Source organism: Melanotaenia boesemani, chromosome 1 (assembly GCF_017639745.1).
Source record: "Melanotaenia boesemani isolate fMelBoe1 chromosome 1, fMelBoe1.pri, whole genome shotgun sequence".
Classification (NCBI taxonomy): domain Eukaryota; kingdom Metazoa; phylum Chordata; class Actinopteri; order Atheriniformes; family Melanotaeniidae; genus Melanotaenia; species Melanotaenia boesemani.
Window position 1 is genome coordinate 9,096,974 of NC_055682.1, and position 113,711 is coordinate 9,210,684.

The 113,711-nt window shown below is 36.9% G+C and overlaps 4 protein-coding genes across 5 annotated transcripts; 3 read left to right on the forward strand and 1 right to left on the reverse strand.

Moving 5' to 3' along the window:
- The first annotated feature begins 7,857 nt into the window (after nucleotides 1–7,857).
- On the forward strand, nucleotides 7,858–21,785 carry pamr1a (peptidase domain containing associated with muscle regeneration 1a). Of its 2 annotated transcripts, none has more exons than XM_041980004.1 (10): nucleotides 7,858–8,178; nucleotides 8,994–9,164; nucleotides 9,417–9,542; nucleotides 10,578–10,692; nucleotides 11,162–11,379; nucleotides 14,709–14,903; nucleotides 15,064–15,130; nucleotides 15,823–16,085; nucleotides 20,218–20,546; nucleotides 21,085–21,785. In XM_041980004.1, exons 1-10 carry the CDS (start codon nucleotides 8,073–8,075, stop codon nucleotides 21,655–21,657), a joined length of 2,163 nt encoding a protein of 720 aa, XP_041835938.1. In that variant the 5' UTR covers nucleotides 7,858–8,072; the 3' UTR covers nucleotides 21,658–21,785. The 2 variants fall into 2 exon arrangements, with proteins under 2 accessions (XP_041835938.1, XP_041835945.1); XM_041980011.1 differs by having other exon boundaries at nucleotides 15,853–16,085.
- An 11,472-nt stretch (nucleotides 21,786–33,257) lies between these two features.
- Nucleotides 33,258–40,054, forward strand: slc1a2a (solute carrier family 1 member 2a). Its single transcript, XM_041980185.1, has 10 exons — nucleotides 33,258–33,393; nucleotides 34,581–34,733; nucleotides 35,821–36,071; nucleotides 36,161–36,269; nucleotides 36,660–36,786; nucleotides 36,885–37,118; nucleotides 37,512–37,706; nucleotides 37,843–37,977; nucleotides 38,763–38,973; nucleotides 39,926–40,054. Exons 1-10 carry the CDS (start codon nucleotides 33,264–33,266, stop codon nucleotides 39,995–39,997), a joined length of 1,617 nt encoding a protein of 538 aa, XP_041836119.1. The 5' UTR covers nucleotides 33,258–33,263; the 3' UTR covers nucleotides 39,998–40,054.
- Nucleotides 40,055–41,832: 1,778 nt separating this feature from the next.
- On the reverse strand, nucleotides 41,833–46,494 carry LOC121636563 (papilin-like). The gene is made up of 6 exons (XM_041980152.1): nucleotides 46,449–46,494; nucleotides 46,218–46,335; nucleotides 43,862–44,659; nucleotides 43,687–43,749; nucleotides 43,468–43,546; nucleotides 41,833–43,322 (listed from the first exon to the last, which is right to left on the reverse strand). Exons 2-6 carry the CDS (start codon nucleotides 46,288–46,290, stop codon nucleotides 43,145–43,147), a joined length of 1,191 nt encoding a protein of 396 aa, XP_041836086.1. The 5' UTR covers nucleotides 46,291–46,335; nucleotides 46,449–46,494; the 3' UTR covers nucleotides 41,833–43,144.
- Nucleotides 46,495–58,478: 11,984 nt separating this feature from the next.
- LOC121636606 (APAF1 interacting protein) lies at nucleotides 58,479–70,903 on the forward strand. Its single transcript, XM_041980253.1, has 8 exons — nucleotides 58,479–58,581; nucleotides 62,550–62,615; nucleotides 65,095–65,195; nucleotides 66,319–66,367; nucleotides 66,439–66,556; nucleotides 67,945–68,080; nucleotides 70,111–70,278; nucleotides 70,422–70,903. The coding sequence occupies exons 2-8, from the start codon at nucleotides 62,550–62,552 to the stop codon at nucleotides 70,519–70,521; spliced, it is 738 nt and encodes a 245-aa protein (XP_041836187.1). The 5' UTR covers nucleotides 58,479–58,581; the 3' UTR covers nucleotides 70,522–70,903.
- Nucleotides 70,904–113,711: the final 42,808 nt, after the last annotated feature.

Below are 113,711 nucleotides of genomic sequence, written 5' to 3' on the forward strand. Positions count from 1 at the left end.
TTTTCTTTTTCTGTGGCTGTTTTCAGTTGCTGTTTATGTGCTTTTCTGCTCTCAGTTTTGCTTTCAGCATGTGAAGCTGTTGCTGGAAGCCATGCATATCCATGCCATCACACTGTTTCCACATGTTTGACATGATGGTGAATGCTTCAGGTTATGAGCTGCTCTGAACTTTCCTGATACCTTTTTCTTCTGGTCTTTGTTTCATCTGTCCAAGGATTTCTGCTCTAGAACGAGTCTCAAGCTGGCTTTTCTAGTATAGAGACTTACTCTAGCTATGGCTGTGAGGTATTAAACCACATAAATTATGACAAAGTGGGTAGTTATAAACTTGTTTGTTTCTAAAGTAATGGGTGAGCTCTGAATCACAGAGCTGTCATAATCAGTTTTTATAAAATTGTCTTTAAAATAAATAAATAGAATTTTGACTTCGATACAGTCTCCCATTGTGAGCATGGACAGGGTGGTGGGCGGCAGTGGAAAGGGAAGGAAACTCATTTTAACAGGAAGAAAAACCTGCAACAGAACGCGGTTCAGGGACGGTGGCCATCTGCCTTTACTGGTCAGGGTGGAGAGACCAGGAAAGAGGGATTAACAGGCACCACAACTTTTACATTCAAGCTTCAGTGCTGTAAAAAACATTTTAAATCCTGGAGCATAAGTACAAAGATGCAAATAAGTGCAACAGTGTACAGAAGTGTAGGCTAGGCCTGTTGGTATTTGAGGTGTTAGGAGAAAATATTTTATAAAAGGATTATTGAAGATAGAAAGGGATGTTCCTGCTGTGATAGCATTGTGTTCTTCCAGTATCATGGAACTACAAATGAGAACAGTCTGGGCTTAGACTGCTCTGAGCATAAGGATGGTAATACCAGTCAATCTTCCTGAGAGGACCGTAGTGGTTAGCAGTAGCTTAAGCTCGTATTTTAGATACTCAGGTTTCTCGCGGCCTTTAATGGGGGGATAGCTAAAGAGGCAATTTGAATGTTGTGTTGGATTTTCTTGGGATGACCACTGGTCATTCACCAGTAGCTCTGTCAATGTCTGAATACCACATGAAATTAACTTTAAATACTTCACCTGTGCAATTTCAAGAGATAATAAAAGAATACCTCTGTCTGAATTAGGCAGATATATTAATCTTTGATTTGTATTTTTAATTTTTAATTAAAGAGATGAAAATCTTAAACACTTCTTCCAGATGTATCATTTCATATAATTATGTTGGGATGAGTGGCAAAAAAAATCAATAAAAATAGCGATAATAGTGCTATACCTCAAGATTTCCAAATGTAACTAAGCAATACTTTATGATTTTTACTTCTTCTGGTGTCCTTGTTAGGATGTTAAAGTGTGTTTCAGTGAGGTGTGTCTATAATGAACTCTTCTTAATGAGGCCAGCTTGGTTGTTGACCCTGGTTGGAGGTGAGGAAGGTCACAAATATTACAACAGGGTTGGATGAGTCAGTCTCCTGGCTCCAAATGGAATATTTCTCTGAACAACTGGAGGGCCTAAAAATAACTGGAAGAGCTCTGTGGGTAATTATATGAACAAAAACCATCGGTCTCTGCCGTCGAGAACTCATTTCAACAGTTCGTTTGACCCTGTGGCCCCAATGAAAGTTTTTCTAACTGTATCATAATGTGGAATACATAACCTCCACCCCCATCTGTCTCCCCCATCTCTGGCTGCATCAGGTTCAATATGACAGGATGAGGCAAAATCTTCAGTCATGATTGACAGTTCAAAGGGTGCTGCTATCAAAAGCAGTCACTCAAGTTTCTTTATATCTTTCAGCTTGAAGAGATGGGAAAAATATGGTTGTCACTTCATCAGTGGGAGAGTTAATTACTGCTGTGATGTTTTTAGTAAAGACTAAACTCTTTCCCTGCTGTGTGTGGAAACACACTCTCAGCATGCAATGAGAGTTTCACACTGTGTTTTTGTTAGTTGTAAAATTCCATCTAGTTTAAAGGCCCTCAGTCATTATCAGAGGTATTTTTAACCCAAATTAAATTTTTTGGGCCACTTGAGGGCAGCAAAGGAAGCCACAAACGCCATCCTGACTCACTGTATAACACCCGAAACAAGTTTAGTATTAGTCAAGTATTTGTTCACAATAATCGTCTCCATTACATGTCTGCTTCAATGTAGCTACATGTTTGTGTCATTGTCACATTAATGGAAAAAAAAAAAACAAAAAAAACAACTGATAGTAATGTATTTAGTATTTTTATTATCATTTAATTTTTTTTATTTCAAACATGTAAAGTTATATTATAGCGTCAACATATGTATAGTTAAAAAAGAAACAAAGATAAAAACAAAAATTACTTTAAGGGAACTTGATCAATATTTTTTAAGTTAAAAAAAGAATTAGGGTAAAGTATCACTTGTTAATTCCTGCCCTCCTTTTATAGTTATTACTTTCTCTTTCTTGTATAGTTGTCACACAATGGAAAACCATTCCCACTTGTAAATTATAAATATGAGCAAATTATCTCATAATTATGAGATTTAAAATAATAATTATGCAGTAGAAAATCACAGTTATAAGATAATAAGTCATTATTATGAGATAAAGTCATAATTAATTTTATCTCATACTTTAAATCTCAATGACTTTTTATCTCCTAATTATGACTTTGAGTCTCATGATCGTGACTTTAAATCTTGTAGTTATGAGATAAAAATAAAAATACTTATATACCTCTATAGACAGTTCTCGTATGCATATATGCATATATACATATATACATGCATACATTTAAAAAATCTATTTGTAGAAAGTAAGTTCTAACAATCAACATCTAAAGTGTTTATTCTTCTCAGGCAGAGGATATATAACCTGTAGTCGAGAAGAACAGATATCAAAACACAGATGTAAAGTTTTTGGTAATGGAAAACAAACCATGTACATTAGATAATCTGCAGCCTTATTACTCCAAGCATATGTGAGCAGACTGACATTAAACTTTTCAAAGTGTCATCAATGAAAACATCTGTTATTTGTCAAGCAAGCAGTAACACTGTTATGGCCTGTCTGACAGCTGGTTTATGGCGACGTATCTGGTAAACACACATGGCTTACATCACTGATCATTTAATTAAAAGTAAATCTACAAATCCAGCAGTAGAAACCTCTCCAACTATAAGTGGAAGTCTATGACTATTAGCAGCAAAAATGAGAATAGGTGCAGTGTGTAATAAAATTAAAAGTCTCATATCAATGTCTTAAAGATTGTATTGTTCTGTGTTGTTTAGATGACTGTGTGTTGTATGTTTTGCAGAGCAGGAATCTGCTGGGAAACCGTATTATACTGAGTCCAGCCCATTTGCTTTTGTCCCTGCTAAAAATGCTAAATAAATTAATAGAAATAAATAAGTCAAGAACAGGAAAAAATAATATATATAATTAAAAATGTTTCCATTGGTAACTAATCACTTTACTAAAATAAATGTTGTGTTTTTATTTTCTTAGAATGAGCCATTTAACTCTATTTGCGATGGGTTCACATGCATGGAAGCTGCTCTATTTGTGCCACTATTCTTTTCCACAGGGTCTCTGAATGAACAAACAACTCTGTGTGTTAAGTGAGACGACAAGTAACAGAGTGAGAGGATAAGTAAAATTTAGCATTAGTTACCTGTGGTGCAGTCATCTGGATCCATTTGTAGATGTCTGGAAGGATTTTGGCCACTGATGGCCACTGGCCATTCACAACTGAACTTTTCGTTTGAAGTCATTTCTATGCCAGATACACAACCATGAAGTATTTGGGGGGGTCAGAGTTCAATGTTTCTGGTGGCAGGGAGGGAAGAGAGTTCAGCTTTGAGTCGGGTGTCATAAATGTCCAGGGGAGGGGGAAGTGAGACACCAATGATTTTCCCTGCTGTGTTCACTATGTGCTGCAGTGTTTTTCTGTTCTGTGCAGCTACTGAACCACACCATGACACAGCTGGTCAGAATGCTCTCAATAGTGCCTCAGTAAGAGGTGGGCTGCCTTCACCAGTGATGTGCATTTGGTCCTCACCCCAGGTCAGGTCCTTACAGATGTGCACTACTAGAAACTTGGTGCTGCACACTCTCTCAACAGCAGCTCCACTGATAGTGGGTGGGATTGTTTAGTATGGCTATTGTATTGTCCACATTTGCAAGGAGATTGTTATTGCTGCATCACATGGACGGATGACTGACCTCCTTCCTTTGGTTTTTCTCATCATTGTTTTAAAGACTCACCACAGTCGTATCATCTGCAAACTTCACTATGTGGTTGGTGCTGAATATGGATGTGCAGTCATGGGTCAGCAGGGTGAAGAGCAGGGGACTGAGCACACAGCCCTGCTGGGATCCTGTGCTCAGTGTGATGGTGATGGATGTGTTATTGCCAACCTGTTCTGCATTTGGCCTCTCACTGAGGAAGTCCAACAAACAGTTGCACAGTGAGGTGTTGAGTCCTAGCTGGTCCAGTTTGATTAGGAGCTGTTGTGGGATGATAGTGTTGAATGCTGAATTGAAGTCTATGAACAGCATTCATACGTGAGTCCTTAACAAAGATTGCATCCTCGGTTGACCAGTTAGCTCAGTATGCAAACTGGAATGGGTCCAGGGTGGGGGGGAGAATGGATTTGATGTAAGACGCGGCTAGCCGTTCAAAACACTTCATGATGATGGGGGTAAGTGCAACAGGGCGGTAGTCACTGAAGGAGGTGGGAGTAGGCTTCTTTGGCTCGGGTATGTTGGTGGAACAACAGCATGGCTCAGAGAAGTGTGAAAGATGTCTGTAAAGACGTCTTTGAGCTCCCCTGCACAGTCCTTCAGCACATGCCCAGGAATGCTGTCTGGACCTGCAGCTTTGGAGGTGTTAATGGTGGAGGGTGTCCTCTTCACACTGGCTGCAGACAGACACAGAGCCTGTTCATGAGGTGGGGGTGGGATCCTCAGTGGACATGTGCTGTTCTGTGCTTCAAACGTTGAGGTTGTTCAGCAGAGGGATATTACTGCCACATACCTGGGGTGAGGGTTTGTAGTTCGTGATTGACTGTATACCCTGCCACAGACCCCGTGCGTCTTTGTTGTGTTTAAAGTGTCCGGTTATCCTCTATGTGTAGTCCTGTTTAGCTTTCCGGACGCCTTGGGACAGGTTGGCTCTTGTTCTCAGGCCTTCTGAAGGCAGCATTCCTGGCCTTCAGCAGCCTGCGAACCTCTCCTGTCAGCCAAGGCTTCTGGTTAGCTCTGGTGAGGATAGTCTGTGTGTGGGTTACACCATCCATGCATTTCCTGATGTAGGGAGTGTACTACTCAATGTCTGTGTGGCTACTGTCTGCCATGGCTGCTTGCTTGAACACTCACCAGTCAGTAGTGTGAAAGCAGTTTTGGAGTGCAGAAGGAGCCCCATCTGGCCACACATGTACCCCCTTCAGGAACGGTTTGTTGGTCTTCACCCTGGGCCTGTATGCTGGTCTCTATCCCTTTATGACTTTAAATATTTATTACTGAAACAGAATATTGTGGGCACAATGCCTCAGTTTTTAATTTTTCACCTTTTTTTTTTTTTGTTTTTTTCCTAAACTTTTTTCAGAGATTTTGTTTAATATATTGGATAGTTTGATATTTAAGTAGGGAGAAATAGCAGTATTGGTTAAAGTTGTTAACAACTAATAAACGTCTGAATTTGACCTCAGCCACACACAAAAGTCACTCATTTAAGCTTTACAAAGGTGTTTATTTAATCCGTTTTGTAAAATTATAAATGTAACATGTAAAGTTGTTAAATAAATGTAAAAGTAGAAAAAATATGTTTTTTTTTAACTTTAAAACTATTTTTAAGTACAATACTTTACTTACAATGTGAGGAGAGAACTGAGGCGGCTGAAGAACAGGAAAGCTGCAGGACCAGACGGCATCAGCCCCAGGCTGCTCAGGACCTGTGCAGACCAGCTCTGTGAGGTGCTCAGGTACATCTTTAACCTGAGCCTCAGCCTGGAGAAGGTCCCTGTCCTGTGGAAGACCTCCTGTGTGGTTCCGGTTCCTAAGATATCACACGCTAAGGAACCGAACCATTACAGACCCGTCGCCTTGACCTCCCACCTGATGAAGACCATGGAGAGGCTCATCCTCGGCCACCTCCGCTCCGTGGTGTGCACCACGATGGACCCGCTGCAGTTTGCCTACAGGCCAAACATCGGGGTGGATGATGCTGTCATCCACCTACTGCACAGGGCGCTGGCTCACCTGGAGACCGCTGGGAGCGTCGTGAGAGTCATGTTTTTTGACTTCTCCAGTGCGTTCAACACCATCCAGCCGGCGCTGCTGCGGGGGAAGCTGGAAGGAGCTGGAGTGGATGGAAAGTTAGCTGCGTGGACCATCGACTACCTCACCAACCGGCCACAGTACGTGCGTCTGCAGAACTGTGTGTCTGAGGTGGTAGTCTGCAGCACGGGGGCCCCTCAAGGAACAGTGCTCTCACCGTTCCTCTTCACCCTCTACACCTCGGACTTCACCTACAACACCAGCAGCTGTCATCTCCAGAAGTTCTCTGACGACTCAGCCATTGTGGGCTGTGTGTCTGAGGGGAACGAGCTGGAGTACCGGTCAGTCATCATGGACTTTGTGGACTGGTGTGAGCGCAACCACTAAACACCAGTAAGACCATGGAGATGGTGATTGACTTCCGGAGAAGGACACTACCCCACACACCGGTGAACATCCAGGGGAAGGACATTGACCGGGTGGACAGTTTCAAGTACCTGGGTGTTCACCTCAACAGTAAACTGGACTGGTCACACCACACAGACGCCCTGTACAAGAAGGGCCAGAGTCCCCTCCACCTCCTGAGGAGACTGAGGTCCTTTGGAGTATGCAGGCCTCTGCTAAGGACATTTTATGACTCTGTGGTAGCCTCTGCTGTCCTCTACGCCGTTGTCTGCTGGGGAGCGAGCAGCACTGACCGGGACAGGAAGAGACTGAACAAGCTGGTCAGGAGGGCCAGCTCTGTCCTGGGCTGCCCGCTGGACTCTGTGGAGGAGGTGGGTGAGAGGAGGATGTTGGCCAAGCTCACATCCATCATGGACAACACCTCTCACCCGCTGCACCAGACTGTGGAGGGGCTGAGCAGCTCCTTCAGCAGCAGACTGAGACACCCTCAGTGTAGAAAGGAGCGCTACCGCAGGTCCTTCATTCCCACTGCTGTCAGACTGTACAACTTATCTGTATAGTCATAATACTGTGTAATATTTATTTATATTTTACTGTGCAATACCCCCCATTATCAATGTCATCATATTCTTCATATCCCACCATCACCATGTAAATATGTATATAGTCTGTGAAGTTGTTGTTATATTTTATATATATATATATATATATATATATATATATATATATATATATATATATATATATATATATATATATATATATATATATATATATATATATATATATATATATATATATATATATATATATATCTTTTATATTTATAATGGTACATATTTTTGCTTTTCTTAGACTTTTTCTTGTAAATAATTTATATTGCACCTTCTTGCTGTGATGCATGTTCACCTTATTCTGTCTTTCTGCACTTTATTCTATAACAAGAGCTGCTGTAACAAGTGAATTTCTCCACTGTGAGATAATAAAGTCTAATCTAATCTAATCTAATCTAATCTCTACAATCAAAAACATTAAAAACTTTAATTTTTTTTTTCTTTAAATGCTTTTGCTTGCATGCTTTTGTCTCTCTAACTAAACTTCTTCACTGGTTTTCTCATTAGCATGTCCATATTACCCTTTGCACTTTCCACTTACTTTGCCAGTTTTTTTTCTCTTGTTTCTATTTGGTGCTCAGCAGAGAATCAGGACTCACAACGAAGGAGGAGAAACAAGAACCATTTTCCAGACCTTAGTTTGTTTCAATTGGCAATGAAAACTTTGAAGCGGCTTTCATAAATGAAAACTTAATGGAAGAAATGACTTAAGGATCCCTGTCCTTGAAGCTGAGATTAGAAAATACATCACCCAAAGTAACATTAGGTTTCAAACAGACTGGAGTCTAAGCTAGCAGCCAGCATGCTCACTTACCCCACAAGGACCATGCCCTTGTTCTCTTTTGCAGACTCTAAATTCTTTTACTTCCTCCTAAATCTCTGTTTCTGCCTAACAGGGTGGATACATGGTAAGTAGTGCTTTTTATTGCTTTTTTGAGTGAATGGCTCAGCTTTTTAGAGTTTTTAGATCACACAGAATGGCCTTTTAAGAAATCTTGCTGACATTTAACAAGAAATAAGCTGCTTGACTTAGTCGCTGACTAACTGTGAAGTTATTTTATGACAGTGACTCATTTCTTCTGCTGTCTGAAACGTGCCACAGTTAATATAACAGGCAGTATGTGTCACACAAAAGAAAGAAATAGAAAACTGCACATGAACAAAATTTGAGGGAGAAGTGTGCATTGCATACCTGCGATGCTGTTGTGTTTTGCTGTATTTAACAAAGAAATCCAGAGTTGTTTATGGGTGGAATAGATCTGTGTTTGCAACCTTCAGCCAGGGTTTGTTTATTAGTTTTCAGAGAACGACAATAAATTACAACCAGTTATCACCATTACCAGAATTCGATCTGTTGCAGAGAAAAGCTGAACTCTCTAATAGGGATTTACTTTTCCAAGCTGTTTACATTTCAGCTTGAGCTTAATACCTTTGAGTGCCACAAAAAATTACCTGCCAGTATCAATGTTTGAGTCATCATGAAATGCTGCTTCTATGTTAAATAAAAGAAATTCAGTTTTGTCTGATCTGATGACCTTCAAATGTATTAAAAGAACAGATTTAATGCTCAGTCAGCTTAAAACCTCTTCTGTGATCACATAAACACATCACTCTTCAGCTGAAACCAAACTTCTTTTTTTTTTTTTCTTGTATTATAAGAAAACTTATGTCAGGAATCAGAGGTTTCCATGGCTGGCTGGAGTGTTTTGTTTTGATTTCACAGCTCTGACAGCAGGAAACTGCCCGAGCTCCAAGTGGAACGCCATGTGTCGCCCATGTTGTGAGTACCATCTCATTCAGTGTTGGTGTCCCTCCAATGGGTTGCGAGTGGGCTACACCGTTCCCTGCTGCCGCGGTGCTCTGGATCAGTGTGACCCCTGCATCATTCACCCAGGTATACTCTTACTGTCACATAAAATGTTTTCATTGTCAGAATCTGAGAGATGCTTTGTTTTCTGTTATTTATGGCTGAAACTATTTTACCAGCAGCTGCTACATTCAGAGATGGCAAAAACACATAAAAAAAAATATTAGATGACATTTTAATACAGTGTACCTCATTTATAATGACCAAGAGTTCTAAACTGACCTGCAGCTTATCAGTCTTTCATGACTGTAAGCTTCTTCTTGCTTTTGTTTCTGCCAGGCTGCAGCCTGTTTGAGAACTGTAAAAGCTGTCTCAATGGAACGTGGAGAGCAAATGACGACTTCTTTGTCAATGGAAAGTATTGTACTGAGTGCCGTCAAGGCTGGAGTGGAGGGGATTGTAAGAGTGAGTAAAACTGCTTTCATGCCATATTGTCATGCAGCCTAAGTCTGCATCAGATCAGACTTAATATTCCCAATTGTATTGCTGCAGAAAAAGAACAAATATCAATTGAAGTCTAGCAGAAATTGAAATTGTTAAGAGTTTATTTATCTTTTTTTTTTATTTTAGATCACATTGGCTAGTGGTCAGTTATATAAAATGGTGGAATTAAATAAAATTTATCTTTTTACATGGTTAGTTTTTTTTGAAAATGGATAAAAACTTAAAATGTAATCTATGTATCACAAAAGCTTTTAAATCTCCATAGAGTATCCTATCTAGGTTGCTGGAAATGTGTGATTTTTTCAGTGTTAAGAAGGAATAATCAATACTAAAACTAAACAAATTCAGTATCTATGAACACATACACTTTGAATGTACTGTATGCTACAAAGAAGTTGGCAAATGCTACAAATGTTGTGATACCTGAAACAAACACTTGGTGGTGATGATGATTTTTTGTTTAGTTTGGTAAAGCTGGCGCTGTAACAAACTGACAGTATCTGTTTGTGTTTACAGAAAATAATAAAGAAAAACAGGTTTACCTAACAACCTTTCAAAATACTCACTATTGTGGGATTTTTCCTGTCTTAACTTTTTATGGCCTGAAGCAAATTTTTTTGTGAGTACCATCGAGTCAAACTCTGTAATTTGATGTAGTCAAGGCTCTAAAAACTGTTCCTGTCCTCCACAACACTAAAGTAACAGATAAACAGATGAAATCTGTGGGGGGAGTCTCATGCCTTTCTCCTCCTTCGTCTTCTGAGGAGCACAGATCAGCATGAACACCAGCATGATCTTAATCATTTTGGTTAGAGATGTGCCTGGTTGGATCTGAGCGCATCATAATTTCTTTGGCCATTATCCACTGTGTTTCTCAGCATGCCACTTTGCTGGTCTTCAACACTCAACATGTTTAGTACCACTGTGATAAACACACATTTAATGGGAGTGTGCTTTTACTAAGTGGAAAGTAATTACTAATCTCTTTGGGAGTAGCATGTGGAGGCATCATTCAGCGAGCTCAGGGTCATGTAGTCCTGGAGAGTTACCCAACAAACGCCCGATGTGAATGGATCGTGCAAGTGAAGGAGGACAGCATCATCGAGCTAAGGTATAGGACTTTAAAGCTTTAACATGAATGACATGTAACATAAATGAGCCCAGTCTGTTGCCTTTTTTACACATCTAAAAACCTAAATATCTATACATACTGTGTTCACTTTTCTGTGCTTCTTTTAAATCAAGGTGGTATTTAACGAGGTATTTCAAATAGCTCCTGACAAGCTGACTTAAGAAGCTTTCATGGAAATGTAAAACCATAGAAAACTCAAAACAAACAAATAACTAAAATTTTGAAAAAGAAAGATTAAGTAGAAAAATAAACCATATTGATCTTTTATTTGTTGATTGCTTACTACTGAGCATAACAGTTATATTCAAGGGAAACAACGGAATAACAGCTCTTTTTCTGATGCTTTCCGTATTGAAAACATAGAAGTTAATTCTTTTTAAATCTTTAAAATTTAAATGTTTCTGACTTCCTCCATAATTCACACAGTCTGTGATCTCATGCTTCTCAGGTTCTCTGCACTCAGTTTGGAGTCTGACTTCAACTGTCGTTATGACTATGTTGAAGTGCGTGATGGCGACGACTTGAGGGCCCCTGTGATTGGACGGTTTTGTGGGGATCAGCTGCCTCTTCCAATCAAAAGTTCCAGAAATGTCTTGCACATTCTGTTTACTTCTGATGGCTACAATAGCTTTGATGGATTTGTTTTTATATTTCAAGAGAGTTCAGGCAAGTATGAACATAATAAGTCAAATGAATGCTGGTCATGCATCACAGTATGGATAAACAATTACCACTTCATTACCTTTTAAATTGCATGTTAACATAAGTAGCTAAGCTGCTGATATGCGGAAGTCCAAACCAAGCATCAGAATAGGGAAAAAATGAGAATTTAAATGAAGTTGAATGTGCAATGTTTTTTAGTGTCAGAGTGGTTCGTCTTAAGCATTTGAAATACATCTGATCTGCTGGGATTTTCACACACAGCCATTGCAAGGGTTTACTGAGAATGGTCTGAAAAACAGAAAATATCCAGTGAGCAGCAGTTGTCTGGACCAAATTACTTTGCTGATGTCAGAGGTCAGAGGAGAATGAGCAGATTGGTTGAAGATGATAGAGAGTTAACAACTCAAATAACCACTCATTAGAGCCAGTGTATGCAGAGTACCATCTCTGAGCCCACTACACATCGAACTGTGAAGCAGATGGGCTACAGCAGCAAAAGACCACACTGTGTGTCATTCTTGTCAGCTAAGAACAGGAAACTAGGGCTACAATTTACACAGACTCACCAAAAGTGAATAACAGAAAACTAGATAAACGTTGCTGGTCTGATGAATTTCCATTTTGGCTGCAAAATTCAAATGGTTGGGCCAGAATTGGCATGGATTCATCCTGCCTTGTATCAACTGTTCAGCTTGCTGCTGGTGGTGTAATGGTGTGGGGGATATTTTATTAGCAACTTTTAGCCCTTCTTGAAGTTCCAATTGAGAATTGTTTAAACACAACAGAGTATTGTTGTTGACCATGTCCATCTCTTTATGACCACAGCGTAGCATCTTCTAATGGCTACTTCCAGCAGGATAATGCACCATGTCACAAAGTTCAGATCATCTCAAACTGTTTCCTTAACATAATAAAGAGTTCACTGTACTCCAAAGGCCTCCACAGTAATCAGATCTGTATCCAATAGAGCGTCTTTGGGATGCAGTGGAATGGGAGATTATGTGTGATGCTATCATGTCAATATGGAATTAAAGAATTATCCATTTTATATATTTCTTCAACAATTTCATATGGGTGTCAGGGGTCCAACAACATTGTTTTCAAAGTGTATAACCCCAATCAGCCTTGGTTCTTAATTTCAGCCATTCTAAATGTGGCTCTAGTGAGCTCTGCTGAGAACGGGCTGTTTCTGTATCTGTTATTTCCCTTTGTGAGGTCACAAAAGGAAAGATCTCAGACTCACCCATTTGAGCACACATTCGCTAAAAAGTGGAGGAAGTAAGTGCGAAAAGTGACAGAATTATCTCATTTTTGGGCCTCATACACAGGTTATGAGGATACATATGACTGTTAGAAAACCCTTAGAAAGTGAATTTTGCATAATTGCAGAATTTTGCCATGACAATTAAGCCAGTTCGGATGGCAAGAAAGTCTAAGACCTGGTACTAGCAAGATGCCCCTAATGAAGTGGCTGGTGAGTGTAGGTCAACAACAGTCCACTAAGGTAGTTATTTTTCCCTCACCATATGAGCCAGCTATCAAGTTTTCCACATAGGAAAGATAACTATTTTTTTCAGTCTGACATGTCCACATTCATGATATTCTTTAGGTATTTCCTTCTGGTATCATGAATATTTCATCGAGATGACACTGCAGACCCTCCATTCATAATGCAGCACAAGTGCCCCTGGACAGTTTCTCGCATTCCTCTGACTCTGTGCAGCCTGCTGTTAGTGATGTTAGACGGACAGTCAATGACACAGTCTAGCTCCTCTCATTTTAATTTACTCTCTTTGAAGCACATCATGCATTCAACTTCCACCCTATTATAACAGCATCAATGAGTGCTGGAGTACTTTTCAGCCACACCTTTGCAAATAAACTTTGAGGTTTCCATTGTATCTTCTTTACAAAAACTATTGTCAAAGGAACATATACAGATGGTCTCTTTGTTAATACAAAGCTCAATTAATGGTGTCACACATCAATAAAACTGAAGATATGCTATTTTTTTTCCAGTCCAGATAAGAGAATCAACTAAATACTGCACTGAAGTGTAGAGTACTGACTTCTTAGTGAAAACTGCTCTGGAAAAATCAAAATGAGGTAATTGTCAGCTTTCATGCAGTGACATAAACATGAAGCTAAGAAAGTTTGGGTTCACTTCTTGGTCAGCCATTGCTGCATGTGACTCTCCTGCTCTCCATTTCTTCTTTCTCAACTGTTGGTCTCTAAGTTTTAAATACCCAAATTATTTCTAAAACACTAAATTAAAGACACAGTATGTAAGAATTACTGACATCTAGTGGTACAGATGGGCATAGAAATGACATCAAATTCCCGAGCACAGTTGTAAGTGAATGGTGGCCGTCAGTGGCCAAAATCCTTCCAGACATAAACATGTAAGCATGAATTTATGAGCATGTCTTCAACCCCACAGAGAAGAAAAATGATTGTTTTATGCTGTGTGTACGTACAGACAGCATCGGTTGGACATGTTGATAGGTAGGATAGAATATTACAATATGGTACTGCAGTTTTAAAACTCAAAGGGTTCTCAGTTCACACACAGAGATGTTAGTCCATTTAGAGACACCAAAGTACAAATGGTGGCACAAATATGACATCTGTGATGTATGTGAACCCACAGCAAGTAGATATAAATGGCTCTTTTTGAGAGAATAAAACAATAACTGTTATTTTACTAAAGTAATTAGTTATCAATAGAAACACAGTTTTTAATGACATATTAAATGTTGCTGTCATTTACCTTTGATTTTTTTACAAGCTGCACCTTTAATCTAAATTTATTTAGGCTAAACTTGAGTTATTTCGTAGCAGGTGTGCCAAGCATTAACTAACGTCATGTCCACATGACCCCAACCCATATGTTAAAATTTTTTAACATCATTTAAATCGTTTTTATATAACTTATGTGAAATAAGCAAACTAGATGTTTTAGTACTCTTTGTATTTACGTAGTTTCGCATTAAGTTAAAATATTTGTCAGTCATTTATCACAAGAAAATTTCCGCACAGTTTCAACCATCAAGGATGTTGCCTGTACACCCCCAGAAAAACCAGTGAATGGATATGTGTTGCCTGTGTATGGCTCAGAAGGAAAATTTCCATTAGCCAACTATGGGTGCAATCCACCTTTCACTTTAATGAGTGCACAGCAGAGGTCCTGTCTACCTAACGGCACATGGAGTAGGACTGATCCCTTCCGTTTAAAAGGTTTCTTTTTTCACCATGTTGATTCTGTTTTGCTATCTTTCTTTTACCTTTTTCTTTTCATTTGTCATTTTTGGTTTTTTCACAACCAACAAAAGGCCACACAAGCCCAGTCCAGTGTTCCCCTCCCCCTAAACTGCTCCATGGACACTACAGACCCGCTGCTGTTACATTTGAAGGTGCAGAGACTGTTGAGTTTTTCTGTAAAAAACCCTACCTTCTGATTGGAAATCATCAGAGTACCTGCCTTTCTGATGGATCCTGGAGTGGAAGGCCACCAAAGTGTGTGAGAGGTAGCTGTTTTGCATGCATATGTTCCCTTGTAGAGCATGTTTGTTCCTGGTATTCCTTCATTAAATTAATCTTATTTGCCCTGGATAACTAAGCTTTCATAGGTGACTCATAAAATGATCATTGTGTTTTAAATGTATCCTGTTTGATTTATATCTGCAGTCTGTCAAGAACCCAAAGTGTTTGGACTTGTGCGGCAAAGTGTTGTGAAACCACATCTATTGACAAGGTATCCTCTAATGAACACCTGCATTTGCAAGTAATATCTGATGTCATTCAGTGTACCAACATGGAGTTAATGTAATTATATATATATATACATATATATATATATCCAATGGGACAGCAGGATTTCATGAGTAACAGGCCTTTTGATAAGAGAAGCTTCCCACTTGAATCTGGCATATGCAAATAAATAAATAAATGCAATCATACAAATGAAAGTGGAAACAATAAGGACCGCAAAGATTTGCAGATGGCATACTGATATGTGATTAAATATGTGTTTTGCTGTCAATACTGCTCAATTTTACATTTTTAGAAATGTCCAGTTTTGTTATCTTTGCCCTTTTCAGTATAGTCCTTTAAATACCACCATGTCATTTCTTCAGATGAAACTTCTTTGGGGTTAAAAAAAAAAAAAAAAAAAAAAAAAGACAAAACTAGACAAAACAGCTTAATTAGAATTTAGAGATTTATCAACTTTGGAAGTAAAAGCAAATGAGAGTAAAGTAGCAGTGGAGTTTGTTCCATCTTCTGGTTAAAAACTCCAGAAAGTTTGTTGGAATTTATAGGGTATGCAAGGAATTTGAATATTGTACTTCTTTCTTCTTCTTCTTTTTTTTCTTTTTTTTTAAATTAGACATTTGGTTTATGTTGAAGAGAGAATATATAAGTATAAACTGCATTGCTTTCCCACAGAGAGATTTCAGACCAAAAACTCTCACCTAGATACAACATGCGCGACCTGTTGTCAGCTGGCTTTATTCCGCTCACGTTCAGCAGACAGTCGAAAGAAGGGAGAGATGACAGTGCTTTGGAGAAGATGCCTCAAGGCTTTCACCAGCTCTACACTAGCATTGAGTACACATGTGCCTCGCCTCTCTATCGCCACATGGGAAGCTCGAGGCGCACCTGTCTGAAGACTGGCAGGTGGAGTGAGAGCCATGTTTCCTGTTCACCAGGTGAGACCTGCAGCAGTTCAGACCTTTCTTCTTAAATAAGGGAAGAGGTTGTTTAGACATTAAAAACATAATCTTGCTTATTTTAACCACCCAATTGTCATTGCAAATGAAAACTCCATCTGTGCTGATGAACACAAGTTTCATTTTATTTTTTACAGTTAAGTTATGCATTTCAGTGGAACATGTCGTCTGAGAGTCCAGACTACTTAGTCAGGGAAGTAAATCCAGGAAAATTTTACTCTAAGCTAAGGTGATTTCCTAACCTTATTGAAAACATTTTGAATGGTTTAAATTGTCACAAAACACAAATAAATCCTAAAATAGCATTTGAAATGTAAATTACTTGAATACATCAGATGCTGTGACAAAAGTCTGAGTCATTTGTTTGGATTTTCAGTTGTGTGTGTACCTGTACCAACCTCCAAAGGGCAATGTTGTTGCCTGCCTACTTATGACGATCCAATGACACTGTTTATTAGAGAAAAATCCATAGATAAAGTATTTGTAACTACTTTATGTTCTGCTATGAAAATGTATAGTATTTACACTGACTTGGTCTCATTTGACAAGTACCAAAATAATTACATATCATTATGTTCATTTAATTGCAAAAATAATTTAAAAATTCCAAAAATCAGGCAAACAAAAACATTTTAAACAAATTTTCATATGGCGATTATATGTCAAAACTTGACTAAATTACAGCAGAATAATAAAGTACCATAGATTCCAAACTTCCTCTAAAATAACTACTTATTGAAGACAGGACTTACCTAAACCAGCTTATACTCCAAACAAGTACTCACTCACCAGCCACTTTATTAGGTTCACTTTGCTACCGGGGTAATTCTTCAAGGCTTAGATTCAACAAGATGTTGCCAACATTTTTCAAAGAATTTGATCCATATCAACATGATAGCATCACACAGTTGCTGCAGATTTGTTGGCTGCACAGCCATGATGAAAATCTCCGGTTCCACCACGTAGCAAAGGTGGAAAGCTTGCGAAACAGCCAATGATATTTAAAGATTATCATGCATTCCTATCATCACATTTCCAGACATAGGATGACATTTAGTGATCAACAGTTTCTGTTCCTTGGGTTTGACATAAGGTCTGCAGAGCTTCCAGCTTCCAAATCAGTATATGGTCGCAAACAAAACTCAGGCAATAGGTCACAAAAATAAGGTCACACAAGGTTCTCCCGACACTAAGAACTCTAAGATCTATGGTTCAAGCAAGATAGAGTAGAAATACAAATACGCTATCACACAACCACATACCAAAGCTGCTCTGTTGGATTGAGATCTGGTGAGTGTGGAGGCCAGTGGAGTACAGGGAACTCATTTTTATGTTGTTTGATTAAGCTGACATGTCAACATCCTTGTACCAGACATAATACCAACACAATAAGAAAACAATCTTAAACACAGATTTGAAACTATGAGTACATATATACATAAGCATACAATAAATCTTTACAGTCTAAAAATAAATCTCTACCCACCCTACATACACCCATCTATATGCACATCTACATATTTATACACATACCCCCACACATACACTCACAGCAACACAGATAACACACATACAAATGTATCGATTGAACATGTCTGAAATGGAAGGAAAACTTATTTTATCCTTCGCTTTCTCCAATAATCAACAATTACCCTTTTACAATCATCCTGTTTCCTGAGTCCCATGAATCCATTGGAAAAAAGAAAAATAAAGAAGAATATATACACTGTATACCAAAGGGAAAAGTAATCTAATATTATTTTCCTAATACAATTTTAATACAACTCCTCATTCCCATCAACTTTTACTGACACCTGCATCCACAGACACATATACTCACCAACACACACTGTTTACCCTGAGAGCACTCATATACATAATCCCATTTACAACGCTGGAGCTACCCATTCGAATATACGTTTTTATCACTGTACTTGTTGCAAATCATCAGTCTGAGTCTTTTTTTAAAGGCAGTCATACTCGAACATTGCTTCAGAGTTTATTCCAATCCTTCCCACCACTGACGGAGATGTACATTCTCTTCATGGATGTTCAAACTCTCCTGGTTTAAATCTTCTGTTAGGTTTAGTGAAACTGTGTGAACTGTAGCCTTAGTTTCCTATTCTTAGCTGACAGGAGTGGCACCCAGTGTGGTTTTCTGCTGCTGCTTCACAGTTTGATGTGTGTGCACAACGAGTTGGTCTTCAGCATATCTTGACTGAAATGAGTGGTTGTTTGAGTTGTTAACTCTCTTTCATTTCCAACCTGGCTGCCCATTCTCCTCTGACCTTTGCCATCAACAAAGCAATTTAGTCTGCCGCTCAGTAGATATCACTCTTCTTCAGACCCTTCTCTGGAAACCCTGAAGATGGTTATGTGTGAAAATCTCAGCAGAAATATTCAAACCAGCCTGTCTGGCATCAACAATAATGGCACATTCAAAGTCACTTAGATGCCCGTTCATCTATTCCGATGTCTACTTTCTTAAATGAATGCATTGGTTAGTTGCTATGTAATTGGCTGATTACCTATTTGCGTTAACAAGTAATTAAACGTGTGAACCTAATAAAGTGGCCAATGAGCAATAACATAAAATTTACTCCTAAATCAGCAGAGTTTAAATTATTTATCTTGTGCTAAGTATTCCCGACATGACCTGTCCTGGCCCGGACGAGCTCATGTCGAGGTGTCCCTGAGCAAGACACCAAACCCCTAATAGCTCCTGATGGGTCGTGGTTAGTGCCTTGCATGGGAGCTTCCGCCATTAGTGTGTGAATGTGTGTGTGTGTGTAAAAAAATTGAAAAAGGGGCTGCACGGTGGTGTAGTGGTTAGCACCGCAGCCTCATAGCAAGCAGGTCGCCAGCTCAAGTCTCGGCTGGGGGGAGGTTTGAACCTGGGGGCGGTGTTCTTTCTGTGTATGTTCTCCCCGTGTATGCATGGGTTCTCTCCGGCTTCCTCCCACCGTCCAAAGACATGCATGTTAGGTTAATTGGTTATTCTAAATTCTCCTAGGAATGTGTGTGAAAGGTTGTTTGTCCATATCTGTGTTTGCCCTGCAACAGACTGGTGACCTGTCCAGGGTGTACCCTGCCTTTCACCTGCTAAAATGCTGGGATAGGCTCCAGCTTACCCGTAATGGACTAAGCGGTTAAGATAATGAGATGTGGTTCCATAAAAATAATAATAATAAACATTTCCTTAATTTAATTTAATAATTCAGTTCATTTAGCACAACTGACCTCCTCAAATTGTGTTTTAAACACATTCAAATTAGCCAGACTCTGAACATTCACAACTCTCATCAAAGTCAAGTCATCATATATCTTCATTGTTTCCAACCAGTCCATTCTCGCTCTCTGGTAGAGGAGCTCACTCAGCCCTTCTCCCTTTCACATTCGTATAGAAAAATCGTCTGTGGATGAATAGCAAATAAAGCAGTCCTACTCTGAATAGTAGCACAAAATGCTGCCTGCATCCTGTCTATATATCTATATATTTGAACCATATATCAGTGTTGGAGGAAGACACTCATTACATCTGTATGATCTTTACCACTCAATGTACTGTATGTACAGAAGTGAGCCAACACATTAGGGCAGGGCTCTCTATTAAAAATAATTTTATAGCAAAAACATTTCAATCTTAAAAGATAAATTACTGTTACTTAATGTATAAAATGACCAAGTATTAAACTTTTTTTTTCCATTGTGAACTATTCAAAAAATTGTAAACAGTCTAAGAGAATCCTGGTTTTATATAACTTCATTGAATGCACCAAAACCCTTCATGTGGCAACAGTTAATTTCACCATTTTACTGAAAACATGTCAAATAAACGTGTTTCTTTTGTGAAACTGTTAGAGTAACTTATCCTTGATTATAATCTGTTGTTCTTGTTACCTTTAAGAAATGTAAAAACAAACAAACAAAAAAAAAATTTTTTTGACATTGTTCAGCTTTGAAATCATTTTTATTTTTAAAAATACATAGTTGACATTTTTGAAAAATAGATTTTCTTATGCTTGGATAAAAATATAGATGCTACTTTCATGTCTGCATGCTAACATCACGCTTGCATTTCCCTTCTCCTTCTCTTTCTTATTGTCCACAGTTTGTGGCAAATTAAACACTTTTAGCAGGCACAACCTCTCAGACACTCAGTGGCCATGGCACGCCGCCATTTATATCCGCTTACCTCCTGAACATACTACGATCAGCCAAGCCGGCGGGACCGTGCTGGACCAGCAGGGGGCCTCAGAGGAGTCTACATTCTGGTCCCTGGCTTGCAGTGGGGCTCTGGTTGCCCAGCGTAGAGTCCTGGTTGCAGCTCAGTGTGTATTAGACAAGGACAAGCAGCAGGCCCTCCATCCTGCTCATGTGAAGGTTGTCATAGGGATGAAATCGTTCAGAGATCGGCCAAAGAACCTGCACCACCTCCGGGTAAAACACAGTCAAGTCTGAAAACACAACCCTGAGATTTTTAGTAAAGATATACCGTGTTTTATTTATTTACTGTTGTTTGTTGTGTTTTTTTCTAGAAGTGTTACATATATACTTTTTAATTTACAGTGAAAAAAGAAAGCATATCCAGATTTCTGCTCTGTATTTTAAAATCCTCACTTCATGTTAAATATATATATTTCATATTCATCCTTCTTTAAACAAGAAACATAAAAAAATGTTGCTTTATGTTTTTGATTTCTCAGGTCACAGAGCACTCAAAAGTTACCACAATTGCTAAATCTACCAAACAGCTGATAAAAATATTAAGAAATGAATAAATATAATCTGTTGGATGAGTTTTGTCAGTAAATCGTGCAAGATGTAATCCTTTGGCTTTAAAATATGCAAGCTTAAGTGGGATCAAGATATAGATGATAAGGATTTTAAGTGTTTGCACAGCATTAGAAATATTTTATGATGTGTACATATATTCCAGTTGACATTATTACACTTCTCTCTCCGTGTGCCTCAACAGGTCGCAGACATTTTGTTCCATCCAGATTTTTATTCTGCTCCAGACGTTGATGTGGCAATGCTCAAGCTGCAGGACAAGGCCAAGATCAGTGAGCATGTGCTGCCAGTGTGTCTACCAAAAATCCAAGGAGGAGAGGTAACAGTGCAGGAGGCTTACACCGTGAAGTGGATTCCACCAAACAACAGCAGGCACCTGAGCCGTCATGAAACATTGAGCCAGACAAAAGCAGTTGAGCTGAGCGATGTTTCTCATTGTGAAAGAGAGTTTGCTCAAGGAGGAGCACATGCCACACTGATTGGTGACAACTCACTCTGTGTCATTAGCAAGCCATCCAGTCCTCCAAGCCTGTGTCCCAGTCTTATTCCAGGCATCACAATAGTGCCACCTGTATTTTCCTTCACAGACCAGGGAGTCCTCACGGATCATGAGAAGAGCCATAGAGTCTCTACCACAGGCTGGCAGCTGCTTGGTTTGGAGAGCTTCATCTATGAGAAAAACTGTCACCAACAGAGTTACACAGTTCAGACTAAAATAGCAAACTTTCGAGATTGGATAGAGAAAAACATTGAGTAGATATTTCCACAATAAGTAAATAAGATTTTTTGTATGCATAGACACATCATGTGATCATGTTAACTGTTTTACTGTGTGCATAATGTTGTTTGTACAATGCAAGAAAATCTTCCATGTTAAAAAATAATAATAAATGTCTATGATATCTTGAAATGTAGAGTTTTTTTTTTTTTTCAAAACCTCCAGACCAAAAAGGTCTTACAGATACACAATATCTCAATCCTGCACTGCATCTAAACTGATGACATTTTCCCCTTCAAGAAATAACTCTATATAACATCTTTATTGAGTGATAATCACAAAGAGCTGTGTGTCTCTATCTGTCTCTAGATTGTGGCTTAAAACCAAATGCGACTTATCCATCAGTTATCCACAGTTAGCTTTACTACCTCTATCTATCCTTTTCTGAAAAAGAATAAACTCTTGTTTCCCTCCTGTTATTTTGTGTTGGCAAGTCATTTAATTTCATCTAACTTCAGGGCTCTTACCTCTAATGTCTTAGAGATAAACTTTCTCCTTGAAGGAGAATTCATTGTAAAGTCAGCCATACATTTCTGCAAATGTGCATACTGTAGGCATTGCTCTGCTTTACTGAATATGGATCTCTGTAAGTCAGTTTACATACATAGTTTAAAGTTTTGAATAAAAAGAAAATATTCTATTAATTTTGAGAAAAGCTCTTGCATGGATTTAAAATGCCCATAATTGAAAATGCAACTGAGAAATCAGTTCTTCTTCTTTGTTCGCAGTTTCAAGCCTCGCATGCATGCATGCATGTGTACAGCAGTACAGCGTGTGCAAACTAAACCATAACCTGTCACGGTAAATATGCACACAACGCATGTGTGTGCTGGCTGTTAGCATGTGAGGTTTTACATTCGTGAGTTTCCCTGCAGCCTGTCCAACATGTGCTGTCATTGAGAAACATGCTGAGAGGATTTGCTAAACTTAGCTCTTACTCCTGCGACAGAGACGCCCGCTGTGCTCACCCTGGCTTTGTGCAGGACACCTGTAAAGCCCAGCCAATTAAACAATGAGTAGCTCAGTCCTCAGTGTCTGCTTCTTCCAAGGTGAATTGTATGAATAAAACAGATAATGACCTGTAATTCAAAGTATGCATGTCTGCCTACACAATACACAATGTGCTGCTCAAAAGCATTGCTCATTTTAAAATGATACAGACCCATTTAGCAAATCTTTAGGAGAAATGCATTGCAATTATAAATAGATTCAAAACCTTTTATCATTTTGCATTTGAGTAATTGAGCCTTAATTTTTATTTTGCAGAGTTCTGCATGTTAAAATGATTCTGTGATGCTAAAATGATTTAAAGGTTTGCTAATCCATCACTCTTCAACTGAAAGAACATCCCACCCTCACCTGAGAGGAGGCACTGACCTCTCATCCCAAATCCCCACCCTCTCTGCGTGTGCATCAGTTAGCGCACCGTGCATATGCTGGCTGTTGTTTAGCTTGCTTAAATTTCTTTACTTTAGAGTAGGAGAAACCTGCTTCTATAGCTAATTTCTCCCCCAAAACTGCAAATCTTAGTGCTGCTTTAATTGCACACTCAGCTACAAGGAAATTAGGAAAGGCCACACGTTTGAAGAGGCAAAAACTTCCACAGGTAAGCACTTTCCGTTTCAGGATGTATAAGAATATTATCAATAATAATAATAATAATAGTATGTCTCCTTTATGAGAACATTTTTGGAGTCAAACTAACGGAGAGGGGTAAAACTAGTAGGTAAAATGTTAGGGAGAGCAATTCAACCTATAATTCTTATAATTTCCCTTAGGCTGGTCAAAAATCAATTTCTCTAGTGTAAATGATCATGTTTTGCACAAATGGTATTCTTTATATTCTAGAGGATTGTTGGGTTAAAGATATACCTCTAAATGTAGTTATAAAAAAGGAATTGCTGTAGACAGTGTTGTGATTAATGTGACCTCATTCTGAACATACCTGAGTGTGATGATTGGTGCTCAGCTGTATTCCTCCTACTCCTGGGTGGATGGCTCGATGTAGGTCACGCCAGGATACTGGCATGGTGCTTCCACTGAAAGTCATCAGTCCTCAAACTCTTGAAATAAACTGAAATATGTAAACTGTTACATTTAAAGATTAATGACTTCACATCTTAAGACAGGAACTAATGTCAACCAGTGCATTGTAGCGATGTGACAGTTTCTTTAAGCGATGCAGCACTCCTTGCCTTGGGCCATGTGTGCATCAGTAAAGATATGATGCTCCAGTGAGATCGACTCCCACAACAACTTGAGACAAAGCTGCAAGAAGATGAAGTTCAAAAGAATGGCCCGAAGGATTTGACTGTTAATCCCAAGTAAATTAACTTGATGGATTTCACATGAGACGGTTACTTCTTCTACATTTCATGTCAGGGAATGTAACTACCAGGGGCGACTGGCCGGCACAAGCCTCTGATGTGCCTTCCTCCCTGTTTTAAAGGACTGTTTTCACATTTTCCATTAACAAAAAAAAGAAGAAGAAGAAAAAAAGAGATGCTGGTGGAAAGGAAAAGGTTGCATTTCTGATTCTAAACAGATTTACTGAAGAGAAGTAAACCATACCCATACCCATGTAATTTCAGCAACTCATTGTTAAAAAGAATATTGCCTTTTACATCAAACATTTAAACTGCACATGCAACTCAGGATTTAGGATTCTAGCTGCTTAAAATTAATGTTTAAAAATCAAGAATAAAAATAATATGGTTTTTTAGCTGATTGAGTTCTAGGGAAGAAATGTGGGAGCAGTTATTCCAATAAATGGGACTGAAGCTATTAAACAAGTTTTAATACATGTAAAGATTGAAAATGCCCAAAATGAATCAAATTAATAAAACAGTTTCTTCTCTACTCTTTTATCAAATTAGACATGGTACAATATTCTCTAAACTATAAATAATTCATTCTTATCTCCTTACAATAATCAAAGTCTATAAAATATCAAGATCAAAGTTAGAGGATCATATAGACAGCCTGATGCCTTAAATATTTCTGTTTTGCTCCTTAGACTTTCCCATCATTTCAATCATTGCAGCGACAAACAACCAACTCAATCACTGTTTATGTTAATAAAGACATAACTACAGTTTTAATTACGTTATGTAAGAAATAACGTGGTTGTCAAGCAGAAAATGTGACTAAATGCAGAAACTTCAACTCTTTAGCATGTGAACAGCTGCCATGGTGTAATAAATACTTGTTGTAATAATTAATTTTATTTTAACAAGTTCAGAAAAAAACTTTCTAACTTGACAGACATCAAAACGTTTTCAATTGTGCAATATGACTAATTTCTTTGACTGGAAAAATAACTTGAAAATTGCAACAGGTCTGGTATATCTATTCAAATATAAATAAATGTTTCTATTAAAGAAAAAACACATTTAGATACTTTTATAACCAAGTGAAACAAAGTTGTGCAGAATTATTCATCTTTACATGTTAACACTTCATTTCAACACATTGACAAATTCCTTGTGGTATAAGTTTGCTATTTCTGGCTGTTCTCTGCTTATTTTTTTACACGGATGTAAAACAATGTAATTTGAGGATTTCAGGATGCATTTATTGGCTGTTTACATCTACTGTTGAATATGTTTCACTTAGAGAGGACAAATCAAATGAGAAACATAAGTCTAAAGAACAAAGGAAAAATAAAGAAAAATATTACTCTTTGAATTCTTTCTAGGTAATGTTCATTCTTTATAAAATAATATAAGTAAACTTTCTTAGCTTGAATAATGCAAACTTGAAACTCTTTTATTTTTAATCAAGTATACATAAATTATTGTTCCCCTAAGAATTAAAAATGTGAAAAAGAATTTAGTGCCTGTAGTTAGGCTATGTTGCATAATTTCTAAGTAAGGCATTTGAATTTACAGAGATGTAAACCAATATTAGTATTTTTCCTTAACTCCTAGTAAAACACACAGCCAGAGAAATTCTCATAATCAGCAATTTGACGATGATGGGTTAAAAAAATTTCTGCACTTTCAAGGCTATAAAATTGCCTACATCTGTTTTTCAAAAAATTAAATTTGCATGATGTAAAACTGCCATACATGACCAAAAATAGTAAAATGACAAAAACATTGAAAGCTCCAGAATAGTGAAAAGTTTGGACACACTTTCCCATTTAATCCAATGGGGAAATGTGTCCAAACTGTTGACTAGTTGGGTACCTTCAACACATTTTCTTGTGAGGCAGGGCTGATTTACCTTTAACTCATCATCTGTGTGAGAAGGGACAAGAGGACTTAAATGAGTGGGTAGAAAATTGCATTTCCTTCTTTGCTTCATTCTCAAGTGGAAGCATGATGGCAGAGCAAGTTAAGAGCTGCTTATCCAATTTAGATTTTTTTTTTATTGTACATCTGCATAAGTAAGAGCATTTAACTGCCATAATCAGAGCTGGAGCTGAGCTCTGGCTTTAAAATTCCCCTCTTTTAAGACAGACGTCATTAAAACCATTGCAGAAACATGATCATCAGCGGTGCATCATGATTTCTGTCTAAGCTTATGCAAAGTATGGTGGATTGTTTTTAGTGATGAAACTCAATGAGCACACTGCATTTTCTCATGAATATTTGATTTTCCCAAAAAGTAGATTAGAATTTTTTTTTCCATGCATTTAAACCAGTATCAGCAAAGAATGGCAGACTTGATATCACTGATGTTTGGCTGTGTTTATTTTGTTGTTTCTAAGCAGGAATTGAATGCAAGTGATTGATTGACTCATTAGAAGTCTGATCAGTTAACTCTACGAAGTCCTGCTTTGTAGATTTGTCTTCACTAATTAAAGTTTTGTATGTGTGAAGGTGCCAGGCCTAATTTTTAAATCACCACAGTGAAATTTGATTCATGTCTTATTAATGAAAAAAATTTAAACATGAGTAATTATGGAGTCCCTCGAGTAAAATATCAACTAGATGAAAAACACAGTGGGTAAAGATCACTGGACAAATGGACACTAATAAATGCTTTGGTACTTCTGTGTATTTCATGAAAGGCATAGAGTACTTTGATTGGTATTTGTTTGAGTTGCTGAATAAACAGCAGGAATAAACAGTGTATGTATGTCTATGGAAAGGGGGGGGGGGGTGTAATTTACACACCGCAGCTGCCACAAATCCCATCAATCTTAATGTAAATTTCAGCCACAATTTTATTTCCAAGACGTGTTGTTAAACAACAGCAAAGGAAAACAAATGTTGATTGCTCTCAAATTTCCCTCTCAAACTGAACTTTTCTGTGATACAGAGAATGTCACTTTATTTGTATTTTTTGCCTCTTTTTGTTTGGTGAAGACAGAAATATTCACCTCATAAATCTGCTTGCATGATGGATGACACCAATACCTGAAAGAAAATTATTATTATTATTATTATTATTTTTTATGTCAAGTCACTTTACATAATGTCACAACCTTCCATTATGAAGGTATATCTGGAAGATGGATTAACTAGGGTCCCACCATAATAAGTCACTGTTTAACCGGATTATTGCAGTGAAGTTAAGAAAATTATCATGAAAGCTAAAAAAGAAAAGAAAAGAAATACATAAAGAGCTATTTCTGAGGGAAGTTTTTCCCTTACTATTAGACATTCGCTAATTTGTAGGTCTGCAATAATTGTGGAACTATTATTCCAAAATCAGATATAATGTCAAGAAAATAATAAAATATTAACTGTTAACTTAGGTAACAAAACAAGGCCCTGACTATTATTCTCTTCCATGCTTAAGCAATTGTATAGCTTTTGTAAGTATTGTATATGTCTTCCTGTACTGTGACAAAAACGATATTTTTATAAGTTTCAAATCTGTTTCCTAAGAAAGTTTCATGTCAAATCCGTTCTTATGTTTGACAGCAGGAAAATATTAAGGTAAAAAGTTTGGACACTTTCCATTAGAAAAATGTGACAAAACTTTTGACTGCTAGTGTACATATAAAATGTCTTGTGTCTACTTTATTGAAAATATTAAGAATTTTATTATTTATTTTAAAATTAATTTAATTTAATTTATTACCAAAATTAGTGGTACACATAATACTTAATGCTAAAAATGAAATGTGATATTAAAACTTAAATATTAAATGCATTCAAATTAGAGACTAAAAATCACTGTTTTACAAAAAAGAATCACAAAAAAGGTAACGAGCAATTGTTAATAAATTAACTTACCAGCAAATTCCAATTAATTAAAAAAGAAAATTAATTCTTAGTTTAATGATAAATGACAAAAATAAAAATCATTAATAACTAGAAGCACTCAGAGAGCGCAGACCTCCGTCAAGCCCTTTTAAGTTATTTTTTTTCCATTCCATTTCAGAGATATCATGAAAATCAAGTGTGACCATAAATTTCTGATTTATGTTGTTAACAGACAGACAGACAGACAAACCAACGCCGCCGAATACATGACCTTCGTCTTGGGTGTGAGGTCTTGAACTGATTAAAAATCTCATAAGATTAAAAAACTTCTTATGTGTGTGGCCTAAGTAAGGCCTTGAGATGTTGGTAGCTACTACTGTAAAGAACAATTATTTGATTTGACAGTTATACTTGTGTGTACTTGTGATATAGCCTGGATAATTGGTGGGTGGGACAGTATCAGTTTTCACAATATGTAGTTCAGTGTCAACACTGAAGCTAAAATTTGAGAAACAACTACCCGACAAATTGCCTCAGATGTTTTTATGAGACACTATGCTATCTCAAAATAATTTGAATCCACCTTTATTTTAGTTGAATATCTTAAGGTAAGACATGAAGGCTTACAGAATCTTATTTTGTGCTATCACAGCCACAAAAAGAAAGATGTCAGGACTGCCATCTTTTCAACAAAAAAACGCATCATGTAGCTACTTAGCTTGACCTAACTCATCTAAACTACCTAGCGCTTACTCCTTGCAACTTGCCCGAGCATCTCATTTAATTGGTTCTTTGTGCTAAATGCAACATATTTGCATGGGCCACATCTTTTATGTAGTTAAGACTGGTTCTTGTAATCTTCTACATGGAACATCTAAACTTTCCAACCTTGTCTTAGACTGCAAGCTGTGCTCTGCAGATCTGAAGCAGAAATCTCCAGCCTTCATAGCTGACTTTGTTTATATCTTGCAACAAGATTTATTTTCCCCCTTTCTTAAACCGTTTTCATACTAACATTTCGGGTGACATATTTTTTGTTGTGACAAATAAAATTTACTCTTGAGAGTAAAATGTCTGCAAACTTTGGGGCGATAGAACATGAAAGCTGTTACAGACTGTCACAATGAAATATTAATCAGCATTTATTTACTTTAAAAAATAACAAAAATAATCATTTCTTTTCGTAACTGCAGCATCAATGTGATGAGACGTTTCTCTTAGTTCTAAGAAATATCTGAAGATTTCACAGCTGCAGACTTCTCTGAGTGTGTCTGATCCATCTTGGTGTGTATGTGTGCTGGAATTAGGATGGCTCAGAACAGATTAGTTAATTATAGACACCTGCTGTCTAAGCATGGCCTTGTGTTGTCAGGTGTTGCAGCATGAGGCTGGCTTGTTGCAGAAGGGAGAAAAGGCGGAGCAACTGTGGAACTGTGTGAACAAATGCTTTGCCATGTGCTCTTAGCTTTGCTCTTTACTCTCTGTCCATGCTCAGGGAACAACCTGATAATTGGTGTCTTTGCACAGCCTCATGTGTAACCTGTGGAACAGGCTTATACTTAATAGATAAGTGAACTACTACATAAGCCTGTTTTTATGGCATTTTAGGGGTTTATCACTTGGACAGTTGGAAACTGAGAAAACACAACAACTACCAGAATAGAATATAGTGCTGGAAAGGATTTTACACGTTTGTGTCCATTATATAAAAAAGTCAATAATAGCTGCAGAAGAAAAACTGAATAAATGCTGCTTAATTTACTTTATATAGCAACTCCATGTTAAATTGCTATGTCACTCTAAGATTAAAAGAGAAAATAGTCACTTGCAACCATTGTGGCCAGTCATTTATAATGCTGGACTGGACACATGCGCCTCTGGTAATAACTCAAACATCAAGGTGTTTGTGTTGCTGCATTATACAAAGATTTGTTTGCTGATTTTGAAATAACAGCCGCATTGAAAGCATTGAAGTTTTTTTTTTCTTTTAATGAAACAAAAATAAAGTTAATTTACCTTCAGCAAAGATTTTAATAAACTCAAGCATTACAGTGTTAGTTTATCAGATCTAACATATGCCACTTGAGGACCAAATTCACCAAAGAATCACTTAGAGAAAAGAAAGCCTTTTCAAATACAAGCATTGATTCAGGTCTAATTAAATATTTTAGAATGGAATTGACATAAAAGCTTAGTTTTTTTTTTTTTCAGTTTTACTCAGATAAACAACAATTATTCTTTTAAATGAGCTCTGCTCAAAGCCTTTTGTTGCCTAACCTGGAAGTTTATGCTGACTGGAAACTAAATAATTTAAAATCTAATATTTTATACTTTTTTTTGTAGTGTGCCAACATGATATTCGAAAAACATATATATATTTTTTTTAAATCTCATGCTTGCAGATGTACTTTCAGCCCCACGTGAGGAAAATAATGGTCACATTTGATCGGCTATTATTAGCAGTGCTATTTTATAGTAAATGCTAAAAAGGAATAAACACGTGAGACTAAAATATATTTAAGAAAACAAAATGTAAAGATGCTTGATGTTATGGCTCTTTAGAGTTCAACATAATTCTGTATTTCTTTGAATGAACGTGACTGTAAATGTTAAAAACTAGTCAGTGGAGGCCATGTGCAACACACACTTGTGTGCTACAAGAGTGGTAACAAGTGAATTATTGGCTTCTGCTATCAATAAAATCCAATGTAAATGTAAATGAATGTCCTTTAAAAAACCAGAAAACTTTTTAAAATATTTTTTTTATGAAATTTTGCTTTTGCAACAATTTTCTTATTATGAGTTATATATTATTATGGGCCTTCATTTTATTATGATTATATTATTGTTCTTTGCTTGAGGGCTACTGTAAAATGGGACACTTAAAATTTGACACTTGTGACCATATTTGCATTGCTATGATGAATTAAGACTATTTAAAAGAATAGAAAGGAGAATCTAACAGAACAAAATAACAAAGTACCAACACGGATTTTCACCTCCCTGCTAATCTTAGCAGGTTGACTCCACCCTTCCTGTCTGGGAAGCCTCTGTCAGACCTCAGGGTTCATCAGTTTACCTCTACACACCTCCCTATAGCTGAACGAGCAGACATCTGAGATTGTGGATATACATCACATGCTCAAGAGGAATTCATCTGCAGATTTTTAAAGAACAGAGAGGACTAAAGTGTTTTTGATGGGTTTGACTGGATTTACTGCTGCACAGCCATGACTTGGTTAACTTTTTCACTGGCGCCCTTGGATGTGTAGTATCTCTCCACAAGTGCAGTTTCATCCTCAAATAATATTTTAAAGAGCTGGTAAGTATTTATAGCTGCATGAAGAGTTGTGGTTGTAGTCTACAAAACACTGGCAACAAGGGCCTTAAGAAGAATGTTGGGACTTCTTGTGCAGCTTTCCTCAGACACACTTGCATCATCTATGATGCAATAAGTGCTGTTGCCTGTTTTTTGCAGATATAAATCCTTCAAGCGTGTACTTCTGTCAATTTTTCATCCATTGTACAATAAATTTGATGTGGCACCGTAGTAAAAAGTCTTTTTCCACCATTGCTTTTTAAACATAACATATACTCTTCTGCCCTTTGACCCTGAAAAATGTACCTTTCATCTAAAGATCTTGATAGAAAAAGTTGTGCTATTTTAATGGTAATAGCATTTACTGTTTATCATCTCACAGCTTATTTTAAAATGCTGTAAAATAATGCATTATGTAAAGAGTTTTGATCTTTAATGATGTGTCCCATGTATTTTAGTCATCACCTACAGGAAAAACTAGTATTTTGGTTAGAAAGTGAAATTAACAGTGTCCTGTGTTACCCTTTCAAGCAGGTGGTGGTGGCACCTTGACTTTTCCTTTTTTCTGTTACATAACTCAATCACTTGTGTGCTGGAAGGGCTAATTTTATCCTCTTTTAAATGGCTTAAGTCTCATTAATGTCAAAGTGCGGTTTATCAGGCAGGCTTGATTGACTTGGCAGTGGTCCTGTCCTCACCTTACATGTTCTCTTTTCCCTTTTATTCTTATTAAAGTAAATCCATATGCTAAATTATCAAATCCTTTAGTAGCTAAATAAAGAATAGTTCAATATGTTTCTAAACTGTGCATAAGCCTAGTTAAAGTGATGTCTCTCCTATCAAATGTGCATTGTTGTCTGCAGGAAGGTGTTTTCAATGTAGTAAAGCTTTCTTTTAATCTGCAACCTTTTGCTTGAAGAAATTTGTATTCTGCAGTATCTGTAGCTACAGCTGATGTTCCAGGTGTTTAAGTCATCAAGGTCAAGGTTGTCCAAATGACCACAGGGATTCGCTGTTATATAACCATGTACGTCTGTCTTCTACAAGGGATTTAAAAGTCTCTCAGGGGAAGGTTTGATCTTTAGTTAAAGAGGCTTTAAGTCAGAGCACAACAAACCTAATGTTCTTGTTACTTCAGAGTCATGATCAGGTGGCAGATAAAGAACTGCATAGTAGGATGGATCAGTTTGTGAACTGCAATTAATACCCGTGCAAAGCAGCACGCTTACTGAGCTTTAAAGACATCCTTAACTTAACAGTTGGACAGAATAAGGCTCAACCTCTCACCATTCAACAAATAAAATAGCACGTCAAAATGCGGTTGTAAAAACATTCAGCAGTCAGCTGTTTTCATAGATGCAAAATCCAGTGTTCTGTGATTTAATACAGAATATCTCACATTAGCATTAATTATCATGCTAAGACAAACAGAACCAGAGGCAAGGACGTGAGTAAAAGCCAGTGCTCTGTTTACTCAAATTTAGTAAATGAAACAAGGATTATCTCTGTAAAGTGCAGATTCTCAACAGGCTACTTCTCAGTCTGTGGTAAACATCAGGAAACACCAGCTGTAGCAATAAGATGTGACTTCCTCAAACTTTTTATAACAGAATTTAAGCATATGGACATGTGTTTATTAACTGCTTAATGATACAACTGGAACACAATTTTGAGCTGGAGCCTCTATCTCTTCTTCTTCCCCTTCTTTAAAGTATGGGTTAGGGTTAGTCCAAGGAGCATAAGTGAGTTTATTGACAAGATGTCAAAGGTTCAGAGGAGTTTAAAGTACAATGACCAAAGCATTGTCCCTTACCAGCTTCTTGATGGCTCAAAAACAGCTATTTTTTTTGCAAGAGGTGACAGTACAGCTGCTGGGAATCAAACTATTCCCTCTGTTACCTCATTCTTTCTTCTTTTAAAAGTGTGACAACTGTTTTAGTGTAAGGTGGCTATATAAAACCCTGATTGTTTGTTTTCCACAAGTTGCAAATAAGAAAAAAAGCTAATTTGCTAAACATGTTTAAAAGCTTTTTATTATTTAATAAATGGTGATGTCACTTATCAGTACAAGCTGTCCTTTTTTTGTGTCTTTTAGTGCCAACAAAATGCAGAAGCAAGTGGAGGTCAGGATGGGCGAAAACCACCTGGAGCCAATTGTGGAGACCCCCGATTATCCATGTAGTAGTCTCTGTGAAAAGATAATGAAGAACATGGTTCTCACTCTCACAATCCTCGGTAAGTTTAAACAGCATTCAAGCACGGGCAATCAATTTATCTATATTCTCATAGTCTGTTCAGGGGCTCTGTGAGGTTGCAAGTACATTTCAAACAATGCATCGGTTCGAAATTCACCATGGCTCAACAGGAAGGCAAACAAGAGCTGATGCAAAGATAAAAAAAAACCTCCAGTAGAGAGTTAGACTTCCCTACAGGCTTCAAAATCTACACAGGAAGTCAGAGGGACACTGCCGTCCTGTTAGATATGATCCTATAAGTTAATAAAACATTACCATACTAATTCATTCAGCTTGTTTTTATCATTATATTCTTCTGCATGACAGGGAGGCTATAAAACTTAAACATGAGCACTCTAATTATCATCTGAGCATTTGTGACCTGAAGGTGGGTGATTATTTCAGCTTATTAAATGACTTACATGGATGGGTCTCTGTCAAGCCCAGGAAATTCAAAACATAGATCAAAATAAAGATATATATATATATATATATATATATATATATATATATATATATATATATATATGTGTGTGTGTATGTATGTATGTATGTATGTATATATATATATATATATATAAAGAGAAAATATCAGATGAGAGCTTTGTGTTTCCCATCATGTCTTGCATGTGCAAACAGTGGACTCAGTAACTGCTGCTTCATGTCTTTGGGCTGTGAGAGAAACCTGGAAGATCAGAGGAAAATCCTCCCATACATTATAAAAAAAACACTGTCGCAACCTCAGCTTCATAGCTATCAGATCTTCTTGTGTTAACCTTTGAGCCGCTGTGCTGTGCTACATCATGCCAAAACGTTTTACAGAATTCCACTCAAATATAGAACAACTCACACCTTTCTCTCTTTGGGGCTGAAATAGCAAGCTTTCACAAGAAAGGGAGGAGTGTGATCATCTTGATCACATAACATTCAAATCACTTTAAATTGCATAAAGTAAAAACGAGCTTCAATATTTGCCATAAAAAGAAAAGAATAACTGTTCTGTATGTGCTGCACTTGTCACCCAGTTTTTTGTTTTCTAATTAACATCAGATGACAACTACAACTGTGCTACTTTGTTGAAGTGATCCATTTATTCTATTAATTAATTAGTCACACATACAGAGCCGCAGAATATCTACAGATACTTTGTGCTTTATGGTTTTCATTTGTGCTTTCTTAATTTTACAGGTGTGTTTCTTGGTTCAATTGCCGGAATGCTTCTGCGTCACATATCACCTCTCCCTCCTGATGTTATAATGATCATTGCCTTCCCTGGAGAGATCCTTATGAGGATGCTGAAGATGCTTATTTTGCCTCTTGTTGTTTCCAGCCTAGTTACAGGTGGGTGAGATACAGAAACTACAGCAAACAATGCTCTGCTGAAATTGCTAACAGCTGTCACAAAATCAGGTTGCAAGGAACATGTTGCTACCTGGGAGCCGAGTCGGAAAACTATTGAAATTAGAAAGTGGGCGTAATTTCATTTTACTTGGCAAGCCAAAAAGTTTTTAACAGTTCTGATATGAGCATAGATTGTTGTGTAAAGTTTGCAAATTATGCATAATGTGTAACTGTGGAACTTATTTTAGTTTAAAAGATGAACTTCACAAAATGAAGCTAGGGTGTAAAGACAGAAAAGTTATATTACATATTGTTTTTGCTAAACATTCATGTGTGTATAATTCTCTTCCAACTGAACGACACATGACCTTTTAAGGGTCTGTTTTTGAAGAAAAACTATTTTACAAATGCAACAAGATTTACATCTAAACCACTGTATGTCTTGTCATGTCCATACATAACTTTGTTTATTATGCTTTAAAAAAATCTCTTTTAAAAAGAAGCTGAAACCCATATTTGAAAACTTGTTATTATCTAGCTTTTGTTCTTGTGCTCAGTTTCTTCTTGTTTCTTGTAGCTCTTTGTGAAGCACTTAGCTATTGTAATCTTAATAGGTTCTATATTAATAAAATGTACTTACTTATTTAAAATGTTCTTAAAAGACACACAAATAAAATTAAATCTCTACAGGAGGTCTCAAAATTTTTAACTGCAGTGTCTAAATTTAAGAATGAATACAACAACATTATTACCAGAATTACAACTAAAATCACTTGCAAATGGCTGTTTAGAGTGCTAATATAGTAAATATTGTCTAGTCTAAGTCTAGTTATTTTTTTACCTTACCTGTATAGAACTTCCTCACAAAACTTCCTAATGATGTTTTTCAAGCTGTAATCAGCTTTCTTTGTTACTACAACAACATTATTAATCTAATGTCAAGTAAAAGTTTTACTCATCTGTCTTTTAAATTAAATATTTGAAACCAGAATTTGTTTGTACATGCTTAATATATTTGTATTAACTAAAAAAGTATTGCTCAATGACTAATAGACTAATTGTGTATTAAAATATATTGTGCCTGCAGGACTTGCTGGTTTGGATGCCAAATCCAGCGGCCGTTTGGGCACCCGGGCTATGGTGTACTACATGTCTACAACGGTAATTGCAGCAGTCCTGGGAGTGGTCTTGGTGCTGCTCATCCATCCGGGAAATCCCAAGCTGAGGGCCAATCTCGGGCAGGGAAAGAAGAACGACGAGGTGTCCAGCGTGGATGCTTTCTTTGATCTTATCAGAAATCTTTTCCCAGAGAACCTTGTGCAGGCCTGCTTCCAGCAGGTAGGAATTCCCCCGCTGCACGTTGTTTTGTTTATCAAAGGGAAGTAGCGTCAACATTTTTTTCCCCTGTTTTTTTGTCTCTTGTCCAGATCCAGACAGTCACCACCAAAGTACCAGTGCCCACTAACAGGACCAAAGCACCTCCACAGTTCACAATCAAGAGGTCACTTCAGTTCAAAAGTGGAATGAACGTCTTGGGTGGGTGAAAAGTGTCAAAACTCTGAAACTCTGACTGAAATAAGTTGGTGCTGCTGGAGAGAGAAAAAAAAGTTATTTTCTATTACTTTTGTTATATGTAAATAAACCTGTGATTGTTCAAATTTGACTGAGATTTTTTGGAAAAGATGTTCAGTTATTGGTTTGTTGCCTTTGGCCTTGCAAATGGACTTCCTGCCAGACAGGTATATTAATAATTGGATAGTATGTCAGCTGGTTCAATCTTGCATAAAACACTTATGATGCAAATGCAAATGAGCATACACGTAAGACTGTCTGGTTTGTTGTTATGTGTCAGAATATTACCATAAAAGATTTAGTTAAATCCTCCATTCATACAAAATGATTGTTATTGTATTCTGTGTTGAACAGGTTTGATTGGATTCTTTGTTGCTTTTGGAGTCATTATGGGGAAAATGGGAGAGAAAGCAAAGCTAATGTTGGAGTTTTTCAACGTCTTGAATGAGATTGTTATGAAACTTGTCGGCGCAATTATGTGGTAAGTGCGGTTCTCTGCTATCATTATTATTGTGTATACTGCATAAACATTTGCTTTAAAAAAATCTCATAATAATAACACATTATATTTATCTTCAGGTACTCTCCTATTGGTATCGCCTGTCTCATCTGTGGAAAGATCATCTCCATTGCTGATTTGGAGGTGGTTGCAAGGCAGCTGGGGATGTACATGGTGACTGTAATAGTGGGTCTCATCATCCACGGAGGCATTTTCCTTCCACTAATATATTTTGTGATAGTTAAAGAGAACCCCTTCACGTTTTTCATGGGAATATTCCAAGCCTGGGTCACAGCACTTGGAACAGCGTCCAGGTAGGAAGGACTTTTGCTTTTATTTATTATCTTTTTTTTTTTTTTTTAAGAAACATTGCTTGATTAAAACCTGTCTGAGTCTGGAAAACAAAACATGAGCATCTCTCACTTCATTTCTTAATATCTATGTGATTTCTAAGAAGTCTAAACCATTAAAATGATAGTAATCATAAAGTAGACAAGACAAAGCTTCTGACCTTGCCTTCAGATGGGATACCTTCCTTTACTCTATGTTTTATTAATGGGATCAGGTACATCCTTTTTCTTGGAGTTATTCATTTCTCCAGGGTTGCTTTTGTGTCAGATTGTGTGCAGAGTTTGCAGCCTGAGTCTCACTGCTTGCTTTTGTGACTTTCTTTAAAAAGTATTTTTTCATCTTTTTATTTACCACAGTGCTGGTACCTTGCCTGTCACATTCCGATGCTTGGAGGAGAACCTCGGCATCGACAAGAGAGTCACACGCTTTGTCCTCCCTGTGGGTGCCACAATCAACATGGACGGCACAGCACTTTATGAAGCTGTGGCTGCCATCTTCATCGCTCAGATGAATGGAATCGAGCTTGATTGGGGTCAAATAGTTACTGTGAGGTAAGAATTCAGCTGTAGAAATTTGACATAACACTGCCAAGTGATACTAAATTGGGTTTAAATGTCCCCCCCTGCACTTGTTTTGTTAAACCGATGCATGCCTATCTGCTGAAAATGTCATTTGTCTCCTGGTTAGTATGACAGCCACCTTGGCCAGTGTTGGAGCTGCCAGCATCCCCAGTGCTGGACTTGTGACCATGCTCCTGATCCTCACAGCAGTGGGGCTGCCAACTCAGGACATCAGCCTCCTGGTTGCTGTCGACTGGTTGCTGTGAGTTGCACATCACCACTATTGTCACTGTTAAAATCATTACGACACATCCCAGCGCAATAAAATGGGTTCATTTTGTTTTCTTAGCTTATAGTTAGCTTTATCACAACAAATCGACTCTGACGTCCCTAAACTAGATTTAGGCTACAGATGCTATGAGGCTGTATAAAACTTTTATAATTCTTGTGTTGGGTCATGATAAGTTTCCTAAATAAATGTAATGTTGCTTATCATTAGAACACTGGATTACATATGCTGTGCGTGTTGATTCAGGGCATGTGTCACACTGTACACAGCATTTTAAGAAATGTGACATCTCAGAAGGTCATGCATCAAATATGATTTATTTGGCATTGTAATGCACATCAAACAATACTGAATAAAGCATGGTGGTCAGAGTCATTACAGGGATTATAAACCTATCATGTTCGTTCTTTTTATGTCCTGTGCCTGCATGCTAACATATGTAGCATTGACTTGATTGTGTTTGAGAAAATGTTAATAAATGCGAACAGGCAAGCTTTCCAAGTTATGCCTAAATTTTATTCAAAATGGACCATTGAATTGGAATTCATAATTCATAAAAAAATTTATTGCAAAAATTTGTATGTATTTTTGAAAAATTTGAGTATGAACCACAGCAATGGATTGGCAATTTGATCAATTATCATTATGCCCCTTACAACAAATCACAGAAGAAAAGTTCTCCTGTGGAGTTCTTTTTTCATGTATTAAAAATTTTGTTATATCTTTTGTGTTTTTTTTTTTTTTTCTGGCACATGTAGGGATCGTTTCCGAACTTCTGTAAACGTGGTTGGCGACTCCTACGGAGCAGGCATCGTGTACCACCTTTCCAAAGATGAACTCGACAGCTTTGACGCCCAGCAGACCCGTATGGATGAGTTTGAGATGGCAAAGACACAATCCTTTTTTGAAAACAACACCAACCAGACTGTATATGCTCACCACAACTCAATCTTGATAGACGACTGCAAGGTACATTTCACGTTAACGGACATAGAGACTTGTATGTAGACAACCCCTCCCTGTTCTATGTACGTCTCTCTTTTCGTGTCTGTGCTTATTTTCTATGTGGTTGGTGTGTCTTGATACATAGTGCATGTCATACTTTCATCCATAAAAATATTCTTAAAAAGTGGTGAAAAAGCTAAATAAATATGCTCATATTTATTTGTTTATTCACCTATGTCATATGAAGAAGCAGTTTTTGTGATACCAGGGTGAAAAAAGGCAAAGTCTGTTGTTTATACAGTTTTATTCTTGGTTTGAATTATTTTCAAAAAGTCATGGAATTCAAATTAAAGTGTTTCATCAATTATACTCAATGTCTTTTTTTTTTTTTTTTTTTTGTGCATGGATATATTTTATTTGTATTTTGTTGTTTAATGTCCTGGTTACTTTTTCTTTTGTATAATTAATTGTAATTAATTGGACATGTATTTATGGCAGCCCTAACCAAATTACAGTTTTTAATCATTGGACATCTGATCATTTGTAGCCAGTGGTATGCATAAAGACTGCTGATTCACTATATGTCATCTAAAGTGATGCATTATATTCTTGAAATGCCTGTCTCAGATCCTTTCCTGTAGCTTGTTTTTTATTACAAAAAGTTTAGTTTTGTTGATTTTACTGCCTGTTTAATGATGAGTATGAATATTGTAATTCGGTTGGGGAGAGAATCCATAAAATACATGGCCATCTCTTGATAATCAGTCAAATGCAATGACATGTAAACACAATCACTGTATCATTCTGTCAGTGTATGATATGAAATGTTCTTTGTGTTTGGAGATTCACAAACCAATCTCAACCCCAAGGTCAATGGCCTGTATTTGACGAAGCAATGGTTTCTCTGCTCCCAACCAATTTTTAAATAATGGTGCCTTGGCCCAAATAGTTAGTTGTTCTTAATAACTGCTTACAGGTCACCATGGGCAAAAATGGCAACACCCCAGAGTTCTCCCTTGTTGAGGAGGAGCCATGGAAATTTGGGTAAAGCAGACTCAGATGTCACTACACCTTACCCCGAGTTTCACCAGCTTTAACTTTCTGAGGACACAATGAAAAGAAAAAAAATTAACAAAAAAACAAAAATGAAAATTGCTTAAATGAGGACACGCAAAGCGGAGAAAGCCAGCAAAGAGCAACAGTACTGCAACAGCAACCTGTCGGCCAGTCTGACAAAAATTCTGTTACCCAATCTGGGTAACCACTGAAGCAAATCTTGTTTAGCACTATTAGATTTTGTATCTGTACTAACTACACACAAGCTGTAATCTACTTGTGCATTTCCTGCCCCAGCTGATAGCATTCAGAGCCTTACTTGTGGCTGCTGCATGCTTCCTGTTGTGTCTACAAAAACATTCTTTGTTCTGAAACAACTCTTTTTCTTTCTTTTTTTTAATGCATTGAAGCACTTTCTGTGTAGCTTGAGGGGCAGAGAGTTGATAATGTTGGAAAGATGGCCTTGCCAGCTAAACAAGAAACAAGGACCAAGAGTAAAAAAACTAAAAGCTGGTGTAATGTGTTTTTATCAAAATCTGACAGCCTTCATTACTTAGTGGTTGTCTTTATAAACACTGTAAATGTGATTTCTGAAACACTCTAAACTCTAAACCAGAGGTTCAATGGACTGCAAACTAGTTAACACCCCTGTGGCATTACAGGTAAAGTGCAGGACTTTCAAGCATTGCGTTACTTTTGACTTTTTGACTTATGGGATTACACCCTAATGTCACATGGTCAAGCCTAATAAGCAAAGCTGAGGATTTAAGCGGAAAGGGAGTGGCTTCTAAAAGTGGCAACAAACGGTACAAAATGTGTTGCAGAGGGTAAAGCTCCAAATCAAGCGCACGAAAGGCGCCCTCTCAGTTACTGTACTTATTTAATCCTTTATTTATTTATTTATTTTTGTTTGTATGCCCGTTGTGAGTGAAGCACTGAGTCTCTGTTTGCCTGCATCCTGAAAATTGTGTGTGATCTTTATGTGCTCCTGGGAGAAAGAGAGGAAGATTAATGAAGAAAAATAAATAAATTTAAAAAAAGCAAAAAACAAAAAGCTGGCAGTTCAGAGAGAGGAAATAAAAGAGGATTGTCTCCCAAACTCTCAGCAGGCTAGTGCTTTGTTCTGTGTTTTACTTCAAACTGTTTATTTCTTTGCTATATGACAACCTTGCCTTGAAGATGTCACCTGCAGAGTGCAGTCACCATGACAACTAAAACATTTGTGGACAAATGTTAGGAAATTTCAGTAGGATGTTAAGGCTCAAATTTTGAACAGAGAAAACGAATCAGCCCCACCTTCCAACTTCACCACACCCTAAGCGAGGATGGCTGGGCCTTCCTCACACCATATTTAGATTTATTTTTGCACAGCAGATTTGCATATAAATAACAAGCTTCTAATTGTATCTACTGATAATTAGCTCTGGTCATGTCTGTTTAGCAAGTGCACACTAAATTTTGCCTCCAGCACTCGCATAAATCTGACGCAGCAACAACAAGGTCACTGGATGTTGTTTTTACATGCTTTTGAGTTTCATATAGAAACTCTCTCTGAACTTAGGTGGAAACTGGATTGTTTTATCTCTCTTTCATGTAAGCAACAGCTTATATTCATGTTTAAAGTGCCTGCTTGCACTTTGTGTAAATACTATATTTAGATAAACTGTACAAATCAAATGTATAGACCTGACACTTTTGTCATCATAATTGTTTTTACTATGTTAAATGTTTCTATAAAGTCTATACACACATACATATATATATATATATAATATAGTACTCAGCAATGTTAGCGTGATTTTTTTTTCTTTTATGGCCCAGTTGGTGTTTCAATAAATAATGAACTTATGGAAAATATGTTTTTTTTTTTTTTTTACCTGTTTCTTGGTGATTTGATAAGAACAAATCACAATGCTTCACAGTTTTATCTATCTTTAAAGTTAATATTTTGACCAACCCTTTGCAGATATGGTAACCTAAAGGTTTTGAACCCATGACGGTGGTTTATCATTGGTGAGAATTTTGGTGTTGGCAGCTACAGTATGTCCATACAGGAGAACTTGACAAGCCCCTTAGTGTTTGGTTTTGCTACCTTGATACAGAGTCAGTCCCATTATATGTTAATCTATTACATCACTTCTCCATCGGTTTCATGTCTTCTAATAGAATATGTTTTTAGTAAACTGACTTTGTTTAGTAAGTGTTTTCTATGAATATGTGAAATTTTAGTTAAAGTGTATGCTTAATTTTTATCTTTGGTTTTGATTCTATGCACCTATCTGGGAATTATGGGTTTTTCTTGTTTTGTTTTGTTTTTTTTTTCTTGCATCTGACATTCCTGTGATGCAGAACTGTGTTGACGCTGACTGATTAAATGCAAGAAGAATTGAAAAGACTTGTACTTAATAAATCATCACAAACAAAAAACTATTTGTCCAGAAAATGGACTCAAAGTGTGTCAATGTTTTAATACTTGTGTGTAAATATTAAATGAAAACAAATAAATGTTTATTGATGAGCCGCCATTGTGTTTATTTCTAGTAGAACGTGGGATGCAGTGAAGCATATGAGTGCTCAATAAGTGGATTTTACAACATTTGAAATGCCATGTGGGTGTCAAGAGGAGATATTGAGTTAGCAGGCTGGGTTTCCATGAGAAGCCAGTGAAATGAAAAAAAAAAAAAAGCAAGGCAGCTTCAAATAAGTTACATTAAAAAATAAGAATTTCACAAAGACATAATAAAATCATAATAAAATACACCTAAAATATACATTTTGACCAGACTGAACATATATTTCAATCAAGAAGAAAAAAAAGACTCTCTCTCTCTCTTTCTTTAAATAGAGTACTACACACACACACACACACACACACACACACACATATATATATATATATATATATATATATATATATAACAAATTTTCAAATTTTCAACTTTTTATTTTAATTTGCAATAAATATTGTAACTTTAGATGAAGGGTCTTTGAATTTTGAATGTAACCAATAAAAAAATATACCATGATTCTTTGTCAAACAACAGTCAGCATTCTTCTCAACAGTCTGTATAGTTTTGTGCTTCTGATCAAATTCTTCTTCTTCAAGTCTCATACTTTTCTGATTCCCCAGAGGATCCATTTAGTCTGATGGAAAATTCCCAGGAAGATCATCCAAAGGGATAACTGTGTATTCTGCCTCCTTCCCATTCACCTTGGGCTCCTCTTTTTGCAGGAACGTCTGCTTCTCTAGCTCCCTCGTCTGGTTAGAGGCATTACTTGTGGTCTCATCATTGAAAACCCGTTTTGGCCCATACCACCTGAACAAAGAGGAACAGCAATAACTTAATTTAATTCTTACAGAGGATATAGTAGGAAAAAACTGTGTGTATATATATATATATATATATATATATATATATATACACACATTAGTTTTGTGTTTTTAAAACAGAGGAGTCTTACTTGTCCCTCGTAGCAATGGCCACACAGAGTAGCACAAGTGCTGCAAGGCCAACAAAAAATCCAAGGATGATGATCCAATCTGGACATAAGGGAGAGTAAAGGTTACTTAAATGGAATACGTATATTATTATATGGAAGAGGTCCTTATTATAGTTTGTTTGTTTTTTTTGTGTTTTTTTTTTTTGTGTTTGTGGGGGGGGGGGGGGGGATTTGACCTACCAGCTGTTTTGTCTTTGTTGTCCTTATTTGATGTAGGATTTCCAGGATTCCCCACTTTCCAAACTAAAGAAACATAAAAATACAAATTCATGTACAATCGTACAATCACCAAAAAAAACTACATAATGAAATGTTCAGTTTAAGTTAAATTTTCGGTTGGTTTTAGAACATTTACCTTCACCACGTAAACCTTGATTTGATGTCTTCTCAATAGCTTCTTCTCCTGCGTTCTTCAAATATAAGCGGTTGACATAATTTACATCTACTTCAGTTCCAGCTTCGTTTGCCATTGTTGAAGAAGAAAAGCCAGATTGGAGGCTGTGAACGGTGGATGAATCTGACCCAACACTCGAAGCAGTAGTTGTACCACTCTCCTCGGATGTGGACTCCAAGATGCTCTGAGTTGTAGTTGTAGAGTCTCCACTACTGGACTCAGGGAGCCATGAGGTCTCACCACTCCCCTCAGATGTTGACTCCAAGATGCTCTGAGTTGTAGTTGTAGAGTCTCCACTACTGGACTCGGGGAGCCATGAGGTCTCACCACTCCCCTCAGATGTTGACTCCAAGATGCTCTGAGTTGTAGTTGTAGAGTCTCCACTACTGGACTCAGGGAGCCATGAGGTCTCACCACTCCCCTCAGATGTTGACTCCAAGATGCTCTGAGTTGTAGTTGTAGAGTCTCCACTACTGGACTCGGGGAGCCATGAGGTCTCACCACTCCCCTCAAATGTGGACTTTAAGATGCTCTGAGCTGTAGTTGTAGACTCTCCACTACTGGACTCAGGGAGCCATGAGGTCTCACCACTCCCCTCAGGTGGGGAATCAAATGACGGCCGCTGAGATGCGTGAACTGTTGTATTTCTTTTGGGTGACTCAGTTGTCAGTGAAGAGAGACGAACATAATCAATGATCAACTCTTCCATCTCAACCTCTTTGAGGTCCTCATTAGGATGTGCTTGGATCTGGGTCACAGCTGAGGACAAAGAGAAAAATCCATGTATCAACTTAAATATTTCCCAACCAGCCCTGACATGAGTGTAAAGGAAATTACTGAGCTTACTTTCCTTGCCAAAATATACACATGTGAGCTTGTTTTACAGTCTGCTTTGATAAGGTGTGGTGCGAAAGTAATTATTAACTTCTATGACAAATCCTGAGTGTACAAACCAGAGGTTTGCCACATCAAAGCATCAGGTGTAATATCTGACACACCTAATTTGTCAGAGCACCAATGGCTGATTGTGATGGGGGAAGCAATGGATTTATCATATAGTTTATGTAAATCTGCATTGTTTTTGTCAATTTAAATAATAAAATATAGTTTGATTTCTATATATTTCATTTCATTTCAATAATCAGTGATGCAAAAGAGTATCTAAGTTACTTGGATAAAGCTTTGAGGTTCTTATCTTGTTATTTGGGTTTATCCAACTATATCCATAATATATCTCATTACTTATAGCGTAGAGTAACTTTGCAACTATCAAGTGGTTTGCATCCTTACATAAAAGGAGTCGACAATTTTAATTGCCCCTGCAAAGTAAGCAGCTCCACATAAGAAAGGTTTCCCTCCAAACTTCTCAAATGTTTTAATTAGAATTATTGTTCATGGCATAGAAAGAAATCCCCAATATTTCAGTGAATAACAGCAAAGATAAGACTACAGAGACAATATAAATACAAATTTGAGTTTTTGCTTATTTTTAACATTAATGATATTATGTAAAATGAGGTGATACTGATAAAAACAGAATTTGTAATCTAATACTTTGAGTTATAATAGCATTAATTTATGACTTTAAGAAAGTTTGCTGAATAATACTTATTCCGGTATTGAAAATATTCTAATGACAGACTTTGTCCACAACTGAATACAATGAGCCATTGTCTGGGTTAATTCAACAGATATATACAAAGGCTAAAGACTCTGAGAATCAAATCACAAAGCTCCACTCTGCATTTTTGCTCAATCATGTTCAGATTAGACGTTTCCCCCTCTGATGTTACCGGTTGTTCAACCTGGCAGAACAGCTATTTGCTGATCTTTGGTTTCACTGTATTCAAGATAAAAGCGTTAATGCACCTCCTGGAGAAGCTCACAACATTTTTACAAAGGCCACTGTGTGTACTCTGGAGGTGCCAGGCTGATCTGCACACCAACAATGAAATATGACTCTTACAGAAAGAGCTGTACCTGAAACATGAAGATGTTAGAGAACATTCAGGGAAGTGCTGACTCACAGCATAAATAACAAGAGATGTGATGGAAATTATTGAAATTTCAGATATCTGCATTAAAGATTTACTTTGTTTCTCAGACTAAAAACCATCTCTTCAGTTGCATGAAGCCTTAAATAATTAAGACAATAAATAAATAAGACAATCAGTGAAGGTTTTTTTTCCCCATATTTTTTGTCATTGACATGCTAGTGAATTTAATTGTCATTTAATTGCCATTCATAAGAGAAAAAATTATGTTAAAATTATAGATCTTTCTTTCAAAAAGAAGAAAGAAAGAAAAGGCTGCTTACTGTTGAGAGGTGTTGAGTGAGCAGTAGCAAGAAATCCAAAAAGAAATGCAAAAAGAAGATTCTTCATCTTCATCTTTAGTAGCAGTGAACCGGAACTTGACACAATGAACTCTGAAATCTGCAAGAGATGAACCACTTCATCACCTTTTATAGAAGCCAGGCATTATGACAGTACAATAGCTAGATGTGCACACATACGCAGGAGGTAGGCACACCTGTTAACACACCCACCTCTGTACAAGTTTTCTCACAGTATTTTCTTCTTCCTTCTTCCTCAGGCAGAGAATGACAACAGGGAAATGGCAGAAACAAAAGATATATTTATTTGGAATTTTACTTCAGTTGAAGTGATGCGAATTAATTAGAAATGAAATGCCCCAAGTGAGACTATAAATCAGTGCCATCACTTTATGTTTTATTATTTTAATAATGCATCTCATTAAAGACAATATAAAATGCAACATCTTCTGCAATGTCATAACAAGAGGAAGCAAGGAAAATAACATCTCCCTGTCTGTATTATCTAATTTATTTTAAAGGGAGCAGATTTAAAACAGTAGTTTGTGGTTATAAATTGCAAAGGTGGGAATTTTGAACACAACTGCATGAAGATTTACATGAAGAATTAATACTGTGTGTTTGTTCCTGCAAACAACTTTGACTTTTTGACAATAATCACATATTTCATAATAATTATAAACACTGAAATATAATTTGAAAATGAAATTAAATATGAATTTAGAATAAAAAAGGGGTAAATCAAGATAATATGTCTGCATTTTGGGCCTGACACATTAGAAACATAATACATTAAAGCAACATTTGATCAATTGTTGAAATTAGTAAATTTCTAAGCTGTGAATTTTGTCATTAAAAATTGAAATTGATTAATTCATTATTTGAAAATGTAATTAAATTTGTAATTATGAGAACAGAGTTAAAGCTACTCTTAATAATAACTAGAAATTCTGTGGCTGACTGGAAATTAACTGAAAACAGTCCAGGATTTTAATGATGTTTGGTTTTGGAGACACATAAAACAACACACCCTTTCTCATGATGCTTTTTATCATTCTATCTTCCATCAGTTCCATGCAGCACTGAGCCAGAAAAAGCTGCCATTTACGACTTAGCGGGAAAAACTTGTACCAACAACCCAGCTTGGAATCATCTTCCTGCAGGTACTGTGTACTGTATACTAAATAATGGCTGTTATGATACACTGGTATGTGACGGAAATTGATGCGTCACTGCAGAGTTGGAGCCTGAGGTTACTTGGCACATTCATGGAGTTGTGACATGTGTAATGAATTACTCAGCATGTGTGGGTGTGCTCTTGTCCAGTCTTGTATTCCACACCCAACACAGGCTCCTTTCTGTCACTCCTGTGAATTCACTTTTATAAGATGTTAGCGATGATGCACAGCATGAAAAACTGTGAGGTTAAAACAAAGATCTCATTTTCAAATGAGTGCATCAGTCAGTTTACTCTGGCTAGACAATGCTTGTGATTCAGCATTCTAATTACTCTCATACTATGGTTGTCTAGTGAATGTGATGGTCACAGTGGTGAGTCTGTGCATTATATGGTGGGAAAAAATAAAATCCTATGAGACAAAATGTGCAGAACTTAAGCCATTTGGCCTCCCCACATTTTAATGTTCAATAATCAGCCTCAACATTATGATTGCCTGCCTAATACTGAGACGTTCCACTTTTGTCCCACCAATGCAGGTCCTGTCCTGAAGTATGGACTCATCTGGCACCAAGCCATTAGCAGATCCTTTAAGTCTTGTAAGTTGCAAGGTGGGGCCTCAATGGGTTGGATTGTTTTATTTTGTTTTGTTTTCAGCACAGCTCACAAATGCTCCATTTAATTGAGATTTGAATAATTTAGAGCAAAAATCAAGGTCGAACCATTTTTGCATTGTGGTAGGATGCATTACACCTCTTTATAAGGCTACTGTCAGTCCACAAAGAAATGTACTTTGGCAGCAAAAAAGTTTCAGTTTATGTTATGGAAACATCTACATAAACCAAGGTTTCCCAACAGAATTTTGCCCCCCAAAATCTCTTATATTATACACATTAATTCAAACCAGACTATCTTCTTATTATGATTTGAGGACCAGTTTCCAGAAGTGGATTCCAGTCATCATGGTCACCAAACCCACCAAAACCAAGGTCTGCTGCTATGAAGCATTTATGTAACAAACTGCAATACATTGTGGGTTTTGACACATTTTTCTGAAGAACCAACATTAGCATTTTTAGCAATATGTGCTACAGTTACTTTTCTGTTAATCCAGAAAGGGCTAATCTTCACTTTCTATAGGCATTATTGAGTCTTGGTCACCCAAGATACTGTGTTCACCAGTTTTCTTTTTTTGGATCACTTTTGGTAGATCCTGACATTCCACAAATGCTGCAGATGTGGAGATGTTATGATGTGGAAGTGGCCCTTTGAAGCATGACCCATTTATTATTTAGCCTTTTTGCCAAATTGTGAACATAGCAGGATAGAATTTTTTCCTCTTCACCCTCCCTCTGTGAAAGATAGACACCTGGTGTGTGGCTCTGATTGCAGGATGTGGCTCTGCAATACATGAGTAGTGTCTGTACTTTCAGTGTGTCTCTTTCCCTAGCAAGAGCTGGTGTGGTAGGCTGCAGCATTCTGGCCTTTATAAACCTCAAAATAGCTCCACTGTCCATTTTGGAATCTGGCTGTATGTTGACTATGGCATTTTGGCTTGAGTGTTTGTGTAGCTTCACCTCCTGAGCAGTGAGGACATGACTCGCTGCTTCACCTTCATCTCCTGTGTAGGAGAGTGGTGCCTTTGCTCCCAGGCATGTTCTACTGCTGGCATTTCTGGCTGCTGTTGTCTTGTTTCTGTGCATCTTTCTTCTGGGTAAGTGTCTCCACTTGTGATTACTGTGGGTGTTGGTCCCAATTCTGGTACCCTGACCTAAACTATGAAGAAGATCTGAAGATCTAACCCCTGTTCTGTACTAAATGTTCTGGCTTGGCAACCAGTTTGGAGTTTGGCTTGTTGTTTGTTTTGTTTGTTTTTTTGTGTGTGTGTGTGTTAGTTTTAGTTTTTGTTTTTGTTTTTGTTTTTTTTATTTTTGTTTTTTGCGGGTTTTTTTTTTTGCATTTTTTTGCATGTTATTTGATCTTTTATTTTTATGCTGTTAGGAAAAATCTTCCTTACACCAGAACTGCAACGCTAAACCTTCAACATAAGGAAGAACCACAGAGAGTTAATCAATGTATACAATTTTACTTGCAAGGAGTGTACGAACCATACAAGTATGATAGATACACTGAGTTTTTTTTACAAGGCATTAGAAAGGGATGTTCACAAAGTCCTTCCCAGAATTACACAAGTCTCATGTTACAGTATTTTTTCCACTAGACATGGAAAATAAGAAGCATGGGTAGGTTAGTGTTCGGTCTCCTCCTGGTACAATCACGTCCTTTTATCTCGTCCATGGCCTTGACTTTCTGTTACTTCAGACTCAAGCATAAACCAGCACACACATGCACAAAGAATGCTGCTGAGTACTTTTTCTAAACCTTAAACCTGGATTAAAATACAAAGATTGGTACAGAGTAGATACAAAGTAGATTGTAAAAATACAATGAATAAAAGAGTGGGTCAAAGTATAATAACGAATCATTTATAAAATTACAACATAATATAATAAACATAATGATAATCCATATGATTTTCCTTACATAAGCCAAACCAGGAATCATCTACTGTGTGTTACTACTGATTCTTTTGTTCATTTAGCTGGGCTCAGGGAGTTGGTCTCAAGTACTTGGGTGGTGAACCAATACCAGGTTTTATTCACAGTAACTGTCTTAAGAAAAAGTTAAAAATAACTAAATAAATAAATAAAGTAAAAATAAAATTAAATTATTTTGTAAATAAACTATGTTTTTAGAATAAAGTCGTGATATTACACGAAAAAGTTGTAATATTACAAGAAAAAAAGTAGTAATATTACTAGAATAAACTTGTAATTTTACAGGAATAAGTGATATTTTAATATTTTAATTTTTTTATAAGAAAAATGTTGTTGGTGGTGGAGCATTTTGTGAAGTTCTACTTTAGTTCAGGTTTCACAAACAGGAGATACTTAATCTTTTGGCACATCAGCGCCACATTATCATAGTATCAGGACTTTAAAAAAATCTGCAAGTGAATCTATTCCACAGAAAGAAGCAAGCGGACTTAGAGGGAATTGCTGCTTTTGTGGAGGTGGAAATGGCTGGAACTGGTACAATTATAACTTTATGAAAGTATGAAAGTATGACTTTACAGTCCCGTAATACAGAAGAATATTAGCACCACTGGCCAAAAAAAAAAAAAAAAGAAATCTGAGAAAAAAAGTCCAAATTCTGATTTTAATCTCAAAATTCTGACTTTTTTCCAAAACCTAAAAAAATAAAAAATAAAAAAAAATAAACAGGTCTGTGTCTGCTGCTAACAAGGAACCAACTTTGGTTTCAATTTGTTACTGTGGGAGAGCAAGAGAGGACTGAAAATGACTGATATTAAAGATTTGAGACAGAGGGGTCTCAGAAGACCAGATATCGTTGTTAGATAAGCAAAAGGTGAGTTTGTTTGTGATTTATGTGCATTAAAAAGTGTGAAGCGAAGTCTCTGATTAGGCCAGCTAGCACGTTTGTGGACTTTGAGAAAGCGTTCAACTGTCCAGAAAAGGATGGAGTGTTTTCTCCAGGTTGGGAATGAGGTCCTGCCCCAAATGGAGGAGTTTAAGTATCTCGGAGTCTTGTTCACGAGTGAGGGAAGGATGGAGTGGGAGATCAACAGGGAGATTGGTGGGGCATCTGCGGTGATGCGGACTCTGCATTGGTCTGTCATGGTGAAGAAGAAGCTGAGCCAAAAGGCAAAAGATTTACTGGTCGACCTCACCTATAGTCACGAGCTGTGGGTAGTGACCGAAAGAACAAGACTGCAAATACAAGTGGCCGAAATGAGCTTTCTCTGCAGAGTGGCCGGGCTCTCCCTTAGAGATAGGGTGAGAAGCTTGGTGATCATTGGAGGGGCTCAGAGTAAAGTTGCTGCTCTGCTCGGTGTTCCAGGCACATCCCACCAGGAGGAGGTCCCGGGGAAGACCCATGACACGCTGGAGGGACTACAGCAAAGTGCAATATGTCTCAGAAACTGTATGTATCAAATATAATATGGATGACATGAAAGGGTGGGTGTGAAATAAAGTATAAAGTATGACCCATTCATTTTGAATGAATAGCCTTTGCCAAAACCTTTGCCATAGTAACAAGGAAATCAGTGTTTCACCTTTGTGGTCTTAACGTTTTCTGCATCTATATGACTATTGAATTACATACTGTACACATAGCCAAGCTTAAACATTCAAAGTTTATTCATATGTCTTTGAATTGAAACCGTTTTAAATTAAATTTGTCATCAATCTTTAATTAGCCTTAGAACATGAGAATGGGGAAGAGGCTGAGATGTAACTTTGAAAGCTAACTGTTTTATCATTATTTAATGTTTAGAGGTTTTTTGGCTGAGGACTGAATATTCTTTCTTAGTTGAGATGCTCCTTTGCCATTCTAGGTGTTTGGACTCAAGGCAGCGTTTTACTGTGACTGAACTGTTTTCATTTCATTTTCATACTGTTATATGAACATTTGGCCTCAGCTGCTGTAAGGTTTTCTTCAAAAATGTAGATGCACTTAAATCTTGGAAGGTAAAAGCCTGAATCTCAAAAGTGTGGTCTGCACAAAAGCACTTTTTGACCAAATGTACATGAAAAAAGTGGTTAAGTTTTCACATTCATTTCTTGTTCCTTAAGTGACATCTCCTTCCTTGGTTCCAGAAAGGTTTTCAAACTGAAAACATGAAACATGGTTTTCTCTGTGTTCGTGTATAATGAAATGTATAAATGGATAAACATTTTACAAGAGCTTTTAATAGCATGTCCACCATGCTTTTTCAGGCCAACTTGCAGCCATCCTTCGCCCTTCCTCTGCCTTACTACTATATTGTGCTTCATGTTAGCCATCATCACTCCAATCTGCAAAATCCTGAGGCAACTGAGTCCAGTGACCTGTAATCAGCAGCAACATACATTACCACCATGAAAAGAAAGATAAACTTTGGGAGTGTGGTGAGTCAATGACCTGCATAATAATTCAGTGGCTGCATAAATATACAGAAATACTCTAAATATTTCAGAAATAAGAGTTTGTGGTGACTGCTTCACATATGAGGTTATTAAAGCATGTAAATGTCATTCTCCTGTACTTTCAGGCAGTTCAACCGACAGTCACCTCTAAATAAGCGTTAGCGGTTATTACATGAGCTCTTCTGGTTGGATGGCAGCCGAATTTAACCTGCCAGTTTTCCCGATACTGTCTGGCAGTAAAAAAGAGGAAAGCTGTTTGACTGGAGGGCAGATGATGCATGTCATATGAATGCAAATGGTTGCATGCATGTAGTGTCTTTAAAGTACTACAGTGACATAACAATGGGGTCATCTCTTTCTTATGTTGGTTTTGGGTTTGTGTCCAAACAGCTTCTACTTGGCACATCTCCCATGCATGGCAAATGTCTGGCAATACACACTTAAAGTATTTGTAAGTGTTACCTGCAAATGCTGTGGTGAAATTCTTGCATCCTTTTGATTTCTTTCTTTGATCAAGCAGTCTTTTTTTAGGTCAGCCAGTCCTTAATAAAAGTTGCTTTTAGATCACTCATACAAGAGTGAAAAGATTTATAAATTATTCCTAAACCCTTTAAAACTCTCTGGCAAACTCAAAGGTGTCCATAAGCTTCTTCTGATAGCCTCAGAAAGCTTTTTAGATCTTGATACGATAAAAGAACATACTTCAATAGGAAAGTGAGCATCAGACCCTGGATGTTCAAATTTAAAGTCAGTTTCCACCTGCCACTGCCTGGTTACAGTCTTGAACCCCTGATTCTAATTTTATGGACTTGATGGTGTTTAATAATGTACAGCTGGCCTTAATTTTCCATTTATAGCTTGTGTCTCTGTGTGAAGGACAACTGAGAAGAGGGAATATATGTGGAAATATATATGTATAGCACCATTCACTTTTTGAAAAGAGGACAGTTTGCAGAGGTTAAAGTGGGTTTAGTGAGGAAGAGGTGGAGGAGCTTTTATCAGTATGCAGCCTGAAAGACAGGGGCTCTCAATTTCACAGTGTTCTGTAGTTGTGTATTGTTCTGAGTAATGATGGCATTGTATCTTAAAAAGAGATACTGCAGTTTATTTTTATAAATGCTCTTTTAACCTTCAGTAGGTGTTATTGTTTCCAATGAACAGATGGGTTAGGAAACTCCGGTGGTCTTGCCATACATATAAACAGATGTATCTATAGCCCAATCCACCTAAAGGATCTAAAGTTATTTTAGGTTCAGAACAATAAAACACTAAGGTGACTGTTTAGTCTTTTTATTTTCTTTTGACTTCAGGATATGTTTGTGCTCCAAGAATCTCACTGCATACCATCATATTTAAGCAACACAACATAAAAACTGTGTCATGATCCAGCCAATAAACCTGAAAAATCATGCAATGAATCTCCAGAGGGAACAATATCAGCTAAAACTTCTGCTGAGAAGAAAAAAAGACTGCTGGATTCATTCTGGCATGACTGCCTTGTCTGCAGTATTTTCACTGCAGGAACTGTCAACCCGTGCATACCAGCTTAGCTACTCGTTTGCGGAAATGCATTTGAGTTAATTAGGCTACATATGATCACAATGGCACATGAGAAGATGTCAAATTTGAAGGCAATCTCCTCTCAGTTTATAGAGCAGATGCTTCTGTGTAATGACACTGCTGGATAATGAAGGTTAAGAGTGGAAAATAAGATTTTTCTTCAATGCAAGATAGATTTTAATGCTGTAGTACAGAATAAGGTGAAGATGAGAGCAACACTTCACCAGGATACAGCCCACTGTGACTCTTGGCTTTAGGCAGGCAGTTTATTCTATACAAACAGAGGCCGACCAATCCAAGCTTAGCTGTGTGTGTGTGTGTGAGAAGTAAATTTGATACAACATTAATACATGATAAAATCACTTATCAATAGAGACTTAAAAATAATGATATGTTAAGAAAAGCTAATTAAAAACTAATTTTACATAACTATCATTTTCATTTTAGACAAAAGCCTGTTATTTCAGTCAGATTAAGCAAATTCCTTCTTAACTTCCTAATCTGTCATCTGTCTCTCAGAATTACGGGACAACCCGAACGCATCATAACTTTGTACTGCAGAGAAAGTGTGCATGAATCTCATTGTTGGGTTTTGCACACATCGAGGGTGAGGTTTTTTTTGTTTGGTTGTTTTTTTGTTGTTGTTTTTTTTGTTTTGTTTTTGTTTGTTTGTTTTTAGCTCCCTCACTTTCTCTGCAGTTTAACACATTAATGAGATGAACTGAAGACCAGGTTCATGTTTTGGACTAATGGCCTTGACGGCCTGGGGAAGAAACTGGTGAGGAGTTTTAGATGTCCCTAGAAAATTGAGAAACGTAATTGTAAATTCAAAGACAAACTACAGAAAAAAACTCCCGGAGGTGATTCATCGGAAGCTCAGTGCATGACGTGCAAAGCAGGGAGCTGGAAACTCACATTAGTTCTGCATAAAGACAAAGGCTTCTTGTTCTTTTTTTGTGGTTGTTTGTGTTAATATATATATATATATATATATATATAATGTGTGTGTGTGTGTGTGTGTATGTGTGTTTATGTGTGTTTTTGCACTGAGCAGAACTTGGTCAAAATTTATCTTGACCAGACTGAATGTCTTTTTTAGCCCTAAAAAAGACAAAAAAAAAAAAAGTAAATAAAGTTGTAGTTATAATGTAGCCTAGATCATATAAATTCAGTAAAAATGTCAAAAGACTAGTGTGAAGTATGCCTCTTCATCATACTGCAGCAGCATTGAATGTGGACTCACCTGTATCTATGGATTAATACATGGATAAACCTACAACCTACAAACCTACACAAAGGGTAAGTGCAGCTAGAGAATTTGATGATTCCAGGTTACAGATCAGCTGAAGCTGGGTTTATTTTTTGGTTTTCACGGGGTTCTTTTGCATCAGTCTTCCCCATAACCATAAGAAGTTGTAGTCTCTCCTTCAGGAAAAAAAAATCAGTTCTAAGGAGGAGTGGCTGTATGGAGCAACTGCTGGCCGTGTCGGACAGATCTCAAGTTTGCATGCTCAGACAAGTTCCAATGAAACTCTAAAGCAACAATCACACGGGTTACATGTGAATGTCGTTTCAGAGATGAGTAACTGTTGATTTAACGGCTTATGGCTTCAACAATGATATCAAAAAGCAAAACACACCAAAGGCTTTGTCCTTTATAGAATAAAATAGAAGAGGAAAAAACAGCATTGAGAAGCTACATTCTTGCAGATGCTAGCTACTGTTTTTTAGCTAATGAAGCGTGCAATGAGGATGTTACCTTTTATTCACTTAAGTTGAAAGCAAGATGCCTAAATACAGCCTCATTCATAACTTGCCACTTACTGCTACACATGGTCACTTTCTAAGGCATGTGGAACCTGTTTTCAGCCCATTTCTGACAGACTGGGAACTGCCTTAGTTATATGTTGACAGTTATCCCTTTGTAGCCTTAAGTGATGTGCTGGCCCTTCAGACTCTCAAAGATGCTGTTTTGGCTTCTTTTTAAATTTTTATTTTTTACCTCTTTAGCCCTGCTACTGTAGCCTGCTACTTAGGAATCATAGGGTTTAAAATACAGAGTAAGATACAATTTATTGGAAAAGGTGGTGCTGACATTTTCAGCATAGTCATAGTGCCATTCCCCTAGACTGCTCTTATGCTACCAGCTAAGGAAAACCAGTATATCCAAAAGAGATGCTTTGTTTCTACATTCAAAACTGACATAGCAGGTTCCTGACTGAGCTTTAACATGGTAAATTGGGAGTGAGAACAGGCTGTCAAACCTTGCAAGCACCAGTCCTAATCCTTAGTTGGGCGTTTGCAACAACTCAATGTTTTAAATCCTGTGGATGTTTATTTAGGCAGTCTTACCATTAATTTCTTTGTTTATGGAGTACATTATAAGTCCTAATATGCATGATTTACATTTATTGCCTCCTCTTCCCCTCCTCTGTCTCTCTTTTTAGTCATCCAAACCTATAAGACTGTCTGCCTTAATTATGACTTATAAGTTTCACCATCATTCACACAGTTACACCCTTAACAATAAACTTAACATTTATTAAATGATTTATAGAATTCATGTGTTATTGGCATATCCACAAATGAAAGAAATAAAGCTTTAAGATTTAAACACATTGAAAATCCTTAAAGACCTTCTTAAAGACCTTAAAGTTTTCCTTACCAGTCTACCCAGCAATAATCTTTATTTCAAAAGCCTTCAGATTCGTCAGTTTATGAAAGAAGAAAAGCCTTTATTCACTCACACGCTTCTTTATAATGACCTAAAGGAGGAGAAATTCCTCATATTTCCTTCAAATATTGATGCAGATATTATTCATCTGAATGATTGCATATAGAGTAATATCTTAAGGCAAAGAGGGGTAGAAGATGGAGTTGACAGATGATTGCTGCACAGATGATTTGAATGGAGATCCTCTCATTTCCTTTGTGTGCATGAATCAACAAACCAGTATCTGAAATACACCATAATAGACTAACTGAAATGCAACTCATGGTGAGTTCAAGACACACTTGCATCATGTTCACAGTTGTCCATCATTGTTCCATATGTTATCAAACGTCTTAAAAAATAAACATGCTTACTGTATTTATAATGTCCTTAACTTTGACATCAGAACCTTTTAAATGCACAAGCAGTAATAAGGTTAAAACTGTCTCTATACAATTTTAGCAAGAAAAAATTGCGCAAAAAAATTTATATATATTCTTGTAAAATTGAATGTACATTATTGATGTAAGGAAAATACTGTATTTAGCAACAAGCTAACCAAATAAATAGGACTATCCTTCAGAGGTGCAACAATACATACACTGATGAATTGATTCAGTCACTCAGTCTGTTCGCATTGATCCACATTTAAAATAATCAAACATTGATACAATAATCATTTGTGAGACACATTTAAGAAAGAACATGTTAAATGGTTTTTGTTTTGTTCTAAAAATCAAAATGTCTTACTGTAATTGGATAAGAAAAACACCAATATCCAAAGGTGTGTGTATATTGATAATAATTTCAGACTGTATTATCTTAATTATTACAACAAGATTTTGACAATATTTAGTGAGACTTTACAGGAGCATGTTTTAAACAAAAAGTAGCACTGTACCTTCCTTACCTTAGAAATACGTGTTTCTGACTAACTGTGATGGCACAGTAATACTTATTATGTACATTGCCGGAGTTGTCGCTGCCTAGCAGCCAGAGAAGTTTTGCTTAATGCATTGTGTCGCACACCAACAACTGGATATTATACCACTGGCTTATAGTCAGCTCACTGACAAAATCTCTTCAGTAGTGCTTCTTTAATGTCTACAAAAAGAAATTTATTCTTTCCAAATTTGTGATGCCAACAAACAGAAAATCTTTAGCCACTGAATCGATTACATATCTTAATGTGATAAAAACCTATTATTTACACCCCTACTGTCCATACCAAGTTTGAAACAATTCATAAATAAATAAACAAATGTGAAAGGTAAACAGAAACACTGAATAAACTAGATTAAACTTCATTGTTCTTAAATTCAATTAAATTTAAAAATAACCAAATAATGCAGCTAAGTCCTAATGCATACTTCTGAGAGCAAGCTTAAAGGTTAACTTGGTCCCAGCATCAGGCAATTTTACAGCTTTTTCTTAAAACTTCCTTCAAACAGTAGCCATGCATGTTGTTTCTGCCCATGGGCAGCATCCAGTCCCTCTTCCCGTGGGGCAGCAGACTCAGCTACCAGGACAGTGTTGTTAAACACCGTCTACATGACAGAGATTTGCCAGACAGATATGATATTGTAGAGACCCCATTTGGGAACTAAAGCTGGGTCAACGCTCATGCTCTACCCCCGCCAGGTGAGAGGATTTCTGCTTTATCCTCTGGAACAATCTCCAGTGTTCTCTCCTTTGCATCCACTGATTCAGCTGCAGCAGAGAAAAAACTTGGTGGGTTTTCGGAAGTCAGTGTTAGATTTCATCAGCTGTAAGAGACTGACCCCCCCCGATTCAGTCTACAGCTGATGACGCACCACGTTTAGCCGTCGCAAGTTGTCGACGTTATGCTAGTAGCAACGAACTGTTTGTCGCATGTTTTTAAAGTGATTTAACACATTAAGTGCGGTAAGTAGCTGTCTTTCGGTGCTCTTTAGAAAAAACCGAGCTAAAAGTCGAGTTGAAAGTCAGCGTCACAACAAATATGCAAGCATAAAATAATCTATTTTCATAGAGTTACGGTGGCTGGAGGCTAGCCAGTGCTGTTAGCACGTAACTTGTATGACAGTTATGGAATACGAACATTTTCCTGCGACAAAAATGTGTTAGTTATATCATAAAACATTCGCAAATAAGTCAGTAACAAAATTATTTGGGGAATGAGCAACGTCAAAAACTGTCTGTTAGTACTGTAACACAAATAGCCACATGTTAGCTCCTTAACCAAACGACTTAATACAAGGTGCGACAGTTTAAAGTAAACTTTGACATCAGTTTTACTTTTACTGAATCTTGAATCTTGATCACATTTAGTCACGACAGTGAGTGTACCTGTGCGTTACACAAATGAAAAGTTTTCAACGCAGCTGCAAAACCTCATAACTGGAAGTTGTCATTATTTTTGAGCAACAAAATGGTTCTCACCGAAGTTTTCTTTAGTGATTTGTATGCCTGCATTAACACCAGTATTACACCTTATTAAACTAAAGATTGACATTAGTTCGCATACCCCAATCAGCTGTAACAAGATGACTATGAGCCTATTGATTAGATCTTTCAAACACCTAAAGACTTTTATCAGTCAGGACTTTGACAAATAACATTTGAGGGTTTCTGGACTGTCTGGTGCTGTGATTAGTGATTATTAGTGATAGATACTTTGGAGCCTGTTGATGTGGGGCGAGGGTCTTTGATGACTTGGCTTGCTTCCCACAGATACCACCAGACTGGCATCTTTGTACATTTGATATCAAGTAAAACTGCTGTTGTTACCATTTAAAGGGGCTGACTAGTCGGTGAAAATGTTCCAGTAGGTGGCAAGTGTCAAAGAACTGTGCATTACAAGATGAGCAGTGCCAGTCATTTGTCAGTGATTTTAATGTTGTGGCTGGACACTGTAAGTCAGTATAGATTAAATAACACTTATTATAAACAGTGGGCCACTTGTTACTAAGGCAGACATATGTGATCAGTGCAGTTTGTCAGCCAGCAAGGTAAGGCTAATTCTACGCAGCTGAATTTAAAGAAATTTGGTTGTTAAGAACCTTTTAAATTTTCATGCAACTTAAAGTAACATCCCTGAAAAGGCCCATGACATGTTTAGTTTTCATGATTTCCGGCCTATCTTCGGTGTTAAAACAGTACATGATGACCTTAATATAAACACTTGTTTCCCCTATTCATCATATAGTGTTTATCCAGAAATTTATTAGCAGACAATGACATTACAAACTGTTTCACGGACTGAATGTGTCAAATACTATATTTTATACTTTGTATTATATTAAGTATTTTTACTCAAATTATGCAAATTAATCTCCACTTTAACGAGAAGATAATGATTTTACTGACACCCCCTGTTGTAAAACTTTAGTTGCATTAAAAATGTGGATACTGTTTGATGACAAAGTATGCATTTTTTATACTCATCTGTGTATGTGTCCTGACTTGCAGCATATATTGAGAGCAGTCCAAAACAGTTTTAGCAGGAAACAGGAGTCATTTATAAACCTGATACGTTAAAAGATTCTCAAGTTGAAACTGGCACTTCATCTGAGCAAGGTTGTTTAAATGTTCATATCTGGGTCAGTTAATCAATATATTATACATTCAAACGATCAAAAAATAATTACTAATAAAATATAATTAATTTTCAAGTTTTTACTGTTAGATTTTTAATAGTTTCAGTCAGTTAATCAGTGGATTATTTTATAATCAGTTCATAATTAGTTATAAAATAATGAAAAATGGCGTGCATAAAATCGTAAAGGTCAAGGTAACTGCTGCACATTTCTGTGTAGGCAAAGATCTATGGTGTGAAAGTTTTTAAAACATTGGAAGAAGAGACTGTATTGAGGAGAAGCTTGAGTAGCTGAAACATAACCAAAAAATAAATTAATCATGTTTCATTATGAAAAAGTTGCTGGTAATTTGAAATGCATATAAATGGAAACTATTCAAGGAAAAAATGTAGAGTTAATAGACATAAGAGATTCTGTGAGTGCATCTGGGTGCAGTGTTGCTGATGGCTGATATATTGTTGATTTTTATTTATATATTTCATAAAATACAAAATTTAAAAATAAAATGAGTAGCTTCTGAGCTAAAATGAAGTTTAAATTCAACAGTAGTGTGTCTGCATATGCTCTTTTGCATAATTAGCTCTATTCTGTATGTATCAACCTTCTGTATGTGTCAACTAAAAAATGCCTGAAGCTCATAAACAATCTCTGTCAACAGCAGCTGCACTAACAAGGCTGTTTTCAATGCAGATGTTTCTGCACTTATTACCAGGTCATTGAGTATTCAAGGGCGGATTCTGCATGATATATACTACTGATTTATCTCAAAATGGCAAATAACTAACCTGATAAATCAACCAGTTTGCAGTTTATCACTTCTGCATTTACTTATGCATTTATGTATGTAGCTTCCAAACCTTTAATAGAATTATCTTATACTGTGCCTTTAACAAAATATTTCTTTATAGTAAGCTTATGAATATGATTAGCAGACTGTCAGTTTTTACAGAGAAAGATTATCCATCAAAGTTCGTGTGTACAGTTTCCTGCTGCACAATCCAAACATTGAATCAGCAGATACTCAGTTTCCTGTGGGCACAGCAGCTGCAAGGACATTAGCAGCAGCTCTACAATCAGTTGCATCTGTGACTGTTGAAATGAAGGGCATTCTTTCATGAATGGTTTTGTTGATTATTTTTCATTTTCACATTGACAGCGAGTCTTCATATTAGAAAGGAAAAACTCCTTTGCATGTCTTCATGAAAACTGATGGCAGTGCTTTGTGTTTTGTATTGGATGCAGCTCTCTGCCAGACTTCTCAGAAGAGCAATATCTTTAATATTTGTTTTCTATAGTGTGATTTGATATGAAGGTTGAATTTAAAATTCATCTTAGCATTTACTGAAGACAAAAAGTTGAATCTTTTGAACTTATTCTCTAAGCCTGTTCAGTCAAGAGTAACTGCATACAAGATGGTAACAATGAGATGCAGTTTATTTAGATTTGGGTTTTCTTTTATCATTTTAACCCCTTTAGCTCAAGCTATATTTTGTGAAAATGCATTAAAAACATACCCCAAGTAAATGAAGACTTGCCACAATAATAAGATTCATATGCATGTTCTTGGTGTCTAGGGACATAAAGGGACCTCAGAGACTGCATTCCCAGAGTTAAAAGTGGTGTATCTGTTACTGTGGCTCAGTAAATTGCAATAAAATGATATAATTGATAACCTTAAGCAACAACAACTTTTCTAAACATTCATGTTTGCAGTAAAATATATTTTTGGTCTGAAATTTAAGCAACAGTTGAAAATAAACACCATTGTCCTGGTTTTATTTTTTTTTTCATAGTAGCTGATCATATCTGTAATTTTCTTTCACACTTATCAAGGCTGATTGGCTTAAAGGATTACATTTTCCACATCAAAATATTAATGACGGCTATTTTTTCTTTTTTTGCCTTTTCGAACATTTTTAATTTAAGGTTTTCCATTGTGTAATCTTGGTTTAATGAGAAATTAATAAGAAAAGTATGAGTGGTGACGTTATCTAACCCTTCAGTTAAAGGGATAAAGAGTTTTGGTCCAACTTGTGTGTAGGAGGAGAGGAAAGACAAACAAAAATGTCTTCCTTCTCATCTTCCATGTTATTTCTACCACAAACTGTCATGTTGGAGAAAAGTGAAATTACAAGACTGACAGATTGTTTCCTTGTGACTCATGAGCACTAATCCTGTATTATATGACACCAGAATCAATGTTACTGCAACCATTTCCCAGACACATTCTATTAAGATTGTAAATTGTCTTATAATGTTGTCAACAGTCTTTTTTTTTCATCATTTTTCTCTCAGATGTCAGCTTTGTGTGGCACCAGCAATGACTGCCAAGATGCAGGTCAGGAGGCCACAGAAAATCAGGCAAGTATTACCCTAGAAAAAAAAGTCAAACCTGAAATACATTTCTATAAAATTACAACTCCAATTCCACAAAGTTATAAAATTCATCTTAAAAAGAGAATGTTTGATCGTTTATAAACCAACATTTTCTGTACTATTCAATGAAAAATATTAGCTCATCTTGAATTTGATGGAAGTGACATTTCTCAAATTTGGGATAAGGGTAAACAATGGCCGGGAAAGAAGTAAATAGCATTAAAACATAACAGCCGGAGAACAAGATGCAACTAATTAGATTGATTGGTAACAGGCCAGTACTATAGAGAGGCAAAGTTTCATAAATAAAAAATTTAATTTAAGTAATATTTCAAACGATGACATGGTATATTCAGAAGTTTCTGAGAATCTGAAGAAATCTTTTAGAGGAAGTGGAGATGGCTGAAAATCAGTGTTGGAAATCATTGAATTCTCAGACATGATCCTGTCATGGAAGTCACTACATGGGCTCAGGATCACTTCCAGAAATCTTTGTAAACACGGCCCACAATACCACCCTCAAATGCAGGTTAACGTTTTTATTATGCAAGGAGAAGCAAAATGTAAACTTGAAGCAGTGCCCTGTTCTCAGGATCAAAGCTCATTGAAAATGTACTATTACAAAGTGGAACATGGATTTGTAGTCAGGCAAATTAAAATGTGAAATTCCACTAGTTCAAAATCTTGCTTTTCGGATGGTGTGGGTGCATTATCTATACCGCTTTGTCCAATGAAGGGTTGTGGGGAAGCTGAAGCCTAACCCAGCATTTTAGCTGAGGATGGTGGGGGGAAGCCGGAGTGAACCCATGCATACATGGGGAGAACATGCAAACTCCACACAGAACGCAGGCATGGGCTGTTTCTGTCTGCATCAACATTTACCTGAGGAAATAAACATTGATAAATCCCTGACAAAGAAAGACAAAAAAATATATATATAAATAAATAAATAATAAAAATGATGCAGTACTAAACATAAGTCAAGATACAATTGCAGCAGTAATGGGGTGGTGTACAATGGTTCAATTTACATTAGGCAGTGCTACATTGGTCTGTCTAATGCAATTATTCCACAGATGGTAGGGAAAAAAACATGAGAAAGTTCCTCATACTTGGTACAGGAGTTATCAAAAGCAATTCATTTCCATGGGAGCACAGACAGTGGTTAGGACATACCGTCAACCTGCAAGAAAAAAAATGCTTATCTCCCATGATTAAACTACAGATGAAACTTTAGGAATGTCAGACTCACATTCTTTGGTTGGATGATCAGTTCTATCAGTAAGATAAATTTGTTGTTTTTTGCAATAGACATTTATAGATGGATCTTTGTGTTCTTGTGAATCTGCTGAAATACTGTCTGATATGATGACTCCAAGTCCTCAGAAGCATGGTGGAGCCGTATCATTCCACCTTGATAACAAATAAAGACACAGCAATGGAATAACATAGGATTTTATTTAAGAAAAAATAATAGTTGGAAATATAGTCGGGTCATGTCAGGGGGAATTAAATCTGTAATCAAAAAGTACTGGAGAAAAAATACTAATTTACAATAGCTGCATTTGTTTCTTGTACAGAACCTTTCTTAACAAAGTGCTTTGCCAGGACATATTAGACAACCTAATTCAGACTATAATATACTGGTATATTGTCATGATTAAAACAGGGGCCCGGGTAGAATTCATCTCCAAATGTGATTAGAAAGAATATGCATAAGTAGCCCTTCCACATGTTAAAAAAGGCAAGGCAAGTTTATTTGTATCTCAAATTTCATCCACAAGACAGTGTAATGTTTTATGTAAAGTGTTTTACATAAAACATTACAACCATTACAGCAAGCTGAAAGAAACAGGAGAATTACAAAGAGAGAAAATAAATTAAAACAAAACAAAATCTGTCCATCTCTGTATTCCAAAAAGAAAAAAAAAATCACTCAGAACATAAAACAAAATAAAACGTTTTAATTTACTCCATCATTATATACCATGTCAATTAAGTCCTATCTGGCTTCCCTGGCACTGACTCATTGGTTTCTACTGTAAGCAATAATTTTACAGATATGCATATGTAAACTTAAAAGCTTGCTGAATTGCTTGAGTTGTTTGCTTAAACACTCAGTAGTTCAGCAAATATAAGTGACAGAAACAAGAGATGTTTTTATTTCTATTTGGGATTTTTTTTTTCCTTTTATGGAGTAAAATACATTTAAACATGGTGCCCAGTAGAGCTGTGAGTCCAGGGTTTTGGATGACAATGGGGCAGTCAGGCTCTGGGTACATGCACTGGTTATTCTTTGAGGTTTGCAGTTTGTGTAAGAGTCACAATGCACGGATATCATTAAGATCATGTTGTTTATACGTTTATTAATGTGAATTTAAAGATTACTCACACCGACTGATGGGAAGTGTGTTCAAGCCTGAGACAGCATAACTTGGTAAACAGCTTTGTTTCTTTTTTACAGGCGAAGGAACATCCTCGTGTCCTCATTCCTGAGTTATGTCGGCTGTTCTACCAGCTGGGATGGGTGACGGGGACGGGAGGTGGGATCAGCCTGAGACGAGGGTTTGTTCATGGATCAAATAATGTGAAGCATCTGAGATAGCTCATTTCTTCTTTTTTCTCAACTCTGGTCATGCACTCTATTTATCTCAGTTAAATTTACTTATTTAAATAGTTTAACTCTGTTTTGAAGATTATACTGAAGTGTTTGTCCACTGACAAAAACAGTAATTAATGCTTGCATGGGAGGCCAGCTCAATGAGTACACAAAAGTGTTTAAATGTTCTATGATAACAGACATTTAAGTATAAAGACAAAATTCAAATAAAAGTCTGACAAGTTATTTCAATAATTTGTTAGGTGTGTGTTTTTTATGGTAGCAAGCAAATTGCTTTTATTCATAGGAGTGATCGGCATTTGTTGAAGCCAGCAAGGGATGCTGAGAAATGATAACTTTTAAAATTCACATATAAATGTTCCAGCAGACCTAGTTTGTGCCCACACCAGTTATCTTCCCATTGCATTATAATAACATTATTTGAGTTTACAAAAAAATGTTGGCTTTCTATCTGTCAGTGTCCGCCTGAATTTTGAAATTCTGATGCATTTTTTTTATCCCTCCAGTTGTTTGGTTTGCTTTAGAAATGGATTGCAGCCTGAGGCAACCTTGCAGAACAAGGAGATTCTTTATCTGGGTGCATTTATTTTAGAGAAAGAAGAGTGCAGTGGCTTTGTTTGTATTCTGTTAGGAAATGTTGTGGCTCTAAACAAGATCATTGCAAAGATTTTGAGGGGATCAGCTGAGAGGGCCTGTTTAACACTGCAGACTGATTTATTTACATTTCATTTGGATCTGTAATCAAGTAGGTTTTATCACCAGGGACATGGGATATGAGTTTTTCATCATTGACAGTTTGGGAAATGTGTTATTTTGACATTACATGTTTGTATTTGCTGCAGCTGAAGAAATGTCAAATTGAATATAACAAAGCAACTAGAGAGTAACAATATGTTAGGGAGTTTTTTCTATGTGATAACCAGATTTTCAACTCGCTTCACAGGAGAACATTTTCTGTAAAGCAAAGACAAGTTCAAAGCAGCTCTTTTGTCTTTTATCGAAAACAGTGATGCTCCATAATGTCTTGACATGCAAGCTCATTTGCTTTCCCAAAACTTCTCCTCTCAGAGACCAGATTTTCATAGCACCATCCGGAGTCCAGAAAGAGAGAATACAGGTAGGCAGGTGCTCACCACAATGTGAAACTGGTTGCCAGAGTAGCTGATTCCTAATCATCGTGTTTCTCAGCCAGAAGATATGTTTGTGTGTGACGTGGAGGAGAAAGACATCAGCTGTCCACCTGCCTGGAAGAAGTTAAAGAAGAGCCAGTGTACACCACTTTTTATGAACGCCTACACAATGAGAGGTTAGTCACTTTAACACATTGCATGCCACCCAAACTACTGTGTGCAGTGAATGTTAAAAATAGTCATTTTTATTAAGTCTGTGATTATTTTCCTACATTATCAGTAACAAACCCAATTTATGATGGAATACTTTAATACTCTGTTTCTAATATGACAGATAGGAACTGGATCCACTGGTTTGTAAATCGTCACTTCAAGGCCTCAAGTTTGACAGTTGACCAATTTGGTCTTTTTTATTTTTTTTTCTTTCATCTAGAAGCCATATTTAGATTTTTTTTTTATTGTTGAGCTTCATTGATATTTAAAACCTAATTGGAAAAAAACATTTATTTTTATTTAACTATAGAGTTATCATAAAACGGACCTACTTGAATTTGGAAAATTAGCAGAAGCTCTAAAGTGGACAGTGCTGTTCTCGTGTTTTTGTTACATTCCTTTTGTAATTGTTTGGGTTTTCTGGTGTGTTTTGTTTAAGTGCCAGTGCTTGGTAGAGTCTTTTAGCTAACTTTCTCCCTGTCATTTTGGTATGCTGCATGTTCCTTGGGTGTACAAAAATCTTCTGTACTGCACGTATCTCATCCTGCCACCTGTATATGAGGCTCTCATGAAGAAGAGCTTAGAAAATCTTTAGCCAGATGATGTGCATGAGATGGTGTCTGCTTCCAGTAACTGGCACAGTAAGTTCACAACAAACAAGCTTAAATTTATGGTAGGAATTTTGACACAACTACAGGCTGTAATTGCTCTTCAATGAGGTTTTGGACTTTTACCCTTATCGTATTTTTACATGTTTGGTTTGACTGACATCAACAATGTTCATATTTGAAGAAATGATACAAGTTGCCTCACATCTGCCCATCTCACTTCTTCCATTTCCTATCTTCTCCTATCTTTTACTTTAACTCAGAATTTTGGAGAATAATAATGCTGTTTATTTTGGTCACCCATCCCCACTGTTAGATTTATAGCAGTGCTTATCAAACCAGGTCATCAAGACCCACTGCCTACATGTTTTAGATGTTTTCCTACTCCAGGACTCTTGATTCAGATCAGTGAACCTCCATTGAGAATGAGGACCTTGTCATTAGTTGTTTGAAAGCCTGTTAATGGGCCATTCATTTCATCCCGGTGTCCACAAGTTCAGAAACATCTAAAACATGCAGGGCAGCAAGTCCTGAGAACCAAGATTGAAAGACACTACTCTAGCCATTCTTATGAATAAATGTCTAAATTAAAATTAGGTTAAAGATAATTGTCAGCCAGTTAAAGGTCTGCCAGGTCTGTCTTGATTTGTTAAATTAAACAGCAGTTTTAATTACTGTAGAGAGAAGTTACAATAAGGCAAGACTCAAAAATCCATATCTGTTTTTCCTTTGCTAAAATACAGAGGCACAGGCAGTTATACACACCCACTCCAAGGCTGCTGTCATGGCAACACTGCTGTATCCTGGCAAAGAGTTCAGGATCACACATCAGGAGATGATCAAGGGGATTCGTAAAGGAACCTCAGGCTCAAACTATCGGTATGTAATCAAGCAGCAAGCATTAGTGAAGTCCAGATAAACTTTTAATCTCTTGGTCAAGTTGAGGGCTTTGAAGTTGTTAAGGAATTATTTTGATACAAGAAATAAGAGATTGAATTACTAACATGTTTAGTTTACAGTTCTTTTGTAATAAACTGAGGTGCAGTCTATCTGCAACTGCTTGTGAATACAACAATTTTCCATCAAGGCATTGTGCTGGCACAAGTTTACCCGGTGCCAGATCCGACAGTAGAAACCGAAGATATTCACAAGTCCCTTTGTGCAAGTCCAAGTCTCAAGTCATTGACCTCAAGTTCAAGTCAAGTCGCAAGTCACTTTTAGTTGTAATGAGTAATCGGTCATGTGAAAGCTGCCATCAGGTCTGTTTAGAAGACGGCATCCAAGGACTTTAAAATCCGCACTCACTCTTTAGATACCAGCATTTCGTAACAGCTCTGATCTTTAGCTTAAACTGACAAATTGTCTGTTACTCTCCTCTAGATCTTTGTTTTACTGAATTTGGAAAACCTGAATATGAACAATTTATTCAGATTAGTAAATGTAACACGAGAACCAAAATCTCTCTGGACCCACTGAGAAATTTAAAATACTAATTCTGCAGGTTGTGGCATTTTTCTGTTGAAGGTAGAGAGAAGGGCCAATATGTTACACTGGAATGCAGGATCACCCCCTGTCCTGCAGGTTTAGGCATTTTCCTGTTCTAGCATACCCGATCCAAACAGCTTGTCTGCCTCTTAATGACACATTAATAATTTGACTCTGGTGTGTTGCAGCAGGTAAACGTGTAAAATCTGCAGTGAGTGTGAATGTTATTTTTTTTTTGTCTCTCTTTTTTGACTCTGTGATGGACTGGTGACCTATCCAGGGTGTACCCTGTCTGTCACCTGCTAAATGCAGGGTTAGGCTCCAGCTTCTCGATCGATCGATCGATAGGCCACAGATGTTCCACTATGCTGCTCTTATCTTGGTCCATTTTTATTACGTTTTTATTTGCCAAAAGTTATAATAGCGCTGCAGCAACAGCTGTGTTCATGGGTGCTGTCAATGTTTTAATTGATTGCGCTTGCACTGCAGACACATCTGTGTTTGTGTGACTTTAAGTCAGTGTTACGTCTGGGGAAATAACAGCAGACAGCACAGAAAGCAGACAGGAGATCAGACAGACTCATGAAAATTTGTGATCTCAACTTATGAGTCCAAGTCAAGACTCAAGTCACTTGAAATGCAACTTCAGTGCGACTGGAATCCGAGTCCCAGACTCGAGTCCCAATTTCTGGTAGAGACTTCCAGTTTTCTTTGGAAACCAACATGATTAAAACATTGCCGTCAGCAGGCTTGAGAAAGCCAGCTGCACGTAGTGAGCTGTTTCATCATAGTGGGTATTTAGCAGCTCTGTCTTGCTAAATATGTCCAGCCTTGACTTGTTTTTCTCAATAACTTTACACAGATTGTGCTGAAACATGCAGTTTTCTATCATGAAACCTTTCTGATGCCAGTGTTGTTTATTTTTTCTTTTTTTTTTAATATTCAGATATAAAGATATTTTACACACTTCTTGGCTCTTTTCATTTTAACATGTTGGGGTTTGACTGTGTGTTAGTTACTCATACTATGTGTCTTAATAAAAAAAAAGGTGGAACGCTTTCATCTCTTAGTAAACCAAAACAGACAGGTTTGTGCTTGCTGGATTACAGCAGAAACCGATTATGTTTTATTGATCCAGTAATTAGTCTTTAAAGCTCTAGTGAGGAATCAGAAGTTTATCTTTTGTCCAGCCAACTGTCATACAATAGACAGCAGAAGAAAATGGAAAATTTCCTTAGTTGAGAAGTTGTTATAGAAATATCTGGGTGTTTTTCATTTGTACTAAGCCAGATTTACACTTGCTTTAACAGCATCCAGGTGTCAAACTGTATGAAGCATTATGCAGTGGACAGTAGAGTCCATCTTTAACATTTTAATGAAGTTACTAGGCTTGATGTCAGTTACATTTTAACCTTTTTTTACAGGTATGATGACATGTTAGTGGTACCTATTATTGAAAACACACCAGAGGAGAAGGACTTGAAAGACCGGATGGCTCATGCAATGGAGGAATACCCTGATTCGTGTGCGGTTCTTGTCCGCCGACATGGCGTCTATGTTTGGGGCGAGTCATGGGAAAAAGCAAAAACGATGTGAGCATTTCCACCCCAGCACTATTAACCTGTTTGATCTGTTTTTGTGACTCACTATATTCTTCAGATAGTATTGAAGGCACATGTGACTAAGAAAACTAACTTAAGTTATTCACATTGTGTTCATCTGCTGCATTTTGCAGGTGTGAATGCTACGACTACCTGTTTGATATCGCAGTCCAGATGAAGCAGTGTGGATTGGACCCTTCAGCCCTTCCATTTGAAGAAAAGGGAATAGTCTGACATTCAGTGGTGCTTATTGTGAAGAGACATTTGTTGCAGAAAGGTTAGTTGAGTTCAATCAGGAGAGCAGATTGTAATCATTTACCTTTCACAGCAGCCGGCTTCAAAATTGATGAAATTTGATGGTAAGGGCAGATTCAGGGTTGAAGATCAAATGCCTGTAATCTGGAAGTACCTGGAGGTACACCATAAAGCACCTGAGGACAACTCACAAGAGAGTAGCTGTCAAACCAATGTCTCCAGGTTCAAATGCTTTACTGTTCAAGACTGACTGCACAGGAATCAAGGTTTTGGTGCATGTCAGAGGAGGAAAACATGAATCTCTCTTGATCTTAAATATGTCCTGTCCTTTGCCTCAGTGAATAAAAAATTATTTGATGTTTGTGGTGGCTTGCAGATTCATGTTTTTAATGTTTACACAAACCAGCCAACTAAGCCTTTCTTCAAATTAAACAAATAATTTCTTTAAAAAAAAAAAAGACGGCACTTTAATTGGTGAGAAAAGCAGAATACACTTGAGTGCCCATGGTCATTTTGTCAAACATCTTTCACTGAAAATAAACCTGTGTTCCATAAAAGGCCTCTTTCTGCGTTCATGGCCATCCTGTAATTCCCACACCACTGTTCCATCAGCAGGAAACCGCGTGTGGTGCAAAAAAAATCCCAGTGCCTCTAGATCTTCGCACAGCATGTGTTCAGTTCTGTGCATACTTATTTCTCATGGCAGTCAGAGCTGTCGTTCTTTTTACCACCATCCGCTGCTGCCACAACTGTACACTCTCTCAAATGTGCCACTTTCTTTTTAAAATTGCAGAAAAAAAAATAGTGGAAACCAAAAACATCTTTTGGGCTGCCAAGATTCTTCACTTTGCTGATTGAAGAATTTTGATTAACTTATGGAAACTGAACATTAATCCCTACAATGAAAATAAGATTATGCTCATATCGTAGGAGACGTATTGTCTGAGCTGATTTAACTTCCAGTGTGTGTATATATATATATATATATATATATAAATATTATTTTTATTTTATTTTTTCAATGGCATCTTGAAAACAGTATTCACATTCCAGAGTAAAACCAAGCACAGGCAGACTGCAATGTGACACTCACATTCTGAGAGCTTCAGCTTGCTCGCACCAGATGTTATGCATATCTTATTTCCCACTGCATTCCATTATGCACTGATATTAAAATTTATTACCTAATAGAAAAGTTCAGTTACAGACACAATCAGAATAGAATATTAAGACGAAGCTCGGGTAGGAGTGTCATGACACATCATCACACTTGGAATAGAGGATACTTTGGTCAACACCTTTCTTACATACTTTGGACTCTGAGTAGCAAAACAGGTTATCTAGCCAAAGAAGCAGCTATGTCTTGACTTTGTTAGAGCATGACATAAAGAAGAATTTTAGGATGTTTAGGAAAAGAAAATTGTGTTGCAAACACACGTCCACTTGGTTGACAATGGGTCTCTTTTAATCGTGTAACGGTTCCAAAGATGAATTTTGAAATAGCAAAAAATACACCTTCATCTTCTGTAGTTTGTCTTTGTTGTTCCATGAATGCAATTTAAAGATGATTGCTATTTCTTTGGGTTGACAATCTAAAGCTTAATGAGAATGAAAGCAAAAGCTACAAAAACGCAATGTGTTGTCTCATTAATAATAATGGTTGCTCTCACTCATTGTCCTATCCTCTTGTGTAATTAAATGATTTCCAGTTAGTGTGATTGTTTGAAAATACACGAGGCTCAATTATAATGTTGAAGCTGTAAGGAAGCAGGGGACAGAAATATCTCTTTTTATAAATTAGGATTCATTGTTTTCTGTGCTGAAGATGATAATGGAGGTGTTGAAGCTCTTTTATGTTACATTTAGAAGATTTGAACAGCTTCTACCACTTGTATACCATCCATCCATCCATCTATCCATCCATCCATTTTCATCCACTTATCCTGGGTCGGGTCATGGGGGCAGCTGCCTAAACAGGGAAACCCAGACTTCCCTCTCCCCGGCCATATTCACCAGCTCATCCCGAGGACCCCAAGGCGTTCCCAGGCCAGCTGAAATATGTATTCCGTCCAGCGTGTCCTGGGTTTTTTTCCAGGGCCTTCTTCCGGTGGGGTGTGCCTGGAACACCTCACCAAGGAGGCGTCCAGGAGGCAACCTGACCAGATGCCTTAGTCACCTCATCTGGCTCCTCTTGATGTGGATCACCGAGCTTCTCACCCTATGTCTAAGGGGGAGCCCGGCCACCCTGTGGAGAAAACTCATTCGGACGGTTGTATTCGCGACCTCATTCTTTCGGTCATTACCCACAGCTTGTGACCATAGGTGAGGGTAGGAACGTAGATCGACCGGTAAATCAAGAGCTTTGCCTTTCTGTGCAGAGTCCGCATCACTGCAGACGGCCCACAGATCGGCCTGCCTCTCCTGCTCCATCCTTCCCTCACTTGTGAACAAGACCATGAGATACTTCTCCTGCCCCAAGTGGAGGAGTTCCTCATTCCCCACCGGAGAAAGCACTCCACCCTTTTCCGACTGAGGACCATGGTCTCGGATTTGGAGGTGCTGATTCTCATTGCAGACAAAAAGAAAAAAAATAACACAAGGTTGTAAACATATCCTTAAATAAAGTAAAAGGGAGGCAGGGAGGCCTATGAATGCCAGTATTAGTAATGAAGCCCTGTTATCACTTCCCCTCAAATGCAAGGCACATGCACAGCCAGCAGATGGCGCTCTTTTGACTGTATCAAATGTTTTGAGTCTGTGAGTCGATTTCATTGCAGTTGTATCAAAGTGATTCAGTATTTCACCAGGCTTTGGTTTCACCATTCATACCTGAGTGCCCGTCCATTTTTTTTTTTTTAATTATTATTATTCATTTATTTATTTTACCGAGGTTGCTGTTTTTGAGCCAACTACCATCAACACAGCTCACAATTTCTCAGACATGTTTACGCAGCTTATTTCCCATCTTCAGAACTGAGAGTAACAACATGCAGATGAGAAGAAGATTGAATTTTTAAATGTCAGGACTGGTTACTAGACCTGTTCTCCTGTTCTTAGTCCAGTGCCCCCCCATGCTTCTGAGCACTGAGGGTACAATACTACTAATAGCAGTAAGGATTTATTCAGCTTGTTTTATTGGATGTATTCATTTTTAGAGACACTTTAAACAAGCCACTTTTGTCCAAAAGGGGCATTTGGTATCATCAGGCTGTAATTTAGGTTACATTACAGCCTGATGGGGTGTTTTAAGACAAACCATTTTATTTTAAGCCTGACCAAGTTGCTTTTGCGTTTTAACTTATTTTATAGTCTAAACTGCACTAAACTCTGTGCTTAAAGTCTCTATGCAGTCAAGGTGTGAAATTATCAGTTTTAATTTGTCAACATACTGACTGTATGTTTTTACTGATATACTATTTTTTTTATTTTTTTTTTGATAAAAAATAAAAGACACAAAAATGTGTGAAAAAAATTATATCTTGTGTGTTTACACGTCTGAGCATGCAATATGTTCTTAAAATGTCCTGCACTACAGACACGCTACAGTCTAATACATTCGTTCATTTATGCATTCATTAATTCAAACCTGCTGTGCTGGACAACAGAAATAAAGATTACAGAGACAAATGCTTCACAAACATTGTGATGAAAAGAATATGAAAGGAACTCTATGATGAAAATATCTGTTGTACAAATAATGATTCTGGTAGTTTTTATTATTTTTATGTAATGTAGCTTTTTAACATCATCTAAGAAAGCATAAAACTTAAAGATAGAATGGATGATTATTGAAACAAGACCCTTGTAAATACAAAGAAGTGTCACATTGACTGAAAAAAAAATAGATGAATGGATACTTTATTTACCTTTTTCTTTGTGTTGCAATATACCTAAATCACTGTATTGAAACTGCAAAGGGCATATTATTTCAGTAAACAAGCCATCCTTAAATTATAAAAGTTACACACTCATCAGAGAGAATGTGTCATAAAGAGAGATAATGCATTGTTAATTTTTTGCCTTGTCAGTCATATGGACAGCTACTAAAGCTAATAATATCAGCCTTCACACACGTAATTCATATGAAATGGACCTCATCAGCAGCTTTTCCTCTTCTCCACAAGCTTGTCATTGTCTCAGTAGTTTGAGCCAGTAAGCAAGGAAACATCTAAGATCTGCAGGGCTGTGGTGCTTGAGTGCTGGATGGATACCTATAATTTTAGACATAATGAAAATATGTTTTTGTTTTTTTTTTTTTCTTTTTTTTTTACTGGATCGTAAAAATTGGTAAATGTAACCACATAATAACAGCAGCACATGCATTTTTACAATGTGTCATTATTTATTTAAAATTAAGCCAAAATACCAAAGCAGCATGTGGAAAAACAAAAGCGTACAAAAATAACCTGCAAATCTACTTTTAGCAGCAATGCCTGAACTAATCATTATTATTTAGTTCATTCAGCTTTACAGCATTTATTAATAAATGGCTCTCAAGATCCCACCACAGCTGTGCAATTAGAGGTCTGAACCATTATGACAGCTTGATTCCACGTTGAGTATTGCACAGTTTGATGATGGGGAGAACTGCCCAGGCTGTCCACTCCAGGGAACATTGGCATCTGAATCCTTCAGAGCAGCGAACTGCTAAGACTTCTTTTAGACATGAGATCAATTAATTCAAATGGGTTTGATTAGCTCCTCATTGTTAATCCTAGTTTCTATCAAAGCAGTGTGGGTGTGCTTTTTTCACAGACTGTTTCAACATGTTTAATTTTTGTAAAATAAATATGGTCACATCTGCTATTTTAAATCGAGAGTTCTATTTTCCATTTTTTTTTTCACTTGACTACAAATAATTTCAGCAGAGGCGTTAAGAGATTTACAAAACATGTAAAAACCTAAGTGTTTTACTTTTATATTCCTGTACATAAATTGGAAGAAAACACATACACGTGCACATTCCCAATTATAAAGGGAATGTAATGTATGTATGTATGTGTGTATATATATATATATATATATATATATCCTCTGAAATTAAGTAGGCGTTTACTCATGTACAGTAGTGGAGCAGATGTGTTGGGCTCCCTGTGGATTTTTGTGCTCTAATATCACAGGGAAGTTTCCATAAGTGGGCCACCATTATGTTTATATCATGATTTCTCATGGGGCCATACATGTGTGTATTAAAACTAGGTGACAGGAAAACGGTCCTTCCTGCATCTCCATAATGATCAACAGCCAAGATGGACTTTTAAAAGGTACAGAAGAGACTAAAAACAGGAATGTGAACAATGCTGAACTTAAATAAGAACATAGTTTGAAAAATAAATGTGATTCATTGTTTTGTTTTGGTTTTTGTTTATTTTCTAACTGAATGTATTCTGGTGAGAAATAGTTTAAAAAAGGAAAGGAAATTTAAGATGACACAATGGTCACAATTTATTAATACAATGGGGAATCCTTTAAAAACTACTTTGAGATCAACTTATTTTCAAAGCACAAACATGTGAAACTAATTATGAATATCATTACTATAATTTTCTGTTTTTAGATTTCTATTTGTAGTGACTGTGGCATGTGTGCTACAGAAAGCTGTAATCCCCAGATAGTGCAAACCGCGACTACGCCCTTGAAACGAGTACTGAGGCACCTCTCTTTGTATTTTTCTTTGGAAGCTGCTTTGAATTCCCACAGAAACCTTATTTGATGCTTACATTTGTTGAAGAAACCTTAAATGTTTGTTCTTGATCCTCTTCTTTATTACTGTAGCCATTAGCAGTCCTTCTTGGAGTGCATTATCAGTTGCTGCACAGGGCATCTCATTAAAAGCATTGCAGAAAATGTTATTTTCACCAGCCTTTTCAATCAGCTGAGGGATGTGTAACAGCTCAAGTGCTGTAGTGGCGCCTCTCATCCCATAAATCTTGTTCAAGTTGTACTAACGTGTTTGGCACCCATGTCTCAGGAGAAGAGGAACACTCATTGCTGCGCCATATTTTTTATGATATTGATTAAAGCGTAAATGTGTTTATGATTTTTAGCTTCAGTAAAAGCGTTGTGACAGGCCAAATGGTGATGTGAATTAATATTATTGACACCCAGACACAAGTACTGTAAGCTTGTATCAGCTACAGCACGCATCCAAATAGAAAACTCTTGAATCTCACTAATGTATCTTATGGTCAACATATCAAATACCACTCCTGCCTTTTGAATTTTTGTGACAGCTTCTTGGCTCTCTGCTCTTTTTCACCTTGTATACAGAAAGGTGACGTAAATAATGAAAGAAAAGTGGTGCTATATTAAATAGTGTTGGATTTGAAGCCATGTCATTGCAGTTTGTTGGCACAGTATGTCCCAGCCAATTGATTCAGATCAGTTTCTGAGGTTGTTCCTTGAATATGTTCTTACTTCCTATCTGTGTAAATTTAGTTTAATCACCTTAAAGAAATTAAATGAAATATTTGTTTTTCTTCTTTACCCTTCACCAAGATGATGAGTATGTTTTATATGACAAAACATCAGTAAGCATTTGAACCCAGTGACTTTTATCCATTGACTGGCAGCAGAACAGCATGGATTTTCTTTTGTAAACCTTTTCTTTATTTAGGGAGGATTAAGCAGCAACCACATGCGTGTGACTCATGGGTAAATGAATGAAAGTTCTTTGTATTTGTGCTAATGTACACAAATTATTATCTTTTATTTTAAATGAAAACCAGAAAAACCTGTAGAGCAATGCCATTCAGCTTTTCTTTTGTGCCTGTACCATGTATTTTTTTTAAATAGGGTGGGACAGAAGAGCACAACCAGTGCTCTGAATGATCTTTGACCCGTGGCTCTCACCCCCCTTGTTACGAAAGCTGTGAAGAGGGTCATAAAACACTGGCTCATCAGAGCTACACACTCCCAGATGGACCAGCTCCAGTTTGCTTATCGCACTGGCAGAGGCATGGATGATACAAAAACATTAATCATGGGCACATTTCACAAACATCTGGAGCAGCTAAACTCTTCAGCCAGACTGCTGTTTGCAGATTTCCCCTAAGCATTTAAAACATCCTGCCCGCCAACCTCTCCACCCATTTTCACTTGGTTGACCAGTTAATCCTGTGGATCTTGGACTTTCTAACAACAGATGACAGCATTTAGTTGTCAACATCTTCTCTGAGCTATGTTACACCTCAACTGGCTCACCCCAACACTGCATGCTTTCTCCTCTGCTCTTCATCCTATACATGAATGACTACAGATCCATGCAGCCCAGCTGCCATCTGGCAAAGTATGCTGATGACACAGTTCTGTTATCTCTGCTGTCTGTCTCCCTAAAAGATCCAGGAGTTTGTGGACTGTTGCGACCGCTCATGTCTGGAACTAAATGTCAGCAAAACTAGGGAGATGGTGGTGACCTTCTCCAATATACTGAGGGATCTGCTGCTGCAGTCACCACCATCATCCATGGGAAGCCAGTGGAGCTAGTTGAGGACTATAAAGACTTTGACACCATCTTTGACCACTTACTGAGGTTCTCCAACACAGAGGTGATTCTAAGGAATTGTCAGCATAGGCAGTACCTCCTCAGGAAGCTCAATTCATTGGTAGGAGTCAGCAAAAACATTTTGCTGACAGTTTATAACTCATTCATAAGCTGCATTTCCATTACAGTATTTCGCAAAATAAATATAAATAATATAAATATATATATTATATATAAATATAATATTTCCAAAGATTTTGACAAAGTACAATTGCGATTTGCAAGTGTTTCCATTGAATGGTGTTTAGCTCATGATGGCAGTTATATATTTTTTTCCGTCATTATTTGTTAAAAGATTTCTGTCTTCTCCTGCGCCTAGCCATACCGCGCCATCTTTACTTAAAATGAACTGGTCACATGACCCTCTACGTCACGTCCAGTTATGTGTAAATACGAAAAAAAGTGTTTCCATTACACTTTTGCAGTATACCGCTATATTAATGTGTCTGAAAAACCACCTCATTAGAGCGTAAAAACTTTTTAGCAATATTTGAGAGGTTCTTTTTTTTTTTTTTTTCGAAATTTAGGTGTTTGCATTTCCAGTTTTTTTATTGTGATATTTAGATTAATTCAGAGCACTGTGAAATCATTGGACTGCTTATCACACATTCAACAAACACTCAGATTAGCAGCTAGGATAATCGAAGACTCTTCACACCCCCGCTCTATTTAAAACTGCAGCCAATTCACTCAGGCTTCTGTTTTTATACCATTTGCTGCAAATGTCCACATCACTCATTGTCCTCTAGATGTATAAAGATAACTGTTTGCCAACATGTCAGCCATAACATTAAGCTGATGTAACATCTGAACTACGGTTCAGTGAGTTTGTTTTGGAAATCTCTCCACCCCCTGCTGGTTGAAAACCCCAGAATGCATTAAATTTACCATTAAGCCTGTAGTCACTTGTGATTGGTGTAAACTGCTAATAGCTATAAAATGTAATGGAGATAAAAACCAACCTGTTAAAAACCAAGGCGCCGTATCAGACACATGCTTGCAAAGCATGCTCATTAAAGCTTTTAAGGTGACTCTGTAAATCTATCATTCAGGTAGTACCATTAAATTTACAGCCTGTAATTTGAACTTAAAAATTCAGTTAATGGATTAAAAAGAAAATGGTGATTTAATTACTTATTTTTGGCACTGGTATAAGCACGCACATTTTGAAATTTTCTAATAATAAATAATTTAATAGTGATATTTGTTTATAAATTAATCTGTCAAACTGATAAATCTCAGAATAAGTGTTAAATAAAAGCAAGGGGATAATGAAGTGCTGCAGCTTACCACTGAAACGTCACTTATTTGCCTGATCTACTGAACAAAATGAAACATATTCAGATTTAGAGAGCTGGCTATGGCATTTAAAGCCATCTAGATCAAATAAAGTCTGTTGGTATGTTTGTTGCAAAACTTTTCTAGCCTTCTATTATTAACATCCTCTAAACTCATTCTCCTCGGCAAACTTATCAAACTGGTGGCAGCACTTTGCCATGAGCCCTCTTCCATCCTTAATCCTTTCACCCGGGCCTTACTTTGTTTTCCTGCCTGCTCTGACTTTGTCGATAGAGATGTAATGAGCCCCGACTTCTCCCTTACAAAAGCTGTTTGCTCCACCAAATACTATTATTTTCTCTAAAATGTGGATACACGTAGTTATCAGTCAAACAGTGCTTACTCACTGCAGGAATATGACATACAGGTAAGTACCAAAGTACTTTTGAGCATCTTTTTTTTTCTTGTATATTTCATGTGCTCAACCATTTGTATGTGTCAAATTCACAAAAGAGCCTATAAACTTTGTCTTTATCTTTGTAGAGGCTCAGCAGGGTCACACATACTTCTCATTCTTGTCTTCTTCAGTCTGAACCTGCAGTCCTTAATAATTTTTACATTCCATTCACTGTCTGAATTCCTAAACTAAAAGCTCACCTTCTAGATTTTCCCCTCCTTCAAATACAGGCACTAACATTGGATTTCTGTTCGTTATTACTGTCTTGTCCCACCTTTAAGGGGCCATGAATGAATTCCAAATCATATCTTATTGAAGACAATTGTACAGATATACCAATAATAACTTGTTTATTATGAATAAGATAATCTTATATGGCATGGTGTTACCCTCAGCCAACATCTGCGGCTAATATTCCAAAAGATTCTGAATATCCTTTCAGAAAGCTCCTAACTTAGACTAAAAGTCCTAGCAAGGAGTTTTAGCTTAGGAATGATTCCAGAACATTTTCATGATTTTATGATTCCTGCACAATCCACTCTGTAACATTTAATTAATTCACTGTCATCCGGTGTTTGGAGAATATCTCTCCTCCCTCTTCTATCCACCAGCTGGTCCTCTGCTTAGGGAACTCCTAAGCAATTTAAAAGTCCTCTTTCCTGCTCTTAACAAGATTCTTTAGATTTTTTACGAATAGCTTTTATCTTTACTAGGAAAGAATATCACCAGACATGTCTCTGTCCAACAAGAAGTGGGGCTGAGGTGCAAGTGACCTTTTATTTGGATGAGCAGTCCTGTCAGGAAGCAGAGCTGTTTGGAGCACACTGCCATCAATTAGCAAGTTTTAAATCGCTTTTCAACATCTTGCATATTCATGTACATGAGCATGTAAAGAAGCATTTTTTAGTCAAGAAGCATTTGGAGACTTTTTTGTCATTACTTGTACAATAAAACTGAGATTTGTGTTTGTTGCCTCATCTAACTGACTAAAGGGCACTTTTGTCTTAATGTGTCTGTGGCTGCTTGAGACCTGAGGAAAATGAGGTGTGTCTTTGTGAGTCATAGCTGTATTATTCATGCCAAAAAGAAAAAAAAGATCTATGTATAATCAATCACACATTCAGAAATAGGTAATGTGCCACTGTACATACATAGTTTTTAATCACTGTATATTTACCGCTGCTATACAGGCTGACTTAAAACTAGAGCTCAGGGACGTATTCCTAAAGATTCTTAGTGCAAAGAGTTGCTCCTAATGGCCAAATCCAAAGAAAATTCTGAGAGTCATGATGTTTTCTTAGAATTCTCCCTAAAAGTGAAGAATAGATCTTAGACAGATAAACGCTATTCCTAAAGAATCCTAGCTCTTAAGAGAGCTCCTAAGGTGAGCTCTGCTGAGAGCAGGGAAGAGGACTTTTAAGATGCTTAGGAGTTCCCTAAGCAGAGGTTAGCTACCTAAAAACTAATGCAGAGTAACACTCTTCAGTTTGCTCCTTTTGGGCTTTATTTTTTTTAAAAAAAACCTTGTACCTTGGTACATGGGCAGCAACTTCTTGTTCCTTTTGCAGATGTTTGAGTTTTAAACAAAAACAACTGCATCTCATTTTTTACTTGGATTGACACTAAAACAAGTTATAATAAGTTTTCTGCTGAGAGTTTATCCTTCATTTGTAAACTCTAAATTAAAGTTTAAGCATCCCATTGAATTTCTAGTAAATACTAATAATAAAAAAAAAAACAAACATTACCTTAAAATAGAACTTTTAACAATGTCTACCTAAAAGCAGACTTTTTTTAAATTTATTTATTTGTTTTTTCTAGCTTAAGTCTTGTCGTCTCATCTGGAAAAGACACAAACGTGGTGTAGGCATGAAATTAAACTCAAACAGAAAGACATAACTGTCCAACTCCCAACAGTTTACCATAAGAATGGTCTGGTTCGCCCGCCATACAGTACAACAATTAGACTACTGTTGTGATACAGGAAAATGTGATCCCATTTTTTCCTGTGTTAATGGTTTAATCTTTAAAAAGAAAGTAAGAAACATCTTATACTCTTTTGTCCATTCCCAGTTATCATTTATAATTCTACACTGCAACTCCATCTTTGATTTAATTTCATGAAATTTTGATAGAATGTTGTAATCTCAATAAAAAACCATCATCATTTGTGTGATGATCAATAAACAAAATCTATTTATGAATATTTAATCTTTTACTGCATTTGACACAGTTGAATTTTATATTTGAGTTTAATATTCTTTGAGCAGATTCCTGCATGTCTGTGCTTCAAACAAGTGGAGATCATTGTATCTTTGGCTTTGAGAACACGGCTTTGACGCTGCCTTTGGTTTCCTCCTCAGTGGATGCATTTTCCCCAGGGTTCTCAAAGGATCCTCAAACGGATGGACTGGACAAGAAAGACCATCAATAAAAATACTGAATTTATATAACCTTTTATGTGCAAATGTGAACCCATGCTAGTCTTTTGTTTTATATATGAGGGTTTATCTCCTGTATTTCAAAACAAATCAGAGACCAAATTTATAAAAATAAAATTATAATAAAAAACAAGGCTTTTATTATTATGAGCCTGACTCAGCATTGATTCACAATATTTCCAATAATCCCTAATTTTCAAGCAACAGCTAGGCCCCAAACAGTCCAAAATCATAAATGTGTTGATCCTGCAAATTTAGGGGACAGGCCATGAATGTAATTCTGAGTCTAAGCTTGAACTTAAAAAAAATGATGCTAAACACAGCTGTGCCAAACTTTGGTCAGTAAAGAATTGTACACATCTTATAAGATGTTTCATCAGTTAAAAGTCTGTATTAAATTAGCTGCTATTAAATATAGATCTGACAGGCCAGTATACAGTAGGTCTACATCAGTCACTTCATCAAGTGCCTCAATAGCCAAAGTTATGATGTTAAATTAACCTTGAAACCACTGTGGCACAGTGAAGAATGTGCGTAACCTGACAAAGATCCAATAGATTATGAACATAAATTGCTGTAATGCATCCTTTCACATTCGTCATGTAAGAGTAGAGAGGAAATCAGTCATAACCACAGCAATATGCTGAAGAGAAGCCCTGCTGACCTTTTCACAGTTATAATGATGAGGATGAGTCTGTGTTGAAAGGCAATCATAAAGAGAAAAAACAGAAACCAACTAATGGAAGAAAAGGCTATAAAATAAAATCTGTAGCTTTTTCTTCAGTTTAAAATGTAAATATGAAATAGCACTAAACAGAAATTTTGGGGGTCCAAGTTGTGGTTTAGAATCACAAAAAAACATTTCTTTTGACTGTAAATTAAAGTGCTAAAAAGACAGTAGAAGCCCAGTTCAAAGACTCAGAGATTTAACATACTCTGGAATGGTGTTGCGCTCTTAACTGATAACCACATTAGGAAAGCCTAAAAACTTTTGAGAAAGTGATGAGAAGTGATACAGCTGCAACAGAACTTTTGGGGCTTGATTAGCAAAGATGTGTGTGTGGTGAAAACTGGTTGCAGAACTTAACTGTAGAACATTTTTTTCCTGTTAAGGCTGAAGGTGGATTTATCACGCTTTGGGTTTCTTTTGGAGTCACTGGTACGTGGAGCATTTTTCCACATAGAGTTGAATAATGATAGAATCAAACAGCAGCAAATTCTACAAGTAAACATAACATTATTTAAAAATACAAAATAAATATGAAAGAAGGATTGCTTCTACTGTATAATTTCAAACCTGTAAACATAACTCATGAGAGAATAAATAGCCCAAGAAACTCAGAGGGCTAGAGGCTATAAAAAAAAAATCTATTTTCTCTTAAAACCTTTAAATATTAATAGAATTGTGTCATTTTTTACTTTTTCCCTCTTTGCTAATACTTAATTAATATTTGCTCAAACTTTTGTTTGCCAAAATATCATCCTTTTACTGGATATTAAACAATAAACTAAATCAGAAACACATTACTCATTAATACTGTCTACCACAAATCTTTATAAGAGCTGGATCTTTATGTTCTTCTCTCATCTTGTTAGCAAAAATAAATTTAGATGGATTAATTATTAGTATTGATTTGAAAAAAAGAAAGTATGCTTAAGATGCAAGAATGTGGTTTCATATAGCATAATACATAGACAATCATGTAACATTTTAGGGGTGTGGGAGCTCTTACTACATGTTTTTCCCCAACAAAATCAAATATGTTGGATTGACATGAATATCTGGGGATTTATGAAGTGAAAGTAACAGAATTATAAAGCTCTCCAGTCTTTGTCTAAATCAGAAACCTGCTAATGTTGGCTAATTCAAAACTTGTTGTCTGGTGTTTTAGTTGTGGTAAGATTGAAAATGGGAAAAAAATCCCAAATTTTTCTATTTCTAAATCATCAACTACTCACTTTAGCTCCCTTTCTCTTTGTTTAGTCTCTCAACTAAGATGGAAGCTGAGGGATTACAAAAAATAAATAAATACCCTTATTAATATTTTTTTTTTAAATGGGGGGATGGGGGGTAGAAGAAACAGAGCTGAGTAAAACACAAGCTTAACAGCTAATTCGTTTGCATTTCAGGCAGACATAATATGTTTGGATATATAGAAATTATTCTTACCTTTAGGCGAATGTAAGTCCTACTGACTGTCATTCATTCTGTCTTTCAAGTGCTTTGTGTTATAAAAGTGATGAAACCTAAATAGGAAATTATTTGCAAAACCAAACAAGGAGCCGAAAGGAACTAAAACACCCTGCAAAGTAAAAAGAATGCCTGTTGTCTTTTCTTTTCTAAAAGCCACTTTACAATGAAGAAATGTGATTTCTTCATTGGAACAATGCAGAAATGTGAAGAAATGAGCTTTCAACAACTTACTGACTAAAAAAAAAAAAAAAAAAAGAAAGCTTTAGTTTGAAAAGCAACAAGTGTAAAGCTTCCTCTTGGATACTGTAAATCTGGCACTCAGAAATCAAAAATCGTATGACAAGTTTTTATCAAAACTGGTCATCAGCTCCTAAGAAATGCAGTGTGTTGCTGTTCTGGCTGGGAGCATGCTTCTATGGGGGGGTGCAGCGGGGATCTCCACCACAAAGACTTCCAACTCCACTCCCATGGCTGATGCTGCGGGGACCTCTAATTCCTCTCCTGTAGTTGCTAGCTCCAGTGGGGACCACCACCACAGTGTTGGGAAAGTTCAATTTTTTCATGAACTGGTTCAAAGTTCAGTTCACACATTTTAAAATTAACTAGTTCAGTTCATAGTTCATGATTTAATATTTAAAATTTTTCACAGTTTTATAAATGAACTAGTTTTTAGTTCTTTTTTTCCAATATGTTGGGTAGTAGCCAGCTGTAGCTTTCACCCCTACAGTATAAAAACATGAGGAAAAACTTGCTTGAATGGTTTTTTTTAATGAGAAATTATTAAACTAGCTGAGGTAGGAACCAGGCTGAGGTAGGAAACAAAGGATGTACCTCAAAGTGCAAAACATTTCAACATTATTTATCTTTTCATTAAGTCACTTTTTAATCTTTTGTGTTGATGTCTGGAGTTGCTTCTTGACACCTGACGGGCAAAGTTGAATCAAAAAGGCAAGATTTCTCCTTCCTGGATCGTCACTGACCTTTTCAAAAAATAATTTTAAGTGATACGAAGATGCTGTAGTGATCATTGAGGCAGAGGTGATGCTGCTTTCTTCATTGGATTTTACCTCCATGTTTCACAATCTGATGACACTCTGTGGTGGTGTGTTGGTGGCTGGTGTTTCCAGATTTGGTGTTTTTCACCCATATATTAAGGCCTGTTTACGATGTGTTTTAGCCGGGATTTTCCCAGGAAAGCTCCATGGAAATCTGGCACTATCTTGAACAAATTACATCTGTGAGAGAACGGCGTTCACAAACGGCAGAATGAGCGCGCTCACGATATCGTTCATCAGGTAGAAATACAGCACGTTCAGTTCACATTCACCCAAAATATGAACGAATTCATGACTGATCATTAAATGAGCTCATTCAGGCACTGACCTGTGGGACCTCCGCTGTCAGAACCTCCACCTCTTCTCCTGCAGCCGCCGCTGAGGGGATCTCTACCTCGCCTTCAGGCACTGCTTGGGATGTACCAGCGGTCGGGGCTGGCTCTCATGGTCATCACCCAGATGTGTTTGTCCTCCATGGTTCCTCTAAAGTTGGGCGTGTCTGCTTCAGTGGGTGTCGCACCCAGGTAATGAAGCAGTGTCCTCTAAAATCCTTTCATTTTGCCAGACAACCCAGCTCTCCCGAACTCCTGAACTGCTGCACTCTCTTTCGGACTGGGTAGAATGGGTTGATAGTGCACGTTGGGATCAATGACACCCCCCAACAACAGTCTGAACTGACCAAAAGGGATATTAGGGACTTTTTTTTTACTTTTTAAAAAACAGTTGCAAGTTTGTTTTTATCAGTGGTCCACTACCCACTCAAAACCGTTGAACAGGGCATTTTAGCTACTACTACTTGGACTTAACACTTAGCTTTAAGACGCCTGCAAATTTTTGAACATTAATTTCATTGACAATTTAAACCTGTACTGGAATCACTCCTCATTTTACAGATTCAACAGTTTGCACCCAAATCAATTAGTTTCACTTGGAACTAACTTGCAATATGCAATACAATCAATACAATCAATTGTGAATGATCTGATTTTAGATAATAATATGTATTGTCTCTTTTTAACTGAAACTTGGAAGAGACGAGAGAGAAGGAAGGAAAAGAATATTCAAAGAGAAGAAGTCAGAAGGTTTAAAGCCTGGGGCTTCTTTGTGGAGGCATCTCCATGTACAGTATCTACTGTATGAAGTGAATTTAATCTATCTGGCTGCTTCCTTGCCAAATAAACTGCCACTTTAAAATGGGGGGATTAAATTTATCAGCCAATTGTATTGTTCGAGCAGTGGAATCCTCCTCTTGACTCATTTAGCTTCTTGGGCTTGTGCGTCACTCACCTCCCCCTCATCACCTCCCTGAATTGAAGCTTCAGGTTCTGTCATGTAAACCACTTTTTTGCCAAATCAAATTTGAATGGATTGTAGGGATGACAACCATTCCCAGTCAATGGATTTCCAAGGAACTTAGTTCCTTCTTGGCACACATGCCTACTTGAAGAGGCAAAGATGTGAGCCAAGAGGCAGCCTCGTGAGTTCTCTGCAGCTGCCGCCACACATTTAGCTATCACTGACGAAATACGCCATATTCCTGCGGTAAGTTTCAACGTAATGTGATTGGATACATCCAGTAAGGTTTGGCAGGCTTGCTTCTAATCTAGTTACCTCCACATCTTGGATGATACCTTGTTTAACACATATATCATTACCAAAGCAGAACCCTGTTTATCTGAGGACATCTGAGGATTGGAGGTATATTCTCCAGTCAACTGATGACTGCTGGATGACTGCAATATTAAATTAGTCCCTACTTTGAGCTTCAAAGATGAAATGGTTTATCCTACCGTGCAATCATGGAAAAATAACAGTGGCAGGGATTAAACAAGTCTACATCTTGAATAGGTTTATAGAAGGCAGTATATGTCTGCCTCTGAAGTGTAAGCTGTTGTAACAGTCAGTACTGTCCGTTTCCTTGTGCTTTTAGGTTTGTACAAGCTGACAACTTTACCGCTGTTCAGTTCCGCGTAAAATGGCAACAGCATGTTAGACCAGTAGAGCTGTCAAATTTAGATCCCAGAGCATGTGGCTGCCACACAATATGTGCCTTTTTTCTGGTTCTCCCCACTCGATGACTTCTTCCTAAATGTAAGTTGCCCTACATACAGCTGGTTGAGGGCAAGATGATTTTTTGTTGCCCTCTGCTGGTGTCTTGTTCTTACTAATTACTTAAGAAATACTGTTATCAAGGCTGTAAATAATTTATTTATTTAATTTTAACAGTGATCATTCATTCAAAGATTTACTTTAGTTCAAAATAAACTTTCATCAAAGTCACTTTAATTCAATTCACTGTCTATACTGCTTATTCCAGTTCAGAGTCTTAGGGAAGCTGGAAAGTATCCTAAAAATTAGAAGGTGAGAGGCAGGGTTGGAAGAGTTAGAGAGAACATGATGGTGACATTGTCAAAAAGAATGTTATTTAGCTCTAACCGTGATCCATCTCTTACCAAGTTTTTTTTTTTTTTTAATTCATAACATTAACAAAGTGATCCTACAGTCCACAAGCCTAATTTTTGCTCTAAATAGATATGTCTGTGTCAAACTGCAAAACGTCACTGCCCCCCGTGTTGTTTACATTATGAATAAAAAATAAAATTAATAAAAAGGCAAAGACATAAGAAAATACATAACACATACATGCAGTTACATAACCCTTGTTTAACTAAAAAGCCAGTTTCAATAAAAATGTTTTCAACTGCTTTTTAAAAGATTCGATAGAAGGTAGACATCTTAAAGAGAGAGGCGGCCCGTTCCACAGTTTGGGTGACACTTCCTAAAAGGATCGATCGCCTCTGGTCCTGAAGCATGTACGAGGAACTACTAGTAACCTCTGATCTGAAGACTTCAGAGCACAGCCTGGTATGTGTAAATGAATAAGATCAGAGATGTAGGGAGGGGCCCGACCACGTAGAGCTCTAAAAGTAAGGACCAGTATTTTAAAATTAATTCTAAAATGAATGAGTAACCTGTAGAGAGATGTTAAAACCATGTGCTTTTGTATGAGAGTGAGTTAAAATCTGTGCCGCAGCATTCTGTACAGCCTGAAGACGGTTTAGCTCTTTCTTATTTAAACAAGTAAAGAGGCTGCTACAGCAGTCCAGACGAGAATAAATAAAATCATGGATCACCATCTAATAAGTGTTTGACACCAGAGTTCTCAGCTTTGCTGTTTCTCAGTTGAAAGAAGCAGTTTTTGACAAGATGTCTAGAAAAATTTTCCAGGGATGTGGCTGAATAAAAAAATGACCTCTAAAATCCAGAGGCTTGGCTGGACAAATGGGCTTAAAGCTCCAATATACTGTTTAACCTGAGAGATTTTATTATCAGGTGGAACAATCAAAATTCCTGTTTTATCAGAAATGGTAATAAGCAGCATTTTGTACAAGCTGCAGTTGAGAAATAAAAGACTGATTTACCCCAAAATAAAGTGCATTGCAGTAATCCAGCTGGAAACTCCACACAGAAAGTCCCGGCTTGAACTCCTTCTACCCAGCCAAGGCTTGAACCAACAACCTTCTGGCTGTGAGGCAGTTGTGCTAACCACCACAACCCTCTGCAGCCTATTATTATTGTTATTATTATTATTATTATTATTATTACAGCAAATGCCTGCTTGGCTATAAAAGTAGCTTCTTGTGAAATGACAATTCATAATGAAAGGCTAATGGAGATGGAGTGGTCTGGAAAAAGGCCAACAAGTGCATTTTATAAAACCTATAGCAGGGTTTGGAAAGTAGAATTAGAATAGGGATGAAACAGAGTGCAAGCTCTCAGGCTGTCAAACCAAAACAGGAGGATTTCAATCACAGACTGGAATGTTTGGGTAAAATGAAAGTGCATCATTTTAATAATAAATCGAGAGAAAAAAAATCTGCTTGCTGAAAAATGTTATAAAAATGTGCACTGTGAGACAAGAGAGAAATTGCAGTCCTGAACCCTCATTAGTCTGTCTGAATCTCAGTGTGGGTAATTAATGAAAATACTAAAAGAACATTTTCACAACTGGTCAAAGATGACTTAGACAGTGAGTCAGAGCAGGGATCTAGTACAAAAGAGTGTGGGTGAGGAACAGGGATGTATTACACCTTTAATGATAGGATGTGTGCACTCTTTAACATATTATTTCATTATACTGAGACTTTGCACACATAGAGCTTGACAAGAAATGGTTCAGTTTTGCAGTTTATTGCAGTTTTGTTGATTTTAAAAACCACAGATGTGCCAAGAGGCTGCAGAGAAGCTTCAGTCGCTGTAAAAAATAACTTCTTGTTGCCATTTTGTTTTGCAAGTATATGCAAATCTTGATGCTTTATATTTGTATAATTGCTGTGCATAAGAATGTGTCCACTTTGTTGTCTTTTGGATTGCATTGTTTGCCCTATTTTCCTCCACACTGACTTGGCGCGCTGGAGCTCCCTCTCAGTTCTAGCCCACAGTGTCTGGCAGATACATGTGTGTAGTTCACATTTCTTTTGGTGCCCTTGCCAGTTGTTGTTTCTGGGGCCACAGTCAAACATAGTGAAAATGGGGCCCTCACTATCCAAGTTCACAGCTAGAGAGTCTGCCTGCAGGGAGCGGATCACATTCAAGCATGTTTTTTTAAGTCTTGAATTAATGAGTATGCAGCAGGATTTATCATTAGGGCTTGTTTGTGTCAAGTATTTTATAAGAGCAGTAATCACTTGAGACCAGCTGTTCCAGGAGCATAAAAATTAGTTCCACATACAAATGCTTCATGTACTAAATCTATATTGCACTGCAACTTGGCAAATGATTGTTGAACACCAACGTATTTTGGAGCAGTTAAAAAAAATATATAGAATTTTAGATCTGATTTTACATTGCAGCTAGAAAATAAGTTGCATAAAGCATCGATAATAGTGCTGTGCATAGACATTACCCTAGATGTTATACACCCATGCATCGTCCAATAAACCAGCATCATAGCCTCAAGGAAAAAGCAGACACTGGTTAATTTAACAGCAAGAAGTATAGAGATGATTATCTTACTTCCTGCAGAAGGTAGCTGATAAAAATACAAATCCTTGAGCCCACAAAACCTAAAGGTCTGCAGCTTTGCTTGGATAACACGACCAAACTGAACACTACAAACAGCGTTAAGACTGAGGTAATAATTTAGACGTACGCCAGGAGACAGGTCTTACTGAGCTCTTAGGAAGCCATGACGGCACCTCATCTGTCATCTGTCATCCTCTCTTCAGCCCATCTCCTGGGCCCGGCTGGAGAGCATCCTCCATCTCTCTTTGCCCACATAGCCAGACGCATGCACCCTGAAGTATGATGGATGAAGGGAGCGCACACACAAACCTTACTCTTTCAACAGAGCATGACTCCATTTACACTTACAGCATTACCAGAGAAAGCTGTCAGGCCAGTGGATCCCAATGTTGTCTTCAACTCAACCAGCTTTATGAACGAATATAGACAGATGTAGGGCGCACTCTGCTCCATTTTCACTCTTGTTCTCAATGCTGGTGTTAAAATGTGAGTTGGTATCAAAAAGCTGGTGCCATTAGGAAGGAAAAACATTATTAGCATATTAAAATGTGCCTTCTGGCATATATATATAAAAAAGAAAAAAAAAATTAGTGAGTCACAGTGAGATCTATCCAAGCAAGCAAGTTACCTAACTATATGATATAAAATCATTTTTGCTTGCAAGTTGCCCAAACCTTGTGTAATTCTGTTTGCTCTATTTTATTTTAGGCCAACTGACTGACAGTCACAAATTTTTGGTATGTATAATTTTAATCTAATGTGACACATTAAACAGCTTTGATTTTGATGCTTTTAAATCTTAATGCTACTTTGCTTTAATGCCTTCAGGACTTACAAACCCTAAACTGTCAGAAATTTATTAAAAAGAATGTTTACAGTTGTTTAATTTAATTTAATTAGTCAAGACAATGCATGGAAAGAACATGAATCTCATAAGAGAGGAAATGAGTTGAACCACATTTAGTTACTGTTCTTTGGAAAGCTCATCATCCACCAAGATCAATGTTGTATTTAGTATTTTTATTGAAAATTTTACAACTGCTTAAAGTGCCTGGGTTCCCAAATACAACCTTATAATGCATACAAACATGTATACAGATAGAATGGTTTTATCAAATAATTATCTCAAGTTTCCAGATAAAGAGCTTGTTTCATTCTTAGATAGTCTTAAATGTGCAGTGTGTAATAAAACCAAAGGTCGGTGACAGGAAAAGAAATATCATTAAAAACTGCTTCTATAGGTCTCTAATCACTTTACTAAAGTAACTGTTATGTTTGTAGTCTCTTAGAAAGAACAATTTATTTCTACTTGCCAGGGGTTCACATACACTGCAGCTACCATATTTGTGCCACCATTTCCCTACAGTGTGTCTGAATGGACAAACAACTCTGAATGAAGCGAGAACCCTCCGAAATTTAATACTACAGTAGTGGCTTTGTTTGATAGGAGCTATAGCACCATTTGGGATAAGTTATGCCTGAAAAGGCACAAAGAGGAAGACAGTACACACATACAAGTAGTTACCTGTAGTGCAGTCATCACTGCACCTGAGGCCACTGGATCCATTCGCAGATGAAAACATGTTCATGTCTGGAAGAATTTTGGCCACTGACAGCCACCGTCCATTCAGATTTATGCTTTGCATTTGAACTAAATTCTATGCCCATTTTTACCACTAGATGACAGTAATTCTTACACACCACAACTAAGGCAGTGTTTCTCAATCCAGGTCTTCGGAACACCACAGCCCTGCATGTCTTAGACGTATTCCTACTCCAACACACCTGATTCAAATTAATGAATGTCCTTTTTGCAGCCAGTTAATGAGTCATTCATTTAATTTAGGTGTGTTAAAGTAGGGTTACTTCTAAAGTAACATGCAGAGCAGTGGGTTCTGAAACACTGACCTAAGGTGACATTTTTTACCCTTTTTGGTAACAAGATGACACAACCTCCCAAAGTCTTGTTAAAATGTATGTTACTTGACTACAACAGCACCATTTTCTATTGTCTTTGCACCCATGTTCATGGCAGCTGATTTTCAGGAATGGCGTGAGCTGCTTCACTTAAACTCCATTTACTGTACGGCAGGGGCATCCAAAGTTGGTCCTCGAGTGCTATTGTCCTGCAAGTTTTTGATGTTTCCTGCTGCAGCACACGTGAATGACAATGATGGGTCAACATGCTTGGGCAGAACTTCACAACAAGCTGTTGGGAGGAGCCATTTAATTTAAATCAGGTGTGTTGGTTTAGGGAGACATCTAAAACCTGCAGAACTGAGGCCTTGGAGGACTAGAGCTGGACACCCCTGCTGTAAGGTATGTGTCCTTTAAGTTTTCATTCTACTTTAAACTGTCATGCAAACATACATTTTACTTAAATTATTTTTAATGAAGTATGTTACCACCCTGTGAAAAAGCATGCAAAAACTAAGCTGAGAGCTCACACTAACACACACAGCAAAATGAACTACGACTAACACAAACACAATTTTTAGAGGAAAAAAATATTTGATTTGCAGTTTTATTCTCAAGTACTTATAACGCAGTTTGGCCACAGACATGTATTGGTACCTCTTTTTGGGGCAATGTTTTGGGCAAGTTTATTAACTGAACTTTTCTGTGCTGCTGTGAAAATATTGACTGAAGAATTTATTTTTATTTTATTTCCTTTTCAATCCATCCATCCATTTTCTGCCGCTGATCCAGTGTCGTGGGGGCAGCTGCCTAAGCAGGGAAACCCAGACTTCCCTCTTCCCGGTCACATTCACCAGCTAACATACTTCAGTTTTATTTTCTTTTCTTTTCTTTTATTTTATTTTGTAAGACAACAGACACTTAAAAGACCAGGTACACAAATTCCCCCAAAAATATGTAAACACAAATTGTGGCTCCCTGTGTCCACCCGACTCCTCTACTGAAAGCACACATCTAACAGATTCCAAAGTTTTATCTTGCTATGACTAAGATTTACCAAACATGAGGCAAAAGAAGCACAATTTATGCTTCACATTGCCTCAAAACTTATATCCACCAGGATAAAACTGCTTTTATTAAAAAAATAAATAAACTACATTTCTCATACTTTGGAAACAGTTTCTGTCCAAACATTATAATTTTCTGCAGATTTGCATGATTTTTGATGGACAATGAGAAATGTTGTTTCTTTTTTTCTTCTTCTTCTTTCTTAAGTGCCAGACAGAAAACTTCTCTTCATTTAAAAAAAACAAACAAAAAACTGCTCTTTCCTGATTACATCAGACGCACTGCAGCAGGACCAAACATGGAGGAAGAGGCATTGGACTGCATGCCTCTGTATATGGTTTCTCTGTGTTCAGAGACAGTGAGCAAGAAATATGAGAATAAAAACAAAACAAAAAAAAAACAAAAAACAAAAACAAATACGTTTACATGTGTTTAAAAAATGAACATGTTAAATAAACTATATATATATATATATATATATATATATATATATATATATATATATATATATATATATATATGTATACAGTGTGAAACCTTTTTGTGTGTGTGTTTCTGTGAAACTGATTTAGGTAGGTTGTATTTAATAAGACATTACAACCTACTGGTATAGCAGTATATTATTATTATTTATAATATTATTATTATTTGCAGTAGTAGTAGCAGAAGTATTTTTAATTAACAGAATAATTTACTTTATAAACTAACCTGACAGCAGTCATGCAAAGAGTGATTTAAAATACCTTTTTCACACTTTTGAAGTACATTGAATACAGCATGATGCAAAATTGTGGGTTGAGAGAAAGATAGGAATGCTGTATATATCTACTCTGAGCTGCAGCTGTGATTTCAAATTAGGCTGCAAATCTAAACCTATTTTCAACAGGCAGCATCAAAGGAAAGGAATGGAAGTGTGTTATGTTGCAGTTTTGATTTGAAGTTTGGGTATTTATTATATGTTCACACACAAAATGTTTTCATAATATGTAATCTGTCTATGTTTTTTTTTAATAAAAAGCTTGAGCCAGGCCAATATTTATTCAAAAGGTTTTACTTGGAGCAGCTGATCTTGAGCGTGTGGTAATCCATTAATAGAAAACTCATGAATCATTACTTACTTTAAAAAAAAACTTGAATAATATTTATACAGCTGGCAGTAGCTATGATCTATCTCTAAGAAGCCACAATTTATATATCACTGAACACTTTTTTACATGAAGATACTGTGTTGGGATTGTCTATGAGGAAAACATTCTTCTAGGCACTCACACCTGTTAAAAATCCATTTTTTAGTTTGTTTGTGTAACCCATAAATAAAATGAAGCAAGAAAAAGTAACTATGAAGAATTACCATGATTACTGAGAATGTATTCTAGAAAAAGCTTCCTGGAAACAAATGAAAGACACGGAGATTTAAAACAGATATCACTTAATCATTACAATTTTTTAGCAGTTTGTATATGATGTAAACCAAAAAATATCATCTCTCTGCATCTTTTCCTAATTTGGCATTATTACACAAATGTATGTATGGATAGGCAATAAATCTAACAGAAATATCTCCTTTCTACAGTTAAATAGCCTAAAAGATGTTCTGTACATGTTCATTTAATTTAACTGTAACTTTAGAGAACCAGGGATGTGATGCAACACAAGCTTCCCTCATAGTTCTGTGCAACAATCAATACAGGGCAGCATCTTTCTGCTGCTCCCATTCTGTCTGCTGGAAAATGAATGATGAGAAGAGTTAAACTTGTATCGTTGCCGATTTCTCTGGCGTTAAACAGCTTCACTGCAGTCTTTTCACATTAAATCCTGAAAAAAAAATAAAAATAAAACTGTACATAAAACTGTACTTTGCTTTTCATTAAGCGTTTTTCATTTACTGAGCATATGAAAATATTGTCACATCTCTGTTTATTTATTTTCTAGCAAATACAACACTACTGTGTTATGGCACAGCAGGCATTGAAGGAAAACAAGAATATCACACAAATCTCAGGAAGGATTTGCACACTAGTCTTTGTCCAACTGCATATTAAGTTTGTTTCCATCATAACCATTGCTGTTCTAGTATATTTTATTTTAGAAAAGTGAAATTATAAATTAATACAATTGAAACACTTTGGGGGAACTGTCCGAATTTGCTGACTGCCACATGGTTAAGTCAGTGTCAGTTATTTTTATTGCACCATGGCTTTGCATAATGAATAGAACTATGCTGAGAGTAATTAATACCTCACAGTTTTGTAGGAGGAACCTCAATGTTAGAAAATAAGCAGGCATAAAACAGTACTTTAATGTGAGCTTCCTCTAGCAGCCGTATTAAATCTCAGACAGTTTGTTCAAGTATGTATAGTAGTAAATAGAGTATATGCTGCACATGTGAAAAACAGGAGTAATCCACTGTGACATGAATAAGAAGCTGTACAGTATATGTGCCTATGACAAAGCCTTATTTAACATTGTAAACCATTTCAGGCTCATAATATCAACTGAGACATGACAGAGTGTAATAAAAGCTGTAGAAACAGAATGTAAAGTAATATTAATGTCCTGTTACGGACAATGTATAATGGTTTTTAATGTACTCAAAATCTGTCAGTACATGGTTATTAACCATGCATGAAGTAACTTTATCTGTTCTCTAACTTCATACATTTTATGTAATGTAAAAACCTGAAACCCTCACACAATTCATCATGGATACTTTAGCTACTTCCCATGTGAGTCAAGTTAATTCCTCTAATTTGCATTTATTAATTTGAAGCTGGTAGGGCAGGGTTATTTCATCCTAAGATCTGCCTTTTTCTCTTTGTATATCAGGAAAGGTTAGAACCAAAGAGATCCAGGGTTTTAACTAACACTACTCTGCTTGTTAAATGAACTAATTGAAATGTTAAATCAGTTGTACGGGCATGAATTAACATCAACATAAAGGCTATTGAAGTAGGGATTCTGAAAAAAGCGATTCTAACATGTTACACCCTTTTAACATACCCTTAGACTTCACCCTGCTTCCGTTGTTTATTTAGATATGTGTTTCTTTGCTGTAATTTATTTATTTTTGCTGATTCCCGCTCTTATTGATTAGCTGCACTCTGTTGCAGCTGAGAGGGATGGGTAGGTGGTGAGTGGGCGTTTTATGATCTGTCCTCATCCTTTTTCCATCCTGTAAAGTGCTTAACAACAATCAATCTTAACTCCCTTCCTAAGGAGATAGCGTCGACCATGAGGATGTATTGATTTGTGAAGAGGACTCCAGGTGATCTTTACTCATTCCACAAACCTCACTTATCCAACGATGGTGAAAAATACTGATTTAGAAATTGGGCATGGTACCTTTGATAGAATCATATCTGCAATAAAGAGTGTACTGAAAGCAGGCAGGAGACACTGCCTCTGGGCTGTTAGTTAAATTACTTGGATGGTGTCAGATTAGTTGGTTTCATAATGAACTATGCAGCCTGTCTGATTGTCACGTGGATTTATGCCTAAGCCACTTGATTTGAGCCTCTGTGTGATTATAGTGAGGATTCTGAATCTAGTTTTCTGTATGCTCTGTTTGAATTATGAATGCATGAGAGCATCTGCCTGTTCCTTCATTGTATTGGACAGAAAATCTCAAATGAAAAGTACTTACTAGTTCCAGGTTTTCAGAACATTGGTTCTAAATATGTCTTTTCAACAAGATGCCATGATAGAACATAAAACTTTGATTAAAGTGGTAGTATACAACTTTCCAACTTTAAAACTCTGCACTTTTGACTCATTGTAAGGGCACAGTGACATTTATTGTGTATATTCCTGCAGCATCCTGTGGCTCACAACTATTTTCTCCATCAGGACGCCTGACTTTACAGCAGCATTTTGCTTTCTGTCCTACATCTCACCTGCTAGCAACTAGATATCAACAAACCCAAATATTTAGACCAGTTCTGGCCCACACAACACCTGCTGTGATCAACAACCAAGCTAACAACTACCATCTGGGCAACATGTGGCCAACAAGACATTTCCCAAACCCACATCCAGGCCAGCATTTGACACCTGGACCATGTCTGACCTATACAACACTTGTAAGTGTTGTAACTGAGCCATGAGTTCCAAAAGTAGCCCAGATTAGGCCCAAATGTGTCTGCTATCTGGGTTACTATTCTACTGTACTACTACCCACAAATGGTTAGGGTAAGGTGTAACAAATTAATTAGGTAAGGGCTAAAATAAATGTATGTGACATAGTAACAGGTTAAAATATTTTTATATTCAGGTGTTGCATTTCCTGTCTGATTGCTTGAACACAATTGTTTCAGTTTCTCCAATTGCTCCAGCATTTTTTGTGATTGTTGGGATCTAAAAAGGCTGATCTTGAGGCAGGTTTTATGGAAAGTTGTGGCAAAAGTTTTGAGTGTTTTAAATAGTTTTTTCCTGCAAAAACATTTTTTTTTTCAAATATTTATATTTACTATAAGAAAGTAGGTTCAGTAACATTTAAATTCTGATATTATGCATTTTAAACTTATGAATATTAGACTTATGGAAAAAAATAGCAAACTTTAGTAGTACAGTGGCTTCCCTAGCTTGACTTGTTTGTCAAGCTAGTTACATATTGATGTTTTCTGTTTTAGGTATATACCCTATTTATTATATTTTCATGGCAGTTACAAAGCACTGAGATCTGACAACAATATTTTGCTTTCCTCGGGTTTTCTTTTCATGCTGTGGGAATGAGAAAGTTATCAATATGGAATTCTCTATTAAAATAACCATAATGGGAGAATATTTCACTTATAGTGGTGTTACGACCCACTTTAGGGGTATGGGAGGGCGTGACAAAAAAGCAAGCAGTGGACAGATGTCAAAGTTAAATAAACCAGTTTTTATTGTTGTGAGTGAAAATGAAGATGAATCTAATAGGTGGCAAACACAAACCAGTGTTGGGGTTTGTGAAACTACTGAAAGAAACACAAAATGTTATCACTAAAGCCTAACTCAAAACCCGCTGGATAAACAAAACCAAAATTACACAAACAAAAGAGTGAACTGGCGTACTTATCTAGATAACTAACGTGCAGCAGTTCCAATAATCTAAGTAACATATATTCACAACCGAATACCCTAAGCTAACCCAACACAAACTACCATTAACCTCTAATGTTTAAACACAAATGCTGAATCTAAGGCAGAACACAAACAAACTCAAAGAGCAGCCAAAAGAGCTGTATGCTACACAAAGGCAAAGCCCTACAAATACTACTAAAAGCGAAAACACAAAGAGTCAGGTTTAACCCTGCTGAACCCTCTAGGTAGTCTATGTACCAAAATGCCACCACTAAGCACAGCTAAACACACAGTCTAATACACCATCACAATTCTACCAAGCTGAGGGGGAAACCATCTGTGCTAACCAGCTTCTCCCTCCAGAATGAACACAGCAGCAGTCCTTTATTTCCTGGTTGCTGGCAGGCTGCAATGTGATTGGCTGGGTGATGAGCCAACCAGAGGGGAGGAGACAAGGGTGCACCTGGTCTAGCCACTCCTAACAGACATCCGGGCCTGGCATTTGCATGCATGACGAGCCCCAGGTGGCAGCAATGAGTGCCGTCCGTAACAGTGGTGATTTTTCTTGTCTATGTGTGCATTTCAGACATGCTCTGACTGTGTTTTGTGGCAGACAAATGACAGCTTTCATTTGCCTTCCAACACAGTGTTGCATGTGGTACCAAACAGTTTACCTCTACTTCCATGTAGAATCTGGGAAAGTGTCATGGCAGATGTGATGTATTTCTCTTCTTCTGCTTTTGCTTCAGCAGGATACATGTATGATATTTTGCTGCTGTATACATCTTGGTATTACCCAGGTTACATTTCTCTCACATGAGTCTGCATATTCAATCAGAAATATAGAAGTTAAATTGATCACATATCAAAGTTGCATTAAAGTTGTGGTGATAGCAGGAATTGGTGGTAATAATTGCAATGGAAACATTGCAAATTACTCAAGGGACTAATTATACAATATACAGCTTAAAAGTTGGTAAAATAATTAACTGTTTATTGGGAACTGACTGAAATAATGAAGAAGAGTGCTACTGTGGTTGGTAAAGGATGTTCCAAGACTACGAACTTGGTAACTTTTTTTTCAAAAATAAGAATTAAGTGGTCAATATCAAGTTTCTTCCCATTTCTATGTTGAAAGCCATTCCCACTGAAGTATCTGGGGCATGGCCTGATCTTTGATGACTGGCGGGGAGAACTACATGTGGTTGTATGTTTTCATGGAGCAGCATATAGAAGCATTTTGTATGGCCAATGAAGTGACCAAATATGGTTATTTGCCCAATTTCTGTTTTACAATTTCAGTTCAAGGTTACATCCCATCTGGCTGTTCTTGTGAGAGTATATCAAGCATGCGGCTGTTATGCTCTGTTAAGTGTTGCTGGTCACAAAGGATCTATATGTGATGATAAACATTTACAAAAGGGCTGTGGGGGACTCTGAAGAGTATTCCCTCAAAGCGGCATGCAGGTGATGAGATATTTGTTTGTTTGGTTAATTTTCTCTGTGAAACTGGAAAAGATGTACTATAATAAACAAACAAAGAAAGATACTTGATTTTGCTTTAAAGAATTTACATGAAGTCAAACATACGTATTAAACTTTTTTAATTAACCAAGACACATTTCTATTAATAATTAAAAGTTCAGAGATCAGTGTTAGAGAATACTTGCTTAGGTTGTAAGAGGCAGTTCTCCAAATGGAATGTCACTGTGTTAGTCCTTTAAGACATTAACAGCCAGTTCTGATTAAGAAATGTCTAATTAAAATATTGTGATGCTTCTGCAGGAGCACCGGCAGTATCTTAACCTGCAGCTTCACCAGGACTCTAACAAACACACATGATGGTCTGTCCATCTGCTACACATCATAATTAAGTATATATATATATATATATATATATATATATATATATATATATATATATATGTGTGTGTGTGTGTGTGTGTGTGTGTGTATCTGTCACTAGAATTCTACCTGAAGGTTGTCAAATCATTCAATACATTATTCATTTACCATTCCCTGTCATTCCTAATATTTTTTAACTCTTGAAAGCAAAGAAATGTTTTATGCATTGGTCTGAGGACCCTACAGATCAAATATGACAGCATGCGTGTAATGAACATAAAGGAAAGAATCATAAATCAGGCCTTGTTTTCTTTGTTGTGGCACACTATAAAAAGAGAAACGAAAAACAACATTTTCTAAAGCCATCGCTGCAATGCCTAAAGCATTCGAATTAATCCCCTAACTCGAGCTGTAGGTTCATTTGAGGCTGTAAAACTGTTGAAAGCTCCCCTACAATATATAGTGCTCTGGCTCATTTTAGAAGCTTCTCTCTGTCTTCATGTTTATGCTAATAGGCTTCATTATCATCCTTCATAGAAATCTAGGCACCATACAGGAAGTCACATGACCAGGACTTGAGCAGTCTTTTGGAGGTCATTCAAATTCAATAGGGACCTGGTGTAATTAATCAAAATAATGTATTCTGGAAAAACAAGGCCTGTTGGACAACAGCGTTCAACAATAATGTGGACACAGGGCATATTTGACCATGTGCCAGCATATCCATATTGAAATAGCAGAGATAGCAGCTTTGCATAACCCCTCAATTTTTCTTTTCTATTTCTTAAAATAACTTAGTGTAGAAACTATGACACAGGTTTTTCATAGATAGATAGATAGATAGATAGATAGATAGATAGATAGATAGATAGATAGATAGATAGATAGATAGATAGTCTTTGTTGCAGACTGTCTGTAATTGAGTAGAGAAATGTGTGAGGTTTGTTGGGATATATTTCCGTAGTAATCTCATTTTGATCACAGTAAACACGAACAGTTTATGGAGTAGTACGTAGTACAGCGTGTGTGATTTCAGTTGTTCAGCTGTTCACCTGAGATTACCTTTATCTAATTTTAAGAGCCACTAAGGGCCAGATACATTTTTATGAAGTCCTGATAAGTAAAATCTTAAAATTAAAAGAGGTTGTATTTTCACTTTTTTTTCCCCATGACTTCATAAACATGGTGAAAGATTTACCTCTTAAATTCCACTCTTGTAATTATACCGTTAATTCAAAATGTGCATTTTTTTTTTAAGACCAGAGCTGAAGCTGGAAATGTTACATCTTGATGTACAGACACGGTTCCATTCTGGTTAGATTCAGAAATCATTCTATTGCAAGGAATAATCAGCCACAAAGGGTAATGAGAAATGGGGTTCTCTTTTGCCAAGCACACAAAAGGTCGAAATGTCAATATCGAAGGCAGGCCTTTCATTAATGTCAAAGAATTTTAATAGATTATTCTTTCTGACCTACATACAGATATGCATGCTGCTGCACCTACACACTCCAGACAAAAGGTCTGAGCTTGATATTAGTGACTCACAAAAAGTAATTTCATAAACATTTCTGTCTTTGTTTTATTTCATATTAATGAACAGGTGCTCTCATTACCCCCAGGTGCAGCTAAACATAAGCTTTCTCTTCATTTTAGAGTCCAAACATTTACTGTCTTCATAACCATTTTACAGAGTTTTCTTTTCTTTTTTTTTTTTTTTAATCCTCAATGGGGCTTTCGTATAATGTGCATACACACAATGCCACTTTAATTATCTGGAACTGCTGTAATGAGAGGAAACACAATCCATTAAAGTTCATCCTCCTACACTGCTCTTTGTGATCACTGAATACTAACAAAATAGAAGGAAATAAAAAAAAATAAAATAAAGAAATAATAGTTAAAACACAAATAAATTAAAACGCCTGTAAAGTCTCTCTGAGGGCGGATTACAGAGTCCCATGCACCAATAAATCAAAGGAAAGTAATGAACCTCAACACCAGCCTTGAGAAAATAAATAAATAAATAAAATAATAAGAGATAAGTGAAAGATTCATGAACAAAAATCTGAATAAATGAGGAGATGATTCCGTGGAGGGCATAAGGAGACATTAAATGGAGTATAATGATGTGGCTATCATAGTCACTATATATCTTTTGGCAGAAAACACCTTTCTTTCACTCTTTCCTTTTTCTTCTTTCTTCTCAGTCATGCATTTGCATAACTGCATGGAATCAAGTATAACTCCATAAATTGTATAAAATTTGAATTAGATGGAAGTTCTAAGCTAAAAGCATAAAGCACAAAGGAATGACTGAGTGCTTCTCAGCACACATCACATCACACTGGCAGATTTGTTTTGTCTGAAGCACGCAATTTCGTGATTTTTAGTGTTGTTCAATATATCTGAGGCATAGAGAGAAGGAGGCAAGGCTCAGACCACTAACCCAGCAGTGGAAATATAGTTCAACCAAATTCTAAAAGCACAATATTTGAGAATACTGAATACTCGAAATGTAAGTGCAGATTTTAAAGAAGCAACAATATAATGTAGAGGATGTCTGTGTGTGCTCTGCCTTGTAGCAGATGTCTTTTTTTCATTCTGCAAGCTAAACAACTGGTGCTAGCCTTTATTTTTTGTAATACTATTTATGCTTTCAAAGTTATAGCAATTTACAACAGCATCCAATCTACTCTAATTAAAGAGCAAGAAAAACTGCTCAGAGATCACAATTTGCTTGTATACAGTCTGGGATTCTTACAGCATGTCAGTCATGTTGAATGACAGGTAGTCAGTTAATGAAACAGTAAATGCAATCATTCTCTTGGCATGAAGCAGTTGGCAAGTAACAATTAGTAAGTAGGATAGGGATTTTTTACACATCATTTAGGGTACGTCCTTTCCCACAATCACCATTTTCTGCAATGGGAACTTGAGGCTTGGACCTTGATCTAAGCTCAGTCTATCTACAGATTACTATGCAGGTTGTTCAAAGGATGATTTATTTGCTGTGATGATATTTAGTGGCAATACAAGGGAAAAGCAAGTGCTTTTTACACTCATGTGCTGCAGATCTTTAATTAATTTCAGATTTAAAAAACAAAGAAAGCCCCACACTAGATCTTAACAGAAATGGCAGTGACTCCCTCTACAGTAAAGGCCAATTAATGGTTCTATTATGCTAGTCTGTAAACCAACCAGGCATTTATGGAATAAGAATTTTATTTTATTTTATTTTATAATTTTTTGTTTTGCTTTTCTTTAATCTATTTGTATTTATTTGACAAGTTCTTTGTAGATTTATGCTTCACTTGTTAGGATTTCATAAAATAAGATATATTAGCAAAACTCTCTAACACCAATCACTATTGTGCAAAAAAGTTCTCTAAATGACCATTAATTGTAAAAATTATCTCATTTATATTTTACCTAACAATTTATTAACTAAAGGGACAATATTGGTAACGTGAGTAGTTTTTTCCTTTAGATTCCTAAAAGCTTCAAGCATTACTTAATCCTTTAAAATGAATCTGTTGTTCATTAGAATTACATACAGTAATTAGACATTTTCCCCTTGAAAATGATCTTGTTATGTAAATAATTGGCTTAATGTGACTTACTTTACATTTAGGCTTGTTTAGTTGGATCTGTGCATATGAACATTAGCCGTGTCTGTCTTCCCTGACTCACTGGTCAACACAAGTAAAGCATTTAGGATTTTTTTTTTTTTTTTTTAACGGTTTATAAATCTTTTAATGGTCTTGAGCCTTCTTATTTATTTGACTTGCTTTTAAATTATAAGCACTGGCAGACCCTGAGGTCTTCCGGTAACGGCCTTTTAATTGTTCCTAACTTACGTCAAGGCCTTGTTCCATCACTACGGCCCTTGTCTGTGGAACGGCCTAATAGACTATTTCATTTGACTCATTTTACTATTATTTTTTATTATTTTATTTATTTTAATGGAATATTTTTTAACTTATTATAAAAACTACCTGTTTAAGTAGCTTTCCCTGTTCTTTCTTTTTTCATTTTTCTTACTTGTCGCTCTTATTTGTTGTCATTCTTAAGTCTACCTGATCTTTCTTTTTACTTTTTTTTCCATCTTTTATAACTCCAGTGTTGGAGTGAGTGTGAGCGTGAGTGGTTGTTTGTCTCTCTGTGTTTGCCCTGCGATGGACTGGCGACCTGTTCAGGGTGTACCCTGTCTCTCACCTGTTAAATGCTGGGTTAGGCTCCAGCTTCCCCGTGACCCTTAATGGATGAAGCAGTACAGATAATAAATGAATAAATGAATGAATGAATGAACAAACCAACAGCATTTTCTTCATGGGGATCCTCCATGCCTGGGACTATGCCTGCTCGTCCATTAGGGTCGTTACAATGGGGCTCGCCCTTGTCTGGGTGGCTGGGGTCCTGCACTGCAGCCCCATGGCTGTGGCGTGGACCCCGGCCTGCCTTGATCTGGGAGGTTCCTGTAGTGGCAGCCTCTATGAGGTGGGGTGGCTCCTGGTGTAGATGGATCCCCAAGATATTGTTTCCTCAGAGCAGTGTCAGGTCAGATCTTTATTTTTCTATTAATATTCACTTGAGAGGCGTGTGTGTGTGTATATATGTGTGTGTGTGTATGTGTATGTGTATTATGTGCGACTGAGAGAGAAAGAGAGAGAGCGAGAGAGAGAGAAGAAGAGGGATCAGTGTGCCTTTAAATATGCAAACACTTGTTTTTTATTGTGTAAGGCAGTTTGTGCTGCGCTTGTATGAAAAGTGCTTTATAAATAAAATGTTAATTAAATTTGAACTGAATCAGCCTTTCACTTGTCTAAGCTAGCATACACTTATGTGTTGCTGAATGCTAACATTAGCTTTTTTCTGATTTTTCAGTCCTTAAATGTTTGTTCTATCCTGCAAGTTAATGGTATTGGTTGTGTTTCAGACTGAAATGTTTCAAACTTAGTTTCTTTGAATATCCTGGTGCTACAAGAAAGAAAAAAATAAATAAATTATTGTGTTGTCCAACTTAAACTGGACTTTTAAAATAGATAAAAATGTTAGTCCTACAAAACTGTACGAAGTTTAGCTTCTCAAAGGTGAATTAACACACCATAATAAAGCAGTTGAGAGCCTAATACTGCATGTTTATGCTCAGCCCAGGTGCTCTGCATACGCTCCACAGTTATTGTCAAATACATACCTGAAAAAGAAGCTGGCAACAAAACCAAAATATTCTACTAGGAAATTAGAGCTATGTCTACTGTGAGCAGCTTTTATGTGAGAGGAGGAAGCAACTTGCTGTAAGGCCATTGTGCTTACCACCACACCACACCACCATGCAGTAATGTATTGGTAAAAGCAAACATTTTTTTGTTTCTGATTGCCAATCTTAATCTCAAGTTAATAGCACTGTTCCTTGGGTTCCAAAGTTGAATAGTTTAAAACTTAGATTCATTGTATTGTCCAACCAAAACAGAAATTTTTCCAATGCAGGTTAAAGGTTAGTCCTACAGCATTGGTCCCACTACAACAGTCCTACAATTGCACAAAATCAAGCTTTTCAAAACCGGATTAATACATCCTAACAATGCGGTTTAGAGTCCAATTACTGCATGTATGCACATCCTGCACCCTGCACTTAATCCATGGTTCCTGTTAACACCAGAAAAAGAACCCAGTACTGAGAAAGAATAACCACAAGGGGTGGCATGCATCTTTACGTGAAAACAATAAAGCATAAGTGTATATTGATAAAACATAATTCCCAGTAAAGTTGCTCCCATTTTCTTATGTTTCTGTTTCTTTTGTCAGACAGCTGAACGTGTCAAAAATTGTGAGTGAAAAGCTGCCCATTAGGATTGCATGTCAACGTGCAGTTGCTTAAAGCATACCATCCTAAGCTGGCTCCATGGTTCAGTTTGTTATTTCCATAAATGGAATTAGGCAGTCAAAGGAAGCTTAAAAGAAAATCGAATCAAAGTAAACTTGACTAAATCTGTACAGCTTTATTAAAACAGCATTTGTTCAATCCATGCTATACATGAGGAGGATCACAATTTTTAATAATCTTTAGAGTTCAAGCCAATGTCGTAAGATTAGACTATGGCAACCAGGTCAAATCCTCAAACAGAGGACAAGTAACTGTTGCTACCTCAAAGTGTGTGCTTGAGTGGGATCTTCCTTTCTGTTGGGACATAGGTAGCATACTGTACATGATGCTAATATTGCAGTCCTGCAGCCTGCCTTTAATGGAATTTAGGCCATACGTGAGAGGAATACTTTCTTTTTCAGTCATGCTGTGAGTTGCATAGACAGTCTCCTGTTTGTCGACTGCTCTGGCAGAGATGTGAAAAGTCAAGTGCATTCAGCCTTTGCTCTCTGCGTGGGCTTCATCTTCTGGGTATCTGTCTCTTTGGGGGCGGCCATTTTAATATTCTAACCAAGCAGAGAGAACAAGTGCAGAGGGACAGTGGCCATTTGAATAATTGAAGAGGCTCCATAGTGTTAGAGGAGCATCTTTCTTTTTCTCTCTCTCCACCATGTTTTCCCTTCCATCTTTATTGCCAGCTTCTTTAAGTTTGTCCCAGAAAGCAGTCTGGGACATGCGCTTCCACAGCAGCCAATTCAGCGATCCCAATGGGCTGATGGGGAAAGATATAAAAGAAGAAAAGAGAAGAGATGTCTCACACAGAGAAGGAAATATAGAGGCCAAATCTATTTTGACAGAGATGTGGCATTGGACCAAATTGAGGGATGAAAAGAATCAACTAAATCCATCTCTGCCCATAATTTGTTAAACATTTTCACTTAGCTTTTCCCAACTGTGCCCCTCAATTTGTTTGACAGACTTTAAAGCCATGATGTCTAAATAAATCAGGGAGAAGAAGCTTTTCCTCCCTAATGGCTGAATGAGGCATAAAGCAGTTTTAAATTTTCAACATACTTTCTCACTTTTATCGTGTCTGAAACAGCAGTCCTGGTTTCCAAATCATGTTTGTACAAGGTAAACAGGGATTTGACTACCTTTAGAGGCGAGACATTTTATCTACGAAGTTTCACATTTACACATGCATAAATAGGTGCATTATGCTAATTCATTGTAGGCTTTTTATGATTTAAACCCCACTACAACTAAGGGCAAATCATCATTATTTACATTTCATACTAGTAAATCACAGATTCTTTGTCAGTGCTATCAGTGTATCAAGAAGGAAGTCGCTCCATTCAGTACATGCCCAGAGTCCAATGGATTTCTCTCATTTCAGAAACCCGCTGCTCCATTATTCAGAATTGCAGCATTACCATCTCCCACACAGTTCTTGAAATCTGCTTTCAGACTCCGTCTCCAGCAGAACAAATGTCACTGTCCTTCCTTTGCCTTTACTAAGCAACTGTAGCATCACACACAAGCATGAAGTCTCTGCGCTAAAGCACACATGCACAGCAAACATAAAAATTTTAAAGATACTTTCCAGAGGAACTGCGTGTCAGAAAATGTCAGCAGTTGTCAGTTATAGTTTATCCAGCCAGCTCTGTGGCTTTATGAACAGAAAATCTCAGAATAAACTCGTGCGGAAATAGAGCAAGGCTAGTTCTCTGAAGAGTTCATGGCGAGCGAGAGTGATTGTGCGTGCTATTGAAGCTTGTGGCTTCAAACTCCTCTCTGCCTGCCTCACCTGCCATGTTGGTTTTCACTCTTTTTGTTGATAAATAGACAGCATGTATCCACAATATTGACAAGGAAACAGTCATCATCAAGGATAAGGAGCTTCATCCGCCTTACTTGATGTGCCACTAACACTGCAATATCCACAGCATACTTTTTGCATCATGTCCTGTATCCTGTACACTCTACCCAGGCACCACTTGGGAGTATTTCCAGCGGTAAGGATGCATCTCACATGGAAAATCTCCTGCTGTCAAATACATGTGTGAGCAGGTAACTTCAGGCTAAGTTTGCTCTTATAATTTTTTCATTCTTTATGGAAACAGCTTAAAAAGAGAGAGATTTAATAATGGCCCCATTAACCTAAATCCCTTTCTTCAAGCAATAAACACATTTTCAATGAAGCAGACTTGATAGCAATCAGATTAAACTCAGCATTTTTTTTATATTTTCACGACAAGTCCAGTTATATTTTATATATAACAGAGTTTTCAGCTCTGCTTCTTAAATGTTATAATATTTGCAGCAGAGGAATTTCTGAGGGAGAACTTTACTCATTGGAGTAAAGAAATTAAGCAAAACAATTTCTTACACTGAGCGTATAAGTTTCTGAAGCTGGTTGGGTTAGTTTTTATGCCTTGCAGGACTGATGATGTTTCCTGAAATATAAATAAATCACAAACAATAATAATTTGGATGAATAGACAGAATATTTAGAAAATTAATTAACAGCATCTCTTAAGAAGGAGAACCTTTGTTAATCTGGAGAATCCACCTTTACAGAACACTATATATGTAGTTTTAAATGGAGCTATAACCTCTACTCCATGCAGTAAATGTGCAGAATGTGATCCTGACCCCATTGGGGAGGACCCCACTTCCTCACATAACCTAGTTTAACCTCTGCTATGTGCCATCTTTTCAAATCAATAACATCATGTGCTAATGTAGCTGAGCTTTGCTTCTCAGGCTCACCATCCCATCATGTCATCAGTGCAAAATCTTCCAGTATATTCTGTATATGGCTGAGCAGGCATCTTTCTCTGTCTACTCTTAGGCTGTTCTCACCCAATTATATCAACGCATCAAAAATGATCATAAAGCGTTTACTTGAACAATCCACAGTTTCACTTTTACTTTTCTCTGAGACTTGGTTGGGTTATGAACACAGTTTCCTGATTAGGTTTCGAAAAAAAGTGAAAAAAAAGTTAGGGATAATAATCTAAATGACTAAATTAAAGAACGGGTCAGGATTTGGGACAGAATATATTTAGCATTGAAAAAGACAACAAACTAGTCAACGTGGTTGCAAACACAGGTGCAAGCTGGAATCTGTTTACTGCAAACAGACATGAAGAATCACTGCATTATCTAATAAAAATCATCACACAGTTTCACTTCCCCATAAATATAATTACTTTCGCTCCCTAGTTTTATGGGGAAAAAACAGGAATCAGCTGCACAATATTTGAAGTTCAGCTAAGATATAAAAAGTCTTGCCCATTGTATTTTGTTTTATAAGACATCTGTTTGTTGAGAACAGATTGGATTTAGAAAACCAAAGTAAGGACACATCCAATTAATAATACCCAGATAGTTGGCATCTGTGGTTTCAAAAGTTTCTGGCTAATTTCTGGCTAACTGTGGACATATTGTTCCATACATTGGTTATATGGCTTTCATCCAAACATTTTTAATGAAATTAGTTTAAAACAATACATAGAAAAACAAGTAACAGAAACTGTCAAATATCCTTCAAGCTCCAAGTGTTGATTTACACCTCAGAGGAGATTTGTGGGCAGGAAATCTTTGGCACTTACGCAGAATGTTGATGTTCTATAGATTCAAAGATCTAAACCAGACACACGGTATATTTATACTGTCCTTGTAGGAACAACATTATAATGAGGGAGTACATATTTAAACCAGCATGCGGTTGACATTGATTTGATGGTACATATCTGCTGAGGCTTTCATTTAAAGCTATGCAGGGTTTGCACCCCCCAGCCCCCACCCCCTTTTCCCTCCACTTTTATTTTTCATTTTTCCTGCTCGAGAGATCGAGGAATTAAAATTCATATTTCATCAAAGCATAAATAAAATGCTCAGAGCTGAAAATACAGTGTTTGTACAGGAGACTAAAAGTTTCTTATGTAACATTAGCACATAATATTAGTGCCATGTATGAAAAATAATATTGAGGTTAAGACCAATTATGCCCCAAATATGTGAAATATGGAACATATAAAGGTCCAGTTTTGTGCACCTGCATCTGAGGCAATGAAATAATCTCAGCCAAGATTTCCGCTGATTTAGCTACTTAGATCAGGATTATATTTAATCTATGTGAAATTGCCTTGTGTTCTGACAAACTACCCTTTTAGTTATGCATGAGGGGGAAAGCACTGACATTCACAGATGAGGGAAAAGCTCTTATATGTTTTATGAGAGTGTTGGAAGTGTTTTCAATTTAAGCAACTAAAGCTGTGTGAATCCATTGAAAAATATAGAAATATGGACCAAAGGTCACATTTAGTCTTTTTAACCATATTATCTTTTAAAAATTGTCTATTTAATCTCTTAATGCTGTAAGTTATGTCTTTAATTTAATATATATTGGAGATATATTCTTCCATGGACATAATATTGCTAAAATTAGGAACATCCTGTCAGAGGGATGCAGAAAAACTAGTCCATGCTTTCATTATTTTCAGATTGGACTGCTGCACTTCCTTATTAATAGGCTGTTCCAAATGTGCCTTGAAAAATCTCCAGCTGATCCAAAATGCTGCAGCAAGGGTTCTGATGGGAACTAGCAGGAGAGATCGTATTTCTCCATTTTTATTTTCTCTTCATTGCCTCCCTGTTAAATCTAGGATATAATTTAAAATTCTTTTCCTCACATGTAAATCTCTCCATGACCAGGCTCCATTGTATATCAAAGATCTAAAAGTTCCATATATTCTTACCCAACAGAGCACTTTGCTCTCAGACTGCAGATTTACTAGAGTCTATAAGAGTCGAATGGGAGGCAGAGCGTTCAGCTATCAGGCCTCTTTCTTATGGAACCAGCTCCCAGTTTAGGTTCGGGAGGCAGACACCATTTCTACCTTTAAGGTTAGGCTTAAAGCCATCCTTTTTGATACATCTTAAAGTTAGGGGTGGTTAGCCATCTCTTAGTTATGCTGCCATAGGCTTAGACTGCTAAGGGATGTCCCATGATGCACTGAGCTTTTCATCTCTCTGCTCTTTATCTTCCATGTATAAACAGATGACAGTATTTGCATCATTAACGTATTTTTCCTCACTCAGCTGGTATTCCTGGATAAAAGTTGTGCTGCCTGTTGGTCTCCCTTTCCTGTCCTCTCCACCCTAACTTCTTCAGGGAGATGGCCACCCTCCATCAGCCAGGTTCTGTTCTAGGCGTTTCCTTCCTATTAAAAGGTTTTTTTTTCTATTCCACTATTGCCCCATGGATGCTCAGGATGGAGGATCAAATCGAAGTTTAGTTTTGATGCAGTCTGTTGGTTTCCTCAGCTAGATTATTATTCTTTATGAATTGGGTTGTTTGAATAGTGATTGGATGACAATGGATTGTAAAAAGCCCTGAGCTGACGTATACAAATAAAGCTGAACTGAATTTTTATTTCTAACATATTGAAAAAAAAATCATGTGACAGTTTTAATGAATAAACCCATGATTCAGTTGAACATCAGCTTCTGAAGTCGCACAGTGCTGACAACAGAAAGCTGTCAGACCCTTTCAGCTGTTCCACATTTTGTTAAATGTTTTACTTTTCCTGAAACTGATCCAGATGATTTAGTTTCTCCTCGGTATACCCACAAATCTTCACATGGCAATGTAAAGTTGAAATACTGTAAGTCTATAATATAAATGTAAGCTGTTATTCCCTTCTTGGTTTCATCCAACAGACTTGGCAAGAACATACTGGGTTTGAGTTTAGTCAGGACTTTGTAGAAATGTAAAATTTTAACTTAGTCTGATAACCTGAGTACATCAACAAAAGGCTGAGCTATATTGTTCTAGTTGTCTCCCAGCTGCTATGGCAGGGAAACATCCCATCAGCATTATGCTGATGCATCATGTTTAACTGTGGTGATTATGTTATTAATGTGATGCTTCATTGGGACTTGTGAAGAAATTGTTGAATTTTTCTTTAATCATACCAGAGAATTTTACTTTTAATGGTCCAACAGTTTCTCAGATAACTTTTGACGAACACTGGTTGTTATTTGCCTGTTAGCAAAGGATGGATTCTGTAAGGCTGATTTACCACAATGACCTGATTGGTGGAGTGTTGCAATAATAGTTGTCCTTCTGTAAGGTTCCCTCCAACTCTAAAAAATGTCTTTCATCATTGCTTCAGGCTTGTACCTGCCTTCCTAAGGCCCCTTTTCCCCCGATTGCTCAGTTAAGCTGAGCACGGAGCAGATCTAAAAAGAATGTACTTGGTTTCATTTTGTTTCTTCCATTGCAGAATGGTAGAGATTGCTGTGCTTTTGGGCTCCTCAAAGGATGCATACATTTCCTCAAAGTCCTTTTCATGTCGATAGTCCAGCAGGACACAGTCCTGCCCTGCAAGACTTAGATAATTCTGTAGAGTTCACAGCTTGGTTTTCTCTCCAATATACAACATCAAATATGAGACAGTAGAAAGCCGGTATGTGTCATCCCTACTTCTTGTCCAATAATTTCCTGGAAGCACTGGTGGACTCCAGTATAGCTGAGCAAGAATTTCAAAGATCACTGATAAAAGAACAATGTGCTGCAGCTTGAAAAAAGGTGATTCTGTTTTCTTTGCCAGTTATCCTGTTATCAGTGAGAAAGTTAAATACATTTGTTTTAAAATGAGTCTGGATTATAAACGTGGAAAATAAAAATAGCGCTTGTCACAGATGCAGTGATGAGATCCCAAGACAGAAAGATGTAGAAAAAAAACAAAACAAAACAAAACAAAACAAAAAAGGAACGGGAAAATCCAGAGTCCCAGCAAGATACTGGGACACTGTGATCTCCGAAAACTGCCTTAGTCTTCAGTGGCATAAATTATAGAAGTCTCTGGAATGACATTCAAACAAATGATATTTCCTCTAGGGCTGAATCAATTAGCTGATTAATAGATATGTAAAAGGCAACAGACATTTCATTTGCAACTCTTTTGAATACCAATTAATTGTTTAATTAACTGCCTCAGTCTCAGTGGCAGTGAAGCTGTCGGGAGGGCAGCGTTTGGTATTCTGGCCGGTTTGTCTACCTCACTGAAATACTATGGGATGGATTGTCATGAAATTTCTTACAGACATTTACTTTCCACAGATGATGATTCTGTCTGACCGTCCGTGACGTTTCCGCTAGCCACCAGCAGGTTGACATTCATGGTTCAGACAGAACAACAATTTATGATATGTGTGCACTGTGATGATTCCAGAGTTCAACACTTGGTTGATCAAACTATTTCTTTTTCTGTATGGGGACACTGCAGCCTAACATAACCACCAAAGTGGCAAACAAGACAGTTTTCCAAACAGAAATTAAAACATTCTGTTTACTTTCAGGCACACATTTTAATTAAAACAACAGTATTAGTTTAATGCTACAAT

Coding starts and splice junctions, on each gene's coding strand:
- LOC121636563 (XM_041980152.1), bottom strand. CDS start 46,290: ATGAAGATGAAGAATCTTCTTTTTGCATTTCTTTTTGGATTTCTTGCT. Junction 44,660..46,217: donor TCACTCAACACCTCTCAACA/GTAAGCAGCCTT, acceptor CTTTGTCCTCAG/CTGTGACCCAGATCCAAGCA. Junction 43,750..43,861: donor TCAAGGTTTACGTGGTGAAG/GTAAATGTTCTA, acceptor ATGTTTCTTTAG/TTTGGAAAGTGGGGAATCCT.
- pamr1a (XM_041980004.1), top strand. CDS start 8,073: ATGCTCACTTACCCCACAAGGACCATGCCCTTGTTCTCTTTTGCAGAC. Junction 9,165..9,416: donor CCCCTGCATCATTCACCCAG/GTATACTCTTAC, acceptor TGTTTCTGCCAG/GCTGCAGCCTGTTTGAGAAC. Junction 14,904..15,063: donor GCCACCAAAGTGTGTGAGAG/GTAGCTGTTTTG, acceptor TTATATCTGCAG/TCTGTCAAGAACCCAAAGTG.
- slc1a2a (XM_041980185.1), top strand. CDS start 33,264: ATGCAGAAGCAAGTGGAGGTCAGGATGGGCGAAAACCACCTGGAGCCA. Junction 34,734..35,820: donor TGTTTCCAGCCTAGTTACAG/GTGGGTGAGATA, acceptor TTGTGCCTGCAG/GACTTGCTGGTTTGGATGCC. Junction 36,270..36,659: donor AAGTGGAATGAACGTCTTGG/GTGGGTGAAAAG, acceptor TGTGTTGAACAG/GTTTGATTGGATTCTTTGTT.
- LOC121636606 (XM_041980253.1), top strand. CDS start 62,550: ATGTCAGCTTTGTGTGGCACCAGCAATGACTGCCAAGATGCAGGTCAG. Junction 66,557..67,944: donor GAACGCCTACACAATGAGAG/GTTAGTCACTTT, acceptor GCTAAAATACAG/AGGCACAGGCAGTTATACAC. Junction 70,279..70,421: donor TGGGAAAAAGCAAAAACGAT/GTGAGCATTTCC, acceptor TGCATTTTGCAG/GTGTGAATGCTACGACTACC.